The sequence below is a fragment of the Aspergillus welwitschiae genome (genome assembly GCF_003344945.1).
Source record: "Aspergillus welwitschiae strain CBS 139.54b unplaced genomic scaffold BDQ94scaffold_28, whole genome shotgun sequence".
NCBI lineage: Eukaryota > Fungi > Ascomycota > Eurotiomycetes > Eurotiales > Aspergillaceae > Aspergillus > Aspergillus welwitschiae.
Genome location: NW_020798722.1, coordinates 1 through 122,859, shown reverse-complemented (window position 1 = coordinate 122,859; position 122,859 = coordinate 1). Strand labels below are relative to the sequence as shown.

At 50.4% G+C, this 122,859-nt stretch overlaps 47 protein-coding genes and 2 non-coding genes across 49 annotated transcripts; 22 read left to right on the top strand and 27 right to left on the bottom strand.

Annotated features, from left to right (window-relative positions):
• Positions 1-1,631: 1,631 nt before the first annotated feature.
• On the bottom strand, positions 1,632-4,322 carry BDQ94DRAFT_66035 (MFS transporter). The gene is made up of 3 exons (XM_026776275.1): positions 3,743-4,322; positions 2,522-3,446; positions 1,632-2,456 (listed from the first exon to the last, which is right to left on the bottom strand). The coding sequence occupies exons 1-3, from the start codon at positions 3,834-3,836 to the stop codon at positions 1,643-1,645; spliced, it is 1,833 nt and encodes a 610-aa protein (XP_026623675.1). The 5' UTR covers positions 3,837-4,322; the 3' UTR covers positions 1,632-1,642.
• Positions 4,323-5,010: 688 nt separating this feature from the next.
• On the bottom strand, positions 5,011-5,857 carry BDQ94DRAFT_148269 (uncharacterized protein). Its single transcript, XM_026767165.1, has one exon. The coding sequence runs from the start codon at positions 5,770-5,772 to the stop codon at positions 5,593-5,595; it is 180 nt and encodes a 59-aa protein (XP_026623674.1). The 5' UTR covers positions 5,773-5,857; the 3' UTR covers positions 5,011-5,592.
• A 3,211-nt stretch (positions 5,858-9,068) lies between these two features.
• BDQ94DRAFT_148262 (uncharacterized protein) lies at positions 9,069-9,855 on the top strand. Its single transcript, XM_026767164.1, has one exon. It carries the CDS (start codon positions 9,256-9,258, stop codon positions 9,502-9,504), a length of 249 nt encoding a protein of 82 aa, XP_026623673.1. The 5' UTR covers positions 9,069-9,255; the 3' UTR covers positions 9,505-9,855.
• Positions 9,856-12,828: 2,973 nt separating this feature from the next.
• Positions 12,829-13,911, top strand: BDQ94DRAFT_148256 (uncharacterized protein). Its single transcript, XM_026767163.1, has 2 exons — positions 12,829-13,212; positions 13,279-13,911. Exon 1 carries the CDS (start codon positions 12,842-12,844, stop codon positions 13,172-13,174), a length of 333 nt encoding a protein of 110 aa, XP_026623672.1. The 5' UTR covers positions 12,829-12,841; the 3' UTR covers positions 13,175-13,212; positions 13,279-13,911.
• A 1,309-nt stretch (positions 13,912-15,220) lies between these two features.
• BDQ94DRAFT_t204 lies at positions 15,221-15,292 on the bottom strand. The gene has a single exon. It is a non-coding gene; the product is annotated as a tRNA-Glu (tRNA).
• A 1,471-nt stretch (positions 15,293-16,763) lies between these two features.
• BDQ94DRAFT_148251 (uncharacterized protein) lies at positions 16,764-18,056 on the top strand. Its single transcript, XM_026767162.1, has 3 exons — positions 16,764-17,349; positions 17,408-17,855; positions 17,939-18,056. The coding sequence occupies exons 1-2, from the start codon at positions 17,302-17,304 to the stop codon at positions 17,603-17,605; spliced, it is 246 nt and encodes an 81-aa protein (XP_026623671.1). The 5' UTR covers positions 16,764-17,301; the 3' UTR covers positions 17,606-17,855; positions 17,939-18,056.
• A 576-nt stretch (positions 18,057-18,632) lies between these two features.
• Positions 18,633-20,685, top strand: BDQ94DRAFT_148250 (GTP-binding protein Obg). The gene has a single exon (XM_026767161.1). The coding sequence runs from the start codon at positions 18,755-18,757 to the stop codon at positions 20,477-20,479; it is 1,725 nt and encodes a 574-aa protein (XP_026623670.1). The 5' UTR covers positions 18,633-18,754; the 3' UTR covers positions 20,480-20,685.
• Positions 20,686-20,696: 11 nt separating this feature from the next.
• On the top strand, positions 20,697-22,773 carry BDQ94DRAFT_65858 (putative JmjC domain protein). The gene has a single exon (XM_026776273.1). The coding sequence runs from the start codon at positions 20,915-20,917 to the stop codon at positions 22,613-22,615; it is 1,701 nt and encodes a 566-aa protein (XP_026623669.1). The 5' UTR covers positions 20,697-20,914; the 3' UTR covers positions 22,616-22,773.
• On the bottom strand, positions 22,774-27,283 carry BDQ94DRAFT_180970 (bifunctional urea carboxylase/allophanate hydrolase). Its single transcript, XM_026773784.1, has 9 exons — positions 27,047-27,283; positions 26,874-26,993; positions 26,532-26,805; positions 25,755-26,475; positions 24,401-25,701; positions 24,192-24,345; positions 23,709-24,138; positions 23,251-23,654; positions 22,774-23,174 (listed from the first exon to the last, which is right to left on the bottom strand). Exons 1-9 carry the CDS (start codon positions 27,115-27,117, stop codon positions 22,933-22,935), a joined length of 3,717 nt encoding a protein of 1,238 aa, XP_026623668.1. The 5' UTR covers positions 27,118-27,283; the 3' UTR covers positions 22,774-22,932.
• Positions 27,284-27,424: 141 nt separating this feature from the next.
• Positions 27,425-28,032, bottom strand: BDQ94DRAFT_148235 (uncharacterized protein). Its single transcript, XM_026767160.1, has 2 exons — positions 27,866-28,032; positions 27,425-27,790 (listed from the first exon to the last, which is right to left on the bottom strand). The coding sequence occupies exon 2, from the start codon at positions 27,692-27,694 to the stop codon at positions 27,452-27,454; it is 243 nt and encodes an 80-aa protein (XP_026623667.1). The 5' UTR covers positions 27,695-27,790; positions 27,866-28,032; the 3' UTR covers positions 27,425-27,451.
• Positions 28,033-28,133: 101 nt separating this feature from the next.
• On the top strand, positions 28,134-28,205 carry BDQ94DRAFT_t207. The gene has a single exon. It is a non-coding gene; the product is annotated as a tRNA-Glu (tRNA).
• BDQ94DRAFT_65831 (uncharacterized protein) lies at positions 28,147-28,915 on the top strand. The gene has a single exon (XM_026776272.1). The coding sequence runs from the start codon at positions 28,250-28,252 to the stop codon at positions 28,640-28,642; it is 393 nt and encodes a 130-aa protein (XP_026623666.1). The 5' UTR covers positions 28,147-28,249; the 3' UTR covers positions 28,643-28,915.
• Positions 28,916-29,785: 870 nt separating this feature from the next.
• BDQ94DRAFT_161139 (putative homeobox and C2H2 transcription factor) lies at positions 29,786-34,235 on the top strand (the record flags this gene model as incomplete). Its single annotated transcript, XM_026769329.1, has 3 exons — positions 29,786-32,237; positions 33,025-33,516; positions 33,562-34,235. The coding sequence occupies 3 exons, from the start codon at positions 29,786-29,788 to the stop codon at positions 34,233-34,235; spliced, it is 3,618 nt and encodes a 1,205-aa protein (XP_026623665.1).
• Positions 34,236-34,504: 269 nt separating this feature from the next.
• BDQ94DRAFT_148231 (putative ubiquitin-conjugating enzyme) lies at positions 34,505-35,804 on the top strand. The gene is made up of 4 exons (XM_026767159.1): positions 34,505-34,571; positions 34,630-34,724; positions 34,788-35,557; positions 35,607-35,804. The coding sequence occupies exons 1-4, from the start codon at positions 34,510-34,512 to the stop codon at positions 35,688-35,690; spliced, it is 1,011 nt and encodes a 336-aa protein (XP_026623664.1). The 5' UTR covers positions 34,505-34,509; the 3' UTR covers positions 35,691-35,804.
• An 8-nt stretch (positions 35,805-35,812) lies between these two features.
• Positions 35,813-36,894, top strand: BDQ94DRAFT_148230 (uncharacterized protein). The gene has a single exon (XM_026767158.1). The coding sequence runs from the start codon at positions 35,980-35,982 to the stop codon at positions 36,238-36,240; it is 261 nt and encodes an 86-aa protein (XP_026623663.1). The 5' UTR covers positions 35,813-35,979; the 3' UTR covers positions 36,241-36,894.
• Positions 36,895-36,959: 65 nt separating this feature from the next.
• BDQ94DRAFT_180964 (putative CUE domain protein) lies at positions 36,960-38,377 on the bottom strand (the record flags this gene model as incomplete). Its single annotated transcript, XM_026773783.1, has 1 exon — positions 36,960-38,377. Exon 1 carries the CDS (start codon positions 38,319-38,321, stop codon positions 36,960-36,962), a length of 1,362 nt encoding a protein of 453 aa, XP_026623662.1. The 5' UTR covers positions 38,322-38,377.
• A 270-nt stretch (positions 38,378-38,647) lies between these two features.
• On the top strand, positions 38,648-40,582 carry BDQ94DRAFT_180962 (dimethylaniline monooxygenase; the record flags this gene model as incomplete). Its single annotated transcript, XM_026773782.1, has 4 exons — positions 38,648-38,690; positions 38,753-38,826; positions 38,882-39,678; positions 39,732-40,582. The coding sequence occupies 4 exons, from the start codon at positions 38,648-38,650 to the stop codon at positions 40,513-40,515; spliced, it is 1,698 nt and encodes a 565-aa protein (XP_026623661.1). The 3' UTR covers positions 40,516-40,582.
• A 141-nt stretch (positions 40,583-40,723) lies between these two features.
• BDQ94DRAFT_172722 (uncharacterized protein) lies at positions 40,724-41,422 on the bottom strand (the record flags this gene model as incomplete). Its single annotated transcript, XM_026772019.1, has 1 exon — positions 40,724-41,422. The coding sequence occupies one exon, from the start codon at positions 41,420-41,422 to the stop codon at positions 40,724-40,726; it is 699 nt and encodes a 232-aa protein (XP_026623660.1).
• A 1,654-nt stretch (positions 41,423-43,076) lies between these two features.
• On the bottom strand, positions 43,077-43,600 carry BDQ94DRAFT_172721 (uncharacterized protein; the record flags this gene model as incomplete). Its single annotated transcript, XM_026772018.1, has 2 exons — positions 43,077-43,405; positions 43,468-43,600. 2 exons carry the CDS (start codon positions 43,598-43,600, stop codon positions 43,077-43,079), a joined length of 462 nt encoding a protein of 153 aa, XP_026623659.1.
• Positions 43,601-45,888: 2,288 nt separating this feature from the next.
• Positions 45,889-49,702, bottom strand: BDQ94DRAFT_161135 (uncharacterized protein; the record flags this gene model as incomplete). Its single annotated transcript, XM_026769328.1, has 10 exons — positions 45,889-45,958; positions 46,009-46,159; positions 46,328-46,516; positions 46,601-46,737; positions 46,772-47,478; positions 47,605-47,738; positions 47,908-48,190; position 48,249; positions 48,491-48,569; positions 49,006-49,702. 10 exons carry the CDS (start codon positions 49,700-49,702, stop codon positions 45,889-45,891), a joined length of 2,448 nt encoding a protein of 815 aa, XP_026623658.1.
• A 603-nt stretch (positions 49,703-50,305) lies between these two features.
• pex7 (putative peroxisome biosynthesis protein (Peroxine-7)) lies at positions 50,306-51,702 on the top strand. The gene is made up of 2 exons (XM_026776271.1): positions 50,306-50,624; positions 50,687-51,702. The coding sequence occupies exons 1-2, from the start codon at positions 50,461-50,463 to the stop codon at positions 51,585-51,587; spliced, it is 1,065 nt and encodes a 354-aa protein (XP_026623657.1). The 5' UTR covers positions 50,306-50,460; the 3' UTR covers positions 51,588-51,702.
• On the bottom strand, positions 51,702-52,846 carry BDQ94DRAFT_65780 (DUF1014 domain protein). The gene is made up of 3 exons (XM_026776270.1): positions 52,659-52,846; positions 52,417-52,517; positions 51,702-52,333 (listed from the first exon to the last, which is right to left on the bottom strand). Exons 1-3 carry the CDS (start codon positions 52,713-52,715, stop codon positions 51,817-51,819), a joined length of 675 nt encoding a protein of 224 aa, XP_026623656.1. The 5' UTR covers positions 52,716-52,846; the 3' UTR covers positions 51,702-51,816.
• Positions 52,847-53,182: 336 nt separating this feature from the next.
• On the bottom strand, positions 53,183-56,124 carry BDQ94DRAFT_180960 (uncharacterized protein; the record flags this gene model as incomplete). Its single annotated transcript, XM_026773781.1, has 4 exons — positions 53,183-53,755; positions 53,807-55,514; positions 55,572-55,921; positions 55,987-56,124. 4 exons carry the CDS (start codon positions 56,122-56,124, stop codon positions 53,288-53,290), a joined length of 2,664 nt encoding a protein of 887 aa, XP_026623655.1. The 3' UTR covers positions 53,183-53,287.
• Positions 56,125-56,591: 467 nt separating this feature from the next.
• BDQ94DRAFT_172715 (multicopper oxidase) lies at positions 56,592-58,513 on the bottom strand (the record flags this gene model as incomplete). The annotated part of the gene is made up of 3 exons (XM_026772017.1): positions 56,592-57,660; positions 57,711-58,188; positions 58,270-58,513. The coding sequence occupies 3 exons, from the start codon at positions 58,511-58,513 to the stop codon at positions 56,592-56,594; spliced, it is 1,791 nt and encodes a 596-aa protein (XP_026623654.1).
• A 723-nt stretch (positions 58,514-59,236) lies between these two features.
• BDQ94DRAFT_148221 (uncharacterized protein) lies at positions 59,237-60,867 on the bottom strand. The gene has a single exon (XM_026767157.1). It carries the CDS (start codon positions 60,756-60,758, stop codon positions 59,442-59,444), a length of 1,317 nt encoding a protein of 438 aa, XP_026623653.1. The 5' UTR covers positions 60,759-60,867; the 3' UTR covers positions 59,237-59,441.
• Positions 60,868-61,863: 996 nt separating this feature from the next.
• BDQ94DRAFT_148216 (putative C6 transcription factor) lies at positions 61,864-65,387 on the bottom strand. The gene is made up of 6 exons (XM_026767156.1): positions 65,108-65,387; positions 65,000-65,048; positions 63,871-64,869; positions 63,713-63,813; positions 62,980-63,658; positions 61,864-62,914 (listed from the first exon to the last, which is right to left on the bottom strand). The coding sequence occupies exons 1-6, from the start codon at positions 65,225-65,227 to the stop codon at positions 62,208-62,210; spliced, it is 2,655 nt and encodes an 884-aa protein (XP_026623652.1). The 5' UTR covers positions 65,228-65,387; the 3' UTR covers positions 61,864-62,207.
• Positions 65,388-67,833: 2,446 nt separating this feature from the next.
• On the bottom strand, positions 67,834-68,880 carry BDQ94DRAFT_161128 (flavin reductase family protein; the record flags this gene model as incomplete). Its single annotated transcript, XM_026769327.1, has 3 exons — positions 67,834-68,444; positions 68,489-68,688; positions 68,789-68,880. The coding sequence occupies 3 exons, from the start codon at positions 68,878-68,880 to the stop codon at positions 67,834-67,836; spliced, it is 903 nt and encodes a 300-aa protein (XP_026623651.1).
• An 875-nt stretch (positions 68,881-69,755) lies between these two features.
• Positions 69,756-71,470, top strand: BDQ94DRAFT_65707 (glutathione synthetase). The gene has a single exon (XM_026776269.1). It carries the CDS (start codon positions 69,810-69,812, stop codon positions 71,424-71,426), a length of 1,617 nt encoding a protein of 538 aa, XP_026623650.1. The 5' UTR covers positions 69,756-69,809; the 3' UTR covers positions 71,427-71,470.
• Positions 71,471-71,515: 45 nt separating this feature from the next.
• Positions 71,516-73,507, bottom strand: BDQ94DRAFT_172709 (glycoside hydrolase superfamily; the record flags this gene model as incomplete). Its single annotated transcript, XM_026772016.1, has 8 exons — positions 71,516-71,543; positions 71,601-71,853; positions 71,901-72,123; positions 72,171-72,191; positions 72,241-72,264; positions 72,312-72,901; positions 72,961-73,368; positions 73,438-73,507. The coding sequence occupies 8 exons, from the start codon at positions 73,505-73,507 to the stop codon at positions 71,516-71,518; spliced, it is 1,617 nt and encodes a 538-aa protein (XP_026623649.1).
• Positions 73,508-74,418: 911 nt separating this feature from the next.
• Positions 74,419-76,568, top strand: BDQ94DRAFT_148209 (putative mitochondrial phosphate carrier protein (Mir1)). Its single transcript, XM_026767155.1, has 3 exons — positions 74,419-75,090; positions 75,241-75,660; positions 75,725-76,568. Exons 1-3 carry the CDS (start codon positions 74,951-74,953, stop codon positions 76,107-76,109), a joined length of 945 nt encoding a protein of 314 aa, XP_026623648.1. The 5' UTR covers positions 74,419-74,950; the 3' UTR covers positions 76,110-76,568.
• A 6-nt stretch (positions 76,569-76,574) lies between these two features.
• Positions 76,575-77,672, bottom strand: BDQ94DRAFT_172707 (uncharacterized protein; the record flags this gene model as incomplete). Its single annotated transcript, XM_026772015.1, has 3 exons — positions 76,575-77,082; positions 77,168-77,374; positions 77,434-77,672. 3 exons carry the CDS (start codon positions 77,670-77,672, stop codon positions 76,575-76,577), a joined length of 954 nt encoding a protein of 317 aa, XP_026623647.1.
• Positions 77,673-79,086: 1,414 nt separating this feature from the next.
• BDQ94DRAFT_148206 (Saccharopine dehydrogenase) lies at positions 79,087-80,685 on the bottom strand. The gene has a single exon (XM_026767154.1). It carries the CDS (start codon positions 80,572-80,574, stop codon positions 79,186-79,188), a length of 1,389 nt encoding a protein of 462 aa, XP_026623646.1. The 5' UTR covers positions 80,575-80,685; the 3' UTR covers positions 79,087-79,185.
• Positions 80,686-81,317: 632 nt separating this feature from the next.
• Positions 81,318-83,176, top strand: BDQ94DRAFT_148204 (homoserine acetyltransferase family protein). The gene is made up of 6 exons (XM_026767153.1): positions 81,318-81,594; positions 81,671-82,166; positions 82,230-82,339; positions 82,402-82,549; positions 82,598-82,677; positions 82,734-83,176. Exons 1-6 carry the CDS (start codon positions 81,450-81,452, stop codon positions 82,814-82,816), a joined length of 1,062 nt encoding a protein of 353 aa, XP_026623645.1. The 5' UTR covers positions 81,318-81,449; the 3' UTR covers positions 82,817-83,176.
• Positions 83,177-83,195: 19 nt separating this feature from the next.
• BDQ94DRAFT_148202 (polynucleotide adenylyltransferase) lies at positions 83,196-86,187 on the top strand. The gene is made up of 7 exons (XM_026767152.1): positions 83,196-83,542; positions 83,615-84,138; positions 84,190-84,401; positions 84,461-85,067; positions 85,111-85,225; positions 85,275-85,870; positions 85,990-86,187. Exons 1-6 carry the CDS (start codon positions 83,394-83,396, stop codon positions 85,474-85,476), a joined length of 1,809 nt encoding a protein of 602 aa, XP_026623644.1. The 5' UTR covers positions 83,196-83,393; the 3' UTR covers positions 85,477-85,870; positions 85,990-86,187.
• A 152-nt stretch (positions 86,188-86,339) lies between these two features.
• On the bottom strand, positions 86,340-87,864 carry BDQ94DRAFT_161121 (uncharacterized protein; the record flags this gene model as incomplete). The annotated part of the gene is made up of 2 exons (XM_026769326.1): positions 86,340-87,022; positions 87,084-87,864. 2 exons carry the CDS (start codon positions 87,862-87,864, stop codon positions 86,340-86,342), a joined length of 1,464 nt encoding a protein of 487 aa, XP_026623643.1.
• A 189-nt stretch (positions 87,865-88,053) lies between these two features.
• BDQ94DRAFT_65621 (uncharacterized protein) lies at positions 88,054-88,396 on the bottom strand. Its single transcript, XM_026776267.1, has one exon. It carries the CDS (start codon positions 88,288-88,290, stop codon positions 88,099-88,101), a length of 192 nt encoding a protein of 63 aa, XP_026623642.1. The 5' UTR covers positions 88,291-88,396; the 3' UTR covers positions 88,054-88,098.
• A 107-nt stretch (positions 88,397-88,503) lies between these two features.
• BDQ94DRAFT_172702 (cell division control 45 family protein) lies at positions 88,504-91,141 on the bottom strand (the record flags this gene model as incomplete). Its single annotated transcript, XM_026772014.1, has 2 exons — positions 88,504-90,297; positions 90,353-91,141. The coding sequence occupies 2 exons, from the start codon at positions 91,139-91,141 to the stop codon at positions 88,504-88,506; spliced, it is 2,583 nt and encodes an 860-aa protein (XP_026623641.1).
• Positions 91,142-91,644: 503 nt separating this feature from the next.
• On the bottom strand, positions 91,645-93,293 carry BDQ94DRAFT_148186 (GPI-anchor transamidase). The gene has a single exon (XM_026767151.1). It carries the CDS (start codon positions 93,264-93,266, stop codon positions 92,058-92,060), a length of 1,209 nt encoding a protein of 402 aa, XP_026623640.1. The 5' UTR covers positions 93,267-93,293; the 3' UTR covers positions 91,645-92,057.
• A 293-nt stretch (positions 93,294-93,586) lies between these two features.
• Positions 93,587-97,843, bottom strand: BDQ94DRAFT_180947 (uncharacterized protein; the record flags this gene model as incomplete). The annotated part of the gene is made up of 8 exons (XM_026773780.1): positions 97,174-97,843; positions 96,545-97,085; positions 96,154-96,482; positions 95,912-96,098; positions 95,617-95,855; positions 95,319-95,567; positions 94,087-95,263; positions 93,587-94,028 (listed from the first exon to the last, which is right to left on the bottom strand). Exons 1-8 carry the CDS (start codon positions 97,784-97,786, stop codon positions 93,587-93,589), a joined length of 3,777 nt encoding a protein of 1,258 aa, XP_026623639.1. The 5' UTR covers positions 97,787-97,843.
• A 718-nt stretch (positions 97,844-98,561) lies between these two features.
• Positions 98,562-100,027, top strand: BDQ94DRAFT_172700 (uncharacterized protein; the record flags this gene model as incomplete). The annotated part of the gene is made up of 3 exons (XM_026772013.1): positions 98,562-99,028; positions 99,079-99,156; positions 99,220-100,027. 3 exons carry the CDS (start codon positions 98,562-98,564, stop codon positions 100,025-100,027), a joined length of 1,353 nt encoding a protein of 450 aa, XP_026623638.1.
• A 508-nt stretch (positions 100,028-100,535) lies between these two features.
• Positions 100,536-101,992, top strand: BDQ94DRAFT_148177 (thioesterase-like superfamily-domain-containing protein). The gene is made up of 4 exons (XM_026767150.1): positions 100,536-100,684; positions 100,748-101,177; positions 101,232-101,749; positions 101,805-101,992. The coding sequence occupies exons 1-4, from the start codon at positions 100,583-100,585 to the stop codon at positions 101,850-101,852; spliced, it is 1,098 nt and encodes a 365-aa protein (XP_026623637.1). The 5' UTR covers positions 100,536-100,582; the 3' UTR covers positions 101,853-101,992.
• A 125-nt stretch (positions 101,993-102,117) lies between these two features.
• Positions 102,118-103,850, bottom strand: BDQ94DRAFT_65591 (heme-dependent oxidative N-demethylase family protein). Its single transcript, XM_026776266.1, has 3 exons — positions 103,123-103,850; positions 102,943-103,065; positions 102,118-102,864 (listed from the first exon to the last, which is right to left on the bottom strand). The coding sequence occupies exons 1-3, from the start codon at positions 103,668-103,670 to the stop codon at positions 102,462-102,464; spliced, it is 1,074 nt and encodes a 357-aa protein (XP_026623636.1). The 5' UTR covers positions 103,671-103,850; the 3' UTR covers positions 102,118-102,461.
• Positions 103,851-104,446: 596 nt separating this feature from the next.
• Positions 104,447-104,737, bottom strand: BDQ94DRAFT_148175 (uncharacterized protein). The gene has a single exon (XM_026767149.1). The coding sequence runs from the start codon at positions 104,697-104,699 to the stop codon at positions 104,472-104,474; it is 228 nt and encodes a 75-aa protein (XP_026623635.1). The 5' UTR covers positions 104,700-104,737; the 3' UTR covers positions 104,447-104,471.
• A 2,332-nt stretch (positions 104,738-107,069) lies between these two features.
• BDQ94DRAFT_161115 (endonuclease/exonuclease/phosphatase family protein) lies at positions 107,070-108,606 on the top strand (the record flags this gene model as incomplete). Its single annotated transcript, XM_026769325.1, has 4 exons — positions 107,070-108,067; positions 108,170-108,186; positions 108,226-108,350; positions 108,421-108,606. The coding sequence occupies 4 exons, from the start codon at positions 107,070-107,072 to the stop codon at positions 108,604-108,606; spliced, it is 1,326 nt and encodes a 441-aa protein (XP_026623634.1).
• Positions 108,607-108,831: 225 nt separating this feature from the next.
• BDQ94DRAFT_148171 (Hsp70 family protein) lies at positions 108,832-111,667 on the bottom strand. The gene is made up of 4 exons (XM_026767148.1): positions 110,931-111,667; positions 109,921-110,853; positions 109,424-109,862; positions 108,832-109,367 (listed from the first exon to the last, which is right to left on the bottom strand). The coding sequence occupies exons 1-4, from the start codon at positions 111,525-111,527 to the stop codon at positions 109,168-109,170; spliced, it is 2,169 nt and encodes a 722-aa protein (XP_026623633.1). The 5' UTR covers positions 111,528-111,667; the 3' UTR covers positions 108,832-109,167.
• Positions 111,668-112,979: 1,312 nt separating this feature from the next.
• On the bottom strand, positions 112,980-114,810 carry BDQ94DRAFT_148167 (N2227-like protein-domain-containing protein). Its single transcript, XM_026767147.1, has 4 exons — positions 114,694-114,810; positions 114,487-114,600; positions 113,180-114,390; positions 112,980-113,068 (listed from the first exon to the last, which is right to left on the bottom strand). Exons 2-3 carry the CDS (start codon positions 114,591-114,593, stop codon positions 113,250-113,252), a joined length of 1,248 nt encoding a protein of 415 aa, XP_026623632.1. The 5' UTR covers positions 114,594-114,600; positions 114,694-114,810; the 3' UTR covers positions 112,980-113,068; positions 113,180-113,249.
• Positions 114,796-115,838, top strand: BDQ94DRAFT_148164 (proteasome assembly chaperone 4 family protein). Its single transcript, XM_026767146.1, has 2 exons — positions 114,796-115,144; positions 115,359-115,838. Exons 1-2 carry the CDS (start codon positions 114,968-114,970, stop codon positions 115,584-115,586), a joined length of 405 nt encoding a protein of 134 aa, XP_026623631.1. The 5' UTR covers positions 114,796-114,967; the 3' UTR covers positions 115,587-115,838.
• A 3,353-nt stretch (positions 115,839-119,191) lies between these two features.
• BDQ94DRAFT_161112 (uncharacterized protein) lies at positions 119,192-120,222 on the top strand (the record flags this gene model as incomplete). Its single annotated transcript, XM_026769324.1, has 5 exons — positions 119,192-119,299; positions 119,387-119,527; positions 119,577-119,642; positions 119,751-120,073; positions 120,165-120,222. 5 exons carry the CDS (start codon positions 119,192-119,194, stop codon positions 120,220-120,222), a joined length of 696 nt encoding a protein of 231 aa, XP_026623630.1.
• A 348-nt stretch (positions 120,223-120,570) lies between these two features.
• Positions 120,571-122,821, top strand: BDQ94DRAFT_161111 (uncharacterized protein; the record flags this gene model as incomplete). The annotated part of the gene is made up of 8 exons (XM_026769323.1): positions 120,571-120,667; positions 120,809-120,948; positions 121,176-121,252; positions 121,302-121,418; positions 121,513-121,699; positions 122,388-122,475; positions 122,649-122,764; positions 122,795-122,821. The coding sequence occupies 8 exons, from the start codon at positions 120,571-120,573 to the stop codon at positions 122,819-122,821; spliced, it is 849 nt and encodes a 282-aa protein (XP_026623629.1).
• Positions 122,822-122,859: the final 38 nt, after the last annotated feature.

Sequence of the window (122,859 nt, the reverse complement as noted above, 5' to 3'; positions counted from 1 at the left end):
GGACGGGAGGGCACAGTCGCTGCGCATGACGGAGGGGACCGGTCGCAGCAGGAAGACGCGGATAGGCTAGACTGGGGGTGAACTGACGGGCTGGATTATGGACGACTGATGAGTGAGAAAGAGAAAAAGCAAGCATCAAAAGTCAAGATAGGGCAAAATTTGGTGGAGTTGTTTGAAGGGCACCTTTGGGTCCGGTACCTAAGTAGGAACATTTAGTATCGTGATTAGTGCCGCCAGCCGGCACTAGTATCAGTAGTGAGATGCGTACGTATGTCAGTCATAAAGTGTCGGCATGAATAGCAAAGCAATGACAAGCTAATGCTTGTAAGTGTAGCAATTGAGGATCTGAATGACGACAAGAATTGCACTGGGGGGAACCTGGTCCAGGTTCACCGTTGATATTGCTGAAGAGAGATTCGAGGTCGTCCGAAGCCGAATCGATGACAATACCGATACCACTGAGTCTGCTCCACGTGACACCGCCCACAGACCATGCTGTATGATTGGTTACTGATAAGCTGGGGCCATGGCACGGATGAAATTTGTCATCCGAACCGAGGCCAGTCAGTCAGCAGTAACTAGTTAACTAGCAACAAGTCTACTAAGTAGCTACTAAGTCCACTATGGAGAAGTACTACAGTTCCAAAAGGTACCTCCTCAGTTCCTGTCAATCCAGGTTCTCACAGCTTACGGAACTTGAAGCAATGCAGTAGCGCACAGACGAGACCCAGGCCCATGTCCTAGATAATATTCCTTCTACGCGAGCTCTCCTAATGACCGGTTAAAGCCAATTTGTCGGATGGATGGTGCCTAGGTACCCTTCCCAGCACCAACCCCCTCCCCTCGTTGATCCCATCTGCACCCCCGCACTACCAGAGGACGCGACAGCACTACTTACAGGTGGCATGTCTGCACGGCGTGGCTAGTCAGAGGAGGGGAAGGTTGCATTACTCAGTCAGAGCCTCGAGGAAAACTCAACTAGACTCGACAACCGAGCGGAGGGGCAAGGTACAACAAATAGGACTAGCAAGCAGGTCAATATCGCTGTCGAAGATATGGTCAATATCTACTAATAACAGTTATGAACACTACAAAATACGTTTGAAAGAGCTTTGTGTTATGTCTTAAAATCGACAGGGCTAAGGAGAGATGCTACTGCTCTCTTCCTTGCCCCCAGCAATGAATTCTTCTTCTTCTTTCTCTGCGGATAGAGTGGTTAAATGTAGCAATAATGACAACGAGCCTCCCAGATGCATGAAATCATATGTGTGCCCAATGAATCCCCGCGGTAACCCCAAAATCAAAGACAGAATTGCCGGCCCTCATGCTTTTGTCACATAATGCTCCCAGTCTATACACTGCGCCATCGCCCAAGCTTGAAAATCATGATCTAAAACATAAATAATGAAAAGCAACGGAAACCATGGGGATAAGAAAAAAATCAAAGGGGAAAAAAAATCAAGCTATACCACCAAATATGAGCCAAGAATCAAACAAAAGCAAAAATGGCAGAGGCAAGGCAATGCGAATTCAAGCAATAGAAATCAGCCTCCAAACAAAAGCAGTTCGAATAGAAAAAGAGACAATGATGCGAGAGATGCGACAGTGCTTCTCGCGATAATGAAACAGAGGTAGAACAGGTCTATCGGCTGAACTTGGACTTGTCGGGCTCGGGCTCGGAAGTGACGTTCAGGTTGGCTTGCATTGAGTCCACGTTGGGAATGTCCATGTCATCGACGCTGGTGCGCGCCGAAGAAAGCAGTCTCCGCACTTCCTCGGGAGAGCCATCTTCCTTGCCTGCAGTGAAGGAACCCCGCAGCGAGTCGCGGTTCGAAGTTGGGCCATCGCATTCGGCCTTCTTCTCCACGTCCTTGTCTCGCTCCGATTCCTCCATCCAAAAGCTCTCGATGGCGCCAAGGATGCATACTATTCCACAAGCCCACCAGGCTAGCACGGAGTATCCACTTTCGAGACCCTTGGAATGAAGCAAGCCAGTAACCGTTGGGCCGAAAGCGCGGCTCAAGCTAGCTGTCGAGGCGGCCGCGCCGTTGATGGAACCGAGGACTCTGGAAGACGGAGCAGCGTTGGCGAGGAGAATAGCGGTAGCAGGGAATGCGATGACGTGCAGCGTGATTTTGCTGATCAAAGCGACGTAGGCCGCGGCGGTTTGCAGCTGTTCGGGCAGGAGAATAAGGTAAGGGACCATGAGGTAGAGAGGGGGCCAAACAAGCAACACGAAGCGGAAAACTCTCAGTGTTCCAAAGTGACGAACAACAAACGGAAACAGCCACAGCTGCGCGATCATGGAATAAACGCCTTGAACCGCCAGCATGAACCCGATTTTACTCGTAGCAAGTCCCAAGCCACCAGTGAACTTGAAGGGGAGCACGACATCGTCGTCGGACTTGGGAGTGCTCAAGAAGACGGGCATGAGTTGGTCGAAGGAAACACTGTGGCTGTTGTGTAAAGGTCAGCGTCTGAAGAACGGCGGGGAAGAAGTGGGGAACGAGAGGAGACTTACTATGCAAGAATGCCATAGGCAATGATGTTGAAGATGACTTGTTTGGTGAATGCCTTGGGAGTTGCGCACGGCTCGCCCTTCATCTGCCCCTCAATGTCGTCATCTGCAGACAGGTTGTCCGATTCCTTCATCGGGCCCAGACGAGGCGAACTTTCCGTGCTCCTGTACTCTGGCGGAGGGACATCCTCGTAGTCGTAGTACTCCTCCTCCTCCTCCTCTCCGGCCAATCCCGCTTTGGCGTCCGTGGGCTCGGGAATAGGTTCGGGAGAACCCCAGACTTTCGCAACGAGCCAATTGCCCAACGCCAGGCCGGGATCGCGGCGGTGCTTCTTCTCCGGATGGGTCTCCTCCAGGAACAACAGGCCAACAACGATTCCGGACACTAAGACGACAACGCAGACCAGGTTGGGCAGCAGAAAGGGAAAGCGATCGAAGATGGTGTCACGCTGAAATAATCCGGGATAATTGTCGCATGGTTGTGCCAACGCACCACCCATAGCGGGCCCGATGATCGACCCAAGGCACCAGACGAACGGCATGATGGAATAGGCCCGGGGTTGGTGCTCCTTAACAGTGACAATCTCTGCAACGGTAGTTTGAAGCACGCCAATGTTGCCGTTCAGAAGGCCTCCCAGTGCCCGGGCGATCATGGCAGTTGGCAAGTTGGGAGCGAACCCAAAAACGACCATACTGATGGCAGTCCCAATTAAGCCCATGATGAGGACAGGCTTTCTGCCAATCTTGTCACTCATCCGGCCCCAGAACATGCCTGCGGAGAACTCTGCAAAGGTGAAGGCCGATGTAATCATCCCGGCATACAAGGCGATCTTGCGGTCGTTATCCGTCACATGGAATGATTCGACCATCTGGTAAACATAGGGGAATATGGACATGAATGCGATTGGTTCGCAGATGCGGCATAGTGCTGGGATCACTGTCAGTCTCCATTTGATGCGGCCAATAGTACTGGTCTAACATTGCGCGGGGAAAGGAGCATGCAGTAGTAATCGTAGTAATAGCAGAAAGAGGGGTGTATGTGTGCACAGGTATCAGGTACCCAAACAGAAAGGTAAAATAGAATACAAAAGGTGATTGACAGAAAACAAAGTAATGGACCGAGGCCAAACAAGTTCCTATTTGCCATATGCACGATCACGGTTGGGAATTGGGCGCAAAGGGATTGTCACAATAGTCGGTCCAGTACTAGTCAAAAAAACATACCTAGCACAAAGAGCTGGCGGACAGGGAAGGCGGTCCAATCACCGTTGCCCTCACCATGCCGCCGGCCTTGTAAACATGACGGTCGTTTGAACATGATGTTGATTGAGCGGTCACCCACTTGGTTCACTCTCAACAGAATGAAGAATTATCGGGGATTGTTGTTGTTGTTTTTGTTGTTGTTATTGTTCGCGTGAGGTCTTCGAGATCAAACACGGATGGCGATATCGGCTTGCGTCTCTTGCAATAATATAGAGCAAGACAATATGCGAGGCCAATGGCCAATGATTTCGGGGAATGTGTCTTCGGCTGGAATCTCCGCTGTAACCGAAGGGAGGGAATATTATGATGATAAGATCGCTGGACTGAAGACAAGAGGACTCGGTTTGTTAAAGGGGGTTCAACATTTCTAACCCCCTTGTCGTCAATCGATGCTGCAAATCCTTTTAATCTTTTGGGATTTTATTTCCCGTGCTTCTGTTCCCGAGAAACGGCTAGACTGTGTAACTGCAAGGGAATCCAATGACGCAAACTTTGAGTGGTGAGGAACCCCAACGGTGATCAAAGATAATCACAGGGAGGCAAAGTTAGAAGCAGGAGAAGAATAGAAATCCAAGGGCTGGGTCGTTGTCGTTCAATTGAGGGTGTGCAAGGGCAATAATGATGGGTTGGCGGGTGGAGGTAGTAGGATAGTAGGGCTAATGGGTAAGTAGTACTAAGGTAGCAGATATAGTAGCGGAGTGCAACAGATGGAGAAGAGAAGGAGAAGAAAGCGCTGCAGTCCACGGAGGCAAGTGGATTGTATTTAAGAAAGATGGCGGAGAGAGGGAAGGTCACATAAAAGGAGAATCTGGACGGGCAGGGAATTAAATGAAGTATTTCCAGTGGATTACCTAGATATGTGATCAGGCGAAAAGACTAAAACGTCAACGGTTCAAGATAGTAAGTATGGGACAATGGAGCAAGCCTATTTCGGTTACAGCTGTACAAAAGGATGCAGGATGCAGTCGACAGCAAACAGCTGAGGAATAAGGGGATCCACTTTCATTATTAGCATGATTAATATTTTTTTATTTTTCTCGAGGGTAGGGGAGAAAAAAAAATAAAATAAAAAACCAATTTTTCGATTTTTTAAATTTTTTTATTTTTTTAAGGTATGATGCGGGTGGACTACGCGGAGGGGAGGGAACGAGAGATGGATCGGAACCATCTGACACGGCCGTCAAGGCAACAAGACAAAATAATGGGGCACCACAAGAGTTGTGGGCGGAAGGGGAAAAAGTAGCAGGAAAAGAGAAGCAGCAAAGCAGAACCGGAATCCGAGAAAGGGGTGGAGCCAATAGCAGAAGCGAAACAATACTCTCTCCATCCAAGGTACTACTTACTTACGGGGCATACATCATTTTCACTCCCACCTTGGGTGACAACTTGAGTAAGTATTACTCTCTAAGTCTCTCTCTCTCTCTCTCGCCAGTAGTAACGCCCAGCCGTGTCCGGGCAGAAAGGGAACCAGAGGGAAACCGCCCGGTTACCCATGTAAGAGCGGTATGGTTCTTTGATTCCTTACAGCACAGAAAAAATCAAATCAATTCCGTGATTTTCCCGATTGTAAAATATTAGCCAGGAATAATTAGCATCATCATTATCGAATCAAACAGAAAAAATGTCATAAGGGGAAAAATCAGATTGAGATCGGAGCTGGAAGTGTATCCATCAACCAGACCTACTGTCAGACCACACTAAACACTCAAAGGGGAAAACGATAAACTAAAGTAGGGAAATAATGGGAACGAAAATTAGAAGATAAATAACAAAAAAGGAAAATAAAACAAGAACTCAAGGGTAAAATGGGTTTAGGAAAAATGGGACCAAAAATAATAATTATAATAATAAATAAGAGAGGGGAGAAAAAAAAATAAAAAATAAAAAGTAGGAAGCAAAAAGGGAGAGAAAAAGGCAAAAGGAGAGACAGCGAAAAACCGCAAATTGCCCCATTCCAGAGCCGCCGCCGCAGATTGACCGGTAGGACCCATGGACCTGAGCCCCGGGCTCCGGGGAACAGTCACAGGTGAATAGCTAGGAGCGCGCTAAATTGGCCCGTAAGGCAATGATGATCGGCTTTCCAGAAGTCTGGTTTTAGTGTGACTTAGTGAGATGATAGATCTAACAGCACCTCCAGCCCACTTTCAATCACAGTGACCAGCCCGCCTCCCCCCGCCCCCCTCCCAAGTCTCAATAAAGGGGATTACCCATCATGGCTAAACTAACTGGTGGGTAAGTGATTGAGGGAGTGAAAGTGTAAGTGTGGCTGTAATTACACTAGGGAAAGCTGCTGTCCCTCCAAAGTAAGTCTCTTCTTTCCTCGCTCTGCCTCCCTCCCTCCCTTCGGCCTGATCCACAGTAGCGGAATTCTGGAAGAGCCAGCCGGTTCCCACCCTCATGCTTGATCAGTTGACGGATCAGGTAAAAAGGGGATCGCCCACAAAATGACAACAATTAGAAAGGAAAAGAAAAAGGGAAAAAATATATGCATCAAAAGGGCTAAGAACTGAGGTCCACACTCGGTAGTTGTTGGTAGTTGATGTTGGACAAACAAAGAACTACGCTAATCATGACAACATCCAACAGAACAAGCTACCATGGTATTACAAATCAGGAAGCAGAAATCTATCGAATATAGGGAAGGTTGTACTTTAGCAGTCATTTGGACTACAATAGACAATTAACTAACAATAAAAACGGGGGTGCCTTGTTTGGGGGCTGCTTAATAGTAACAAGCGGTGAATCGTGCAAGATCAGGGAGAAATACACATCGGCAAGTCGAGCCAAGAAATCAACAGTGTACAGTAAGTAAGACAAGTTTGAGGTGTGGTGATCTGATATGGAAGAGCGGAAAATCGGAACAGTGGGCAGAATACCGATTAGCCAAACAAAAGATAAGAGCAACTAACGAAAGGAATGGGAAGAAAGAGAGGGCGAGAAAGAGGGGTTGACAAAGTGGGTAATTAGTGAGCGACGAGAAGAAAGAAGATCGCTGAGAGCAGATGATGAGAGGGCGGAGCAGGCAGAGGAAAAAAAGAGAACAGGCAAAAAAAAAAGCACTGCGTAAATTTGGGGAAAGGAAATAAAATCAAAGCCCACATACATACTTACTTACATACGTACACAGCAGACGGGCCCATACTCAGTAGACAACTACTAACCATCCTCCATTTGCCAAAGTGGGACTGATAATAGGACTGACGGCAAGCGGGAGGTGAGCAATCGACAGCCAGCCCTTACGGTGAGAAACGACGCTATCATTCCATCGCTCGACTGGAAGTGGACCGACAAAAGACGGGGTGGGTGATCGGGAGAAAACCGATTGACATTTAGTGCGATCACCCGTCAAAAAGGAGACAGAGCCTACTACTACTACTACGACGACTAGTAGTTACTGAGAGGCGGATTGCGACTTCTCACCCCATGATTAGTTGCTTACATACAAGCAGCCCAAGCTCAGACAATTGTATGATCATTGTAATAATCAATCATTATTAAGTGTCCTTCGTTATAGAGGCGTGTTGTCCCTGGGTTCCGCACCCGGAACAAGTGGTGTATGGGCTAAATCCGATCGCCGCAGTCTTATTCCGTACCCAAACAAGCAACTTGACCAATCTCACCCATAACCCCAGAGAGATGATCAAGCCACGCTATAGATAACTACATAGTGATGACCGCTCGGCTTCTCGAGCAAATGCCCCGGAACTTTAATGCGATCTTTTGGAAAGCATACAAGCTTTGTCTGGTGATTGGTGGGTGATATTACAGTACCTGGGGAATTCTGGAGGGAGGAGACTGAGAGGGAAAGAGAGAGAGAGTGTGTGTGTGTGTCGTGAAGAAAGGATCGAAGAGCCAAAGAAGCGAGGAGGGCGAACAACATTGCAGCAGGTGATCACGGGGGTTTGATTGGAGCTCCCGCCGAACTCTATCTACCTTGTTTGAAGGTTCTTTTCTGCGCTGTCGGTCCCAACGGATAGACGGAAGTATTACAGTAAGTTCTGGTGTCCATACCGAACTACGTTTTGTTTGGATACCAATCGTAAATCCCATCAAGATCATTCCACGCATCCCTGGGGCTGCCGATGACTGTGGAGGGATAGACATCCTCGCAGACTCTTAATCCCCAGTGAAATCCCTTCTCGGATTCCTTTGACGTCATCCTATCTACTAGTCCAACGGCTAGCGCTCGAGATTTTCCCCGTGTTGCTTGGAGAACCTCTAAATTGAGACCTGAAACGGCGGGTAATGCGAAAAGTAAGTTCCTGGTACCTAATGGTATGAGGCTAATGAGCCTGACACCCGACGACGCAACCTTCAAGGTCCTGTCCGTCTTGCTCCTCCATCCCTCAGTTACGAGGTTACCTAGCCAAGTACGTAGTAAGTTTGCTAAGTAAGTACTAGCCGCCGTGGGTTTTGTTTCCCAAATCGCGTGGCCCTCTCTTTCTTTAGGCTCTACCGGTGACATGGCCAATATCCTACTATAACAGACCAGGGGTGCGGGTGAGAAAGATACCTAGTGGACAACTTTACCCTTTGATAATGCCATTGGCCAAGTATGATCGCTTTATGTCTTTTCGTCGCTTCCGAAAAAGTAGCCTCCTCCATGAACACATAAAAGCAACGCTAAGGGCGGGCGGAGGTGGAAAAAGCCCAACTTACTTAGTACCGAGTTTGTAACAGTACGGGGTAATCGGTAATGAAGAGAGGAACAGGTAAAAACCCACCTCTGCATAAGGTAAATAGTACCATGCTGTGGATCTCATAGTGCCTGACTTAGCGCGGTTGAGATCTGGAGCCACGCGAGCCAACTGAGGGTCAAGAAGAGGGGGAGAAAAACAATGGAAGCTTGCGAGCTGCAAGTGATCTTTTGACCATCATGATGAATAGGCCAGTGGGGCGCTTTTGATACGGACGATCGACCATTAGCATCCGCACGCCCAGCAGGAAAGATGATGAAGGGCGGACAATAAACTCTGGCAGCCCAGAAAAAAAAAGAAAAGGCATTGCAGAGCAGCAGACGACGTCATGATACTTGGGACGGACAGTAACAGGCAGCTGAACCCGCTGACTCTACCAGATCATCATAGAAAGTGAAAAAGGGGTTGAGAGGGAAAGATTTGGTACACCAAGCCAATGGGGAGGATCCGGAAATTCCGCCCACCGAGTCGAAACCCGATGGCCCCGTTGCTTCTGGGCCAAAGATACGTATAGGAAGTAAGTAGTAGTTCAATCCGCCGGCGGCTTCAAGGAGGTTGCCGGACGAAAGAGCATTCAAGGAAAACAAACCCCTACCCAAGCTACCACGCGGAGAGACGCAACCCGAGAGCATGCGAACGAAGATAAGTCGGGTCGGGTCTTCAAAGCCAATACGAGGGCTTCCTTAAGGATCCCGATTGGGCTATTTAGGGATTTTCGCGACAACGTGCTGTCGCAGGATTAATTTCGACTTGGATGCATTGCTTGCATCCAGTAGGATGGAGCTTACCCCTCATTTCCCTGACAAGCAAGACGACAACGGGCCTCCTTTGGGTTTCAAAGATTTGCTAGGAGCCGTCAACCCAAACGGCCCGTGGTTTGGCGGTGTCTGCATGGCGTCCGTTCAAAACCATGATACTGGACAGGAGATGGCCGAGTGGTCAGCGGTCTTAGCTCGAGTGACCACGATCGTGTCCAGCTTGATAACCACTCGGACGTTTCGGAGGAAAACAGGAAACGGACGGTGAAATGTCATCGCGATGCGCCTAGTCTCTTAGCAGATACATACATACATACTTGCTGCTGTACATCATGTGAGCATGACCCGTCGCAGCTGAATGAAGCACGGGCGAGTCTAAATTATTGGGTGGATCAAGAGGGGGGACCCTGAAATGATTAGCAGCAGTTGACTACTCGTGCTTGTAACCGGGTTAATTGCATGAGAGCTGGCGACTACTGTGCGGTCATAATTGGTAACAATGATGAGCTGTTGGTAGTATGGAGTACAGGAAGAGAGGGAAAGAATGACGATGATTAGTGAGAAATACCGGTGTGTATGTGTGTGTGTGTGTGTGTGTGTGTGTGTGTGTGTGTGTGTGGTGCCGTGCCCGCTGATGCCGCTGCCCTGCAGGTGCAATAACTTTGTGCCAGCTGAGGGGGGGAAAAAGGCGTCGGTGACTGCCCACTTCACCACTTGAATTGAAACCACCAGCAAAACAAAACAAAACAGAACAATAGAATTCCGGCAGGAAGCGGTGAAGAGCCGAAAAGGAGGGGCTTGCAGGCTAACTTGGGTACGGACCGCCTAAGCTGTTGGCCGATATCACCACTGCATCGTGATCCTTGTGCCACCGAATGCGGGACAGACAGGCTTTGTTTGTCAACATCTGTCAAAGATCCTGGCCGATTTTACCCTACCTACTGCAGTCCTCGTGTGTCTTTATTTTTATTTTGTATTTTATTTTTTCTTAAAGAAATCTTTGCGATAGGTCAGCTGCCCCCTTTCCCGGGGGGGTGGGAAAGGAAGAATAACGCTCTGCTGTGCTTTGGGCAGAAATCCAAGCGCGGGCAGTCGCTGATGCTTGCTTGAATCATGCCTCGGAGCAGCAGCAGCCCTGGTCCGCCTTGCAGGGAGCAACGAGAAACTTACGGTGAGCGATCCAACATTACACACACAAGCTGATCCAATACACAGCCACGGGTCGCCAGGAGGGCAGCTGGCAACAACCTTCGGGAAGCAGTTTTCCGTTTTGACAGCTGGGCTAAGATCAACTCCTCATGCAAGGTCGATTGATTGCTGCTACTGGTGGCATACACCCACGCCTCTTGTTATCGCACCGGCGGGGCATTGGGCTGCCCCGCGGTACATCGCTTTTGCTGCAGTGGATGGTTGGGAGAGGTGTCAGAGCCAGGGTTGGAGGAAAGGAACCGTAACATCAGCTCATTTATCCGATAATCATCCTCCTTCGGTTTGCAGGAGGATGTTAGAGGCTGTCCTGGAGGCTGTCTATCCCATCAAGCAGCATATCGCGTCTTACGTTAGTGCTCTTGCCTGTCTGATCACAACGACAAAACATCAATACTATGCTTCCCTATCGCCTAACCCACCCAATCTCCGATTCGTTCAATATCCTGCAACGACACTCAGCATTGAGCATCTTTATCACTGGCATGGCTTACTGACGCATGACGTTGTCTCTATCAGCAGGTCTCTGCCCCATACCTTTCCAGCCTCTCTTTTCTTTTTTCCCTCCCCTCACCCTTTAGTTTCGCCGGGCGATTTTTCACGTTGCCGCGGTCCATTCCTCTGACCCAACACATGTCTCAAGGCCTCAGCGAATCCCCTTGACTTTTCTCCGTATGGAGTATTTGAGTAGTACTCTGTGGTGTACTCCCAACTCTCGGGATCCACGGCCCACCTGAAATCAGCTTTGGAGGGACAAGCCACCCGCTTCCGGTCTGCGGTGGATCGTTTTACAGGCGCAGTTCCCGCGCCAGAGTGTCGGGTCCGCCTCTTGGAAATTCTATACTGTGGCGGATGAGACTCGGAGTGTCTTTTCCAGTCCCACTATTCTGATTTCTGATTCCTTTCTCTTACCGATCATCCAATCCTTAATTAGGCCATGTTCATTATTGCCTTCCATCATGGTTGAATTATCCGATAGTTACCATAAAGTCACTGACTACTAGTTGGTTAGTTATGTCGGTTCCGTCCTGACTTAGCTAAGTCGGTACTGTCGGCGCATGGCCGCTTGTTTCATAGTAATTGAAGTGGTTACCCGACTAAAGACGGCCCACCCCCCCATACAGTTTTCTACATGATGCTTCGTCAAGCAAATGTATCGAACTATTCTAGAAACTCTCGTATTGGAGTAGTTGACGTCAGCGTAAATTATTGTGCATCATGCCATTGGCGCTGAACAATAATGTAATATTCAGTAAGACACTCGTCGACAATTGCTGGATCGGTCATCACCGGCAAAGCAGCGTGACTGCGGCTGTGGCGGGTCAAAGAAGCCCCCAGCAGTAACTAGTTACTACTTACTACTACTTTTGCTACGACGACGATGGCAGGACTGAGCCATAGTAGTGATCCAAAATTGAGATCCTTGAAGGTCTTTCAGCTGGGATCCCTGGTCTCTTGACATGATTACGGGCATGATCGGTTCGATCAATGTGGGGAACCGCGCAGGTCATACGCAGTAGACCACCAGCCTACTGGGGGTTTCCCTGTTGGTGATAAATGGTGTGTAGTGATGGCAGCCATTGGTGATTGCATTTGCATCTATGTAAAATCTTCGGAGTCTCTCGGTCTTATTTTGTCAGATCGATAATATAATGCCCAGAATTAACCCAGTCCACCTTACTGTACGCGGCGCAGTCCGTTCGAGTCAGAGAGCCAAGCGGGAACGGAATTTTGAGACTTGAGGAGTAAGAGAAGGGTGTGAGATCTGAGAAAGAAAGGAGACATATGAAGTTAGACCCGCAGGCTTTTCCGCCTTTCGGTTGGAAGATGGAACAACAAGTAGTTATCTCATGGGACCAGCACCTCGCTGTTTTCGTCAACCTCGATACCTTCATCCACTAACCCCCCCTCAAACGTCAGGAGTAGTAGGATAGACTTTGAAGCGAACCAAGGTACTGAGTACCGGGTAGGAAGTACCGGACCAAAGATAGAGCTGAGAAGAGGTACGAATCCACCAGGTACCTTTAGTCCACTACCAGAACCGAAGGTCTTTGTGCACTGGAACCGGCTTGACCTCCCCGAACCAATAAAACCATATAAGCGGTCAGGTGGATGGATGGCACCTTTTGGTGGATGTGAAACATCGAACCCGAGAAAAGGGCGGGCTTCTCATCTCATCTCATTTTCGCCCTCCTCGCTTTTCGCCGTTGCGTCACAATCACACGCCGGCTCGACGGAAGGGATTTGGGGGGCAAAAGTACGGGCGAATCGTACTTCCCCGTCGCTGGCTTTGGTCGAGCCACCGTGGCTAAGCCAGCGGGGCTGGGCAACTTGCAAGAAAAGTGAAAAAAAAATAAATAAATCAAAATAAAAATGAAAAGTGCCAAAAATGGCCAAAAATGCCTTCCTTCTTCTTCCTTCTCTCTGCTTTTCTTTTCCCCACCTTAATTGCGCTCCCTCAAAGGGCGAAAGGAAGTGCGGACTGGCCGGTCTTCGTCTACACTTACACTGTTCTCTCTCTCTTTTTTTTGATTTTATTTCCTCTAATTAAGTGTCATACAGTCGTATCCAGCATCAGCTGGGACGGGATGGAATTTGTTCCATCAGTCTCCATCGTCCCTCCGTTTCTACCTATCGCAATGCGAGATGGAAGCATCCTTTCAGCTGGGATTAATTATGGGGGCGCGGCGCAACAATGGCGTAACTATCTACGGACTCGACGGCTCAAGTAAGGTTCATTCTGGTTAACTAATGTGTCTACTCTGAAGGAGTAAGCATGTCTCGGTTCCCTAAGACCACTAATTCCACTCTTACTCTCCATACTGACCTATGAAAGAACTCGGTATGTAGGCGACCTGCTTGAGTAGGCAGGTAGATGCCTGTACTACCTACACATGTCAGTGGATTCTCAACAACCGCCATTTCCTTCCTGTTTTCGTGGCAAAGCTGACCCTTCATCCATATTTTGATACGGTGCACCAATGGTCAGCGCACACACACACACATAGCACACTTATACACATACACATACTCATAAATCAGTAGAGGGAAATAAGATCCCGGATCGAAAAAAGGAGTAACTTTCAGGAAGGACTTTCGTCTCCAACGGAATTGCGGATCCGGTCCCGCGGCGACGGATAACAATCGAAGGACCATGGGTCTGATCTCCAATCACACTCGGCTAGTCTCTCGACTCTCGCATGATTGATCGATTCCGCCTTTCTGTTTCCCGCCTTTTGGCTTTTTCAGACGGCGCACTATTTGCATTCCGCCCCATTTTGGAGCCATCATAGCCATCCTCTTTTGATCAAGTGAGCTGCAGGGGAATCCCATCCTCCCCCTTCCGGCGGTACCAGGAACCCCATCCCATTCGCTCAGATCCCTGCACTTCTAAGATCCACTGCGGAGCCTCAGGCCAAGTCGAACGGCTGTATATCAAGGCCGAGGGGGGCTAGTCCCTGTAAGTGACTCGCCGACTGTGTACCTGTCGACATGGGTCGGAGGGAACTTGTCCCTCGCCCCAACGTGCGGAATCTAGCCTTTCTGGATCCGTCATCTGGAGGAGCCCCTACGTCTACTTTCGTACTTCGAGTCACAGTATGTACGCTATTCCGTAGTATCCGACAGGGATGCCAACAATGGACCATAACTTTAAAACGCAATATGGTCCGGTACTTTATGCATCTCAACTTGTTCATGGACGTCGTGACTAGTTCGTCGATCGCAGGCGCTGATTTGCAGAGGGGCTTGCCTATCCCTGTGACAGCCGAACTACTGCATCCTTGTTCACAATCACAGACCCCAACCCAGGCCAATGGCATTGTCATGCAGGCGGACTGCTGCGAACAGCATCCCACCACGCATGATGGTGCCGAAACAAGATGAGCCAGTGTCATTTCTGGATTTGACCTTGATCTGTCACTTTTGCAGCATCCAAGTTCCGCACATGGGATACACAGAAACTGGATGGTCGAGGCCTAACTAGACGGGTGGAGTCCTGTCAATGATCTGCCGTGTCTCGACCGAGCTTTTGCGATAATGATCCTACTCGCAGATCGTAGGTCGTGGAATGACGGTCCACTGTTGCAGTAATACGCCCGAATGGCCACTTAACTCCACGATGATGCAGCCATGGATATGCCCCCGTTCTATTTCGTCAATCGAGAAGCGGCATAGGCATGCCATTACAGGAAACAAAGTAGTCTGGAAGGCCCACTGTGCAACTCGCCATACCAAGATTATGCTCAGCTACTACTGAGGTAACCGGGCTCACGTCACACAAATCACAAGGTGTGCTACCTACGGGATTGAAGCCGGTGAGCCCACTTTTGCCCGCTGGATTTAGACAACACCTGACCAAGTTCTCGTCGCGAGGCCCTGGTGCGACAGGCACCGATAGTGTAACAACGGTGGGTAATCGCCCTGCGGTACTTTGGACCTTTTGCCTATCAGGGAAATTATAGTCCGCTTCGCAGGCTGGCAGCTAGCAGGTAGCCTACTTTGTAGGTGCCCTGGCGCAGGGAAATACTGCCAATGGTCCATTTGCTGGTCGTAACGTGTGACTAACGGGCGTGTCGTCGCATATTTGCCGAGCTGACAATGTACAGGCCGCCACCGAGGCAACTTAGGTGGGTAGACAAGAAAAAAAAGGAAGGAAGGAAGGAAGGGAAAAAAGAATTCGGTATCATTTGTTAATATTTCGCGAATCAACGGCGATAGGAAAACAAAATAAAAACTTGGATATTGAAAGAGATCAAGTCAAAAAAAGGAAATTTGAGCTCCGATAGGGGGAATCGAACCCCCGGCTGCCGTGTGAGAGACGGCGATGTTAGCCACTACACCATATCGGATTAATTGATATTTTGTTCTTGGTTTTTAGCTATATGTCTCACAGCCGTTGCCTGTCAGACTAGACAACGTTGGGTTACGCCTTCCTCCCTTGCTATTCTGCCAGGGCATCAGACCGACTGTGATAATGTCCACATGCACCTTCAAGTTGCGAGCTGGCTGCCTACATCATAACACTGCGCTGGGCACCCTTTGTTGCCCTGCTTACACTGCGATGATCAGGGAATAAGAGAATGCATTATCTACTCCGTACCGGGTCCGGAATGTGTCCCAAGGCAATGGCATATATCCAGAGCAGCTCGTGCAGGATGGATCGCCGCATATTCCGTGCTTGTCAACTTCCCAATATTAACTCACCCAATTAATTTTGGACCACGGAAACTGGTCCTGATCCGGAGAATGCTACGCTTCTAAACCGGATTAATAATTCAGAACTTGGTTAGCCAGACCCTGGAGACACACCCCTTCATCATGTGATCGATTGAGGTGCTGGAAATATACATTTACGCGCCGGATGCATTGCATCTGCATCATCCAAGATGAGATGAGGCGGCCGATAAGCTAGCGTAAGCTTCGACTGGATAGAAGGATAAGCCGATCCTTCGGGCAGGGGTGTCAAGCACTAACGGACAAAAGTACCCATTTCTCTTTTGCCCCTCTCTCTCTCCATTCCCCAGAAGCATTGAACAGGAAAAGTCCAAAAAGCAAAGACATACTAATTAACCGGGCACCCGGATCCGATCCGGGACACTAAGACCAGCTAGACTCACCCTTCAGCTCTCTTCCCCCCAACTTCCGGCATACAGTGGTAAGCCGCGCGCACGCCAAAGGGAATAACAAAATTCTACACAGCTTTAGGTTCTTTGATACATCCACACGGGACGGGAGGACATCTCCGGCTCTCACTATTGGAGCATTGTTCCTTCCCCCCTGAGATGTCATGATAACCCAGATTCTGGATTGAGCCCTTGTTTGTCTGTTTGCTTGCTTGATTGGGTTTCATGATGGAGATCCTGTCGTGTGGTCGGCGATAAATGGACATGAAGTTCACTGGATCAGAGGTGCATCAACATCCCCTGCTGATCTACCACCAAGTAGATACTAGTTAACTAGCAGCATGTACTGATTTAGTCCGAGAGACAGATGGAGACACACCAATATCCAAGCCTGCCCACTACGTCCACAATAACTGAATATCCACAATATGTAAAGCCATGCATGAGTCTTATCTCCACTCCCTCACAGACACCCTCTCTCAACGAAATGACCCAAGTCAAGTGTCCAGTAACTGCGATAAGTTTAGCGCATCCACTCCACCCATTTTACATTTGACTAAATCCGACAGTCCAGATCAGTCCCCGAAAGGTAAAATAGAAAGTTGACACGTCCGAAGAAGAGCCGACTGACCAGTTACTGACTTGCTTCAATCACGATCCACATTCTACGCAGTCTTATTTATAATTCAGCAACTCTCTTTTCAATTGTAGTATTTTTATCTATATTTATTTGCCACTGTGGATCGGTCCAGATCGCAGATACAGGCACACACCACAGAGAATGATGAATACAAAGTACTCACAGGATCCGATATGCTCCGCACACATACATAGTAGATACATAGCACACAATAGTAACTACAGTAACCAAGCAACCAACAGTAGTAATCCAACCAAAGACCCATCCACCTATCCATCCATCACCAACTACAATCCCTACTGCATCTGCAGATTTACTCCCCAACCTACTCACCTATAACAATAACAAGAGGGGAATGAAGAGAGGGCCACAGGGATATGTGGCTCAACAGCTATGGTGCCATGCGATTCACCAATACTACCCGGGTGTGGCGAGTTCGCGCGGCATTAGCCCTGCAGTTGAAACAACCACTACCACCAACAACACCACCACCACCGCTACCGCTATACTGTAACACAACACCTGACTTGCCTGACTACTTACAGCCCAGCCCAGTTGGGTATTTGCCGGGTGAACTTTGAGCGGTCTACTCTGTATGCATAGCATTGCATCATTGTGCGATCACCTTCGGGATTTACTTGCTGTATGGGAGAAATATGCATGTCGCATGGTGCGGTTGTGTTGATATTGTTGATATTCAGGTTACTAAGTTGCTGCTGCTGCTGCTGCTGTTGGTGTTGTGGCCCGACTTGATGCCTGCTTGCCTGCCTGTTCTGGTTTGTTTGTTTGTTTCTGTACGCCCTTATGTTGGTGAACGTTGTTTGGTTAATGGTAGGCTATCTTTCCATATGAGGAGAAGAAATCCGGATATATTTAGAGGTGTGGTGTGTCTCAGTTAACTGGGGGCTCAATTTGATTCTTCATTTGGAGACAGTAGCCTAGACCAATTTTGTCTTTCTTCAATTGTAAATATAGCAAAGTAAAAATACTAGACCAGAGGTAATAGTATGTCATAACCATCAATGTCCATGCAAATACTGCCATCCACATCCAAACAACATCCTCGAGAGAATCAACCAACCAAGTAGAAAATCCCCCTATTGCCGCCGATATATGCGCGCAGGGTATCACCGCACAAAGCAGAACAAGGTCTGCGCAGTGCACATCTTTTCTGCACTCCCCTCGGCCTCACTGCATCTGTGATGTAAGCGACACAGACTGACCCAGTACAGCACAGCACAGCTCGAGTGAGTCAAGAAAGTTCTGCCCGATGTAGTGCAAGACAAGTGAAGATTGATCGTTGGGCCTGGCCGCTCTTTCAGCTGCCAACCTTCATTCTTTCATTCTCTTCGTAAGTGTAAGCTTGACACATACTGCTGCATATTTCCTCTGCTGACTGTGGCCTTGTTGCATGGAGTTAGGAGGTTTTGTTTGACAGTCTTGCAAGACATGCCGGCTTTAGGGTTGCAGATTAGTTGGAAATTAACCCGAAGGTCGTTTTGTTAATCGCTGCATGTTGCGTATAGCCACTCTGGTTGTTGTGGACGTAAATTGATTTCATTTTGTTCTGTAATGGTCATAGAGTTTCAGTGACTTGGTGGTTCTGTAAGTCTTGTGGTTATGGTTATGGTCTTGGCTTTGCTGTTGTTGGTTCGTGGAGATCTGGCTGGGTAAGTTGTATGACTGTTTAATTCAATTGACCTTGGATTAGGGCTCTTGGTGCATCGTCGAAAACAATAGATGGACCTTGTATACTTCGACAATGGCAGATAGAACGAGATGTTGAGATAAACGTGATCGCTTGCTTGTAGACAGTAAACACTCTTATCGTCAGGTGCCGATAACGTCACGTGCCGCCCGGGTTTGCTGGAATGCGGCATGAGCCATGACATCGACACCGATTTCATCATTATTTCCAGTCCCAACAAGCTATTCAGTCCTGAAACAAGGCAGAGAAATGCATCGCAGCTGATTATTATCACTCCAATTGCATAATTGCTTCCCCCGTCAACCCAGAATGAGCTATAGCTAAGCTCCAGATTTTCAACATGGCAGCTCACAGAACATGGCTCCTACGCTCAATTCCTCGCATTCTTCCCCAACAGTCCGTCCGATTACGTCCTCTAGCTAGGACACCGGCTGTCGCACTCAAAGTATGGTCTCAACGATACAATAGCACCGAAGCAGAGTCCAAGCGATCGGAATACCAACAAACGCCGCTCCCCGATCATGTCTCTGAACCCTCCCATCTGAACCCGTCCCCCGAAGATTATTCGCGCTTCATTTTCCAGGATAAATGTCGCTCAACAATATATGCTGGTGCCGGTGGACATGGGTGTGTCTCGTTTCTACGAGAGAAGTATGTCGAAGAGGGTCCACCGAATGGCGGCGACGGAGGTAGTGGCGGGAGCATCTATATCCAAGCCGTTGAAGGCATGACGAGTCTACATAAGCTGGCTCGCAGGGGAATCATAAAGGCCGGTCGGGGGAAGAACGGACAGGGGAAAAGCAAAGGAGGCAAACGAGGTAACGATGTCCTGCTCCAGGTTCCCGTCGGTACTGTCGTTCGCGAAGTCGACCGTTACGATCCGGTCACGGAGGAAATAGTGCGTCGGAAACGTGAGCGCAGGGAAGCCGCAGAAGCAGCAGCAGCTGCTGCTGCTGCGGCAGAGGAAGGCGCAGAAGAAAGGGATGAAATAGATGAGCTTGGGTTACCGTCTATACGGCATGATCGCTGGGTTCTTTATCCTGGTGCGAACCCGTCCGATTACCTGACTACGGTCTTTCCGAAGAACCCGCCCCGAAGACAACATATCGCAGCACTCGAGCCGAAGGCGCCGATCTACCTCGATCTCTCGCAACATATGGATAAGCCGATCTTGCTGGCTGCTGGAGGTGTCGGTGGCTTGGGTAATCCACACTTTGTGACTCGCAATATGAACCGGCCTACGTTCGCATCCAGAGGTGAGGGCGGCATGCGCCTGGAGCTTGAATTCGAGCTGAAGCTGCTTGCGGATGTTGGTCTTGTCGGAAAGCCCAATGCGGGAAAAAGTACATTGCTTCGGTCGTTGACCAACAGTCGCACCCGGGTCGGGAACTGGGAGTTCACGACGCTTTCTCCCAATATTGGTACGGTGGTCATCGACAATCATAAAGGACGACCCTTGGTGGAGTCCAAAGGAAAGGCCCGGCGGACGAACTTCACCATTGCCGATATTCCAGGTTTGATCGAGGATGCTCATCTGGATAAAGGCCTTGGCCTAGGCTTCCTCCGGCATATTGAACGCGCTGGTATTCTGGCGTTTGTGGTTGATCTCAGCGCAGGCGACCCTGTGCAAGGGCTGAAGAATCTCTGGCATGAACTGGGAGAGTATGAGCGCGTCCGGGACGCTGAGGAGGCGATGAAAGTTGAGGGAGATGATTTAACCTGGACCCCGCCAACTCATGGTCTTCCTGAACTCCAATCCGAAAGTGCAATTGGTGAGCTCAACGAGGTTGCGTCGAAAGCTCATGACGAACTCCCCGCTTTGAATCTTCCTCCAATTCACACCAAGCCGTGGTTTGTAGTAGCTACCAAGGCCGATCTCCCGGAGACCCAAGAACGCTTCAAGACACTGCGTGACTATCTTGCCGCTGTTAAGAAGGGCGAAGAGGAGCATCCGGGCGGACATCCCAATGGATGGAGAGAAAAGGTCTGCGCGGTTCCTGTCAGTGCCATCAGGGGCGAGGGAGTTGCAGGCATTCCAAAGCTTGTTGTGGAATTGCTGGACTGAGCAATAGGAACCGGTATTCATACTACTACTAAATGTCATCAAAAAAGGTGTATATATTGTGAGTTTGCAACATATGGTCGGAGTTGATGGTCTGGAACTGGCGGTTGTAATAATAAGAGGAACATGTCCAAATAATGAGACAAATAGTCTTTATAAATCAAATCTCACTTCTCATAGCCCCCGAGTCATCTTAAGCGCTTCCTAAGCATTCCTGGCGTGTAGTTGAAGACCATCTCGATAACTCCAAGATTGTCATTCGGAGATAGCGGGGTTTACACGCTAGTCTGGATCGGGATACCTAATTGATATTCGAAAAAAGACGCGACAAGAACAACATCAACATTCAACCACCATCACTCTCTTGACACTATTCCAGCATCCTCATGCAGAGATCCTCCTATTCCGATAACATACAATGAAATAAACCCGCGAAGAATGCGATACATCCCGATTCACCTTAGCCTTTCCACAACCCTCCTCGAGATCCTCAATGTCCGCCCCAATGACCCCATTCTCCGCTGCTTCCCGGACAACGATCTCGACACTCTTCACGACCATCTTCTCGGCGATCCCGACGGCGCAATCAAGCTAGCCGACTCCAAGCTCCGCGTATTCCCTTTCAAAAATGTGGACGTATGCTGGCGCCGCTATTACACCGACGCATGCTTATTGAAAGCATGTCTGACGATCGCCGAAAACTGCGGGTTTCCGCACCGCGAACGCAACGGACACCCAGTTCTCCCTCCCTGTCCTGCTCCTGCTCCTCCTTCACATCCCGGTTCCACGGCCCTGACGCGCAGGCAATACATACTGAGGATTATCCAGGATTCCTGCTCCCTGAAGGGGCTGATTGACATCGACCCGGATGCAGAATGGCTCACGCCTACAATACACATGCTCGACAAGGCATTGATAATGACAGGTGCACCACAGAGGGAGAAGTGGGTCTTAAGTTTGATTTATGCGTTGCAGGGTTCGTGTCCGACGACCAAGTGGAACAACCGAACTGAATATGAATTTCGTGATGAATTGGACCCCGACGAACTTGCTACTCCGCTCTTCTCTGACGATACTGCGCCGACGCCTGAGATTCGCTTCCCTATACCACGAGTAACCAAACTACCGCAGTGGGGTACGTCGCCCACGTCGCCGAGTTTCCGTAATCATGCGCGCCAGAAGAAAACACCGCTTGTCATAACGGATGCCGTGGCTGATTGGCCGGCTATATCGACAGGGTCGTGGGCGTCCCGGGAGTTCTGGATGCATCGCACCTTTGACGGACGGAGACTTGTTCCCGTGGAGATTGGGAGGTCGTATACAGATGAGGATTGGGGGCAGCGGTTAATGTCCTTCAATGACTTTGTGGAGAAGTATCTCAATCGGGATAGACACAGCGATGATGCTGGTCCAACGGGGTATTTGGCGCAGCATGATCTGTTTCTTCACCTACCGACCTTATATAAGGATATTATGCACCCGGATTATATGTACATCGATGCACCCAAGGCCGAACCTGGCACGCCAGCCTACATCAGACTGCAGAGAGAGGAAGAGGAGCGGAGACGGAAATTGGGAGAAGAAGTCATCCCAGTTCAGGAGCAGGAAGAGGAACCCAAATACGGCGACGACTCCTCCGACTCCTCGTCGACATCCTGGCACGAATCCGACTTCGATGGCCCGCACCTCAACATCTGGATGGGTCCCTCATGGACGATATCCCCACTCCACTTCGACACATACCATAACATCTACGTGCAAGTAGTAGGCGAGAAATACTTCCGACTATATTCACCTCACACACCACTTTCGAAGATTCACCCGAAAGGGAAAGAACCCGTCGTTAGACGAAGACCCGAGGGCGGGGAAGACCCCCTCCAGTACACTCACCACCAACACTACCGACAAGAACCCGAACTTGTAGACATGTCCAATACCTCGCAGGTTGACGTCGCTGCTATTGAGATGTCCCCTGCTGAGGCGGACCATTGGGAGGAGCTGTGGCCTGGGTTCATGGATGCGGAGTACGTCGAGACGGTGCTTAAGCCGGGGGATATGTTGTATATCCCCATTGGGTGGTGGCATTATGTGCGGAGTATCAAGGGTGGGATTGGTGTTAGTTTCTGGTGGAATGGGTGACAGATGGATTATAGCATTGCTGGCATGAGTTGTATGATAGGTTTTGGTTGTATACCAGGGTGACTGAGCTCGGTTGTGAAGCGGTCAGGGACATACTCAAATGTGTTCTGTTTTCGAAAGCGATTGCCCTTTTGGGTGATTGCGTGCTTGGGTGTAGTAACATGTGTATCTACCATACTGTACTGTAAGTGTCGATTGTCTACCGTTCACAGAAGCTTGCATTGCTTTGAAGCTGACATCATGTGATTGTAGCCAAAAAGGTACCTTAAAAGCCATGAATGCATACTATGACAGCAGTCTCTGCTCGAGTGAGTGGATCAGTTCTGTGCCCTCCTCGCCAACACCAAAGGCTTCCCTGCCTCTATCGAGTCACCCGGTTGAACCAAGACCTTCTCCACGGTAGACCCAGCAGCGAGGGACTCCGTGCGCACGGCAATTTCCAGCTTCATAGCCTCCAGAATAACCACCAGCTGATCATGATCAAGCTTATCGCCTTCTTTGACTTCTACTTTCCAGACATTGGCGTTCAATGGTGCTTCGATGGGGGTGATCTCGGGGTCTAGACCAAAGAGAGTGGTGGTCAGTTTTGTCTGTCGTGTTTCGGAATAACGACAGTATAAAGGAGGTAGACATACCCTTCAATAGACTCTCAATCGTATCCATCGGGATACCCCGTTCCGCTTTCTCCTTTGTCCACCGCTCCAGCAGTTCTGTCTCGAGCTTGTCCATCTCAGCTTGCGCTTGTCGCTGCTTGCTCCGAATAGCTGCGACTTCGTCCGCGGTGTCACGGAGAAGCTTATTGTGTTCTGCCATGTCGAAGACAACCTCTTCCCACTGGTACTCGTATCTGCCGCTATTGAAGAGAGCGAGTTGCTTCTCGTACTCTTCTTCAGAGACGGGGTAGAAGGTGATTTGGTCGAAGTCTTCAAACAGCCACGGTCTGTTGGCTTCGTAGCCTCTCTTGGAGCCGAGGATGTCGACTCCCGGGATGGTCATGCCGGTCAGTTGGTATCCGCCGGGTGAGTCTACGTTGTATAGTCTGCTTTCTGTTAGTATGTGTGTTTGTTGTACGCGTGGATAGTGTGATGCTTACGCCATGCAACTACCGCCCCAGGAGACTGAGCCGGCGGGTGTGTAGACTCTGCTGGGGTTCATCTTTGGACAGTTCATCCGGTAGCGTGGGTCGACTGGGAGGGAGAGCGGGAGAGCAGTGAAGAACCCAACTGCTATGACCATGAAGGAGGCGGTTAAGTAGATCCGTTCGAACTCTTGTCTGCTGAAGGCATTGTTCTTCGCTACGAAGTCTATGTTGTCGGGCAAGTAGGAAGCGTAGGGACGCTGCGTCTCTATGTAACGCGTGATTGCGTCTTTCTGTCTTTGACTCTCGAAAGAGAGAGGGAGCTTGAACAGCCGGCTGGGGAATTTCGCTTGGCTGAGGTCACCGAGTCTTGTCTCGATATCGCAGAGATAGGTTAGGAGCTTCTTTTGTGGGATCTTTAGTCCGTCATAATAGATCATCAAAGCTAAATAGAGTAAGTACTGAAACTTGGATGAATTGATGTGAGGAAAAGCTTACTGTTTCCACATCCCATCATTGAAACTAGTCCGTTCGCGAAGGTAATATCGCCAGTCCCTTCAGCCAATGCTCTCTTCAAAGCAGTGGCTCTACAGCGATGGTTCAGATCAAAAGACCCAGTGCCGTAGTCAACCAGCAGATAGTCGTCGCCGGCCTGGCTACGTTGTTAGCTGAACGAATATGAGCGACTGAAAGAATTGCTGGCTTACTTGACGGTATGAAACAAGAGGTTGGCCCCCACTCTCCTGGATCTGATGTATTACACCATGTCCACGTTTCTCTGCCGTCAATTCTGGAGCTAGGTCCCCCTTGATGGGCGATATGCTGCTGAGATCACCCTTCTGGCAACCTTGAGCAATCTCATTAATGAACCGCTCTACCTCTCTGCGAGCGGACAGAGCATCCTCCAGAGACGTAGCGCGGTATTTCAGAGTATCACCTGCTTTCACTTGCCCCAGCTTCCATAGATCGGCTTTGCAAATTGTATGGCTACTGACGAATCCTCCCAGGTCAGGCGCATCCACGGGAAATATGACCGGGTCATCACCCGTCCAATTGAGAGATCCTATCGCATAGCCGTACTCGATCAAATTAGAAGGATGCGCCCCGCCTTCACCACCATCTGTGCGAGCCCAAGTAGGCTTAGGGCCTAGAAGACGGATGCCTCCCCTAGCGGCGTTGTGCGACACTCTAAAGCTTGTGCTGTAGAGCATATCAATGCTATCGGGAACGAGATAACCCTCATCATACGGTCCTGGCATAGCCATAAACTCCCAGTGATCAGGATACTGAGGAATGAGATGCTGCGGCAAGCGGAGGTCGCCGCTGACTCCTGGCACTTGGGTAGTGATCGAGAGAAGATCACCAGAGGCAAGTTGTCTGCCTTGATAGCCTCCTACACCGACACCTGGGGTGGTCGACTTGGATCCAAACCACTCTGCAACATTTAAGAACCCCCCAAAGACACCCAGATAGGCTCTACAGCCGTTACCCGTTGTTTTCCCAATCTTTAGACGCTGGCCAGCTGAGACCTTTACCCTCGACCACATCGGGAGAGGTACATCGTCAAGCTTAGCTTCGATTGGAGCGCCACATAACGAAATCAGGGCTGGACCCAGGAATCGTAATTCTGGTCCACTCAGGGTTATTTCCAATGCTTCCAGACCTATCGGATTTCCAACGAGTGCATTCGCAATGCGGAAGGCCATGGGATCCATAGGCCCCGAATGGCAAAAGCCTCTTCCCAGGGTTGGACGGCCAGGCCAATCTTCAATAAGCGTATATGCACCGCCAGAAATAACATCAATGGCAGACAGTTGGTATTTGAAGTCATCGAGAAAGCGAGTCAATGTTCTTCCAGAGACGAAAGTGTCGTCCGCCAGAACATCAGACAGGAACTCCAAGTTTGTTGGAGGGCCGCAGATACGTGACTCTGTCAATATTGTCTTCAATCCATCAATAGTTTGCTGTCTGCTTTGGGAGTGATACATAACCTTCGCAAGCAGCGGATCTGAGAATTTTGCGTTAGTACTTCCCTATAAAAGTACGGCTCTGGCAGCCTACCGTAATTTGCAGACACCTTAACACCCCTATAAACCCATGTGTCAATTCTAGAACCCGGCAGTTCCTTCCATTCTACCGTCTGCAGTGTACCAGGACAAGGAGCAAAATCTTTGGCCGGATTTTCGGCGTAGACTCTAGCTTCAATGGCGGCACCTAAAGGTGCGCTCACTGCAAGGCTGGCCAGGTACGATGCGTCAAGACCTTTTTTTCCTAGAAGCTGGGCATCGGCCTGTTTCAACATCAAGTCCACCAGGTCGATGTCGTAGCATAGCTCTGTTATGCCATGCTCGACCTGCAGGCGTGTATTCATCTCAAGGAAGAAGAATGCGCCAGTCTCGTCGTCCACAAGGTATTCGATCGTTCCAGCCGATCCATACTTGATTGACTCCGCAAGGCGGACAGCCGCGTCACCTAATCTTTCTCGTAAACCGGGATTTCTTGTAACGAACGGACTTGGGCATTCTTCAATGACCTTTTGATGTCTCCTCTGGATGGAGCATTCACGTTCACCGAAGTATATGGCTTTGCCGTCTCCGTTTCCGAACACTTGTACTTCAATATGATGACTCGACGGATAGTAGCGTTCGATGAAAACACCGTCATTTTTGAACAGGGCTCCGCTCCTCGATTTGACGGTGGCGAAAGCATCACGGACTTCTTTCTCTGTGTTGCATGTGAGTAAACCCATTCCACCTCCTCCAGCTGTGGCCTTCAGCATGACCTATAGCGGACGTCAGCTCCATTGTCTGGCTGCGGAATAAGGCCGGGTTATTATACCGGAAAACCGAGTTCTTTCGCAGTTGCGACAGCTTCTTCTTCGCTTGTCACCAATCCCTTCGAGCCAGGCACTATAGGAACACCGGCTTTTGTAGCAAGATCTCGTGCGGTATGTTTGAGACCAAAAGCTTCGATACTCTCCGGCGAAGGGCCGACGAAGGCTAACCCTGCGCTAGAGGCAGCTCTTGCAAAGTCCGCATTCTCAGATAGGAATCCGTATCCTGGTATGATAGCGTCTGCTTTGTATTTCTTCGCGATATCGATTATTTGTTCTCTGGAGAATAGAGTCAAATCGTGTTTATTAGCTTTTGTTCGGGCTTGGATCATTTGGACACTGCTCACCCATCAATGTAGGCCTTTGATGGTGCACCTTGCAGAAGGACGGCCTCATCTGCCAGGTGTATATGGGTAGAAGCAGCATCCGGTTCAGTATAGACCACCACGGTCCGGAGGTTCAACTTCCTGTGGGATATTAGACGCTTGATTTCTGGTAATGTGATGGTATTTGCTCGTACTTTGCTGTTTTCAGAATTCTGACGGCGATTTCGCCGCGGTTGGCGACGAGCAATGTCTTCAGGGACTCCATTGTGAGTAGCTGGTGGAAGGACAGGGACTCGGTTTGCCTTTGGGCGGGACCCTCCTAATTTAAAGGTGCAGCCCAAGCTGTTCTCGGCTTGTGTACTCATCCAAGCACTGGTACCCGATTTGAGGGACTGGATGATAAGAGGTATGATGTGGGATCGACAATCGTTGGAGAATTGGAGATGTGCGGGGTCAGTATAGGGTCCACTGATAAGCCAGGTATGGATGGTTTCGTCATAACGAGGACTTAAGAGCTATTTGTAAGAGAAGCTAAAACTTCTACATAACTGCTACTAGCATTCTAGTGAGCTGCCATCATTTGTTGTCTGCGTTACACATCACGGTATGTGTTGTCGTCCTGGCCTCTTCAAGTCATTATCCGGGGTAACGGAGCAATCCAGCGGCTTCCCGAATTTTGAGACCACGCCAAACTCGGGACCCATTGTAATATGCTTCCGCAAGCTAAACTTGTCTTGGTTCTCGAATATGATTGCTTGATATGGCCGCTGGCGGTTCGCTATTGAAGGAACCATCCATAGTATGTTGCAGGGTGGCGCCGTTACCCCGCCATTGAACACCATGAGGTGGGTGGGCTTTGGATTCGGGACCTCTCGTATTAGCAGTGATGAAATCTTAGGCAATTTGAGTACCGGAATCGCATGATATCGCCTTGGATGCTATTGTCGGCGACCGTCAATATTTAAACGGGCCTTTCCCGGGTTGCAACAATCACAGATCGCGGGAATATATACCGTTCACAATGCACACATAGTAGTAACGTTCAATGTCGATCCCGGAGTGGGGGGGGAATATTGATAAGTGCCAATTCCAGAAAAATTCCCTTCGGATGACCGTACAGATCAGAAAATAGCTAAAAAGATCGAAAGCAAACCTGGAACCACTGGGTCAAACGTATGTGGGGTACAAGCTACTATTTCTTCGTGATTGAAAGATTCGACTAGCAGCATCCGCTAAGTGATAGCCTCATTTAGCAGAAGCTAGTCTAGTTCTTCAACAAGATCCGATATGGTGTAGTGGCTAACATCGCCGTCTCTCACACGGCAGCCGGGGGTTCGATTCCCCCTATCGGAGCTCAAATTTCCTTTTTTGCTTTTGCTTACCCTTTCTGCCTCTCCATGTGCCAACACCAATTACTGCGCAAATATATATCTATCTATATATTTTTGTCTTTTTTCACTTCTTTTCGGTCCATTCCTACTCCTTTGAAGTCCTTGGCTGCATGCCGTCCTGTAACTCCTCGAAACATAGAACCACTGCTCGGAGCTGAGAAGTTCTCACATCCATCCCGCTGGTTGATTGCAGAGCGAAGTGTGTGTCACTGTGGATGGATAAGCGGCCACCTGCTTGCATTGCATGTGCATGTTGCTAAGTTGCATGCATGCCGTATTTCCGCGGACCTCATTACACTTGAGTTAGCTATTCAGCATCGGAAAGTCGTGAAAGAACGGGCTGGTAGCGTCATATTATATCGACTACCGGACAGGTATGCTTGGCCCATACCGATTTAGCCTTACAGCTTATCACAATCTAAGAACTACTTATCTATATCTCTTGTCCCCACCATTTCAAAATCATCCCCACCACATGTGCAGATAGTAGACTTTATAGCCGGCAGCTAAACCTTCGGGATGTAGCCTGGAGGCTAGCCGGGGTTCAAGGCCTGACCGCAGTTCTTGCGCCGAGACCCCCGGGTAATTGATATATGTAATGGCTTATCGGTTCGATAGAATTCGAATTAACTGTTGTCATTCGAACGCGCATATCATCTTCTTGCATTGCAATTCTTGAAGATGAGCATAGTTGAGGTGCCGGTGACGGAGGTTAACTGGCCATCTATCTTCTTCATCAATCGGCTATGTTGATCCACACTACCAATTATATCATATTGTCTTGCTGTTAGCATGGGTTCAACTTGTATACTAAACACATCAAACACATCATTTTAGTATCTGCTCACCGTTATTTAATTCTTCTCATCCATCCTCCATCGTGTGATCCATGGTGAAGGAGGTGGGGCAGTGGTCCGATATCGTCGGCGCGGCGATGATTCATACTATTTTTCCCTGATTGGGTTAAGCGGCACGCCCAATGGACCCCCCGCACTGACTGGGCGTAACCGGAATAAGGCAAGCGTTGTCAATGGAAGGGCGTGCAGGCGCGCAGTGATCCAGTTTTCTCCCTCGTCCCCTTCAGTTCTTACGACTACGCTGCCTTCCTCCTGCCGTTGTTCATGGACTAGGTCAATCATCGGCCAAGCCGACTGGACCCGAACACGATGGCTATGCATGAGTCTCACCCTTGGAAAGCTGCTAGTGCTAGCAGTTGAGCAGTTGCCCCCCTCCCAAAGGCTAGGTCCACGATAGATATTCCTACTGGACGAATGGAACCTGCTAGCATCAGTGCCGGCAGGGTTCTCCGTTCCGGTATGCTTTTGGTACCCCAGACGAAAAACATAGTCTACCTTGGATCCTGGCTCCCTCCGCTGCCCTCTTGCTTATCCTAAGTCTTGGTCCTCCATCTCTTTGCCATAACTCCTCTGTTCCTTGTGTCCCGACCTTGGATGAGATTACTTTCGTGTATCATCCTGTAACCATAAATTGGAACCCCCCGTTCATCATAGATTCGAGCCCTATCAGGTACTCCAGACAAGAATGGAGTACTTCGACTTCGATGAAGCCTCATATGGTTCCAACGTGCGCGAAGATGATGTTGCCTCGGACAATCTCGAGTTCGACGAGAATGAGGCCGCTGAAAGCTACAACGCCATATTTCAGGAAACGAGCCTAGAATTTTCCAACGACCTACCGGAGCAAGATACCGGTAAATTGGACAACGGCGTCTATCCCATGAGTCGCGCCGAGGAGCCATGCGACTTTTGCAGGCACATGAATCTGGACTGTTTTGTCGCGAAGAGTGGAGTGATGCGTCAGAATGGCTGTACTTGCTGCATTTCGCTTTACCGTGAATGCAGCTTCACCCACGCTACAGCACCTGGCAAGTTCTTGGACACCTTACATCCGATTTCCGAGAATACCTACATTCATACCGGTGGTTTGACCGGAAAGAAGGCGCTCAAATCGTTGTCCTTCATCGCTGAAGATGATGGCCGAGCGAGAAAAAGCAATTCACGACTGGCGCGGGAAGCGGTCCGCATCCTCAAAGCATGGCTTCAGGAACATTGGGAGCACCCCTATCCAACTGAGCAGGAAAAAGACGAGTTACAGCAACGCACAGGTCTGAAGAGGATGCAAATCTCCAACTGGCTTGCTAATGCTCGGAGACGTGGTAAAGTTCCTCCCGGGCCGCGCAACTCGTCGGCGACGGGCGCAATCAACATTCCCGGACAAAAAGGCGTGGACGTCACTTACATGACACCAATGGAGCGTTGGAAACACTCGCCCCCTGAAAACGAACCCGCTGCCACATCTGATATTCTGCGAGCCCTGGTCACGACCGACCTGAATCATGACCGACAGCGCGCATCCAGACCAGGTCACGTGCGTTCCCTTTCCCGGAAGACTGGGTCTAGCAATGACTCAAGCCATGCCAACTCCAATTTGTTCCATGCCCCCTCGGTCAGTAGTCAGGAAACAAGTCGATCAGCCACTCGTTCCTCTATATCAGACCTTTCCTTTGCCTCTGCTTTCTCCCACAGATCCTCTCTCGGCTCCTTCGGCTCTATGGAGCGGAAGGAACGCCGTCGCCGGCGCAAGCCCTCACTTCCCGTCAACACCTTCAACCAACAAAAGGCACGCAATGCTCGCATATACCAGTGTACTTTCTGCACCGACTGTTTCCAAACAAAGTATGACTGGCAACGCCACGAGAAGTCACTACACTTGGCTCTTGAAAAGTGGACTTGCTCGCCATTGGGGGGCGTGGCCTTCATAGATGGCGCCAACCGTTGTGTATTCTGCATGGCTGTTGATCCCAACAACGATCATTTAGAATCACACAACTACAGTACCTGCCAAGAGAAGACACCCGCAGAGCGATCTTTTTACCGGAAGGATCATCTCAACCAGCACTTGAGACTGATGCACAACGTCAAGTTTGACTCAGCCATGAACGCCTGGAGGAGCACTCTGACAGAATTCAAATCTCGGTGTGGCTTCTGCGGGTTGAGTCTAACAACCTGGAAAGACCGGGTTGACCATTTGGCTTCCCATTTCAAGAATGGCAGTACCATGGCGCAGTGGCAGGGCGATTGGGGGTTTGAACCCTTCATCCAGGGTCTGGTCGAGAATGCAATGCCACCGTATCTCATTGGAGGCGAGCAGAAGACTCTGAATCCTTTCAAGCCACCCAATGCTGCGCAAACAACTGGTCTTCTCCATTCAGAAGATGTGAATTGTTATAGGCGCCTGCAGCGTGAACTCACCGCATATATTCACAACCAGAGGGCCATCGGCATCATTCCAACGGATCGTATGATACAGGACGAAGGCCGGCGAATCATATATGGAAGCGACGACCCGTGGAATCAAACGTGCGCTGATAATTCAACTTGGCTTAGTCTTCTGAAGCGAGACGCAGGACTCGAAGTTCTCCCAGGGTCAGAACACATTCAACTTTCTGACTTGGGTATGCGACCGCCATTTGCTGCTGCTGACGGCCTCAAACAGCCCCCAGCCGAAACCAGCATGCTATCCAGCCCTCTCTACCCCGGACAGGGCACATTCAGTCCCGTGACCCCAAACTCTGGGCTCCAGAGCCCCGCCTTTATGGGGCACGGTCGGTCTTCCTTTGCCGCCAGTGCTCCTGGGAGCTCCACTGGCAGCTATGCCGAAAGTTCTGGCTTTCTCCCGTCTCGGCCCTATTCCAGGTTGTCGGCTGACGTGGGGAGTAGCCTGTCTGCTGGCATGGCGTCCCTCAACACGCCTCTGAGCGGATCTGTTGACCAATTCGTGCAAATGGGGTTCGATCCCGAGTTCTTACAACAACTGAATGAACGGTATGATGAGTTGCCGTTGGACGATATGCAGGGATTGTGTTTTGAAGAGAGTAATAGGCGTGAGGGCGAAGCTGGACAACATCAAGCAGACCCAACTGGAAAGTCTCTGCCTTTCTCTGCCCCTGTCTCGGCCCCAATAGCTATTCCTGGTATGCGGAGCTCCGAGGTCTTTATGTCTGATACGGGTCCCAACGAGGAGCTTGCACCAACGACGGATCTGGGATATCCAGGCATGCATGAGGGCTGAGAGCAAATAGATTGTTGATTGATGAGGAAGTCGGGGTTGTATATATGCGGCAGGTGTGGACAGTCTATGACTTGATTGGGTCATGAGGTCAAAAGTATTTTGTGCTCCGATTTGTTTATGTGGAGAGATGGCTTTGTTTGGAGAACTTTCTCGCCCTTCTTCAACTGGACACACTCATTTTATGGGACGGGAAAGCGAGCATGTACAGGAGACAGCTATAGTTAATATACCCTTCTTTGGACTCTACTCGAATGCTCCTTGCGTACACCTGAAAGGCGTAGTATATTTAGTAGTTCTGTCACAGGGCGTAGAACAACACGAATGATCCGATTGGCTGGCTCGCCCACGCCACTTAATCATGGAACCGCCCGAGTCACAGGCCTAGAATGGGTGCCTTATCGGAGGGGCCAACAAACGGCGGACCGTTTGACATGTGAAAGCCGCTGGCTGAAGTTTGCGCCGGAACTTTTTCTCTCACGCCATCCATGCGCCCAAGCAGGTCTCTGCTTATGTTTCATCCCGCTATGTGCTTCGGCCGACGGTTGGACATTCTCTAACTTTCTGAAACACCAGGAAGTCTATCTGGTCGTTCGTGGGCGCTGTTGCCGCTCTCTGCGTCAGACATACGCTGCCAGCAGCACTGTCTCATGGTTCACCCCTCATCGTTGTTTATATTCGTACTTGTATAGCTTCCTACCTTCGAAAGATGGATGGGATCGACGATTTGACAGCACTAAGCGATACGATGGTCTACCGTCACGTTCTCACGGTCTTTTCTCCTGTTATCCCGGCCTCTCTCCGACGGCGGATCACTAGTTTATACCCATCAACGCATCGACCCGTGAGGTTGGAGGCCAGCGATAGCGCCAGCGCCAAAGAACATACAGCTGGTGAGGCCGGAGGTGACTCGATGGTCTCAATGCGACAATCTTCCGAGCCAGGAGGGCTGGAGTATGTGGCATCACTGCCTGATCTTTCGTCTGGGCCCACCTTTCAGCGCCCCAGTACCGCAAGCAGTGCTAGCAATGGACTGGAATCATGCTTCTCGTCTGTCGCCGAGAAGTCACAAGAACTCAGCGATATCTCTAGTATCCGAAGCAGTAGATCTAGCGATGTCTTTAGTCCAGTGGCTCCGAAATACGAAGCGGAATCCGGACTGCGATGGAATCGGATAGCGCCTGGTTCGTCTTGCCGCCTGTCTTTGCCTCCGTTCAATCTTAGGACAGAAGAGATTCCTAGTACTAGTCTGGCTGACAATATCCCAGCACTCAATCTCCTACAAAATGCCTGTCATGAAGCGCAGCAGCGGCAGTGCGACAGTCGCTTGGCTCGGATGTTGTACGTCGATGCCCTAGGCTACCTCCTCGATGGCCTCCCCGACGACTTGAGCAGCCAAGAAACTATGACAATTCAGGACAATCTTCCTGCTGGAGTCAAGGAATCCTTGGCTGCGCCTTCCGTGACTGATCCATCTGCGGCAGGGCTTCACAGTCTGCTTGCAGGGGAAAATTCTCTACCCGAGCGATCTTACCTTCATCGACTGCTGTCGTCCACTATCGTCTACTTCTTCATAATGCTGCAATTCCTCATGCCATACGTCAAAATCCTCGTGTGTCATCTGTACCAATATGAGCGATCCCATCGGATTACGGAACGTGCCGTAACAAAGGTTCTGGTTGCGGCTGATAACTTTGGTAGAAGAGGTATGGTTATAGGGGCTGCAGTTCTGAATTATAACGAAGGAAGAGCGAGTGCAAATTTGATGGACCTTGCAGCCTGGTGGGTGACAAGCATTGCAGGTGGCATTTACGAGGGATTTGCGGAGGGCATGACTATCATGGGAGTCACCCGGTCGCATGTTGAGCTTGGGAAGGCTTTTGTGCAGGCTTCGCGGGGATGAGGTACAATCTGAGCAAATTAGATTGGATGTGTTGTATGTGTATTTTAAGCATAGAGATAGACTGTTATAATGTGACATGACTATTGCACAGTGAGTGGCATATTTCCAACATGACTGTCTGTCTCATGCGCAATTGTATACTTTTCCCATGTGAGGTGGAGATGCTGCCATAGAAACCCAGATAACCGCCGGAGATAGCGGACATAAGCACCTCCGACTCTTCGTCTTCGCTCGCCGCACCCCTGAGCATTTCCGACCACCAATTCCAAACACCATGTCGACAACCCGCTTGCCCAACGTCCCTGCGCTTCGGAAACAGCAGCTTCTCCTAGAATTGTGAGCATTGCTTAATACCACTCGATTGACCAAACCGTGGTGTTGACTGTCCCTGCAGCGCAAGCTTGCAACATGCCGCTCCTCCGGGAACTTATATGAGCCTCAGCCCGGGCGATCCAACGCTTTGGTTGGGAGTCATCTTTGTTCGCTCTGGTATGTATTCAATTCCTCTTAACATCTTATGATGATTGCGATCTGACAACTTTGTCTGTATAGGCCCCTATGCCTCCGCCGTCCTCCGCTTCCAGATCCGCTTCCCCACGTCCTATCCCGACATGCCTCCTCTAGTGAACTTCGCCACTGACGTCTTCCATCCCTTGATCGTGCCCCTCACCACATACACATTCAGCACCGGTGCCTCGAGCGAAGATCCTGTCAGCGCAACAGATGAAGAGCGGCTACCCCCTGGCGGGTTCAGTCTGCGGCACGGATTCCCGCACTGGTTCGGCAGGGCGAAGCGAGCTGGATTACAATCTGCCACTCCACCCAGAGAGACCGCTAGTGTGCGTAATTCAAGTGCTACTAGCGAAGGGGTATCCAATACCCTTTGCAGGGAAAGCGTGTCTGGGGATAACGACACCGCCGCTGAACCAACAGAGGATCAGCCAAAAGAAGAGGACGAGAATGTGAACGAGGATGAAGGCGAGGCCGTCGCCCCGTCGCCGGCGGAGAAATCGGTTGAGCCTAGAAAGACTGTGCCTGTATCAGAGCTGCTGGATTACATTCGGTCTACGTTCGATGATGAGACGGTCCTCGATTCTTTACCGCTGGAAGCGGCCGGAAACCCGAGTGCGTGGCATGCGTGGAAGGCTCATCGGAAGGGAAGTACTGCTTCTGCATCGAAGAAGGGGAGCCCGCAGGCGAGGTCCCCGGGAGACTGGCATTGGGATGGGATCTGGGCCAGACGGGTGCAGAACGAGATTGAGGCTAGTAGTTCGGATGCGATGTTGTATGGGAATGCGACGCGGGGAGGAGTCGAGGAGATGGTAATTACTGCTCTTCAAAGTTTGATACTGATTGCTAATAAGTTCACAGATTCGATTCAGTCGCCTCGACGAAACCACCCTGGCGTCGGTCAAAGAGATGATGATTCCGCGCACGGAGGAGGTGCGCGAGTAAACCAATATACCCTTAATAGAACAGATCTGGCTCAGTTGATCTGACCCGATCTCATACCTAATCAAAAAGTCATTTATTGAGGCTGTCATCATGACCCGTCCACCCATCGTGCCTGCCTAGTACGTCACATTCGTGGCGGTGTCCCATCCATCCATTTATTTCATCTACTATACTCCGTCCCATTCCCACTACCTCTATCCCCATTCCAACAGCATCTTACCACCTCCTACTCATTCAATTACCAAATCCATACCTCCCACAATAGACCATACCATACCATAAACCCAATATGTCTAGCTGGTATTCGCAATACAAATCATCCATCACCGTCATCCTCTTGGTCCTCGTCCCTATAGTCGTCATCTGCAGCATCCTCGCCATCGCCCTCCTGTGCTCGGAATTCTGGAGCACCCGCAAATCAGTCACTTGGGTGTTCTGGGTCAAGCCGCAGAACCGTCAGAAGGGGAAACGAAATTCCCAGCCGGATCTCGAACGGGGTCGGAATCCGCCTGCTTACCAGGAGCCGCTGCGCAGACGGGAGGAGATTTGATTGATCTTTGTTTGGAGGTCGGATTCTATGATCGAAGGTGGTTGGTTGAGTGGTGATTCTGGATATTGACTGTCGTGGTGTTGGTCAAGTGATATGAAGATCGACGGCTTGGTTCTGGATCTCGTGGAGAGATTGCGAGGGTATGCCCGATGTAACGGGTAGCCTTTTGGAGCATCGTATCTGGATGATTGTGGACGTGGGACGATTATTCTATTCAGTCATGAATGGCCTGCTTACGTGAAGCGTTGCTCGACAGAGACATTTGGCTGAGATGACACCGATGCAAACTGTTGGAAAGCTTCGACTGATTCCGTTTTGGAACATCTACACACGGTGTGGTTTGGGCTCAGGATGGCGCAACCTGGTCGATGGCACGAGGAGGATTTCATATGCTAGGGACCATACAAACGGATTGGAGTTTTACATGTGACTGCCACTAGATATGTGATAAGTCGGAGGCAGGCTGCATGATTGCGTAGGGAGTATGTATTCCGCCCGTGAGGGCAGTGCAGGAGTTATGGCGTTTAGTTTCATGTTAGCAGTTTGCTGTTTCACAAGCGGGGAATCAATGTGCTCTTTATGCTATCACTTCATTTCCGGTCTCTTAGATCGAGGCAGGGTTGTATATCTTATTTCCATTACTTCCATTCGCAATAGACACATAATTTCATATAAGACGCTATAATGGCATAATAGGGTATCACAAGTTCATAATCCATCTATACAACTTCACCCTTAACCTCACCCTCATCCCCATTCCATACTCCATCCTCCACAAAATTCCTCAACCTCGGCGCACCCTCATCACCACTACTACCTTTCTCACGATGACCCCACACCGGCTCCCCATCATCATCAAACTCCGCCCACTGAAAAAACCCACACCCCTTCTTCCCCGGCGCAAACCCAGCATAGCACATCCACATATACCTCCCCCGATTTCCCCTCTTCCTTTGCACACACCTCAAAACCGTATGCTCCCCGCACCGACAACGGGGCGTATACCGCGGATGCAACGACTCGCGATACCACCGATAGGTGATATTTATCCTCGCCGTACCGGAGACAGGATGCGGAATAACAGTCCTAGCAGGGACAATGGCATGTTTCCATTCTTCTTGCATCTCTGCATGCATGATGAGGAGGGAGTTGTGGGGGAGGTGGATAGAGATTTGGCCTCCATCATCACCATTGTTTTCGTCCTCATTGTCGGTGTCAACAGGGAGAATCTTCCTGACGCGAAACTCCCTCTCCACGCCTAGACTCAAGCTCCCGATGACGGGTCTCGGGCCGAGATACGTCAGTTCATCGGAGTGCCATCCCACGCTTTCAGTGGGACCAGCGTAGCAGTTCACGAATGCAGCGTTGGGGGTCCATTCCAGTGGTGACTGAAAGGGCAGTTTGGGGCCCCGGGCTTTGATCTGTTCGTTTACGGTGTGTTGGACTTTGGCGGCGACGGTGCGCATGTGCGGGGTGATTTGCCGGACGTTGGAGCGGTAGGTGCCGCCGTAAGTATATTCCGAGGTGTGGGAATGGTGGTCTTCTGGCGTGGAGACGTAAGTGCTGGCTGAATGGGGGCTTTGGACTGTTCGGTCGAACAGTTGGAAGTGGGGTCTGGTGAAGTGTGGGGATTCGGACAGGAGTTCGGTGAGGAGGTCATTTGCGAGTGATGGGGGGAGGAAGTTGTGGATTAGGGTGCAGGGAGTGTGAGTGGCGATGGAGGAAGGGGAATAGAGGTGGAGGGTTTGGCCTTTCTTTGTGAGAGGTCTGGTGATGGTGGTCGGGGAAGTTGATGGTAAGCATGTTTGGATGGCTGGGTTTCCTAGGACGGTTTTTGCGCGTTTCTTGGACGGAGAGGCCGAGCCAGATTGGATTTGGTTTTGAGTTTGAGCTTTAATAATGGATGAAGCTGTTTGCACGCAGCCATTGCTCGAAACCAAGATTTCCATCAGCGTATCCAGGGCCATGGTTGGGAAGAGTGACATCAAGAGGGCCAATTTCAGGTCGGTGGAATCTTCGTCAGTGGTTGTTGGTGGTGGAGGAGGGCTCCTGGGCCTCTTCCGGGAGACGAAGCGATCCATGGAGAGGATCTCCAGATCGAGCTGGAAGCCATGAGTAAAGTGGAAGTGGAAGCTGGGGATGGATGTTGAAGGTTTATTTGAAAGTTTGCTGCAACTGGAATCGATATCCTTATCGCCACGTGATTGCTCTCAAAGTGGCCAATCAGCGCACTACGTCATAGATTGAAGACGATGGATTGATTTGATGGGGATTTCACTTTTGCTGCCATCATCTGGAAGAGTGAGTGCAAGTTATGCGCTTCATGAAGGCTTCTGAAAGCACGACTACTGCTATTTCGTGACCCCAAGAGAGCCAGACATAAGATTTCCAGCAATTGACGGTGATAATGCAGCCTCAGGAGGAACACGAAGTGATTATTGTGGGAGCAGGTATGGTTCCTCTTCAAATGCCATTGTCTGAATTGAAAGGGATGCTTACTCGCGATATTCAGGGATTGCTGGCCTTGCAGCGGCAAAGACATATCTTGAGCTGTCGCCGGAAACAGATCTATTAATGCTTGAAGGGGTATTCTATCCCGCACCAACAGTCTATGCAGTTGTCCACTGATTTGCATTGACAGCGCTCGGCTGTGGGCGGCGTATGGGCAGAAAATAGCTATGAATGCCTCCATACCAACAATCTCTACGGAACCTACGAGTTATCGAGTTTCTCGCTTGATTTAACAAAATATGATGTCCAACCGGAAGCTCCCATCCCTGGATATGTTCTCAAGCAGTATTTCAGTAACTTCATCGATCATTTCGACCTTCGTCGACGAACTCGATTTAACACACGTGTACATACAGTTAGAAAAGAAGATGGGTTCTGGGAGGTTCACACCGGCTCGGTGCTTTACAAGTGCAGCAAGCTCATCATGAGCCCCGGACTGTGCTCGACTGCGAATGAATTCCCAATCCCGGGGCAGCAGAATTTTGGGAGACCTATCATGAATCACTCTCAGCTCGGAAACAAGGGCGCTCTGTTGGCAAATGACCCAGCTGTAAAGTCGGTGACGGTTATCGGGGCTTCAAAGTATGGGTATGATGCCGTGTATCTTATGGCCTCTCATGGTAAACGTGTGGAATGGATCATTCGCAAGTCCGGAGGGGGTGCCGTCTGGATGGCATTGCCGTGGCTTTGGTTTGGACCCTGGCGATTAAAGTTGGAGGGCTTAACAACCACTAGAATAATCACCTGGTTCAGCCCTTGCATCTGGGGAAACTGTGATGGATTTGGATGGGTGCGGGGGCTGCTCCATGGAACAGCGCTAGGCAGGTGGCTAGTGCAGTTATTTTGGAATAAACTAAATGGGGATGCCATTGAGGCCAATGGCTACCGGAAAGAAGCTGCGTTGAAGGATCTGGAACCAGATGGAAGGCAAGATCCCTAACAACCAGATTTCACGACTTATGACTAACGTTGAGTCATAGTTTGTTTTGGACCGGTCGTCTGGGAGTTCTCAATTACCCCACGAATATCTATGACTATGTTCGATCAGGGCAAGTGAGCGTAAACAGAAAGGATATATCGCATCTTTCAGAAGGCGAAGTCAACTTTACCGATGGTACAGTCATAAAAACCGATGCTCTCGTTAGAATAACCGGATGGAAGCTAGCCCCAGGCATTAATTATGAGCCCGAGGGACTGGTTTCCAGTCTCTGGATTCCCACTAGGGATCCCTTCAGAGACCGAAAAGCCTGGGATCGTTTCGACCGCGCCGCAGATGAAGAGATACTTGATCGGTTTCCAGCTTTGCGTCACCAACCAGCTGTGAAGACGCCGTACAAGCCCAGGCTTAGTCCATTCCGGCTTTATCGTGGCATTGCGTCTCCGGAAATGACAGCCAAAGGCGACCATTCCATCGCATTTTTAGGAATGCTCAATGGGACAAGCAATGCCCTTTTGATTGAGGTGCAGGCTCTCTGGACATATGCTTATCTCAACAACCAGGTCCCAATTGATCGATCGAAGGTGTGTTATCAGACAGCATTGACAAGTCGATATGGAAGACACCGGCATCCATGTGGTTTCGCGAGCTGGTATCCGGAGACGATATTCGATGCGATTCCGTATTCGGACATGCTATTGATGGACTTGGGGATTAACAGATGGAGGAAGAGAAGCTGGTTGCGGGAGGTTTTTGCAGACTATACGGTGCATGATTACCGAGGGATCAATCAGGAGTGGAAGCAGCAACACAAGATACTCTCCTGACCTACTTTGAATTTCTTTGTGAGTAACACAAGCCAGCATACACGAAATTGCAAGTATTATCTCAAACATAATTGTAAGATGAAGATACAATTCCGTCTCTTGAACCAAAGTACACCACTGACGCCAAAAATGCTCCTGACCCACGAACCTAGTAGTATACACATTATATCATACAATAAACATCACACCCAAACCCCAGTGATCCACACTATCCCCACTTCCCCCACCTCCCACCCCCCAAATACACTTCCCCTTCACGATGATACTTCCTCAACCCCCCCGCCCCCCTCAACCCATCAAACACCTCTACTACAGCCTGCAAAGCCACCCACGTCCAGCCCGGAAACCCTCCATCGGCCGGATTCGAATCCCTCCGTCTAATATCAGGAAAGTTCTCCTCCACCATAATAACCGGACACTCTCCTCCATTTCCCTTCCCATCCACCAGCCTCCCAAACCTCTCCAAAACACCCTTATCAACAACCAAACAAACCCTCAACCTCACAGGCAACTCCACCGCCGGCAATGCCAAATCCACCCTCTTCCAATCGTGAAACACCCGCCTTATCTCCTCCACGCTTTTATCTCCATATAGCCTCTCCCCGCTGAAGACCTTCGCCGCGTAGCTGGATTCCAACAGTCGGATTTGGGAAGAGTTCCCGGGCAGAACGCGCCGGATGGCGTCGTGGATTTCGGCGTTTAGGGATTGGAAAAAGCTGGAGAGGATTTTGTTGGAGGCGGGTGTGTAGGCCGTTAGGTAGATTATTGGACCCCAGGTTAGGGTGAGGAAGTCGCGGGAGGGACTGGGTGGAAGGGAGCGGAGACCCGGTTGGGAGGCTGTGTGGTAGAGTTCGCTGTGGAGGAAGGTGGAGGCTGGGATGGGATCTTTGTCTTCTTTGGTTTTCATTTTGGGAGCGGGTGGTGCGTGGGAGATGATGGGTTGTGGTTTGTGTATGGCTTCATGGTGGATGGATTAATTACTTAATCGATTGATTAGTTGATTTGGTGGATAGGAATAATCTGATTGATAGTGGGATGAGTGGATGGAGAAGAATGTGGGAGTGGCGTCAGTGTGACATGCACGACATGGGAGCTGTGTTTTGTTGACATCCGTTTTGGGAAAGTATAGATCTACTACTCTGCGGAGGAGTTGGTTATCTCGCTTGTGATTAGTATATTATCGGGGTATGTGAATATTCGCATATAGGTACTCATTGCAGCAGTAGAAGTCACATAGCTGGAATTTGCTAAGTATAATAGGTCCTGCGTACGAATAACGGGTGATGCCGCTTTGGTGACTTGGAGCAACAAAGTACCTGCCAGGTCGCGTGCTGATTCATATTTACAGCCATGGCTATTTAATATTGAACTGTTCACTATTTTCCTAGATTCTGGACAAAGACAGTATATTCACAAGGTTATTGAAGAGGGCAAGTTCAAAGAGACAGACGAATGGCGGCGGGACTTACCGGCCACCGGGTAGGTACTAAATGAATACATCCATTTTCACGTCTTTGTTTACTGAGCATGGTGGAGCGACAACAAAGCCATAATAGCTTCAATAAGATACTTAAATTCTCTGTATTCTATAGTACAAACACATGTATCCGAGTTCTTGTAGATGCCGTTGTTAATCCTCTAAACTCTAAAGATGCTGAGGCACTAGGAAGTTCCCAAGGGTGGATAATAGTCTCATGAAGCATTAGTCGATACTATAAGTCGAGGATAAAATTAGAGTGCTGAGGCTTAGAAATTCCAAGATATCCAAGAGATTTTAGGGGATGAGAACATACTCTCTTTTTGAAGACTAGGAGAACCTGCCTTGATCTTCGTCCAGAATCAACGGGCTGTGCCAGTGAACTTTGCTGAGGATATCTTCCTCACCGTCACTGGTGAAATACGCTTCAACATCGTGAATATGAGATGATCCGAGCGCACTAGGCCATATGATATCTTACATGTCTGGTGTCGTGTGTTAGCACAGCGAATGCGCGGCGGCTTCGCATATGAGGCGCTCACCACCTGGTGAACTCCATCTTCCATAGAGCAGTACTACATCTCAGTAAATCGTTAGGGATAGACACGAATGCTCAGAGTAAAGGCTACAGCGAGTTGCAGTTTTTTTCTTTCTTTTTTCTTTTTTCTTTCTTTCGTCGGGATTGAATGGTAAAGGAAAGGATCCCATTCACATTGCTTATTTTGTTGTGCAACCACGGCTGTAAATCAACTTCTTATGCATTCTCTGAGTTGAATGAGCTGCAAGTGGCTGCCTACACAGATGATTTACCGTCTGAAGCAATATATCATGGCCCTGAATGTCGTCGAAAGTATTCAAATCTCGCAGAAATACAGGAAACAACGCATGCTGCAGACGTAGGAATGATCGTTGCGACTGCTAAACACAAATGGATAACATATACTATATCATTATAAATGAGTGTTACAACTGGCTCACCAGATTATTACGAGTTACAAACCCATCCTCATTCTTCAACCACATCCTAGTACTACTTCCTACTCAACGATTCCCTTCGAGACCGCTTGAGTAAATATTACTGCCGTCATCCTTGACGTCTTCGCTCTTGCCTCTGCTCTCGTCGTCGCTCTCGTCGTCGCTCTCGTCGTCGCTCTCGTCGTCGCTCTCGTCTGCGCACACGTCTCCGCTCTCGTCTTCGCCTTTGTTTTCCTTCGTCCTCGTCTTCTCTCGTGACTTCGCCCTCATCGTCAGAGTCATTCCTCTCGTTCTGATCAGCGATTTCCGGTGTGGGTGGCGATTCTAGCTGCTCGCAAGACGGTGACTGGCCAGAACCATTCTGGTATCGCGGCGGAGAATCCTGAACAGGATCTGGAGACAAGTGCCTGGTCGAAAGCGCTTGTGGTGCTGGGCAGCCTAGGCATAAGACGAGAAGTTAGACAGGGAAACGATCCCCTCGACAGTAGGTATGCACTCACGGATAGCCTCCTCATAAGTCGGCGGAGGAGGAAGTTCGTTCCCCAATTGACCTTCGTCCAGCCGTGAACCATTTTCTACTTGGTTCACAAATCTGACATATTCGTCTTCATTATCAGTGATAAACAAGGGCATCTCGGGAGAACGGTTTATGATAAATAGTGTCAAATTGTAAGAGGCTGAGGAGGGAAGGAAAGAAATAGACCTCTGGCTGCTTTTATCACACTGGCTATGAGCTGAGACACTACCAGTAACATCAACTTGCGTTGACCTTCAAGCACGTCGAAAGAATGTCTAGAGCCTTGAACTGAACAGGATGATGTGGGTATTCTTATAGCGCAAGAGGGCACTGGATTATTTGGCCTTCCTGGGATCCTCCGTAGGCAAGATACGGAATTATGCTCGATAGATCGGATCTTCTGCAGCATTAAGAGATTCTTTGTTTCACTGAATGAGGATAGTATGTAAAAGGCGACTCAGTTTTGTCAAAGATTAATCAACAATAAACTGTTGGGGGGAGGGGGGTCTCAGTATTATATTTAGCGCCGACAGAGGCTACTAATCAAGCTGGTGATCCCCGGGGCAGTCACATTGAGTTGCGGCTATGCTAATGTGGAGTGAAAGAACTTGGGTAGGGGAAGAAAGAAGGTCGACAACTACAGATACTACTCGGTATATCGGCACAATCCTATATTCCGCTGAGTTAGAAGCCATGTCGGATCTTCTACTTTGTGAAATATATACCTGAGGCATGAACCTATTTGTTAGGGCTCTCGATCCATACCTGAGGCTGGATAGTTGCCTGGGGCACATTAAGTGATGTTTGGTGTATTGTAATTAATCGAACTGATACTAGTAAATCCGATTGATCCCTGAATGAATTGGATGAGGAATGTAGGAGCGGTGTCAGTGTGACATACACGACCTTGGAGCTGTGTTTTATTACCTTGATGCGTTTCAGAAGGAATATAGATATTCATTTAAAGTCTGTCATCTTTTGTACGCTTTCTGTATTCTTCTCAGTGCCTCTAATAATCCAGATGTAGGTATTACTAATAATGGAATGAATGGCTTGTTATGAGTCCTATTTACCTGAAGAACGGGTATCGCCGCTTTAGTAAGGGCAACTTACTGCCAAATCGCTTGGTAATTGATGTTCACGACCGTGATGATTACTCCCCATCAGCATATTTCTGAAAGCCAGTAGTATCTGGAATATCCACTTATCTATCTACTACTATAAACAAGGTTTCTTGCCTGGTATGGGAAAGGAACTAATGGGGGCCCTTAGGCCTTACTAGCGGCCACCGGGTACCGCTCAATCATTACAACATTGACAATGGTTTGTTGTCTCCTTCCATCACTTGTAGTATATTTTGAGACAACAGAGCCAATGTATTTGAGCCAATATACACTACACAATATCTACTAGATCCTCAAATAATAAATAAAGCCATATATCCACGAAATTTTGTGTATGCTGTTCTTCATCCGCTGCGTCACTAAGTACCCCCGAAAACACCGCTAGTTAACTAACGTTAACTAGTTGGACTCTACAGCTATTCAGTTCTGAACTATTATTTAACGACTGCATTTGACAGGAATCTTGCATATGTCTTGAGCTCATAGATTGTATCTGGGACTCTGCACATCTGATACTTCAATTTGTACATTACTCCCAGTTGCACCCTTCCTGAACCTAGAGGTGACCCTAAAAATAGCCTTAGGCAGAACTGGGAATTAGCAGTACTATTATTAGAGTATGCCTAAGCATACTAACAGCTACAGCAGTAGTTGTTACAGACGTTTCATCACGAAAAGAAATAAGCTTTTACGGAGGGGGAAACCTTAGTACAAGTAGTACCTGAAATGCCGTAACCTTGGTAGGAGTAGCCCTAGAGGTGATCCGGTAGTTCAATTAGGCTCTCTAGATGATCATGCACATATATTTTCAAGTTATCGTATACTACTACGTAGATGCTCTTAGTTACATGGTGAAAATATCTGTTAGAAAATTTATAGGATATTTCTGACCGTACACGGTGTTTAGTTAGAGTTCGCTTACGGATCTAGCTACAGTACCTGGTAAGGGTGGCTGATCTATAGCCCGTGTAACAAAAAGTGCAGCAGTCTAGCTTCAATATGAAAACTCCATTAGAATAAATTACGGCAATAAAAAGTTAGGATATGGTTTACTACACGTGATCTGAATAGGCGTTCGTAAGCTGAGATAGCCTGTTCGATCCCCTGACTCTCCATCGCTCTGAATTGCTCCTTACCAACCATTGATTTCTCATATATAGTATATCATGCCACGATTGGTTCAGCCCCTTAATTCTATCGGTTTAACCTACTTGCCTCCCAGAGATTGTTCAATACCTAGAACCGATTTCTCTCGACCAACTTAAGCGTGGCTTGTGCAATCAATTCTGCCCCTCGAACAGTGGGCCCATCCCATTGGTTTCCAGCGGTTCATAGCGACCAGGAAGTGGTCTTGAATAGTGTGGGAGGGCTCATTAGTAGTACCTTCATCAAGAATCAACCTGTGCCAGTGAACTTGATTAAGAACGCCTTCCCCCTCGCTTTTACTGAATTCTGCTGCGACAGTGTCATATGTTGCAAGTACCATAAGAGGAGGCGATGCGAGCGAGAACTGACGCTTTGGACCATGATATTTGTAACATTGCAGGGTTCCTGGGGTAACATGCCTGATTGCGAGTGTCAGCGGGGAAAGCTCAACATATACGAAGAAATCACCGGCGGGTGGATTTTACTTTTCAACTTCTTCAATCCAGCCATGAAGTATTACTACAGCTCGATAAGTCCTTGTGAATGGACACGGATGGATTGATGTGCACTCACGTTCAGTGGGTACGACAACAAGTGTGGATTTTACAGGAAACGGAATCGTATCTGCTGGGGTTTCCAATGTTGTTTCAACGCAGGATAAGCCTGTCACTATACTGGCGATCATGCTGAGGGTCTTTCCCAATCCCATATCATCTGCAAGGATGCCGCCACGGATGTCTTCGGGATGAGAGGATATCATGCCTGCAATTTTATGTTTATAGCTTTCCCACCCCCCGCCTGGTGAATAGGGGTGTTGCAACCAGGATTGGGAGATTTCACACTTACACGCGCTCACTCGAACCCCGATTCTCGAGATGCCAAAGTGTCTTCTTCTTACTACTATGCGGATAGATCGTTTCTCGAGAGAGAATGAAGCTGACCGCTTCTCGCTGGTAGCTGCAACAGAGTTCACTCTCCTGTCCCTTTTGCAAAGGTGAACAAAGGAAATTAAATTACCTTTTAAGCTCCGTACGAATGCGGCTATCGATATACGCCTCATTGTGCAGATTAGAAGAACCATCAGGAACTGCTTGAGCATCAGCATCGTCATCTTCATCGTCTTCGCTCTTGTCTGCATCCGGCTCGTCAGAATTATCCATATCGTGCTGATGCTGATCAGCGGTCCCCGGTATAGGTGGTGAAACCAGCCGTTCGTAAAACGGTGTCCCCTCTGTGTAGAACCATTGGGGATTATAATACTTGACCTGGTCGGGCATTGGATCTGGATGATCTAAGTATAATCTGTGCCAACCAAGTTCCCTTGCCAGAACGTCCTCGATAACCAATGGACCGAAGACGAAGATGTTCATTTTGCACGTCTCCATTGACGACGAAAAATCAGCGGATGAGGAAGTGGAGAAGGGAGAGAGAGAAGATGATAAAGATGAACGCTTTTTAACTACTCTTATTCTCTGCTGGAGTTCATCCATTGGCATCACACCCAGCCAGATCGGATCCTCATCGACTCTGATGGAGCTGAGTTGACGGTGGGTTTCACAGTTCAATGTCGCAATAGGAGTGCCCGTTTTTGATAGAAAGTCGCCACGGTTCCATTGTATAGAGAGAGCTAGCGTAGCAAACGTATTAGGTATTCCGAATGATTGATCACCGCTTAAAGAGTGCAGGTCTTGCGCAGGCTTGATTTGAACATAGATATCTCTCAGCTATACCATGTTAGCTTACACCAGATGGGTAGAGGAACGAGAGAGAGAGAGAGAGAGAGAGAGAGAGAAGAAAAGAAAAGGAAGAAAAAAGAGAGGAGGAATGAGAAGGTGGTCTATATCACGTACCATGCCGAAGCATACATGATCTGCGTTCTCTCCCTGAGTGCCCTGCAGGTCCTGGACAAGATTATTGTGGCATTGCTGGAGAGAATCCTGGACAGGATCTGGAGGCAAATGTTCGGGCGAAAGCGCTTGTGGTGCTGGAGAGCCTAGGTATAATATGAGAAGTTAGACCGCTGGGGGCGGGGGGGGGGGGGGGGGGGGGGGGGGGGGGGGGGGGGGGGGGGGGGGGGGGGGGGGGGGGGGGGGGGGGGGGGGGGGGGCTGGGCTGTGTGTTAGGAGCCTCTCGAAAGTAGGTATTGTACTCACAGATAGCCTCCGAATAAGGCGGCGGCGAACTTTCGCCGCAGAGTTGGTCGTCTTCCAGCTGTAAAGCATCCTGTACGTGGTAATCAGACACGAGAGAGCCTGGAGAAGTGTCCGTGTCTGGAACGGAGCTGGAGCCGCTGGTGCCTAAGGGCTTGTCAAACTTGGGTCGCTTTCCCCGATGACCGTCGGAATCCTTGTCATGGATGTTATCGGTGACTGATTGCACGACTCGCTTTAGAGGAGAGTCCAATGACATCTCGTTGGGAAAGTTCAGAACCAGGTACTAGTGTCAAACTGTAAAATGCTGAGGAGGGGAGGAAGGTTCGCCTCGCTTTTCTCACACTTAACTCTGAGCTAGGGCACGAAGTAGTTGTCACAGCCACCTGGGGGGTTTAATCACCAAGGCTTATGGAAACGAAGAATGAACGACTTCATCTGGACGAGAGGGACGAAGTCCTTTCTTAAGTAGGCATGAGCGATTGCTGCTTCTCGTGGGTTTGTGTAGGGAAGATCCGGGGATAGGGAGGTTGTTCTCCACCGATCGGCCTCTTGAACAAAGAAAAAGGCACCCAAAGTTACCTACGCTGCTTGGCTCTGCCCCAAATCCTTTGTTCTTCCTTTCACTTCGTGGTTTACTTGGGTTTGCTTCGCCACACTATAGCCTGTCTATCCAAACATTCTCCGGTCAAGTGCCATTTAGACTCTCGGTACATGTCCAGACTACTGCCAACCTAGCCCGAATAATCATACACTTTTTCTATACACTCTCCGCTCCTTTTGTATCCGCCTATGATACAACATCGTGAATCCAAAATGATAACAAAACAACACAGCCCACATCATCAGCATAATCCACAACAGACCCACCGCGAAGAAGATAGACGCCAAGGCGAAGACAGTGCAAATCTTCTGAAACCTCCGATTTCCCTGCAGTGTATCGGTCGCCAGTCCCACTTGCATGGCCGATAACAGAACCGACAGGTAGACAAGTACCGCCAGGATCCATGAAAAATTGCGCTCAAAAAACTCTTGGTACCATGCCGAGCCCGGCATGAACCCGAGAACGAGGTTGCGGATGGAAAAGAGAATTCAGGCGACTAAGACGCAACTCGCCAAACTCGTAACGCTTGTTGATGATTGCAGGCTGGGGCTGGAACGAGCGATTATTTTGTGCGGGTAGGGAACTACTCCTGCTGTTATCATTGTCATAATTCTTGTCCTTCCATTCGAGAACCTCCTGGATAAGCTTCGTCCAGGCCTTCCACTTAACGTCGCTGGGAAGAATGTGCTCGTCCTTGGCGTTTTGGAAATCGATCAGCCCGGCGACGAGCCAGGCATATGATAAAAGCAGCCCGCACGCGGCAGCGTACAACTCGCGATTGGGACAGATGTTTCGCACCCAGAACTTGCGATCGAGGAGATACTCTGGCACTGGCTTGATGAGGATTTGTCCGGGGCTCCAAACTAGATGCTCGTCGGGCGATTCCGTGAGGATCACCGTACGCTTCATAAGTTTCTGGCGATGGAGGGGGCGCGCTGCACGCGGGAGACCGGCGAGCCATAACAGGTGATGGATGCGATTCAACTTCGGCGTCATCAGCTGGAAGTTCAAATAGCGTTGGAGATCCTCGTTGGGCTTTATCAACTGATGCTGGAAGTTCACGCCTGCTGGATGCTTTCGGGGAGAGCAGATGTTCTTAGTAGAGTGAAATGGCGGCGTCACATCATTCGTATGGCTCTCTGGTGTCGTTGACTGGTTGGAATCCGGGGTAGGAGAAATCACGGCACTGTCCATCTTAGTTATCAACTGGCCTAGGGGAGGAAAATAGAGATTGAAGCGTATAGTGCTAACATACACCAGGAAAGAAGGCGACGATGATCGGTGATGCCTAGTAGATTACTTGTGGCTTGTGGTCACGAGCTTGAAGGAGGTGGCGTGTCTTAGTTGAATGAATCTACCCCGTACAACTATTTATCTCTAAGTATAGTATTACTGTAGGCGAGGGCCCTTGGCCTGAAGGAGCCGCAATCGATGGCGGTACCATGAACTACAGAGTAGTTCACTTATGGTCATGGTGCATCGCTGACTCTCATAGCCAACAACAATCTGTGTCGTCTATATTTCCACTGTAGCCTATACAAGACCAAATGAGAGCCTACACTATCGATACTAGATACGAGGCATCCCGTGTTGAGGCTGGTTGAGAGGCTAGTGGGTTTCCTAAAACGGCAGAAATCTGATGCATCTACTGACTGTTAGCCTGAGGCACACATCATATTCCTCAGGCACCATGTTATACGCCTCAGGTCTCTACTGTATATCTCAGGCCACCATCATAACCCAGATAGTGACCGAACCTCGGCACGTTGACTCCCCGCAGTCAGTCCATCTGCATCTCCATCATCTACTAATCTCTCCATCTCAACACCAACACCAACAATCAAACCACCACTCCTCCCCTCACTTTCATAGCGCCATGATCCCTTACCCCAATTAATTCCCCCCTCTCACTTCTTCAACCATCTCCACTCCATTTCCGATACCCTTCAAAAATGCTCCACTTCCGCACGGAAGGCTTCAACGGCTGCGCAGTCAAGTACTCACCCTTCTTCGACAACCGCCTCGCCGTCGCCTCATCCGCCAATTTCGGCCTAGTCGGCAATGGCCGTCTCTACATTCTTGAACTGACTCCGAACGGAATAGTTCCCTACAAATGGTATCCCTTCCCCCATTCCCCACCTACCCCCAACCAAACTAACCAACCCACCAAAAACCCAGGTTCACAACCCAAGATTCCCTCTACGACCTCGCCTGGTCCGAAATACACGAAAACCAAGTTCTAACCGCCTCCGGCGACGGAAGCATCAAGCTCTTCGACACGGAGGTCGCCGACTTCCCAATTCAAAACTGGAAAGAGCACAACCGCGAAGTCTTCAGCGTGCACTGGAACCTCGTCGCGAAGGACCGTTTCTGCAGTAGTAGTTGGGACGGGACAGTGCGCGTGTGGACGCCCAATCGGCCGCATTCCCTCCTCACTCTGCCGACGCATAGCTGCACGTACAGCGCGGCTTTTTCTCCGCATTCGCCAGATATCTTGTCGTGTGTGTCGTCGGATTCGTATTTACGGGTGTTTGATCTACGGACGCCGGCGTCGGCGTCGAATCATTTGACTTTACAGGTGCCGATTCATGGAGGAGGTGGTGGAGGGGTAGTGCCGGGTGGGGGACCGATGGCGGCGACGGCGCCGGCGGAGGCGTTGACGATGGATTGGAACAAGTATCGGCCGTCGACGATAGCTACGGCGGGGGTGGATCGGACGATTCGCACGTTTGATATTCGGGCGCCCGGGCAGGGACCGCAGACGGTGATGCTGGGACATGAGTATGCGGTTAGGAAGGTGGCGTGGTCGCCGCATTTGTCGGATGTGTTGTTGAGTGCCAGTTATGATATGACGTGTCGGGCTTGGAGTGATCAGACGCCGCCGGGGGCGGTGGGCGATGTCGATGTGATGCGGGCTGGGCCGGGGCCGAATATGGGGGTTGAGTTGGGGAGGATGGGCCGGCATACGGAGTTTGTGACGGGGGTGGATTGGTGTTTGTTTGGGAGTGAGGGATGGTGTGCGAGTGTGGGATGGGATGAGAGTTTGTATGTGTGGGATGTGAGGGCGGTGATGGGGTAATTCATTCATCCGTTGATTCTGTGTGTGGTGTATTGTGTATTGGACATGGATATAGATTGCATGATACCATTGCATCGTTAATCATCTCATCTGCTATCAGCCATACGCTCTATGCTTTTTGTATAGAATATCCATCCCTCCACGGGCAAACCGGTTATATCATCCTCACCAAAACCCCAACTATATCATCCAGCCAAACAAAATGAAAGAGAGAAAGAGAACAAAAAAACTATTTGGCCAACCTCGCCTCAACCTTCTTCCTCTCCGCCTCCTTCACAGCCGCAATCTCCTCCCGACTAGCATCAAACGCCACATGCGCCTGGTTGAACGGGTTCTCCTCACTCTTCTCAAACTCCTTCTTACAGATCTCGATGCGCTGGTTACGTCTCAGTCCAGGATTCTCAGCCTCAATCTCAGGTAACCGTCTCTCCTCAAATGCCGCATACGCCGCCTTAAACCGTCTCTCGGGATGCCGATCGATCTTGCCGCTATCCTTACCCGTAAGTGACAGTGCATCGAGCGCATTGTCGATACCGGAGGCATTGAGCGCAGAAGCCTTCTTGCTCCCTGGTGTATCGTCGAGCTGCGACAAATCCAATGTGCCTCGGCTGGGTCCCGCGTTCTTCTTCGCTGCGGCTTTGTTGTTCTTGGGTTTGCTGGGCTGGGAGGCTTCTTCGGCGGCGAGGAGGGCGTCGCGTTCGGCCTTCTTGCGCGCGGCTTCGGCTTTCTTGGCTTCAGCGTCGTCGCTGTTGTTTTTTATAAAAAGAATATGTTAGTGGGTGCTTTTTTGGTTTTGGAGGGGATATGTTGATAACTTGGGTCTGCATACCGCTTGCTACCACCCTTCGCGCCCTTGGACCACTTAGCGTCCTCCTCGGCGGCGCGCTTGGCGTCCTCGGCGGCCTTTTTGTTGGCGGCTGCTTCGGCTTTCTACACCCATATAGAAGATCTGGTCAGCTTTTGCCTATACTCATGTAGTTGTGGTTGAGAATATGGTTCTGGTGGTGATGGAGCGGGGGCGGGGTAATATTTTGCAGAGAGATGATAGATCAGTATAGAGGTGGTACGCACACGAGCATTACCCGCAGCCTTCTTGGAGTTCTCGCCGGCGGCTTTCTTGCCTCCCATTTTTGCGGCTAGTATATACAGTAGTTTTTGCACCGGGGGGGAAAAATGGAAAAGGAGTGTGTGGAAGTTAGTTGGAGAGTAGCTAGGAAGCAAGAAGAAAGAGGAAGAAAAAGAGCAACGATGTCATCCTATGGCGGGAGTTGATGGGCCGGGAAGGAAATTGGAGGGAAGTGGAGCTGGCGATGACTAAGAGGGGAAGTGGGCATGTGATGGTGGGAAGCCCTCATACATTTATTTGTATTAGTATAGTAGTATTTTATGGTGTAGTTAGCTGTGGTGGTTGTAGGTATTGTTTAGGGATATTAATGTTAGATGAGGATGATGCGATGTCATTCTGAACTGTGAATATCATCTCGATTACATCGTCGAGGCGACTAAGCGTGTTACACGATGAACGAGATCTATTTAATCTGCTCGCTGTCCCCCTCTTCCCTTTCTCATTCTTCTTTCTCACACGCATCCACTTTCCATCACGTCCCCCTTCACGTTCATCAACTTTCATCTGAAAACATCTCGTAATCATACACTCGAGCCGATCCCAGACTGCTGCTGCTGTAGCAGCCTGGGATCGGCTACAACTTCATCTCCCACGCTCCCTTCTCCCACATCTTCACCCCGCTGATGTCCTCGATGCTCAGCAACGCCCGCGTGGTCAGTTCCACCCCAAACAAGGGCACCGCGTCACCTTCACTATTCTGCACCGGAAACATCGTGCCGTGCGGGACGTTAGTAGCCGAAGCTGGCTGCGAAGAAGACGAAGACTGAGGGTTGTCTTGAGCAGCTGCCTCTCGGAGGATCGCGCACGCTTTGGTCAGATGTCTGAAGCGACTGGAGATCTGAATCGCGCCGTTAGCGATCGGTCCGTGCATGCAATGGCACATGGCCACGTATTCGATGTTGAGGTGTGGAAAGAGCAAGATGCCGTCGATAAGGCTGTGCTGGACCTCGCGCAGCGTGGTCGTGCACATGTCTTGGCGGTACCAGAAGACTTGCAGCGCCTTGAGAGAGCGGAAGCTGCCAATTTGTTGGATGAGATAGTGCTATTAAGGTTAGTATTATACCAGATTAGATTGGAAGAGGAGTTGACTTACGATGCTGCAGTTGTTCACAGAAACTCCGAGCTCGATTAGCTTGCCTCCCCGCTGGCTGATCTGTAGGATGGTGGCCGGGTCGGCAGTCCAGCTGTCACTCTCATCGTTGCGGATTACCAATCGCTGGAGGTTGCCCATGTGCTTGTTTAGGATCTCCTTGCGAATGGTGACTGCGTTCACGGTGGTCTTGGCGGCCAGTGACTCCACCTTGGCTTTACTGAAGCGCTCGAACAGGAACAGCTCGGTGATCTTGTCCATGCTGTTGATGAAGCTGCAGAACGCGGGCGTGACATTGTCCGTGTGGATGGATGTCAGGGGGAGAGGATAAATCTGGTTGAGTCGCTTGAGGAAAGACCAGAGCGTGCTTTGCGGACCAACGTTGAGTAGCGACAGGTGGTGGAGAGAGGTCAGGTCAACGGCCTTGCTAAGCACTCCGGCGGTCACTGGAATGAGATGGACAGAAAGGCTTTCCAGTGGGATGCCATGGGTGTTGCGGACATAGCACTCTCGCGCCTCTTCCGCTGTGCGCATCTCGACCGGAGGGGTTCTGACCGGCTGTTTTCCCTTTCCTTTATCGGCAGATGAACTGGGCCTTGCTGCCCGCACTGGCTGGCGCGCAAAGGCCTGAACACTACCCTCTGTAACTGACCGATGTGTCTCATCGATGAACACCTGATCTTCTCCTTCCTCTTCGACTATGTCGGGATACTCCATGTTGATTACGTCGGTCGGACACTTCTCCTTCTTCTTGCTCACAGAGAATTCGGTCTTGCCGCTGTTCAACGGAGAGGGTTTGGGAGCACTGGTTGGGGCAGAATTGCTGGCACTCGCTTTGCCAATGCTCTCGCTCGGCTGCTTGGGGTTGCGGCCCAAGTACTGAGTTGCAGCTTGGTCGAGCCTGTGCAGTACGTTGATGATGGCTGGGTTTTCCGAGTTAAGCACCATCATCTTTGGCAGCACACGGACCATTGAGCGTACAGACTTCAGAAACTTTCGGTCCCTTGTCTCTTCCGAAACGCCATTGTCCCCCATCTGCGATTTGCGGGCATTGCCTTCCAGCAGGGCTTCCTCCAGATACTTGTTGCGATGGTCGCCATCTTCCACCTTGAAGATGTACGCCAGAATTGACTCCTGAATGGAGCGTTCCCTTCGGACCACGGGATCTGAGGGCAGAGCAGGATCGACTGGAGTGGCCTGCGGAGCCAAAAGGAGGTCGTCTTCCCACTGCGGTGCGGCTAAAATGAGCACATCCCCGAATGTCAACGTCGCATCTGGCGCCGAATTGGAAGCTGTTTTCTTCCGCGCCGACTTTGCAAGCTCGTCGGAGAACGACAACTTGAGCGACTTCAACGTTGACGAGCACTGCGAGATACACTGCGGGAGTTGCAACACCAGTTTCAGATCCTCAATATCCAACAACGAGAGATTCTTGAGTCCCGAAAGGAGGGAAAGAGTTGGCACATGCTGAAGTTTGTCGAGATCCTTCAGCAACTGAGCTTCGGCACCAGTGCAGCTGGGCCGGATTTCCCTGGGCGGCGGATTATCTTGGTTGAAGTGGAAATGTGGAGTCTGGAGCATTTGTCCAAGTGTAGCATCGGTGGGTCCTGGAGTCGTACGTGCTGGCAGACGAATATGGACGTCGCGAATGTCAGGAACTCTACTGAGCGCTTGGTACACGGAGGGTGTGAGTTCCAGGCGAATATCCCAACTGAAGTAGTTAGCACATTGCCCTATCATGTATTTGACACTGTCTTGTGCAATTCACCTAAAGCTAGTTAAACCAGTCGTCTTCCGCAGAGTAATGACAAGAAGGCTACTGAGGTATCGGCCTGCCTCGTAACTCTGACTTGGCCTTTTGACCACAATTCCCTGTCTGTTATCTGATTCGTAGGGCGCGATATGCCTCACTTCAATGTCCCTGACACACGACGCGTACTGAAGGTTGCTGGTGCTCACTGCTTCTACCATGGCCGTGAATCGATCCAGGGAGTCCTGAGTGTAGACGGGATTGTCTGCATGAATTGCATGGTGGAGGTTGCGGTACAGCAGCGCCACGGCCATGCCGTGGAACTGCTGGCACACCCCAGCCAGGCTGCAGAGGCCCTTTTCACCAGACTGAGAGGAAAAGTCAGCACGCGTTTTGGGTCTCGAGGGACGTGAGACAGGTCTTAAATACTCACATATTCAAAGATAGTAGCAAGTATTTCACTTGGGAGACCGAGCAAGCAAGGCACTCCCTCTTTGGATTTGCAGGCACTGGGCCCGGATCGGGTGCCAAAGTGCATATTCTCATTTCTCGGCGCGTAGCCCCGCTCCATAGTGATTATCGTGAAAGTTAATGTTTCTGAATGACGAGTGGACGAGAAGAAGGTAGTGTGCAGGTGATAATATTGAACGCTTAGATGAACCGTTGGATGACCGACAGATCGATCACACAAAGTGGAAGAAGAGTATCGGTGGTATCGACGAAGCGGGAGGAGAGAAGAGAAGTCGAGTAAACAAAGTGAGAAGAAGAAGTCGATTCGAAGACGAGTGTCGAGGCAGGGCAGCAGCAGTGAATGGCTTCGGTAACACACGACTGCCATTCACTCCAGGCGATTGCTGTGCGCGATTTGGTGTGATTGCTCTCACTCTCACTTTGGAGCCACAACTCGGGAATTGGCAAAACACCTAGCAGTTTCATTATGTAGATAAAATAATATTACATCGGATCTATATGACAGGCGCTATATGGCCATATTACAGTAGATACTCTCGTCCACCTCTGTACAATGTGTAAAAGTCCCTAGATTGGCATCACTGGCAACTGATATCCCTCTGGAATGTCGGTCGGCCAGGCGTCCACCCCGTCCAGCAAGGCCAGCGCCAATCCACCGACATGGTGCATCTGAAGATGGCAATGGAGCAGGAACGGCCCCGGGTTCACGATATGGTAGCGCATCGCCAACCAGCTCGGCCCCGTAGCCGAGCTTGGCGAATAGAAAGTGTCCCGCATCTGGGGATTCTCAAAGTTGATGTTTTCCGGGATCTCTTGCATTGCTTCTTCCACGGAGGACCAGATGAAGGGCTGGTTGCCGGTTCCGATTACAAAGTACTTGTTGGAGTGCTTGTGGATGGGGTGTTGAGGCTGGCCCGAAGTGGTGATGTTGATGATGAGATCAACCCAGGTACCGTTCATTGTCATTGCCGAGTACGCCTGCGAGATAGAGCTGAGGTTGAACAAGACAGGAGGGTCAAGCTCTTCGTTCGACATGGGGTATTGGTTGCCCAAGGTCCAGGTGTACGATGAATTGGCATTTTCGACATTCAGGATGTAGGTCCGGTCCGCCTTCTTAGCAGGTGCTACCACAGGGAAGGGCACCACGTCGGTTTCGTTTAGAATGACCGTAGTAGCAGTGGCATTAGAACCAGCCTCATTAATGTAAGGCTGCGAGGAACCGATCTGCTTCGGCGTAGCGGTGTCATATGACAGAACTCCGGTACCATTGATGACCTGGTTCGCATAATTGTTGGCGACGCGGACAGTATAGTCTCCCGCTTGGTCTTCCGACTTGAGCGGCACCATGACGGAGTATCTTGCGGCGACGGGGACAGTAACAGCGTCGACAAGCAGAGGTTCAACATAACGGCCATCGACTGCGTAAACATACATCGGATGCTCGTCGATGGAGAACACAAGGGAGGTCGAGCCTGCCATACTGATAAGGTCAAAGCTAGCATACCGCGACGAAACATTGACCTTGAAGACCTCTGTGGGCCCTTCACTAGGCGTACATCCTTCGTAGAAGCCTTTGGGAACCTTGCTGAGATCGTAAGGATACGGACCCACCACACCCGGCGTGGGCGGCAGGCATCTAGTCAGGATCAGCATTGTTACTATCCCCAAAACTAGGAAATAACATACCCCATATCAGTCAAAGTCACATTGCCCAAAATCTGTTTTTGCTGCTCTGTCGTGACAGCATTGATGTGTTCCTGGGACGGGCAAATCACTGAGCCCTTTCCGTTGATCAGAACAGAGTTGGCACAGTAGGCCTCAACACCAGATTCATTTTGAATCTGGAGAATGTCATGCGAGGAAAACGCTCTCCAATCCGAGATGATAACCGGTCGTGTATTCTTTTCAGCTGCCAACATCGCCTGCTGCTCGTCCGCGTCCGATCCAGAGATCAAATGGAAAGGTCTCTCAACGGAGTCTGCCGGCTCAATGTAGATAGCCCCATACAAGCCATCATCAATCTGAGCCCTTGTGTGCGAGTGATAAATGTACGAGCCATATTGGCTTGCCTTCCACTTATAGAGAAACTGCTCGCCCGGCTGGATCTGCAACTGCGAGAGTCCGGGTACACCATCTGACCAGGGGGTGCCTAGTTGCTCGATACCTGTGGGTCTTCAGTGAGTGCTCAATAGAAAAGGATATTTCGAAACTCGAAACCGAGAAGATGGTTAGAGGCAGTACTCACCATGAAAGTGAACCGTAGTACTGATCGACATCGAATTGTTGACCAAAAATTCGACATCATCGCCCTGCTTCAACCACAACGTGGGCCCAGGAACCTGTCCATTACTCACGATAGCCTTGTGTACATCACCAGCCACGCTGACATCTTCATAGGTCAGGTCTAGCTGGAATTGCACAACACGGCCGGATACCCATTGCACGAAGCAGAGGGCCAACAGGGCCAGCCTGCTTTGAGATATACTCATGCTGGGGCTCAAGAAACCAAAGAAGAAAAAATATACAAGGAACCAACTACCTAGTTCCACGGAATATATACAGTCGAACAGGGCCGAGTCGCGGACTGGTTTGTCGTGCTTGAGTCCCCTTCATCCTGCGAGGAGTTTGAGGCTTTTATAATGACAGAAGTAAAGAGGCACATAGACTTGATACCATTGATGCCCGAAGATCAAGGCAAGGGATGGAGAACCCGAGACGTATAGCGAAAAGATCATGGTTAGGGCTTGTCATAATGCCGTCCGATAGCCAAGATGTTGGATCCGTCATATGCAGGGCCTACCAGCAGAGGGACATGCCTAGCAGGATGCAGACTGTCGTACTCACCGCAAACTTCAATTATTAGGGAATCCAATAAATTTAGATATTATTGCAGGTCGCGGATGCGCGAAAATGTGGATTTTGCATGTCGTTCATAAAAAGCCGTGAACTTCACTCTGGAGACGCGGAATAGAGTCAGAAGTTGGCATTGCCACTGCACTGATAACGGCCCTAAACATACAGAGTTTAATCATGTGTTTAGCTGATTAGCTGGGCATCAGCAAGGAGAGGAGAAACGATTGACGATGTGGTGCTAGGTTATCGAATCTTATTGAGCCCGAAGCGGGTTATCGCCATGACCTGTCACTTCAAGCCTGCCCTGCAGTGGCGCGCTTGCAACGTTAGTGTTAAACTTTGACCGATCGTTTGTGATAGGTAGATCAGCGCAACTAATGTTAACATATTGATGGTCGCTACTTCTGGAGGTAAATACAGAGGCCATATCGAGAGATATTAATCGGAAACAGGCACAAACGGCAGAGAAGCAAACAAGTCAGACAGAATAAGCAAAATAAATAATAATTATCTCATATCGGTCGTCAATCACATCCTATCGGCATTATGGCTCATGTACGTCGTTCAGTCGTCCGCCTCTTGGTTCGCATGGATGGCTACTTCCATTGCCGGGCTCACCGGTTGAATTGGTTCTGGACGGTCCAGTGGGGCCTCCGTCCCCAGATTCTCCATAGGCTTTAGTCTCATTGGAGTCACCGGCTCTATAACTCGAATAGCAAGCGGGTTTTCCACAGAAGAGCTTGCTTCGGGCTCTGCCTGTGGCGTTGGGGGATCATCGGATTCAGGCTTGGGAATCTCCGCGGAAGCAATCACTACTGAACCCAAGGTCGTCGTCGCGCTTTGCAGAATCTCCCGAGAGCTAGAAGTGATCGAGCTTATTTCCCCAATATGCTGGGTCTCAATGCTTGAACTTGCGCAACTCGTGGGCTTATCCCATCTCGCAGACGAAGAATGCATCGGCGACATAATTGATGTAGAAGCAGATGCGGCTTCCAGAATGTCCTGGGGAAAGGGCCGGAGAGCCGACTGGTTTGCTTGGGGCCCAGAATTGACCGCGAGGAACAGAACCAAGAAGCTGAGCACGGCAATTGCGACGTTGCGTCGGTCACTAGCCAATACTCGCACGTAGTTCACCAGCAATGTCTGTAGATCAATATCATCACTTGATCGTGGCACATACTGTGGCACTGGCATTTGTTGCTCTGGAGCAGCTTCTTTCTCTGTAGCTGGGGCGGATTCGATCTTTTCTGGAACAAAAGGACTGGGCTCTTCAATTGCCGAGGAAGGTGTACGGCCATGTAGCGAAGGGCGGCGCACTTCAGCGGACATTTCATCCTCAGGCGCCTGCAAATGCGGCACCTGCAGTCGATTCTCAAAGTGGTCCATCTCTTGCTCCAACAATCGCCTCTCTAACTCTCGCCTGATCTCCGAAGGAAGCCAAAGGCCAACCTCAACGTCGACCTTTTCCATTTCCTTCCAAGCGGCTGCCCATGCCCCAGCTCTCATCAGCCCATTGGCTGCGAACACTTTGATCTCCCATTTCCTGCCTTCGTTATTGTGGCGAACCACGTGTCCTCCACAATCAGGACACTCCTCCCCTTCTTCCTCATCCGTAGCACTTTCTCTTACAGACTGATCGTCCCCCTCAGAGTCGTTCTCATCATGTCCCAGAAAATGCCCATGATCCAGTCTTGGCCGCTGTAGCTCTAAACTCTCCAGTAGCCGCTCTTCCAGCAAGTCATACAGGTCCTCCGGGTGAGAGATAAGCACCCCACGTTCACGGAGCACACCGGATCCGACCTTCTCTTCCAGCAGCTTCCAGCGTCTCCAATACTCCGGAGGCAGAACCTCTTGTAGTATCTTCTGATTGTGGTAGCCCATTGCGCCTGGCACTGGGAGAGAGGGCGGAAGCAGGTTACAGTGAAGAAGCACCAGGGGGTACTCCTTTTTAACCTTGGGCTTACCTGCAGACCCTGAGGGCGAATAATGGTGAAACTTTCTTAGTGGCGATGAACCGGCAGACCTGATTGAAATATCCGAGAAGCGCTGCCCCCCTCTGCGCTTGGGTGGGGTCAAAAAATCATCGTCCCCTTCATCCTCCGTGTGCATCTGCATTGCTTTTACCGAGCTTGGCTTCCGGAACGCGGCTTCCCGGTGTCGCATTGAGCGCAAATGTCCGTCCAGCTTGCTATGCGCCTTGATATCATGGTCCTGCCAATTGTGAGAGAGCATATTGTCATGTATCGCCGTCTTCATTCCATCCGCCATGTTTGTGAGCACCGAGGCAGGGATCGACGAGACCGAAGAGCGACTCGAAGCTCTGGAACGTTGATGACGGAGGTCTTCATCCAGATCGCCGTTCAATGCGTGACCAGAGTGATGCGTAGAAGAATCCGAAGAGTTGTAGCCGCCGTCGTGAATTAACATCTGTGTGTCTTCATTGGAAGGACCGATTTCGGCATGATGTCCGTATAGCGCCGTCGGAAACTTCGGGGAATCCGATGGGTGCTGGTCATAGGCAAAGCCTTGAGAGATGTCGGTTTCCTCGCCTGTAGGAACTGCATACTCAGTTAATTGGGTGTCATTAGAGTGGTCGTCCATGGAGGTTGGTCATAGAACAGTATCGACGAAGATAAAGTATAAAAGGAAATTGGTTCCCCACTACTATCCGAGCACCAGTAGAAGGCCGCCAGTGAGCCTGTGGATCTCACGAAGAATGCTGAGCTTCGATGGGCCACGCTAGATGGAAGCAAGATGGTATTCTAGGTCGCATACCATTCAGTTCAAAGAGAAGCTGTTGGAGATGGCGATCCGGGGGGGATTGGATGCTTTGTTGCTTGTTGTCTCACCGCCCGGTCGTGATGGGCAACCACATCCCTGCAGTCCTTCTGACTGGCTGATGGGCTCCGCTCTAGCCTGGAGATCCCCATCATCACTAGAAAACTAAGGCTGAAACCTGGAGAAAGCAGAAAGATAACACTTAAATCCGGGGATATAGTTAGCTACAATTACAGGTCTCATAAATAATAAATATACGAACACGCTCACAACTCATATATCACAAACTGTCCCCAGAATCATACAGTGAACACCCTGGGACATGCTCGCCGATGCAAAACATGAATCATGCAACATTTCCAAGCAATCATAGCCAATATACATTGAATGACATCAAATCCAGTATGTTTATCGTTTTGAATTGTTCCCGCCCGTGAAATATGTGTAGATATATCCCCGAACGCCAGAGGAATATTATCTCTGATCATGACAAGCAATGACAAAGCCGACTCGGGCAAGTAATATCGTATGGGTAATAAGCAAAGTACACACTCAATGGGGAGCTTGTGGCGTTTCATCATGAGGGCTCATCAGAGCAGGGTAGTTTTGATGTTCCCCAAAATAATTAAGAACGTCTTGTGGCAGATATTCCAGCCACGGAAGAATTTCCCCACTGAATGTGAACGGGAGCTGATCTTGTTGCTGAAGCGTGGCCATGTCAATGTCTTGACTCTGAATGAATATGTCCCCTGCATGGGAGCCCACAGCAGGGTGGAGAACTGTCCGTGCGTTCATCTGGCCGTCCCCGTGTTGCTGGTCGCTGCCAGCAGGTAAGCTATAGTTAAAGCTAGGCGCCTGAGATTCGAACCTAGAAGAAGACGAAGGATGATTGTATGTTGGTCGCGGATGTGAGGGTCTGGATGCGGGGCTTGGGAAAGAGGTATTTAAGCCAAGGAGCAAATTGGCTTCAGAAGTGGTGACTTGTCCAGAGGGTGCAAGCGGCGAAAATCTTTCCGGGCCGGGTGCCATCGATGTGCTCGTCGTAGTCCCCCTATTTCTGGATGGCTCCAGAGAATGTGGATAAGAATTCGGGTTCTGACTATCGCCAGATTGTACGGGGAGGTGAGGGTAGCTATGGCTGTACTGGGATGAATATGTTGGCTTGTCTGACACAGGCTCGGCCTGGGCGGGTAACTGATACAGAAGACTCAGGTTTGGTTGAGACGAGTTGGTTGCGCCCGTCAGAGCCCACCCGATAGCTTGAGACAAATTAGATCGTCCTTCCTTCCGGTCGCAAGAAGCAGATAGGTAAGAGAAAGCTCACCTTGACTTGGGTCAATTTTAGGCGACCGTCTTCCGTCCGAATGCGCGTGGGCATCTGCTGGGCGTTCTCTTTCGCCTGGAGCAGGTAAGGAGTGTTGTGTACGCTGCCAAGGTGGTGCAGTAAAAGGCTGGACGGCAGACACTTCCACTGCACTTTCCATCTCCTCGGTCGTATACAAGAGCGGATCAACTATGCCCTTCGCCTTTTGGTCTAATACCGTGAGAATGTATTTGGTACCCTCCCAATACGTCTCGAGCGCCTTTAGCGCTTTGTAGCACCGCTGGTAATTCTCCTTTGCGGCCGATGCAAGAAGTATGTGTTTGGCGGTCGGCTTTCGATCGGCTCCACTCGAGGGATCCATATTCGGCATCACGAAACCGCTGGATTGATTTGCCAGCAATGGCTGCGTCGGAGGCGAGCCAGATCTTGAAGAGGGTGACGAGTAATAAGCGCTCTCCATGAGGAAAGCACATGCGGCAATATACATTGGCTGGCTTGTGAAAGGGTTGCCGATGAAGCTTCTCCCATCCACGAGTTCAGAGAAAGACAGTATATCGGCGATGGTTTTGGCCGACGACATCGACAGTTCTCTGCTGTTCGGATAAAGATGTTGGATGGTTCCCCCGAACGAGTTCAGAAGCGTAGGTTGATGAAGCAGGACAATCAGCGTATGGAACCACTGCGTTCAGGTTAGTCACCTGGAGCAATCAAGACGTCCGAGGGCGGAACTCACAAAGTGAAGCAGGATGAAGTTGGTTCCTTCCTTCGCTTTGACGTACGCCTGGAAATTGGCAGCATTGAAATGGAGTCGAGGCGACAGGCGTTGGTATATGCCTAGATCGGCCTGATTAGCTCTTTGTCAACGAATTATGTAGAGGTTGTGGGACCTACCTGTCAAATCACTCTCCATACCGGCCAGCATTTTCAGTGTATCCGATGTTACATGGTTCACATCTTGTATGCCGTTGATGAGATCCGTCACTCTTCCGTACAAATGGATTATACGGATGAGCGGTGGAAAAGGTGCGGGCCATCCATTGGCCAACCGGGACTCAGACTGAAGTGGAAAGCAAAGCTCTATGTCCTCGTCGCGTAAGGTCACTGGTCTACCTGTTCCTGACGAGATCACTCGGTCGAGGAAGAAGATACTCCAGAAGCTGTCAACCCGTTCACGCTCCCGAGCCCGTCGGCTTTCGGTATCTTGCATATCTTGGGCGGAGCCTGGAGAGATTTGAGGCTCATCATACTGGTCATCTCTCAACTTGCCAGCCTGCCCAGTCATTACTGCATTTGGAGTGACCCCACTCAGGCCATAGTTATACTCCAAACCCTGGACCTTCTGCATACCTAGGTCCTGGGCCATCCGTATGGATATTCCCAAGTACATCCAAAGACCACTGTCATGATTCGAGCCGAACTCGTCATACGCAAGTAACAGACACGCCTGCACTCCGGAAAGCGTCGGGCACGAGAGAGTATCAACTAGGGCGCTCATTGCTCTGTGGGCGAATGGTTGTCCGCGAGTGGACTTTTTCAGATCGATCTGCGGCTCAGAGCCATCGATGGTTGGAGCTTGAGGCGGACTCAACAGCGGGTGGGGGGAGAATCTCGCAGACAATGCACAAACGGCATCCACCAGCATGGTGTCGACCTTTTTGTCTTTCAGATCGCGCAGAAACCTGTCTCGCTGAAGGAACGGAAAGCTGCACCCGAGATGTACGAAAAAAAGGTCACATAGGTGCATCACTAAGTTGCTGACAGAAAGGGAATCGTCGCGATCATAGAAAGGGATAGAGTTGTAATCACGGGTGTCTCTAGTGTCGGGTAAATGGCTGTGGTGATTTAAGCCCGCATCTGCGAATTTGGGACTACGAAGGGGAGACAGAGACTCTGCATTTTAAAAGACAATGGGTTAGCCGGGCGTGCAAGGTAGTGTCGCTGAATTTGCTAGGCCTGTGGGTGAACCGCAACCCAGTCGCCTGCAGAAGCTAATAAGAGTAGGACAGTCAGGAGTGCAGACCTGATGACAGTGACGGATTGCTCTTGCGCGAACCTCGCACCTGGACGACCTGCGGGGGGCGTTAACCAATACAAACTTGGAGAATCCTCTTGACATATGTGTGCGAACCATCTGTTTGAAGCCAGGGACAATAGCTGTTGGCCCAAAATACCTAAAGTAGGGCACATGAGTGCGTGCGCTGCTACTTAGCGAGGTGCGACCTAGACGATAAAGAGCCTGGTGAGCCATGGCCACCCATACAAGGCATTCGAGAAGCCAGAAAAGACCCAATAACGTACTGCTTTCTGGACTGGCCCCGTTGTTCGGTTGCTCGAACTCTTTTGTTGTTCGCGAGGATGTGTCTGTCGGCAGTGGTTCTTCCTTCGGCTCCAACGGTTTGAGTGCTTCGGAGGGCTTATCCACACCGTCAGTGATTGGCACTATGGTTCGGCGCGGAGAACTAGGGGAGCGACTTGCGGCCTTCCGCGCCGCGCGCAAGGCTGTCGCATCACCGGGAGTCGGTAGAGGGGCAATTGTAGGAGTTCGTGATGCGGCATCGGATTGAGACCGGGCGTGGGCAGATGGTTCGCTGTACCCTTGGCAGATATGGTTGTAATCGGAACATGTTTTGCACACTAATCATGCGAGCAGGTGAGTCAAACAATGGCCATGATAAGTCAGACATCAGGCTAGTGGTTACCTGGTTGTTCGCCGGAGCAGCGGATTTTGCGCTTGCGACACGTCAGACATCTATAGTTGGCCCCACGGGGGAGCGATCAGGTTAGATTCATCACAGGATGAGCAGACCGGAGGCATGGGGAGGAAAGAAAGGGCATGACAACTTACGCCGCATTAACTCGTCGCCGCTTGGTTTGGGGCTGCCCATCTGTTGAAACGAAGCGGATTTGTCTGGGAGGGGGAACATTATTGCCGCCGTTCTTCTGGGGAGAAGGGTGGCTCATTGCGAGCAAGTTATCATCCGGGGTCACGACACATTGGGCACCTGCTTGTAAGGGTCTAGGACTTAGGGCGAACGATCGTTCCCAAGGATAAGACACAAGGGAATCGCCAGCGGAGAGTGAAGAGGACGAGGAGAACGGCGGTATGGAAGAGCCTTGGATGGGAGCACCAAGTGGAGAGAAAAATCCATGGACGTAAGTGTCTTAAGATCCCACGCCGTGTCCGGTGAAGACTGTTGCGGGATAGAGAGGCAAAAGGAAGCGGAAGTGGATGAGGGGAGAAAAGAGGGTGAGTTTACTCACTCCCTGTCTCACGCTCGTTTTCTTTTTCCTTTTAGTTGGTAATTTTCCTTCTCGTTTTGAACTTCTTTCTTTTCTTTTTTTCTTTTTCTTTTTTTTTTATCTTCTTTCCCTTTTTGGTGAATAATCCCCTGCAAATGTTATGCTGCAAATGATATTATTTGTTTCTACCCCGTAGGGCGTCAGCGGGAACAGCAAAAGAGAAGCAGAGCAGCGAAAGTTAGTAGTAAGGTACCTGGTCACGCTTGCGCCAGAGGGACACACCACGCAGAAGTATAACTTAAGTTAGTAAGGGACTACTACTAGTTAGCTAGCAGTCAGTAGACAAGTCAACGGGAGGGGGCAGAGGAATTGATTGATTGATTGTTGGGTCGAGAATCGGCCAGCTAAGCCCTTGGCTGCTCTGGCTCTCCTGCCTCCTCAGGTGCGTCGGGGAAAAAAAAAGGCCACCTCAAAAGGCAAGGCCCAAGCAATTCTAGCCTGACCGCCTAGAAGGGATGTTGGATTCGATGGGGATTCTTTGTTTTCTACCGATCACGAGATGCCTGGTTTGTCTCCAGGCCAGGCGGGAGGATGACCGCTGGCTTAGTAGTAGCTAGTGACCGGCCTCGCTTGGCCCGTCTATCGCCTCTCTCTCGCCTTTCGTATTGACTCGTTCACTCGGAAGATGAAGGAGACTACGACAGAGTACTTTGAACTCTCCTTCGAGGATCATTCGATCCGACCCTAAGCGTAGTCCCGTCACATACCGAAGGGATCAGGGACAAAGTGAGAAAAAGTAACTAACAGGCTCTGTTCCGTCTCCCCCGTCTTTTGCCCCATCGCCAGTGGTCCATGTGACTTGCAAAGTGTTGACGTTACTACTAGTCAGTTACCCGCTTAATTATTATTAAGAGTCGGGACACACGCCAGCCATGACTGGACTGCAACTGGTACTGGGCTGGATCCAGCTACCGTGTCGTACCGACTAGACGACTAGTGCACCGTCGTACCATAGTGGAAGGGAGAACTGCACACGAGAAACTGATCTGAGCGAGTCAGAGTCAGTCTCAGAAGTTATACCCTTTCAGGAAGGTTGGAATGAGCGATACGATAAACCCTCGTTCCAAGGAGAAACATCCCAGGAGCCTTGTTTCTATTGTTGTTCCAAGTCCCAAGCAGCTGGATCTTCATCGCCTCGACTCATGGAGTCTGGACTCCGTCTGGGGATGGAAAAAGTGGACTCTCTCCTCCATTTTCTCCGTCCGGAGGCCCGGAGTTTCTCCTACCTTAAAATGGCACGTATCCACTTTCCCATCCCCACGCTTCAACCGCCGGTCGGCCTCTTCTCCGACCTGCTTGCTATGCTTCGGTTATTTCTATAATTTGCGATGCTGACGAGCGCATCGCGGTGTTGCTTCCCTATAACGGCTTTTGAGTTTCACGATCTATTATGAACTCTCTAGCTGAACAAATCTATCTTCTAACTATCCGAGGTAACTATTCTAGTGTATACGATGAACCGAGGCAATACGGAGCTTTCAACGGCCCATCCCTGTCTAGAAACGAGGCACCACAATCACTAGTTCATCGAAATGGCCAAGATCTAAGCCGAATCTAGAACTGCGGTCTTGGGATTTCGATTGCGTCGGTGGTCCGCCCGTACGAAATGCCTCCCAGCCGACTAATAGGCTTCAGCACCTTCAAATCGACAATGCTCTTGTCTTCGTTGATCGCATCATCTCTCACCCAGAAACGAACACCCTCAATTATTGCCAACACTCCCGATTTCTTGCCAGGAGTAGACCGGCTCTCGAACTCCTTGGTTTCCACCAGCTTGCCTTCGATCGCCAGGATGGACTCTTTCACACGGGCCGCCTGAACAACGGCACAGGGTGCTTGGGTGAGCCCGGAGACTTCCCATTCGGACACTCCATAAGGAGCGTTGATGGCCGTCGCATTGGCAGCTTCGACAAAATGCTCCGAGATGATGTTGATCACACACTCCTCCGTCTCCGCCAGGTTCTTCAGTGTGTCTTTGGCCTTGTCCAGGGAGCCAACAATTCCGACCGTGAAGAGCGGAGGGTCATGGTTAATGACATTCGAATAACTGAACGGTGCCAAGTTTGTCGTCTTTCCATCCTTGGACTTTGTGCTAATGAGCGCAATCGGACGAGGGACTATGCCCGAGATCAACAGCTTATAATTGGAGGCGGCCGGTCGCCCTTCTTCGTAAGGGTCGATCTCGATGTGGTTTTTTCCAAGCTCTCACCGCCATCGTTGGCGCCCTCTCCCTGTTTCCAGCTGGGGTTCGGTGGCTGCGAGAAAGTGACGGGAACGTCACGCTTGAACTCCGGCCGGGAGGCTTGTTTCTTTTCAAAATCGTCACCGACTTTGAACATGGTGGATGTTTGGCTAAACGCTCGAGAGGGGCTGTAGAGGTTTAGGCGACGAGATGGGATCCTGCAGCTACTGCCTGATGTTAGTATGCGCAAGGGTTAACCGTGGGGTCGCCGGCACCGACCCCCCGTGGATCGATGACCGTCGGGGATAGGGAGACTCCTAGACTTACTGAAACTTGACAGGTTGCTTGAAAGCGAAGGAAACGGTAGAGAAGACGGAGCGTCGCATGAGGATGGCAAGGACACTTTTTTGTCCTGACATTGCGTTAGTTGGGCGCGCAGGTGTTCACTCCATCCGGGCCAGGTTGACCGACGCTTAATTCCACGACCGCAGACGACCGGCTGAACGTAGATTCCACGGCCAAGGAGGCATGTGGAAGGCACAAAGTGCGTGGGGTTAGTCCTTGACTACCGATGCCCGGGCCGATAAGGGTTTGTCAGCGCCGAAAGGACCCCGCAATGCGTGATCCTCGGCATCCACAGCCGGATTCCACGCCGTTGCCAACTTTGTAGAGATAACATCCTGCTCAATAAGCTGTCATTTGATTCAGTTTTGATAGTACTAAATGATAAGTAGGTACGTAGGTGATCGCGTCGTGATGCAGTTACTGCACACCAACGAGTACAAGCCTCGAGAGGGAAAGATCTATGACGTCGCTTATACCCCTCCTCGCAGTTTAGAATATATTACTACTGTACTACTCACCGTCTGAAACCTCTATGGCTTTTTGCACTGAAATCAAGCGATAAGATAAGGACTTCACGGTATAGATGTTAAACGAAGGCTGGCAAACAACTAGTATAAGTACTTTCAGTGCTACAAATCTCAATATATACTCAACACTATCCTATCTCCATATTCAAGTCACCCCCTCACCATCATCTATTGACCATCTACTACCTTGGTGATAAGTGATATACCTCCTGAACCATCCCAATTGCCAAATTAAACAACTACTAGAAAAGTGGTATAGAATGATGGCACACCTCCATCCACCAGCCCAATAGCCAAAACAACCAAGTAGTAGTATGATCACCCCCAACCCAGCCAAAAACCCACAGAACGAGGCAGTGCACATACTCTCAGCCTTATCCTTCAACTTCAACACTCAACCTCTACACATCCAAACCGAAACCCTCCAAACCACCCACACCCCAAAAATCAAATTGAATAACTTCATTACAATCAACATGTACCCCCCCACGACCCCCGAAATGCAAGGCCACCACCTAACCACCCAAATCCTCAACTACCAATTAACCCACGGCATGCATCTCAAACACATCAACCTTGCCCAACCCTCCAACAGCACATCCAGCTACCCCATCTCCACCAGCATCTTCCCCACCCCCTTCCCCAGGGCCCTGTTCCACCACGCGCAACATACCCTCCAACCAATCTACAACGAACTATACGCCCGTCTCTCAGACAACGAACCCTGGCTCTATGAGAAAGTCATTAGGCCTCTTTTCCCTGTGGATCCCTTTGCCAGGATATTATGGGAGATTCATATTCGGATAACGAATGAGAGAGAAGGAGGGGGATACGGGTCAGATGTATCAATGGGGTTGTTTCGGTCGGATTACATGCTTCATGTTCCTGGGGATGGTAATGGTAATGACAATCAGGAGGGAGGGGATGAGGTTGAGATTAGCCTTGATGAGAGTGAAAATGCGAAGCATGGGCTGCAATTGAAACAAGTCGAGTTCAACACCATCGCGTGCGCGGGAGGCTGTCATGCGAATAAAGTGGTGGATATGCATCGGTATTTGACGAGGACGGGAGTTTATAGTTCCTTATCAGATGCGAAGGAGGGAAAAGGGGAGAGTCCGATTACGCTGTCATCGTTACCTACGAATGGGAATATCAAAGGCCTGGCTGATTCTCTCGCGGTGGTGCATGGTATATATGGCCCGGCTCGGTGCAATCTCGCTGCCGAGACAGGGGTGCTTTTCATTGTCCAGCCGAACAACTTCAACGTTGCTGATGAACTGCCTATTGAATATGCACTTTGGGATAGGGATATTCCTGTCCCGACGTATAGGGTTGAGTGGGGGGATGATGTGCTGGAAAGGACTTGTCTTAGCAATACGCGGGAATTGGTGTTTTATCCGCATTTGCAAGGTGAAGGTAGCAGAGGGAAAGGACAGCCGGTGGAAATATCAGTCGTGTATTTCCGTGCTGGGCTCGAAGTGCATGAGTATGATGCCGCGGGGACAGAATGTCGAGTCAGGCTTGAGCAGTCGCGGGCTATCAAGTGTCCGTCGTTGCTGGGACATATATTAACGTTTAAGAAAGTGCAGCAAGCCCTTATGGGTCCGGGGGTGTTGGAGAGGTTTCTTGATACTGAAGAGAAAGTGTCGGTTATTAGAGATACATTTGTCTCTATGTACCCAATGGACGGTGATTCTGAGGAAGGACGCTATGCGCGCAGGCTAGCGACGAATCCTGATACCGCGTGGAAGTATATTTTGAAACCGTCGTTGGAAGGCGGGGGGCATAATATCTACGGGGATGATATCCCGGGGTTTCTGTTGGGGATGAGTTCGGAATCCGAATGGGGTAGGTATGTGTTGATGGAGAGGATTAGGTCGCCTGTTGTGGGGAATGTGCTGATGTCGCGGGAAGGGGTGGAGGAATCGGATGTGATTTCGGAAGTGGGGGTGTTTGGGCTGTGTATTTGGAAGAAGGGGGAGATTTTGAGAAATGAGACTGTGGGCTGGTCGTTAAAGACGAAGTTTGCGGATGTGGATGAGATGAGTGTGGTCAAGGGGTTTGGGTGCTTTGATACGCCGTTGTTGGTTTGATTGGTTGGTTAGAGAGGTTGTTGCATAGAAGATTGTGTAGTATGTTTTTTTTGGGCTTTTTTAGTAGTCATCACAGATACCCGAGGCGACTAAGCTAGTTTGTATATGTCCTCATCACTAGTTTCAGCACTCGTCAGCAAATCATCCGTACTAAGACTGTGAGCAGGGACATACAAATGATGTGAGAGGCTATCTCTCCCCTCAGCCTCGGAGTTCACCCATACACTCACGCTCATCGCACTAACCGGAAACTCTCCATGTCCCTTGGCATCAATGACAACAGTCTGATCACACCACTGCAGGATATCGGTCCATGTTTGCTTGGCGTGTCGTCGACCAACATACATCCGCTTCCTCGACGGACCCGCATTGCTCATCAGGCATGCAAGACCAGAGGGATGCCGACGGTTACCGTAGCGGACAAAACCTACTCCTGTCAGTGTGCGGTAGTGAATAACGAAAGCAGGCACTAACCGATGCAGTTCGGCTTGTCAAAATAATCTCGTTGCAGGCCATATGCGTAGAGCTTTCGAGCTCGGGTGAGGATGGACAGCTTGCCCCTGCAAGACGGTGTCATTGGATCTTTGACATCGGCTTGGAGGCCGTAAAGGTCTCCGTAGAATACGCATGGTTGCCCTTGGTCACGGAGAAGGATAAGGGCGTACGCGAGGGGTTTGAAGAATGATGTTACTGGCGCCTGAACATCTGTTAGATCTGTAAAATCAAAGTGGGCGGTGTGCGTACTTCGAGGGATTGACCTGGTTGCTTTGGATCTATGTTAGTAGAATGAGGCCAAAGGGCATATTGCACCTACAGTATCATGGTTTGCAACGAAAGTCTTTTAGTGGTCAGTAAGGGATCCCACCAAAATGACAATCAACTTACGACAGAATGATCTGGGTACAATTGGACCAATGTATCATAGAAAATGTTGCGAAGATCCGCCCCTGGTGTCTGTGAAATGCTTGAGAACCGCCCAACCAGAGCGGAATCGAACAGTGATAGCTTGTAGTCCATCTGCTTCAGGTAGTCAACTAACGGCTTGGTCTCGCCTTTCCAGTACTCGCCCACTATGAAATAGTCTGGCCCAGCAATAGTTCGAAGATGATCAATAAGCTCTTTCTGAAAACCAGCCGAGTAATGTTTGACCGCATCCAACCTCATGCCGCTTAGAGGCAATTGAGCATTGAGCCACTCGGCCCATTTCAGAACATCGCGTCGTACTTCCGCGTTGGAGTAGTCCAAGTTGGCGAACATGAGATAGTCGTAATTTCCATTCTCATTGGCGACGTCGTTCGCCCATTCATGTCCTTGGATCTTGTAGACTCCGCATTTTTGACGCGACTGGTCCCAGTCGATACCGCTGAAGTGGTTTTTGTTGTACTTCATCGAACTATAGTGGTTGCCACGCCCAGAGAAGTTGAATCCCACCCAGCCTTCAATTTCCTCTGCAGGGGCGATTTCCATATTACGCTCTAGACAATTCCAAGTTAACAGGTGCACCCGAAACTAGTCGAATAAGGTCATGGCATACCCTGTGGGTCAACCCTGACAGCTTGAAAGCGCTCTGCGTAATCTGCTCCCGCCTTGTGATTGAGGACAGCGTCCCAGTAAATACCTATACCGAAATCTTGGGCTGCAGCTACCAAGGACTGGAGCTCCTCTTTGGTACCCCATTTAGTAGCTCGAGACCCCTTTTGCTCGAATTCTCCCAAGTCATACAGATCGTAAATATCATACCCGTTACCAGATGGATTCATAGCTTTACACCCGGGCGGGATCCATATGTTGTCTACCCCAATCGCCTTGAAGTTTGGTAAGGCCTGGTGAAGACGACGCCAATGACCTTGGTCAGCTGGCACATGCCATTCAAAGGCTTGCAGCAGTAAAGTGTTGTCGGGAGCATCCCATGATGGAAGCTGGTCCAAGTGCTCAGCTTCTTCTGTTGGTGGACACGTAAGCGGGGATTCAACTTGCAATAAAATGCACCTTGATGATTACGGAGGCTAACCTTCAATCTGCTTCCATAGTTGTCTCTCCTTCCTCTTCTTTGGATGGCACCATAGGAGGAAAGATAACATGGAGAAAATGCCGTACTTCTACTTTCGGAAACGGTATCAACAAGGGTGAAAAGCAAGGAGAAGTATCCTATTTTGAGTGTGAAGCTGAGAAAGATTGAATTCAGTGATGAAAAAGAGAGCCTCCACCGTGGTTCAGGTCTTAGATGTATCAAATGTATATACTGCAAAACACGTCATATTGGTGATAGCTGTCTGGTATGATTTAAGGTATGATGGTCGATCAGAAAAACAGCCACTAAAGCCTCCTGTTTTAGTGTGTTGATACTTTAAATAGTAGATGGGGCTGATTGCTGTGCCTTTCGGGCGCAAAACATATCCCTAGGAGGTTCTCCTATGTTTTCTAGAGCGTTCCTTGCAGATGCCACCACGTATACTGGTCTAGGGTCTAAGTATGTAGGTCAAGCATCAATCGCGTCGCAACGCTAGACACCAATTCCGAGGATAAAATGTTGATGCCTGAGGGGAGAAAATCGCACAAATCGTTATGAACCAAGCAGAAGTTCTCCGTCGGCTTACCGTTGACCGAAAGGAGAAACTGCACCAATCAGTGGGCAGCACGGCTTGGCGGCCATGGCAGGTTTCGTCACTTGATGGTGAGGATGGAATGGTTATTTGCCGAACCAGACACTTCTCTAACTTTGTCGTGAGGGTTCGGAAGAGGCGAAAGGGGTAAATTCGACAGTTTCAGTTTGCCGCAGAAACCATGGCCAGAGAAAGTAGGATGTTCATTTTGTAGATGTTGATTTTTCAGACATTGTATGCCTGAGGCTGCCGTTGTCGCAACAACCTGGCTTCAATTGTCTTAGACCTCGGTAAATTAAGTCGCGAGATATTAAACAGTGATGGAGAATGATTGGTGTCTCTCTTTAAGAGTACATCGTAGATAGGTTCTCTACTTAAGATACTGTACTATAGAAAACCCCGTTATACTTCACAAAATATTGCCGTTTGCCCGTCAACTTGGCCAGCACCTGACCCTACTAAAGACCCTGCCCGGAAGAACCGGAGTTAAGGGTGGAACACCGCAGGTGACCGATCTTCAACAACACATCAAACACTGAACAATTCGATGCGATGACGAGGGAGGGATCGATCCTCTCGAACTGTCAATCAGATGGGGACTATAACGCTGGTGCTCAATGACGGGGTTATTGTTCGTTCGTTCATTTGTCGGTTGACCGGGCGATCGGATTTAAAGGCTTTGTGGCAAGGCACGCATTGGCCGCGAAAAGTTTTCGGGTTCGGGTGCCGCTAGTGCCAAAGCAGCGGCCGGCCATCCCTTTCAAATCCTCTTCCTTCCGGGTCTCCATTTTCTTCCCTCTCTTTCCCAAACTCTGCAAAGCTTCAATTGCTTCGCTCTCCTCTCCCTCTTCCCTCTCTTCTCCACACTCCTCTCTTCCCTTTTTTTCCCTGTTCTTCTTTTCATATACCCCCATACACAAAATGTCCGCCAGCGCTAAGGTGGAGGCGCCTGCCGCCGCCCCTGCTCCCCAGCTCTCCGGCCTCCAGCTGTACTCCAGATTCGCCTTCGCTGGTGCTGTCTGCTGCTCCGTCACCCACGGTGCTCTCACTCCTGTCGATGTGTAAGTCGGAATCATGTCGCCGTTTGTCGATTTGTCGATTTGTCGCTTTCGATCGCGCCTTGTTCCGACCGAGTGTGCGACTCGATTGTTGTTCCATCTCAACGACCTTTCAGAAGCCCGTTGCTGACGTGCTCTTCTTTCGTCCTGCAGCGTCAAGACCAGAATCCAGCTTGACCCCGTCACCTACAACCGTGGTATGATCGGCGGTTTCCGTCAGGTCATTGCCAACGAGGGTGCTGGCGCTCTCCTCACTGGTCTCGGTCCTACCGCCGCCGGTTACTTCCTCCAGGGTGCTTTCAAGTTCGGTGGTTACGAGTTCTTCAAGCAGCAGTGGATCAACCAGCTCGGTCTCGAGACTGCCTCCAACAACCGCACCGCTGTCTACCTTGCTTCCTCCGCTGCCGCTGAGTTCTTCGCTGACATCGCTCTCTGCCCTCTTGAGGCCACCCGTATCCGTCTCGTCTCCCAGCCCACTTTCGCTACCGGTCTCGTGAGCGGTTTCGGTAAGATCCTCAAGAACGAGGGTGTCGGTGCTTTCTACTCTGGTTTCGGTCCTATCCTCTTCAAGCAGTAAGTTACCTTTATGCAGCAAAAAGTTGCAATAAAGTCAAATCATATGCTAAAAGTTTCTCAGGGTTCCCTACACCATGGCCAAGTTCGTCGTTTTCGAGAAGGCTGCTGAGGCTATCTACGGTATGGTCGACAAGAACACCGCCAGCGATGGTACCAAGACTGCTATCAACCTTGGCTCCGGTCTCATTGCTGGTTTCGCTGCTGCCCTTGTCTCCCAGCCCGCCGACACCATGCTCTCCAAGATCAACAAGACCCCTGGTGAGCCCGGTGAGGGTACCGTCTCCCGTCTGATCAAGATCGGTAAGGAGCTCGGCTTCCGTGGCTCCTACGCCGGTATCGGTGCTCGTCTGTTCATGGTTGGTACCTTGACTGCTGGTCAGTTCGCCATCTACGGTGACATCAAGCGTGTCCTCGGTGCCACCGGCGGTGTTGAGATCTCCAAATAGATGAGGATGTGATAGAGGATTTTTTTGGTGTATTATAATGCTCACTAGACCTGCGTTGCGTAAACTGTTTTCAATAGATTTTTCTGGTAAAAAGAGAAGTCTGGAGATCGCAAATGGAATAGAGCAACATCTGATATCTGTCTGTATCTGTACATTAAAAGTCAATTAGTAACATCCAACCATCATCAACGAAGTTTTCTCAGTTTATGCTTCAGTCTCCCTGTAGTTCTTGGATACAGTGTCTATTTAGACATGGCGCATGCCATACAAGGATATGGCTACCAAACACAATCCATTCCCCCCATACGGCACACCATCCGTACCCCATAGTCAATACACATTATCTTCATATAATTACTACTTATCACTCAGTAGACCACCTCAAACACCACCGACAACTCGACCAACCCATCCCATCCTCCCCCCCCGGATCTCCATTTCAAAGCAAGTCACAGATTCACTAAATCACCCCCACCTCCCCTCAAACCCACCCCCATTCCCATTCCCATGCTCACCCCCATTTCCATCAACCCTCGAATCCGGCGTAAACGTATCCCACCCCTTCCCAGGATTAATCCTCTCCGGCGCACTCACGCGAAACGTCTTCTGCACGACCTTGGGGCTCGGCCCTCGTCTCGGACTCGAGCTCTGATCCAACAGTCGCTGCAGCTGCTGGCGTTGCATTTCCTCTTCTGTTAGTATTTGGTTCTTAGTCTTCCTCTTCTTTCCTCGTCCTCTGCTACCACTACCGCTGGTGGTAGGACTGCTGCTGCTGCTGCTGCTGGTGAAGATGAAGATATCGCCTGCGTAGATGAATAATGCGCCCAGGGTATACAGGAATGCGAAGACGCTAGGAAGCACGAGACTGGTTGTTTGGAGCGGGGATAATGGGCCCGGAGATTGGGTTGGGTGGCGGCAGAGGATGTTGAGGAGGATGTTGAGGAGGGAGAGGAGGGAGGTTGTTGTGTTTGGTCTTTTTGGGGGTTTTGTTCCATGTTAATAGATGATTATTTAGGGGGTAGATACGGAGGGTGGTGGGGAGGGAGGGGGATATGTACATGTATATAGAGTGGAGGAGGTATTGGCGCTCGTGTCTTTGGAAGTAGATTAGCATGAGGGTTATTGTGTAGCCGATTGCGATTAGCACGGATGCGGCGATTATGGTTGTTGTTGGATCGGCGTGGGAGTTGAATTGTGAAGATGTTGTTGTGGTTTCATTGTTGGTTTCGTCGTCGGTGTTGAATGCTAGAGGGAGGACTAAGAAGCTATTTGGATTGTATGGGTTTAGTTGGTATTTGTATGAAGTGGTAGGGTTTGTACGTACCCTGCTAGCACGAGGTAGGAGGAACATGATGCTAGGAATCGCCAGAATGTGCTGGCTGTCTCTTGGTCGGTTTGATCTTGTTGCAGCTGCAGCTGTAGGTGTGGCTGTTGCAGTTGTGGTTGTGGTGAGGGTTGAGGTGATGGCTGCGGAGACAGACCGTAGTAATGTGGTGAGAGGGTTGGAGTGGAATCCCATCCATATGTGCTCATTGATGCCGTGGAAGCGACGGTATATGCCATTGCGAAGGTTCGCTCACGACAGATGCTGTAGATGCTCTAACATGGGGTAGTAGGAAGGATGTCTAGCACATCATTATTTGAGTAGTAGTAGCAGTATGAAAATACGGGAAGGCAGCTAATTCACTGGAAGCGAAAAAGTTCAAGTATTAAACCAGAAGCCTGCAATAAACAGTGAAGCGAGGAATGCGACAGCTACATATTAAAGGTGTTTCGTGATAAGCAAGGATGGAGCCATGGTGGTACGAACCCTCGACGGACTCTAGACCAAACAATTACTAGAGACTGCAAAACCCAGCCGAAAAAAAGGAGGACAAATATAGAACGGGTGCTCATGCATCAGCCTGCAACCACCATCACCATTGAACACACGCCGGTGGCTGATGGTGTGCAGGTTCTAAAGTGATTGGACGAATGGCGTGAGCCGTGGATCATCGCGCTTGTTTAGTAGCGTCCGGTCTCATTTCCTGCCACGGAGCAGTTCTCGTGCGGCGATCATTCTCTCTTTTCTGGCTGAGGTGCTCAGCCACAGATAGCATGCAGGCTGGACATACCTCGTGTGCGGGGAAGATCTATAATTATGCGTAAATCTATAGTGACTCGACTCTGTTCGTTCTGACTTCCACCCATGCTGAGAGTTCTTTGATTATCCTGTTATGAAAATGGCAGCTGGTCATGGTGTGAAATGAGACCGGCTAGGGCGTGACTTGGCGCGTATGACTATCCTTTAGCAGCAGTCGTCCTGCTCCACAAACTAGTCGATTAGATCAGTGAAGAAATTACCCAGTGGATAGTCAAGACGGAGGAAAGGACAGTCCGAGCAATGGCCACCGCTTTGACGGCTCAAATAGGAGATTGCAGACCGACCCTTGATGGTTGACTGATGGGGAGGAAGGGGATAAGGGATGGATAGGGCCAGTCATTCCCCAGTTCCATTGACGGATGGTAGCCGTGCGGGGATCCGCTTAACAGTCAGCCCAGCTGCTTACATGCCTCTGGAAGCTGCATCTGAACCACTGTGAAACATTCTTGCAGCAGGTGTGCCTGCAGTAAGCTTGGGGGCGTTGCCTCTCACCCCCATGTCGGATTGTTGCCCGAGCCCGGCGGGAAGAAAAGCACAGGCCTTACCACGACATGAGAGACGCCCGCTGGGTCACAATACCATTCTCTCGACGGGCTGATCATGTTGATCTTACGGGCTGGTGAATTTGACATTACAAATTTTGCCAGTTAGAAAATAATTGGCAGAGGACATGGCGGTCCCATTGGCTCTTCTGGCGAAGCGCCATTGTTGTGGTGGACGCTTGCTTTTCCTGTCAGGAAACTGGCCCTGACAGCACAGTTTATCCATGCTTGCGGCCCTTGCGCTTGAATGAGAGTTCACGTATGATGGCCCAATCCAGGCAAAGAGTGTTGATAAAAAGGAATCAATAAAATGTATTGCCTGCAGTATCACTGCGATCAATGCAGACTACAGAATCTGCTAGCTGTCGCACATCCGACGATCAAATTCAAACTATCCGACTACCTTCTCCTCCAACTTAATCCCAAACCGCTCACTTAGTTCCTCCCGGAGCAAACGCGCAATCTCAACTGTCGTCCAAGGTGCTACCATCCCCTTCTGCGATATCCGACCCTCCAGCACCGCCAATACACCCACTGCACAAGGTAATCCCACCAGCTTCGCCATAGCACTGCGAGACCCGGGAGCAGTCGGCTCTCCGTACTCGACAAGGGTGCTTGTTCTCTTTTCCTTGGAACCGTCCACCCACTCAATGTCGAATGCGTGCTGTAAGATGATCATGTCCCTCTCGCCTGGCTCGTAGGCCATCCGCTGCTCCAATACCGCACACAGCGTGTCAAGAGGCGTGTCACGCCCATTCACAGGAACACTCGCATCGAACAGACCGATCCAACGAAGGCCAGACACAACGCGACTAGTTTCTTCGGTCGACAGAAAAGAAGTAATTCTCTCCGTCACCGCATCCTGCACAGTTTCTTCTGAGGAGTCGGCCGGAAGACCTAGTAATTGTGCAGTCAACTGCAACCAGGTAACTGCAGAGGACGATGACACATTCAACGCAGGAACCTCATCCTGCGAGAAGTACCCAATAGCCACCAAGGCACGGATAATCTCTGGAAACCCAGCATAGCGCAGAGTCCCACGAAACACAGTGCCCGCCTCAGGAATACGATAGAAATCACGGAAACCAACCGCGTCCCGATTGGGATACCCGACTAGGTTATCAAAACCTTCAGTTATCTTCTGTGACTCTGCAGCAGCCATCAAGTCCTTCCCTTCCACTGTAGCCAGCTCCCCATCCTTGTACCATTGTGCCGAATTCAACAACGCAAGGAGGCCACCTCGCGGACTCCACGAGAACTTATACCCCAGCGGATTATCTGCATTCTCAGGAGCAGGAAGCGCACCACACCAGCTTGTAAACGATCGAATCTGTCCTCCCGCACGATGTACTTCGTCAATCGTCTTGACAGCGTACAGATGGTCGATGCCCGGATCTAGACCGATCTCGTTGAGCACTGTTACTCCTGCGGATTTGGCCTTTTCATCGAGCGCCCATAGTGCCGGGGAGATGTAGCTGGTGGTGACAACCGGTTTGCGATGCGCGATGGCGGCTTCCACGACTGTGGCGTGGTAGATGTATGGGATGAGGGAGATGATGATGTCTGTCTTGGTAATGGCGTTGTTGAGACCTGCAGCGTCCTGGGAGACGTCAAGAGCGATGGCTGTTGTGTTTTTGTAGTTGCTAGCTAGAGCCTGAGCACTGTGCAGAGTGCGACAGGCGACGGTGACGTGAATGCCTGCTTGGGTGAGGGCTTGGATGACGGGTTCACAGACGAAGCCGGCACCGAGGAGGAGGGCTTTCTTGGTGGTACTAGACATGGTGGAGGGGCTAGAGACTAGGTAGGGCGTAATTCAACGGAAAGCTTATATTTTTATCAACTTAAAAAAACACGAGATACTAATTAGAATCAATGGTATGTTTCTCCCGACTAGAAATGTCTACAGGTGAAATTATTATGGTGCAGCGTGAATGACTCACAGCAGGGCGATTATCTAACTAGTGCTAGCCCGGCATGGCTAGTATCTAGCTAGAATGTCGTGATATCCCAGCAGATGCTAGCAGATATTCTCTCATAGTCCTTCAATGAGTATTTCAATCTTGTTTTGTAGATCAATCTCTTTAATCTCAATGTCCATATAATACAATGCTCCGAAGTCTACTAGTATAACGTGCATGGGCATCGAGTAATGCTCAGGACACTGCTAGACAGACCTCCTAGATAGCCCATAATGACTCAGACCCTACAACTATCATAAGCCTCCATTGTATCTACTTAGCTTCTTCTTAGCATCTCTTTAAGGGCTTCAATTATTATACACTTGCACCGGGACTTGCGAGTCGCATCTGTGGTCAAGACAACGGCACCAGAGTGACAACGAGCCAGAGATGGCTTATCAGGATACTCTATAGATAACATCCGATAAGCACCTCCGCTCCAAGAGACCGTGTGATAAGCTGGCAAATAACAGCAGGAAGTGCAGGCAATAATGATACCCAGATTTGATTAGCACAGAGAGACAGACAGAAGAGAGGAGGGGGAACGGCAACTTAACCAGCCCGACTGTAGCCGCCATTGATCAAGCCCATCAGCACCAGCCATCCCCTCAATCATCCCCTCACGCATTACTGCACCAGCTTGCACCTGTGCGCAACCTATCTTCCTCTCACCTTCAGTAATCTTGCATACTCCAAAATGTCGCAGGAAGAGTACGACACCTTCAAACTGGGCGACTGGGAGCTTCAGAGTGGAGAGAAGCTTGTTGACGCTCACCTCGCATACAAGACCTTTGGAGACCCCGCCTCCCCCGCAATTGTCTATCCTTCTTGGTTCTCTGGACGTATGTACTTTCTTTAATACGATCCAAGAGGTCTGTAGACTGCTCTTTACTTTTTCTAACAATAGTCTAATTCTAGTGCTCTCCGACAACTACTGGCTAATCGGCGAGGACAAGACCCTCAACCCCAAGAAATACTTCATCATCGTCCCTGCGCTGTTCGGCAACGGTCAGTCGACTTCTCCATCAAACTACGCCCATCCTGGGCCCTTCCCAAAATGCTCTTTCTATGATAATGTCCGTGCCCAGCACCAGCTAGTGACACAGCATTTGAAAATCACTCATGTGCGGGCAGTGATCGGGTGGTCGATGGGAGCAGCCCAAACCTATCAATGGGCCACCCAGTACCCAGACTTCATGGACCTGGCGGTCCCTTTTTGTGGCTCTGCAAAGACTTCCCTTCACAACAAGGTCTTCCTGGAGGGCGTCAAAAGTGCACTGCTGGCTGCAAAGCACATCCCATCAGCGGGGTCCGGGAATGGCGGCCTCCTTCAGGCTGAGCAATCCTTGCGGACCTGGAGTGACACAGAGAAGGAGGTTGGTTTGAAAGCGTTTGGCAGGGGGTATGCAGGATGGTAAGGGCCAGGTCGATCTTTGTTTGTCTACTGTTTGGTCTGCTAATGCAGTGACTGGTGCAGGGGATTCTCACAGGCCTTTTACCGGGAGAAGCTGTATGAAACCGCCTTGGGATTCAAGGATCTAGAGGACTTTATGCAGAACTTCTGGGAAAGTTGGGCGCTTTCTAAAGGTCGGTCAGCAGCAAGGTGTTGTGTGTTTTACCGATGTATGTTTGTCGCTAATAGGCTTTAGATCCTGGAAACCTCCTGACGATGCTGCAAACATGGCAGAATGGTGATGTGTCCAAGCAGGAGCCATTCAATGGCAACTTTGAGAAAGCATTGGGCTCCATCAAGGCCAAAACTCTGGTGTTACCCAGCAAGACGGACCTTTACTTTCCGTAAGTGCCTTCCTTTTAGGTGTGGCTAACGCTGACACCCGTCCACAGGCCGGAAGACTCGGAATACGAGGTTGCTTTCATGCAGCGGGGAATCGGGACCCTGAAGGTCTTTCCTTCGATCTGGGGACGTACGTGTGTTCCATGTCATACCAACGAGAATGTACGCTAACACTTCCTGGTGTAGATTGGGCCGGCGGTCCAGGTCAAAGCAAAGAGGATGTCAAATGGCTGGATGAGCAGCTGGCTGAGTTCTTTGACAGGTATTGAAAGTTGTTCATGTCTTTTGTCTTCCTTTCTTTTACCTCCGATAAGCGGGAGACTGTGTTATCGACACACGCCAAGTGATTGGTTGTTGATCGTCGGCATCAATGTCGGAGTATTTGGTAGTAGCGAGTTTCTGGTGTTACTTTATCTGTAGTCAACATCTCTTTCATTTCTCGCGCTGCCACAACACATACATATCTCCAGACTGAAATATACTAAGAATCAAAACATCTGGTGGCGTCTAGACAGCTCCATCCCTAGTGTTACATGCCCATTGGCAGTCCCACGTGATCGTTGATAGGCTGAGTCAGCAGGCGATAAACCTTTGCTCTTTTCGGCCAGGCAGCGCCTCCTCATTCCCAACTCCGATCCCTCTGCGCTGCTCCCTTCTTCCCTTTCCTTTCGCTGGTTTCTTTCGTCTTTGGTTCGTCGGTCACATATCTCTTTTTGTCTCAGTAAATCTTCATTTTCTTCTCTAGTCGTTCCTTTGTCACCCCGTTCCTGTGCCGAGTTGCTTTCTGTTGGTCGACGGCGCAAGCGCATGCTTCTGTAATACTTCACTTACTTGGACACTTTCAGTATGGCGGCACCACCAGTCAGACAATGGGGAGTTACCCCTCCCATCTCCACCGTTCTACCGACCCCAGACGAGCTTGCAGCAAACGATGATCTTATCACGGAGTTAAAGGTGCAGAATAATTTTGAGAGCCCTGCGGAGACGGAACGAAGGTAAGCGGCCGATCCGTGATGGTTTCGTGAAGGTCGGCGAGCATGGGCGCTAAGTATGCAATTGCGCTATAGGAAACAAGTATTGCAGCTCATCCAGCGTGTCACCGTCGAATTCGTTAAAACAGTCAGTCGGAAGAAGGGCCTCTCCCAAGCAGCTGTCGAGGCCGCCGGAGGGAAGATCTTCACGTACGGAAGTTATCGCCTGGGCGTTTATGGGCCGGGCTCGGATATTGATACCTTGGTTGTTGGCCCAAAGCATGTCATTATCGATGATTTCTTTTCCGATTTCCCCCCAATTCTAGAGAAGATGGCTGCTCCGGGAGCTATCGAGAAGATGACCCCGGTCCCAGACGCCTACGTTCCGATCATCAAGCTCGAATTGTCCGGCATCAGTATCGATCTGATTTTTGCTCGCTTGATAATTCCTTCCATTCCTATGAATCTGGATCTCAAGAACAATGATTATTTGCGTGGTTTGGATGAGAGGGAGGTGCGATCGCTCAACGGCACTCGTGTGACGGATGAAATCTTGGAGCTCGTACCTCAGCAGAAAACATTCCGGCTCGCTTTGCGCGCCATCAAGCTTTGGGCTCAGCGTAAGCGCTTCGCCCCTTATTCTAGAATGGGATTTACTAAATCTTGAACAGGCCGTGCGATTTATTCCAATATTGTCGGTTTCCCGGGTGGTGTTGCTTGGGCTATGTTGGTGGCCAGAGTGTGTCAGTTGTATCCCCAGGCTACTGGCTCGGTGATTGTGGGCAAATTCTTTCGGATCATGAACAAGTGGGCTTGGCCTCAGCCGGTTCTGTTGAAGCCGATTGAAGATGGGCCTCTTCAGATGAAGGTTTGGAATCCGAAGGTAAGAACAAGACACAGCAACATACAGGGTATTTGGCATGGCAGTTAACGAACAAATAGATTTACCACGGCGACCGTTTCCACCTGATGCCTATCATTACTCCTGCCTACCCCTCCATGTGCGCGACCCACAACGTCTCAATGTCCACCAAGGCAGTTATTCTTCGTGAACTTCAGCGTGGTGGAGATATTGTGGACAAGATTTTCTTGAAACAGCTGCGCTGGGAAGATCTGTTCGCGCGACACACTTTCTTCACGAAGGATTACAAATACTACCTCAGCATCACCGCCTCGAGCAGAACCAAGGAGGCGGAGTCGGTGTGGTCGGGTCTTGTTGAATCTAAGATCAGACATCTTGTTGGAGCACTAGACAGGAAAGCAACTATCGCCATTGCTCACCCCTTTCCCAAGGGATTCGAGAGAGTCCATCGTGTCTCGTCGGAGGAGGAAATCGAGGCTGTCAAGACCGGGTCTACCAAGTACCAAGATAAGGGAACAAAGACTGAGACCACCGATGAGATGAAGGATGCGGCTCACCAGGCTGCAGCCCAGAACGGGGCGGAGAACACTGATGTAGCAGCAGCCGAGAATAAGCCCGTCGATGACACTCACGTCATGTACACGACGACTTACTATATTGGGTTGGAGCTCAAGCCACTCGAGCCAGGTATGTAGGATCGTCCACCTTCGTGAATCCACTGACTTTGTAGGTGCCTCCCGGTCGCTGGATATCTCGACCGATGCCCAGATTTTCAAGTCGACATGCACCTCGTGGCCAGGATACCAACCCGGTATCAATGATCTAGCGATCACCCATGTTCGCAAGTGAGTGGCCCATTCCCTGCGGCACAAGTTACCGATTAACTCCCGTCAGCTTCGACCTTCCCGAGGACGTGTTCCAACCGGGAGAGACTCGCCCAACCCGCCCGAAGAAGAAGATCGTCAAGAAAACCGAGATCAGCGGCCAGAAGCGCAACATCGAATCCTTGGACGTAAGTGCACGCAAGAAAGCCAAAGTAGCTTACGAGCAGCGAACCGGCTACCATACGAACTTCGACTCTTCGCAAGTCGCCTAGTGCTCGATCGTTCTCCGTGTGTGGGTATGACTGATATCGACTGTCTGCGTAGGACCCGTCCCACCCCGCTGCCAAACGCCAGGTCCCCTCCAACGGAATCGCCAATACAGCAATGCCCGCCTGATTTGAGTTCATATGAAGTCTGAAGAAGCTCCCACTCGCGCCGGGGCAGGCCCCCATAACAAACAGTCCGAGAGACACGAACCATATAAAACACCACGGTATCCGGGTTTGAACTCCAACCAAATCCCACCAATCTGGATGAGCATACATTAATGATCTGAGCAAATAACCCCAGCTGACTGACTCTGACCATCACCGCAGTTGATCTGGTATGCATTGCAATATCCCTTGCGATCACCAGCTCGGATAACCGGGAGGTCAGATGTACAAGGTTGGTTTACTCTTCTTTTTCTTCTTTTGCCGTTGAACACCATCATTTGCCCCATCTGTCATCATCGTATTGCGTTCCCTTCTTCTTTTCTTGTTTCTTCTCTCATGCAGGTATATTAGAATACGGCCAGCCATGATATGATAGCAGCTGTAAGAGCCGGACTTTCTCTGGGATGGAGAGAGTGAGGCGAGACAGACCCGGCCAGATAGTTCTGCAGCTGTACATAGCGTTTCATCCCCCCCTGGTCTGCCTTAGGTTCTGGTGTGTATGCCAGAGTTACAGTTACAGTTACTAGGTCTAGTTGCAAATGAAGGTACAATTTGTGGCCAAGGGTCACTTTAACCTGAATTTTCTCCAGTTATGGCAGAGCAAATTTCTAGCATCTATACTGTAGCCTTACTACCTATATACAAATCTCCCTCTCTCTTCAATCAAACATACAACACACATCAACAAGCGATGGAGTCTATCACCTCCACCCCTCAACAATCTCCCCCAACGTCTCTACCCCTCCCACATTCCCCGGAAAAACCACAAACGGCACACCCCTATGCCTGGCCGTCTCCTCATCACACCTCCAAAGCGGCACCCCAGGCGCCGCCTGCCCCAGAATCATCGCGCGCTTAATCCCCAACCCCTTCGTCGCCGCATCAGACGAAGTAATGCCGCCCTTGGCAATAACAACCCTCGGCCGCACCTTCACCCGCTTCAGCACCTCCACCAACGCCTCCGCCACGCGGCCCCCTATCGCTAGACTGGAGAGTTCGTCACCTCCCGTGATGAGTTTGCGACTTGTCATGACCAATGCGTCTTTTCCCGAGAGAAGGGATGATTCGACGGAGGAGACGGTTTGGTCGATTATGGGGTCCAGAGATGAGGATGAGGATGTGGTGGTGGCGATGATGTCTTCGACGTCGAGCTCGACTATGGAGAGGGTGTTTGTGCCCGTGGGGCCGTGTTTGGTTATTAGGTGGTTAAGCTGCGCGGTGGTTTTGGGGACGTAGGAGCCGGCGATTATGAGGGTTCCGGTCTGGATTTGGGGTTCGGGGAAGGAGGCGGCTGTTAGGGGAGCTTGAGGACGGATGCCGAGGGATGTGGAGACGAAGGCGGCGGCTGTGCGGTAGAGGTAGTGTTTTTGGGATTGGGACTTCGCTGTAGAGATTGGTTAGAATGGGTTTGTGGGGGTAGGTGATAGAGGTAGGTGTAGGGGTACCTTTCAGCAAGCCGGCGACGAATACGTGCATGTCTGATTCCGCCGCGGCGTTGACGATCACTACGCTCCCCTTCGGCAAAGCGAGGAGCTTGTCGCAGATGGTGCTGGGTCCATTGACTCTAATGTCCTCGATGGTGATGGAGTGAATTTGCTCCGGGGTGAACCGTCCCGGCGCCTTCTCGAGCACGTAGTCATGGAGGTTGGAGCTCTTAAACCCGAAGGTTGCGTCGCGGGCGAACTGGGTTGCGCCGGCTGGGACGAGGTTGTCTCCTTCGGCGACGTAGTGGATGTCGTTGATGGTGAGGCGACCGCCCTGGAAGAAGAACGGGGCGAGGATGATGGCGTCCGCGGGACCGAAGACGGACTGCGCGACGTCGGCTTCGAGGGGGAAGTGTCCGCGGAGAGTGCTGTCGCCGCGTAGGACAATGTCCACGGTGGTTCCAGCGAGGTTGGCGGCCTGCTGGACGTTTTCGCAGATGGTGCGGATTAGCTTCTCGGCCTCCAGGGGAGGCAGGGCGCGCGAGTTGGTGAGGATGAAGAAGCCCGGAGAGGGTTGTTGCAGTTCGGCTTGGAGAGTCGGGATGTCCCAGACTGTGAGAACGGCGATGTCATGGCATGTCTGGGTGCCGGTTGGGTCATCGTCGAGTACGACGAGACGACTAAGTGATGCGGTGGAGAGGAGCTCGGAGATTTGGTCTTGGGCGTTGAGGGAGGATTCGGGGGGGAGCTGGGATAGGGTGCTCTCGCGGGGCACCACGGGGTATTCGCGGGGAGTGGCCATTGTCAGTCGATTGTGTGGGATGGTTCTTGGGGAAGTCAATTGGGGAGAGAAGCAATTGAGATGCTTTAATATAATGTGAAGTGGAGCAAAGAATCAGAGAAACGGAGGGGAAGCGGGGATCGGAGAGAAAGCCGATGCAGCTGGATTCTCCACCAAATAACATCATATCATAACAGGACCAACTGATGGATCCAAAATGTTGGTCAATTCAAAAGGTAACTCCTGTCTCGCATGCTATATCCACAGGAAGATCAGGGCAGTGACAAACAAACAACCCATGCAGAATCCCCCAAAGCGCCATGACATGTGCAGCAATGCAAGCCGGTCATCGTGAGTGAACTGGAATGAAGTAACAAAAGGAAATAGAATGATCGCACAGATGGCTTCCAATCCGTCATTATACATGTCCTCCCTTGTATTTTCCATGAAGAGCAAAAAGAGAAAAAGAAGACAACAACCCCTGGTTGTATCCCGACACTCCTCCCCGATTAACCTCAATTCTTGCGAATTGATGAAAAGCAGAACCAAAACCACCCTAGACAGGACATAGGAGAGAAAGCATTAGCAGACACGTTGTGATCAACGTAGAATGAAGAGCATGACGTAAGGAAAAAGAAAAGACAGTCAGGATGGACTCTTTCACCCGACGACACTGCGGAAGCTCAGCGCTTCCAGGAAGCCTCCTAAGTCTTCCTTCTGCACCTCCACCACGCAGTGCTCAAAGCTATCGATGCGTACTCGAGCACTGGTTTCTTGCACCACTTCCTGGAACGCAATTCCAAACCTATTTCGCAAAAGATGCTTATTGCTGCGCAGGTCCTCTTCGTCTTCAGACTCGGACTCGGATTCAGACGACGAGTCCTCCGTCTCCTCCTCTTCATCGTCGTCTTCACCGTTGGCAGCGCGCTCGGCAGCGCGCTTCGCCCGACGCTCCTCCCGCTCCTTGCGCTTATTCTCCTTGGCTTCTTTCTTCTTCCTTCGTTCCTCTCGCCGTTTGGCGAGGGCGGCAAAGTCGACCACTCCACCACCTCCTCCGGTACCCACGACCACATACAAGCCCCGGTCCTCGTCAAGGCCGGCCAGAACAAGCGGCGTGCCAAGGGCCCGCCTACGTCCTACCTTGACGGAGTCTCCTCGTTCCCTCTCTTGTACCCGGATCGCCTCAGCAACCCACAAGGCCAATTTTGTTAATGCCCCCGGATTGGTGAAGAGCTTCACGTCCGGACCATCTTTGACAACGGCGATGCGGAACGCTCGCAGATGACGGATCTGGTGCTTTGCAAGTAGAGAAGTACCAGTGCGAAGGATAGCCCGGTGCAGGTGCTGGGCGAGAGGGAGAGATGACAGCAGGAGCGTCGGCGACTCCGAAGTCAATGACAGAGCGTCGTAGGCGCTCCAAAACCGGGGTAGCAGGCTGGCCAGATCTGACTCGGTAGACCCGTCGGCATTGGATGTTGTAGCCGTTCTGGACGCGCGTTTGGCATCCCACACTCCGGGGGCTTCTTCAGGCCCGACTTCAAGGATTGCACCGATGATAACACCCACATCGGTGGCAGAGAGGCAAGCTTTCCAGCCCCAACAGCGCACAAATCCCCATCCTTCGCGAGAGATGGCATGCCCAGATGCCTCCGGCGGAACAAGTCCGTCCAAGCCGTACATTGGCGCATACTTCAAGAGGCGTTGTCGTAATACTCGCTTCAGTTCCATGTCCATATGGGTATAGTTTTGATGGCTCTGGTTCAAGCTGATGCCCATCTTGGCTAGCAGTTTATGTAGTCGTTTCTTTCCGTTCTCCGTCCACACATGAAGCCTGGATGCTAGGTACGGGCTGTGTAGCATACTGTCGTAGAGCGACCAATGCCGTACGAGGATGAAACGCGGTTCAGGCGATAGCCGAATCGACTTGTCCGTCGGAGACCGTGCCGTGGTCGGAATGACGCCGTTGATTTCTCCTCTGCTATCGCGATCTCGCTCATACGGATCGGGAGGGTTTAATCGCAGAACTTCGTCACGTAGGATCTGCCGTATTCGTTCACCCCTCTCTCCACCCCAGCCAGCCGAGCCTCCGTACTCCAACGCATTCGACACACCCACTCCAGACATGGTACGGCCACTCAGTTCCAAGCTCGAGACACCCACAATGGCCAGCCACAGCAGATCGTTGTCTTCACGACCGAGCTCGGACGCAAGGGAATAGACAATGGAGGATATCGGTTCCGAGTACGACGTCCCTGACGAATAGTAACTCTGCAGCACATTCTCGTGCTTCCTTTTCATGCGCAGCAATCGTCGTCGTAATGTGCGCGCTGACGGGGGCTTGGGCTGTACCGGCGATGGTGAATCTGATGTCGGCGTAACAGAGCGAGACGAATTGGATGAATCATGCATAGCTTTCCGCGGAGGACGTGACGGCGACGAAATAATATAGGAGCCCTACAATGAGCATATTAGCACCACCCTCAGTACAACAGGAACGAATTCTACACACCGAGTCACTCCTTCTCCGCTGACGCGGAGGCCCATCTTCATCATCCGACTCGTCGTCCTCATCCTCACGCGACCATGACTTGCGTTTCTTCGAATCGGAACTCGAAGGATGATCCTCATCGCGATCACTCCCCGAGTCGCCATCCTCGTCCTCATTCTCATCCTCCTCACCCACCTCGGGCATAGCCACCAACTCACAATACGCCTCCCGTTCCTTCCCCAACTCCTCCTCAATATCCCCATCATCGTAGACCACAATGCCCCCATTGCCGGACGTATACGCCGACGTAATACACCCCTTCTCAACACCGCGCGACCCCCGTCTCGCACCCAGGTTCATAACCCCCATAGCATCAGCCGCCGCAGACGGCCGCCCCTCACCCCCAAACACATTAGCTAGGTTCCACGGCCGCCTAGCATCGAAAACCCACACCTCAACCCCGCCCATGTCCTCTTCCTCATCATCCTCTTCAGTGCTCAAGCATAATATCTCGCTCAGATCAACAAGGCCTCCCACCCCCAAACATACAACTACTCCACCACTCCCGCCATTGTTCGTCCGCATGGGCTTAACCAATTCCTCGCCTGCGCGCGCCAAATCGCCATATCCGGCTACCGGCTGGATTTTGTGCGGGATGTAGTCGCGTTTCAGGAGCGCAGTGAGAATTCGACAGGCACAGAGGGCATCGGGCTCGAGAGCCACGAGGATCAGAACGGGTGGGGAGAGCGGGTGGTGTGAGCGGAGGAGTTGTTGGTAGAGGTGGGAGATGAGTTGGCGGGGGAGATACATGGCGGTTAGGATTGGAGTCGGGCCGTGAAGAGGGTCGAAAGGGGGCTTTGCTGAAACCCTCGTCAGGCCGTAAGGAAAGAAGCAGCAGTCGCAGTAGGAGGTGGTGTGGTGCTAGTTAGTTAGTGAGCGAAGGAGGAATTGGCTGAAGCACGCGGGTGGGCAAGTATGAGGGCGACGAGAGGGAGGAGAAGGGCCGTGTCGGAGAGTAGTGGGGAAAGCCTAGATTTTTTGAGTCTGAGTCGTCAAATAGAAGAACAAGCGTAGAGTTATTTGGCGGCGACTCAGAGGTAAGAGACAAGAGTCGTCCACGCCATTGTTCCTGAAGTTGTTGTTGCTTGTGGGTGTTTTCTGCGGAAACCAGGCGATGTAATAATCGAGCGGCGCGCATCGCCAGCCCAAAGACGCGTCTGGCACGTGCGGAGGTCCGCCCGCCAAGCCCGGATTTTACTCTTCACAAATAAAATCAATTTTACTCAAAGGCGCTGCTTGTTGGCATGTTGCATGTCTCCACGTTCTTCAGTTCTTCAGAATGTTGCACTGCAGATGGGCTTGTTTCGAGGGGCGATGGGAATGGGTTCCCTAAATTGGCTGTCGCAAGTATGGGTTTTATCCTTCAAGCGTGGCTTGAACTTGAATTTAGTCCCAAAGCATATTATGTCGCCCTAGGCCGGCTGCTCTGATCAAGAAACAATGCATTCGTCTGTGTACATGCTATGCTGATTATAACGGTGAAAAGTTGTATGGGAAGGAAAAAAAAGACACCTGGAACGCCATCCCTGCGCTATCCGGTTAACATAGACTCCGGGTGCAGATGTGCTCTAGCCTCTAGGTCAGGAGATCTTCAGGGCAGGCGACCATCTGCAAACCAGAAGAAGTAGTCTATAATACGCATAAAATGCAATATTCTTCCTCAAGATCAAGCCGAGGTCCCGCCCAAGATCGATCCCGTAAGCCAGACAGCAGCACACGCGCCTAGGACGGAAATTCCGACCAACCGCTTCTGCCACGTAGATTCCTCCGACATCTTCGCCGGCCCAACCTTGGACCTGACCGTGTAATGCGGGGAAGATTCCTCATGCGCGCTGGCGTCCTTCGACACTGATGACTCGTTCTGTCGGACGAAATAGTCCTGGTCGCGAGCACGCCATTTGTCCACGAGCCGGGCAATCTCAATCAAATCCTCCTTCAGCGAGCCCGGCTCGGTTGCATTGATATTCTCAACTTCGACGTTCTGCACATTCCCAAAGAAGTCTGCCACGGTGCGAAGCCGTCCTTCCTGCTCGCCGCCGGGAAACAGGTCCCACCTTACACCCGGCTGGGAATGGATCTTGGACTCGTCGTACGAATCGAACAAGTCGCCCAGCGTGAGCTTCGAATTGGCACTTGTCACCTGTGTCTCCAAAAATTCCAACACATAGTATGTCCAGCGGTCGATCACCGCAACCCCGACATCATTGTCCGCATGGTGAGAGTAGGAAGATTGGTCAAGCTCACTGGATCCGGTGGCGATGATATTCGGCGAGTAGAAATGCGTGTACATGGTGTTGGCCTGGCAGGTATCAATCATAAACAGAAGCTCATGGTAGCGCTTCTTTTCCCACATCTGACCGAAGGCGTCCGCCAGGTCCCAGGCTCCGATTTCCTCGGAGTCTTGGAATTTCAGAAACTGGTCGCCGCCGTGACCGGTCATATAGACCAAAACGTTACTGCCAGCGTCGGAGCCTAGTCGCTTGCTGCGTGGTACATCTTCGTCCAGGCGATCCGTCAGGAGGCGGATGAAGTTCTCCACGGTGACCTCGTACCCCCGATAGTCGACCTCGATGTTGTCGCCGTAGAGATCAACGGCGCGATCTGCGTTACTGTAAACGGTTCCGGGAAAGGCATTGCGAGGGTTGCAGGCCATGTCATCGGGGAGCATCAGGATGATCTGCGAGTCGGGGATGCCCAACCGCTTGACGGTGCGGTACAAGGAGAGGACATTGGCGAGATGACGGTAGTTGAACCAGAATCGGGAGGTTGAGACGAGGACGGCCCAGTTGGAAGTATGCTCGGAGGACACTGTGATGGTGAAGGCGAGTAGTAGTAAGGGCAGGACTCGAAGGAGTCCGGAACAGAGCGTCAACATGATCGGTGATGGGATGTTAAAGCATCGCAGACGCCTGTAATGATGATCAATCAAGCCGCATTCGGGGAGACGGAGGTATTCCTGAGGCAGAAAGGCGGAGATGCGGGTAGAGCAGCACTAACCGTTTGTGACATAGCTCCCACAAGTGACGTATGTAAAATGTTTGGATTACTTGACTTGTTTGTGGTGTTTACATCGATTGAACTGCGCATACCAATTTCTGAGGCGATATATGACTTGAGTCCATATAAGTCCATATAACATACATACAACACAGACCGAACACAGCATGGATAGCAATTTTGGTCGCTCTCGTATCCCTACAGCATTCCCTTTTTATTTATTTTGCCAAACGGGCCCTGTTCCCACATCATAATCTGATCAACGTGGCGTCTCACCCTCGGGTAAACGTCTTGATAGGCTGTCGAGCCCATCCAGGCGTCTAAATGTCCCTTGCCCGGGAAGACTTCCCGCTCGTACCAATCCCTTCCGTGCACATTACAAAGCGTCGTATACGAGATATCCGTATTCTCGGCAGTAAACACCATGTTTCCAGTTCCTGACAGGAACAAGATCGGAATACCCTTCAAGCGTTCGAGGTTTTCCGGCGTGACGAGATTGGTGAAAACTGGCCCGTTGGCTAGAACGTTCTCTTTGCGGCCGCTCTCCATGAGCCATTGAAGGGAGCGCATTGAAGTGCCGCCGAGGAAGCGTTCCAGTTGGGTGTGGGTGGCGTCGTTGAGGTTTCTATGGGTCCAAAGACTAGGTCTTATCAGGTGATTGTTGCTGGCGGATGCATCCAAGTCTTTGGGACACTTACCGACCAAATACAAGTTCGCTCCGATGGCAGACGACCGATCGGCACGACTCCCCGACCTCTCCCTGTGGGTAAAAGCGCAGCGCCTGGTTTAGCAATGACTGGATATAAGTGTCGTTGCGGCTACTGGTGCAGTCCCAGTACGGACTGACCAGTCGGGCATATAGGGATGTGGGAAATCTGGACAGGAGACTATCAACCTTTCCGAACTTAGGGTTCATGAAAACCATTGATGCGGTGATCCCCTGAATCCAGTCACTAGGGATCGTGCCGTCCAGCAGGCCGCAAGAGAGTGCTAGAGAGCCTGCGCAGTGGGCCACCACGTAGACTTTGGGGGGCTCGGCCGGACTCATTGCGCTGACATCCTCGCGGATGTGGACTAGAGCAGCGTGTATATCGCGCCGTGCATCATACGGTGTGTACCCTTCTCGAGCGATGGGAGCTCGTCCGACTCTATGAGTGATGCAGTAGATGCGGTATCCGGACTCGCGGAAGTACTCGACTGCATTCCGCTCTATGGTCGGAAGAGCGAACATCTTGTGGTCAACCGCTGCTCCTGGTATAAAGAGTAAGGTGGGGGCAGGTCCAAGGATATCCTTTCCTTGGAAAGTGGGATTCCACATCACCATGTTTGTGGTGACTCCGTCAGATGCTTTCAAAGGAATGGTGGAGGATGGAGATACTTCCTTAGAGGCGTAGTTCAGCGTTGTGTTTGGCCATTGAAGTTGCCCAAGCGCCGAAAGAAACGGCACAGAAAGCTGTTTCGCAAAATAGGCGAGAAAGCGCGCTGCTGATCTGGTCCTTGTCCACAACGATGGCCCGCTTGTTTCGAAGGTTTTCAATTCGTAACCGAAGTCGTCTGGCAGAATGCGCAGCATACCGCGGCCTACGACTATATTGCCCGGGTCTGTGATAGTAACATACAGCGTGCTGGTCTGTCTCCACAGTTCGAGTGGGTTGAGGAAGGATGCACTGTTTACGACTTTGTAGCCGTTGAAATGCAGTTTCTTCCCACTGGTCGAAATCATGTCGAAGTTGTAGGTCAGGTTTGCTGTGTCTGGTTGCCGGGCATCGTAGTTGAACAGTTGGAAGGTGCCTCGGTGAACCAAGAAGACACCCCCAAGCGTATTACAAGTAAATGTTCCCGTCAAGTTTGCCAAATGTTGGCTGCTCTTCACCACTACAAAGTGTCAGTCAAACTTGAACTCATAGGTTGATGTATAGTATGAACTCACGCTCCTCAGCACTCCATGCTTTAACGCTTAGGAAGAATCGTGCATTCTCGCAGCGGCCTCGAGCAAGCTTCGTCGCGACCTCAAAGTCTTTAACGTCATGACCAGTGTATATGAAGCCATTCATCATCTCCGAGAACACGACGCCGGCGTTCTGATTTTCAGTGGCTTTGGCAAGCCTGTATGCAAGTTGCGCGGTTTCTGCATCTTGAGGAGAACGATATGCGGGGGTACCGAACATGTCCAATTGACCTGAGGCTGTTAGCGAGGGAGAAGCGATTTGTCTCTGCTTGATACCCACCGTTCTTCGTGTTATAGTCGATGGCTATATTTCGCCTCCGGGCTACCATCTCAACTGATCTTTCAGCAAAGGCCGTAATGGTCGCAAAAGGGTTGACGCCAACAGCTGCTGGCAGTGCAGAACTGTCGCACACGACCAGTCCTTCATACGCCTCGCTGCTGTTTCCCTTCAATACTTCCCCAAGGTGGTTCACCACCCCATTGTTGCCAGTGTTGTCTTTGCTGATGCGCGCTCCACCTCTGCAGTAGACGTTAGGCACTTCACCTGGTGCGGGGTTTACCGCTACTAAACATACATGGGATGCACTGTGATCTCCTGCCTACCCAAAGTACTCCAGACTGGGTTGGCTATGAAATTCCCCCCAATAGCAGCCGTCATTCTCTCAAGGATACCGTGGATGCGAGATACAGATTTAGAACGGCCCACGCCCGAGTATGTAAGCACTGGCTTGTCTTTCTGAAGTGTCAATCTGCCTTGGCTACCTGCAATATTGTAAGAAGCAGTTTTTATAACCTGACAAGTATACAAGTTACTCACTGTCATGCGACATAATCAAATATACGGCAGTTTTCTGCACGCTGCCCTCGGGTACGTATGGTCCAAGCTTGCCTTTCAGTCGTGCAACAAACTTCTCTACACTCTCGACAGGGCTGTATTTGGGACGTCTCATATCTGGCAAGTATTCCAGCATACTGAACATGAGTGGAGCAAGAGCGTATGGTACCGCACAATCTTCTACCACAAACCCGTCCAGAGGGTTTCTCTGATCCCTCAGATCCAAGACTGAAGTTATGCATGGTCCTACGGGTCGCTCAGGTGTAGGTTCAGGACGAGCTATGCAATTTGCTTCATAGTCGGTGTTGTACCTGTTACAGCGTCTCAGTTCAGTGTCTATGAAGCGCAGCGATAAACTTGCCCGAAGCCCAACATATCCCCATTGCCGCTCATCTCAGTCCCAACGTCATCGCTCAAGTCCAAGCCCATCTGTCTGCTGCGGAGCAAGATCTCGGTTGTTCCGATGCTCCCAGCTCCTAAGAAAACAAATTTCTTTGCATGCACCCACATAAGGTCGTCAAAGAAAGTGCTGAAACGGTCTCGTCCACAGGAACGCCACGCGAAATATATAATGTATCCTTCACGATTGGGGGCTTTGGCGATATATCTAACCTCGCAATTGCAGAAAATCTCGGCACCCCAATTCCATGCATCACTGAGATAATTTACAAGCGTTGTAGACTTGCTGCCGTCGTTGATACCAGTCGCATCCATGCCCGTCAGCTGTGATGCCTGCATGTAGACTCCCGTAGAGTTGGGGCCGTCCTCAAACCGAGTTGTTTGCGGAACACGGTAGAAATTATCGCCCCAGCTCATGAGCTCCGATTGCCTTTTAAGGAGGTCGGCTTTGAGGAGCTTTGGAAAAGTCGGGGGGTATTGAGCAGGTTCCAGAACGCTCCTTGCGCGGTCATAGTCTGCATATCATAAGAAACGGGTCCAAAGTAGAGCAAAGCCCGATCCTGGGATTGTGCGATACTGAAGCTCATGAAAGTGCATGCTTACACTTCTTCCATGCATTATGTCCTCTCAACTCCTCTGGCCAGACTCCCATTTCCAAGACTTTGCGATGGGCTTCAAGGAACACATTGGCATTCAGAAGGCTGGTGCCACCGAGACCGTTGCCCATATACACGTTCTGGCCTTCGCCTACTACGAAGTGATATAGGCCATTTGGGTTCCCCGCGTCAACCATAGCTCCCGGGATACTTCTTCTGTCGCCGGGAGCGAACTGGCCGCTGACGTGAAGCTCCTCCACCGCATCCTCCAGCTTTTCAGGAAACTCACCAGGCCATCTCTCTTTCCCTCGCTCCAGGACGCAGACGCTCTGTCCTCCTCTGGCCATTCGACTGGCGGCCACGCCCCCTCCATATCCCGAGCCAATGGCCACCACGTCATAGGAGTCTTGCATGAGCTCTACTGGTAGTGAGATACGGGGGAAGCGGCTTTGAGATTGAGGTCCCCTGTCAGCCGGATTAGCAGAGTGACCTTGAGGCTTTTTGGACGGGTTTTCATTGTAGGGTGAGCCCCCGTTTGGACCATCGTGAACTCCGTTCATCCCATTGACTGTGTGCTCCGCATTTTGGATTCCGTCTTGCATTGCAGTTGATCTATCCATTGAGATGGATTGTCTGTGCTGAGACCGAGACCGAGTATCTACAGTTCAAAGACAGGTATATGATGACTTTGAAGTCGAGCAGGGAGCCTTGTCAAACTTATCTCAGGCCTTAGCTTCCCAATGACATCCCGTAACGGAATAGCATGGGGCCGGTCACGTCTATGAAATATCTTGCTCACCCATTTTGCTACGAGTAGACATATAGTCCATCACATGTCGGGGGATAGAGTATTCGTCATGTTCATATGAAAAAGGTTTGTGGCCGTGAATCGACCCCGCCCGCATCGTATAGTTGAGGCTGACCCAACTCTGTTATCTGAAGAGAGTTTCCGCAAGCAGCTACACCACCAATTTAATGGTCTGTGAAGAAAGGCTGAATTAACTTTGTGGCTGAATGTAATTAAAGTAACGGTCCGCTGACAATCTGGCATGTTGTTGGCTTGAGAATCTCGGTTCATCAGGCCGAAGAGAATCTAGGTCGGTTAGACTCAAGCTTGACGGTCCGGGGCCCTTGGCTGATCATTTTGAGGTATTCCGTGGCGCCTCAGCTATTACTTCATTCGTCAAACCAAACAATCCACGGGGTTCCCGATCGGTCATGCCGGCGAATGCGTCAAGGTCTAGGCTGCCACATGAGAATACCTCGAGAGGCATCATTTGACGTCTGAGAAACTATATCTACGGCCATCACGGTTCTTACAAGAGAACTCAGGAGACGATGCCCCGGCACTTCCACAAGCTTTATACATGAGCACTTGGTTCCCAACTTGTCATCATGCCTGCTGGATCTTGTCAAGTCTATGGCTCCGTATCTGGTGAGGACATCAACAGTTACCCCAAATATACGGGTTCGCCATTGCTGCTGTTCCTCGCTGATCTGTGGCTCTTCCTCCGTAACATCTTCTACCTACCATGCATTTTCTTGCCTCTCACGCCATGGTCATGTGGAAGTCTGGATGAGCTGTATCCTTCCCTAGCCAATATCTTCGATATCTGTCTTCATTGTGTTTTGTTTGTCCTCCAGCTCGTCTTTCTTGCCTCACTCCCATTATTCATTTGGCTACCATTCGGTGTCTATGTTCTGTATATTTTGACCGCTCTGGCCCTGAATACGCTCATCTGCTACGCTTTGAACCGGGGAATCCCAGCCGACGGTCTCAGGTCAACGGAAGATGATTTCTCAAGGCGGTGGAATCGCCATGAGGACGAGTATTGGATATTCCTCAATGGAATTTGCGTCGGGTTGGTGTTTATTGCATTATGTTTCACAAGTACAAGACTGACCGAATCAGGAGGAACTGGCTGCAGAATAACGTCGATCGCATATCGCGGACATTCCACCGTCCAGTTGTTGGTGTCCACAATAAAACGTAGACTTCCCCGTGCTTGTTGTATCAAAATCTCCCGATAAATGGATCCCTGATAGTGACTAGGGCCGGTGTCATATTCGACATTATCCAATGCCTCATTCAACGTTCCTTGTTGTACGCGACAAATGACGTCCGAGACTGCTACGTGTTGGTTAGAAGAGCCTTGTATCGGCCGGAGATCAAAAAGGTTGTTTTAATCCTACACTCGCAAGGGGGCATCGAGGGTGGAATGATCCTGGATTGGCTTCTCGACGAAGTACCGCAGGATCTTATCCGGCAACTGGAGATTTACACCTTTGGTTGTCTTGCAAATCACTTCAACAACCCGTATCGCGACATAGCATCGTGTAACGCAGCCATGCGCTATGTGCGCACGGGAGAAATCACTGGCAATGTTCGCAACCGCACAATTCTACACATCGAGCACTATGCCAACCAACGTGATTTTGCATGTCGCTTTGGGGTGCTTAATTTTGACCACAGTAAGCCACGGGACCGTCGCGAAAACCGGTTCATGGGTAAGGTGCTTGTAAGTCCGGCTTCAGGCCACCAATTCAATCAGCATTACCTTGATACGATGTTCCCACTGGATCCAACCAATCGATTTACGCGGGAGCCGCGGGAGGGTGACTTCATGGACACGGATGTCATAGTAAGTCGACATGATCGGCCTGAAGAAGACAGGCCTGTCACGGTCCTCGATGCAGCGGGGCTGTTGGACGCAGGCACTGGGGAAGTAGATGGCGCTAGTCTGAACTCGGTACTCTCTGGTAGCGCGCAAAACATGAAGGTTGGGCTCAATATGAGGTTGAAGATGCACCAAATGAGCAGATTGTGGTTATATCGAAATGGCGGCCGTCCAGTCGCATGAGCTAGCCTTCTATCTCTGAGTGAGGTAGGCTTTTTATATGTATAATAGCTGTATGTGAACGAAATTGTGGGCGATGTTCGATTCAGACGTAGTTTGGTCATTGACCTTGCTATCACAGAAGTCATTAAGTCATGCAGCTAGAGATGGTTGCAAGCTGAATGTCTGCCTTGTCGCCATGTGCATACTTAGTGAATGATTTTCCTGTGCGATAATAGAACCTCGGCAATGTAATTGATAAGAAAGCTCACTACCAAAGATCCTTCCAATAGAACACCTGGCAATGATCAGGTGCCTATGCACCTGCAGACCTTTTGCTCCGTCATATGGCAGTTTAATGGATATGTATAGTTGTGAACAAGTCCGGAGATGCCGATAAAATCATGAATAATCGAGATGCCTCGGCTATTGCCTGAATCGGAAATCCCGTGCTCCACCGAACCGACGTGTGCAGGCGGCCTCCTTAACCCCCGCCAGATCCCAGGACTTTCTTTTTTGCTTCGCGCATTTCCTGTGTTTCAACTCCTTACCTGTCTCGGAGTCAGAGGAATACTAAGTATGGCGCAATCAGCGACTCTTTTCAAACCTCCGCCGTTGGATTCCACCAAGGCGCCCATTGAGAATGTGTTAGAACTGACACCGGTGATTGACGTGGGGAAAGTATGTCTTTTCCTCCCATTCCTTTAGTTCTCGCGAATCCAACGGGTTTTTCTCTTTCAACAGGATGTTTTCACCAATACGCGACCACTTTGGCATCCGCCTGGAGCGCGAGGCATTTACGGTGGTGCTGCCATCGCCCAGTGTCTCGCCGCTGCGCTACGAACCGTTCCCGCCGATTTCGCCGTCCATAGCATGCACTGTTACTTCCTCCTCGCCGGTGACTCCGAGATACCTATATTGTACCACGTGGAACGAGTACGTGATGGAAGGAGCTATATCACGCGGACGGTACAAGCCAAGCAGCGCGGTCGCCCCATCTTCACCACAACACTGAGTTTCAACAAGGCCAACAGTGGCGGCAAGAAGAAGCTGGAGCATGCATCTTCGATGCCAGCTGTCACTCTGCCAGAGGAGCCTGGACCGGGATCTAAAAGAAGATTCGAGGAATCGGGTGGTGGGCCATTCGAGTCACAGAAAGCGGGTGTTATAGATCGTCAGTATCTATGGTGTGTCGGTAGAGCTGGAGATTATATGCTGACTGTCTCAGGAAACCTCCCTCCTCAGGAACGGAAAACGAGACGCTTTATGCGTTCAAGGGGCAAGATTTCCGATGCGGGTGGCCATCAAGCTCATCTGTCTGCCCTTGCATATATGACCGACAGCTATTTCATTGGCACCGTGTCCAGGGTCCATAATATTCCTCGGTTCTCCTCCCCAGAGGAACTTAAGAAGGCACTAAATGCGCTCAAAAACCCGTCTGACCTGGATGACGAGGATATCGCGCGTGCTCTTAAGGAGCTGAAGGAAGAGGAAGCGGCAGATCTACGCCGTCGCTTGGAAGGCGCTTTGCATAGAGTAACTACTCAGCCACCTCAGGAACATAAGGAAGTGGGCATGATGGTCAGTCTTGATCACTCAATCCACTTCCATAACCCTTGGGCATTTCGGGCAGACGAATGGATGCTTACAGAAATGGAGAGCCCTTGGGCCGGTGAGGGACGAGGCTTGGTGTTACAGAAGATCTGGTCAAAGGATGGTACTTTGATCGCTACATGCACCCAAGAGGTATGTGCCTTGAGTGCTTCTACTGAAACAATATGTCTAATTGGGTACTTTATAGGGAGTCGTGCGTCTCAAACAAGACGAGCCACCTCGGTCTAAGCTTTGACGGCGAGGACACATGCCGTGGACATCCAGTCGTAGTAGATATACCCGTATTTTGTCTTTCAGGATAAATAATCTTAGATTGTATAGATTTTGATAATTGTATATAGTATAGTTTGGCAACGAACTGATCATATTCCATCCGTCAATCTTCATCGAATTGTTCTGTTGGTCTCTTGCCGCACGTTCACACTACTGACCCCAGGAATGAACTGCATATAGTACAACGGTATACATTAGTATTACTAGATGTTAGGCTTTTGGATTAGAGGCAATCATACTCCATTTCACAAGCAAACCTTAACAGTGTGCATTCCGGGCTGTTCTGAAGTCTCCCAGGTGAATGACTATAATATATCAACAAGATTTCTCAACCATGCAGGATCGTCAACGGCGTTATGAAAATGCAGAATAATACAGACAATAAAGAAACAATGCTTTGACTGGAGACTTTTCAATCAGACAGCCGCCCATCCGGTAAGATGGCCCAATGCAAGAAGCGATGCAGAACGCAAAAAATGCAACAGAAAGCCTCCCATGCGATGGCGCCCTTTCGCCGCCTTTCCCCTTCTTCCCTTCTTCCCTCCTTCCCAACCTCGTTAATCTTCCATCATTACATCACCATCTTTTCAGGGTCTTGTTGATACAGTTGGCTTTTCTTCTCACAATACTCTAGAGCCTTGGGGCCCCAGACCTCTCTTCCTTTATATTCACCAACATATTCTGGCCAGCTCTTGATCTCCTTGGCAAGGTTTTGCAATTCCTGCATTGGCAGCTCATCCAGAGTTGTCAAAATGGTCTTGACACCAAAGACGAGTGCTCCGGTACGAGGAAGTCGACGGAAAGTTTGTCGCTCACGACGAATAACAATATCCTGTGGCGTTGGATCCGGGTTCTCCTCAGATAAAGAAGTGGGACGATAGAGGATCTCAAATAGATCTTCATCGGGCCGCTTCACTTCGACGAAGTAGTTGGATCTCTCCATGGGTGATGCCGGCGTGAGCCGAGCCAAGAATCTGGAGTAAGAATGTTAGTCTCTCTCCTTGCTTCTGCTGTTCGCCTTCACTGCCAACCCAAGCAGCCGGAGTACTTACTTGCTGACTGAATTGGCAACCTGCTGATGCCACAGTGGTACCGGGTTGTGAAGCTTAGAGATGGTCCACCCAATGCGGTCTTGAACTGTCCAGCCAACGGGGAAAAGGCTTGCGCTGGCGGCCCTGTTCATATCGGTCAGTCGGTCGATTTGGAGGTGAGAGTAGGATCATAAGACTAACAGATAGTACTCGTCCTCCTCGTTTTTCATCAGAATACTCAAATCCTCCATTGTCAGTCTGACGGCTATCTCAAGTGGATCGACATCTTTGTTCTTCCCTCCAAAGGAAAATGTCTCTCCAGTCATTTTGTTGTGCACAGTCGTCTCGTCACCGCACTTTTTTTGTTCGAAAACATTGGAGAATCGCTGGCAGAGGAATTCAACTACCTCTTCCAATGCCTCTAGACATGCGTCATATGACTCAGGGAGGCATTGGAGGACCTTGCTCTTCTCTTTCTCCAGCAATTGGCTTCTAACCTCGTGCTCGTCCATATAGTTCTTATCAACGGTGAGCCAGTTTTCCACGTCCAATTTCCGGACGTCCATCATGACTCGGTATCTCTCCCTGCCCTTGATGGGTTGGGCTGGGTAAGGAGCCATTTTCTTAAGATCATTGCAACCCGGTTCGGCATGTTTTGTGCGCCATAAGGATGGCAGGTTCTTTCGATATCTGGTGAAGATGATAGAAAGAAGAAAAATCGACAACGCAAGACATGATAGGGTATTCATTGCTTTTGAGATGAAAGTTCACAACAAAAGGAAATGAAGGAAGGGAAAAAGAAAAGAAGAGGATCTTCGATGAAGCTTTTTATTGTTCACGCATACAGGTCTCCACGTCGCAAGTCTGATCGGAGGGGGGCAATGGGAGAATTCAACATGGCGAAACTCTCTGCTCCCGGAGAGGACAATGGCTCCAATTATAATCAGGAGAGTAAGCCATAGTCTCAAAGATCATCATTAGGGTCAGACGATTTAGCTACAAGGGGACTACTACATTCCGGATTCAAGGAGCTGGGTTGGGTTCTGATACGTTCTGTCTTTCCCCGCAAAAGCCGCAATTCGCCGCCCCGAAAAAAAAAAATAAAATAAAAAAAAGGAACCTGACAGCATCCACATGATCCAACTGAATTCTCAGCATTCAGTTCAATCGAGCTCCACTGGGTCTTAGTGGTAAACGCGGGGGTGAGGATCCATCAGAGAGTGAACTCTATGTGGACGAGAAACTCAAACCATGCGCAGGTCCGTCTCCGCCCTGGATTCGCAGCCCGGCCCATGTACTAGCTGCTGAATGTCACTTCAATTGCGACGGTACCGGTGCCTACTAGTCTTGTTTTGCCTGGATAGGAAGGCACTAAGTTAACGCGCTTACTCACATACGAAAGAGTCCTAGGTCGGGCAAGGGTTGTGACAGAGACAATAATACCGCTCCCTACTTCCATTCTTCCTATGGAATCGTCAGGCGGAGCTCACGCGTATATCGTCCGTGCGCACGCCCATTGGAAGACCTCGTGAGCTGAACCCGATCGGATCCTAGGGGAAATGATGCCCCTGTCTAACAGGTTCCTGCGGTTCCGCCCCAGCGGTATTCGTCTTTTTTTTTTCTTGCCCGGGGCAGACGCAGAGACATTGGGACAAGTACATCGTACTCGATGGCATTACGAAATGAGAAAGAAATAGCGCAGTCCGGTATGTTGGGACCACTTCGGAGGACCAGTCAAGCATATCTTTAGACCGGAGTGCAGGAAAATCATACATCATCACCTGTGCAACAGAGGGCACGATGACCGAAGGAAAGCGCGTGGGATGCTGCGTGGGCCGGCTTCCCTCTCGGCACCGAGTGGGAGGGGGGTCATCAGCTCCCAGCGTAATGGCAAATAGACGTCCTCTTAGGCGGCTATGAAATTCTACGGACCTGCCTGCCATGCTGGGGATAGGAAGAAGGCACCGCTGGGTCTCCATCTATTTCGAGTGACGTGCTGGCACTCTAGTCATTCCAGTTGCTGCGACTGGTCAGTCGACTCCGGCGCAGCGATGCCACTATATTGGAGCTAAGTCGTTAAGAGAAAGCCCCAGGTCGGCACTGACGTACTGTGAGGTGTCCTTGCAGTCCTGCCAGGCCTCTGGCGCAGACTATACGCTATTCACCCGCTAGTGGAATTCTACTTACTGTGTTGGGACGTGCATCCATCCATAGTAAGTTGATGCTCAGGGTGAGCGTGATGGAAAATTATGAAATAACCTGACGGGCGATCCACCTCCGGCACGAGTCCAGAATCTGCTCTTTTTGTTTTTTTCTCCACTCTTGCTAAATGAGCCCATCTGGGGTTTTGCGCTGCAACCGCCCCAGTTCGCGCAAAGCGCGCTTGCCGCAGGTCCAGTCTAATTGGGAACTAATTATCAGTGTCCGTTACGTTTGCTCCTCTCAATGTGCAACAAGACGGCGGTGTCTCAAGAAAGAATGCGTCTTTTTTATCCCACTCGTCTCATCTGGCTGGCTTTTGAGTCTTTTTTTCCTTTTTCCTCTTTTGGTTTATCTTTTGCGTTGCTTATGCCGCGTTTCTTTGCTTTTTCCTCTCATTTCTTTTTCCTCTGATTTCTTTTTTTCCTTTTTTCCCTTCCTCTCGTACTCTTTCGGGATTGCTTAGTCCGCCCCTTCCATCATTGTTGGGGCGATCTTAGATTTCCTCCGCCAGAAGATCAAGGTTAATCACCCTGTTTTCTTGCATTTTCTTTTTTTTCTTTTTTCGGGTTCTCCTCTTCACTCTGCATTCGTCACGTCTGTCCAAAATCACCCACCGAGAGTATCAAATCCTCCGAGACACAGCGGGCTCTCGGACCGAATAGGACATTCATTGCCCCAGCTTGCTTTTTCCCACGCCAGCCCGTCGATAGCAATAATCAGACAGTGGAGAGTTCTTAGTGTCTACTGCCTTGACTTGACGACGCTCTAAGTGGACTGACTGGCTTGCGGACCCAAAGTCGTCTGCCTTCCGGCACAGCCTACTATCTTAGTTCATACAGCACAGGCCAAAACTCATGTCTAGACTCTCTAGGCCTCAGAAATACACCGGTGCACGGTGCGGCAACCCACCTTTCGTCAGTGATCGTCGAATGATTGAAGAGGGATTTGCAAGACACTCGGCGGGCCATACGGCATTACTCCGTAGCGACGGATTGACTCAGCTCAGGCCTAGTCTGAGTCTTGGGGAGCCTACTACTAAGTAGAGGGCTCCTCTTTCTGGACCACGCCATCGGAGTGGACGAGGAAGCTGCAATTCCGTGCTGTGGGACTCGACTAGGCCAAAGTTGGGTCCAAGTCCCAAGAGGATCGACTCACCGTGCACGGACGGCTATGCCGGTCCTACCATGGTGGTTCTCCACGATTCTCCGCATGGCAATGAGACTTAGTTCTAGGTCTACACCGGTCTAGGTAACTGATAAGCCACTGGCCGGTCGCCCTAAAAGGCAGCTTGCACGGTAAGATGTTCGTACTTGTGTCAAGGCGTCTTACCCAGCCTCTGGGACCAGAAGTACAAAACCGGCTACCACTCGGGCTTAGATCGGGGGGCGTGTCTCGTTTCGTAGAGAGCAAGGCGTAGACTAGTCCAGATGGCCAGGGTTTGCTGCCGCCGTTGCTGACTGGGGCTCTAGTGGCCTTGGCTTTCTCAAGGCAGCTGAACAGGGCGCTGCCTTGATCTTAGTAAGATGATGAAATCGATTGAGCCGACGAAACACAGACGCTGCCACGAAGGGGAGAGACGCCCGACAGACAGGTTTGGAGGGTCTCCTCGCAGCAAAGTGAAAACGTGGATGCGGTGGCCTTCCTGTTTGAGCGATTTGGTGGCCATCATGTGATCCAGCTGGTGAATGACCCCTGCATCATGTGATTGCAAGGAGGCTCGCTCCAACGTCCATCGCAACGCATCTTCCCCTCCGCCTTCTTTCTTCCCCTCGTCCTCATCCCAGGGAGCAAGCAAGCACTTCGCCCCAGCTGTGTCACCCCCCCTCGTTGTTTCATCCTCGGATCCAACAAAAACTGCCACTGCAGGCTTATCACCAAGCCTCCCCACCCCTCCTCATTGGGTATCTAGGCAGATCGTGAGAAGCGTGTCTCTGCACAGTACAACAATGACTTCCTCAGCAGAAGGTCCCATGCAGTCCCCTCCGCTACCTGGTGATGCGGATGCCCCGCCAACCTTTCAAGAATGGTACTCCTTCGATGCACTCGCCAACTGTTGGAGCTTACTTCCGTCCTCTACCCCAGTGACATGCGATGAGAGCACAATGCCAGCCTCGGACAAAGCGAAACTGAAGAATCCTGCACTTAATCTTGTAACTTGGAATGTAGATGCCTTCGCCAAGTTTCCCGATGATCGTATGGCCGGCATCATTTCCACCATACGCAGTCAAACTCCCCCACCTAACATACTCTTCTTCCAAGAAATTCCTAAGGCAGCACTGTTCTACCTCCTCAATGATCCCTGGATTCGTGAGAATTGGTACTCTAACGAGGGAAACCTCAGCAACTATGGAGGTCACGTATTCATGACCGTGATACTCTTATCCAAACTCAGTTTCGGTAGAGACAGTCAGGAACCAGACAAAGCATGTATCGGACCAGTCTGGCGAGTTAAATATCCAAGTAAGTTTGAGCGAGACGCTCTCTGCTGCGATGTCTTCATGCCACCGTTTGCTACCCGTGTCCGTTTGGTCAACGTGCATCTGGACTCTCTTGCTCTTCAGCCAAGTCGTCGTCCGCGGCAGCTCGCCATCGTTGCGAATAGTCTCCGTTGTGCTGGGCATGGCTTCGTTGCAGGAGACTTCAACCCTGTCCTCCCGGAGGATGACAGTCTCGTGGCCGCGAACGGTCTGGTAGATGTGTGGAACGAGCTGCACCCCGACGAACCGGGCTTCACCTGGGGTCTTGATGGCCGGGAGCCTTTCCCTCCAGGTCGGTTGGACAAAGTGGCCGTTCTTGGCCTGAAGGGGCAAGAGATGGACATTCTTCGACCCGGTGCGCTCGAAAGCGCGGGACAAGGTCTACTGCGACGACAACTGGATACCCCAGTGCCATGGAGTGACCATTCAGGTTTAAAGTGCTGCTTACGTCTTGCTGAAGAGCCCTTGTAAGCATAGCAACGTTTCCCTCGGCTCTCAGTTCCTCTAGGATATCCCCATTCAAGTAAGAACAGATATCTATCGGCTACGACCTTCGCATCACATCCCAGGCTCCCAGCGCACCCACGTGGCTCTAGCAACCATTCCGATCCCAGTTCACCCCAAGTGGTCGAACGCGTCCGTCTACAATTGGATGCGTATGATAAGGCAAGAAATGGTCGTCTCCAATATCCCCAATACATACTATCCATCAATGCGTCCAATAAGCACCCCCCACAATTGCTACATACAGTAGTTATGACGGCTTCATTTGTTCAATACGGATTATATGGATGCCTTGTTTATTATCATCCTAAATCAGCCACCAGCGTCAGACGTGCATGACGCACACGTCTATGTTATCCGTCTCTTTGTGAGAACTACGTGGCTTATCGTGGTTTCCTACTGTAGAGAGCACGAGAGGGAGTCCGATTTGACAGAGCAGTCTTTGCCTAAAATGGTAGTAGTTACTCCAGTTCCTCCGTATGGGTTATGGAAATGCCTATAGTATGATCGTTCATAAATGGTGCCCAATAATTACCACAATACTCCATACCTAAGTTCCCGATAATGTAAGCTTGATGAAAAAATAACTCAATGCCGGACAATTTGATAACCAATCATGTAGTCCCTAATATTGAGTATATGCAGCTGGACGGTAATTATTGACCTGTCTAGTAGTCGGCCCGGAAGATGGTCAGGTCCCGACTTCTGACAGCGGCGGTGGAAGGAATCATCATGGATAGTTTTTCCATTATAGGATTAAATAGAAATCATCAAAAGCTCATCGAAAGAGGTATCCAGGGGAATAAGAAAACACAGACAATTGGCCCCAAAAATCGGTGGGGGCTCGCAACAAAATGGTAATCTCCAAAAATCGTCCACACGGACGCAAGCTCAAGCATATTAAACGCCCTCCCAGTGCAGTGCTGATCATCATTGGTGTATCACAAAAGTTGGGACTTCCGCATTCAACCCGATTTGTACTCTCAGTCGGTTCTTTTCCTCGGACCTTCCATACAGGGGCGCTCCTCTTCTGCCTGCCTGCCTAATCCAAGCAGGGCGTTGTCTACCTAAACTTGGCCCGGCACCGACCCATCACTTCGCCCTGACAGACAAGCTCTGCGCTGAACTCGCTACCGTCTAGCGTGAGGTAGATGTCAAAGTACACTCGGTAAAAAGTACCCTGGGGTGTGTCCATGCGCTCGAAATCGGTCTCTAGGTTCTTACGGGACAGATCGGAGGTGAGTGTGACAACTTCCTTGATACCTGCATTCAACGTTAGCACCCCATGAGCAAGGCAGCCAGTCCGAAATGCAACTTACGTGGATCCTTGGTGTACTCTGGACAAACATCCTCATCGCACGCGTACAGGATATCCTCGTACATGAGGGTCGCTCCCGGCGCAACCTGCCGGAAAAAGCTCACCTTGACAGGCTCGCCGATTTTCACCCGCTCGCCTTTCTGCACAAAGATTTGCCTTGTGTACTTGCATCGGTCGCGGCCGTCAAGACTAGGGACACGGTATTGCTCCGGATGATAACCCTCCTTGAAGGGTTGCAGCGTGGCCATCAAGTAATGGCGTCGTGCTACACGGTGCGTAATCACCCGCTCGGTGATTCCGGCAGTCACGGCACCTTTGACGATGGCAGCGACCGAGTCCATCGGCCGGACTACCTTGGACTGATATTGAGGAGGGACGTGGAGTTTGATCTGCTGGAAAAGATACTCCGAGGCACCGAAGCCACCAACGACAAGGACGTTCTGCAATCTTGGTTAGTTTTCCAATGCAGCTGGGAGGACGGAGATGGCGGGTACAAACCTGAAGTGACCTGTTCTGCGCTTGAATCGCTATGATCTGATTGCGCACCAGCTCGAGAATTCTATTCACGACGGGCTCGAAGCATTGCAAGATCTCCTCATTCGTGAACGTCATGTAGCCCTCCTCGATGCCTGCGTCGGGGAAGTCTGCTTCGATTCCGACATCCACTGCCCATTTTTGGCCGTTGTTGCGGAAATCGGCCTTGATACGGTTCTCGAAGTCCATGATACATTTGGCATAGACCTTGCCGGCCGTACGGGAACCATCCGGCAATTTCATCTTCCGAATCTTCGCACGGAGGATGTTGCTGAAGTTCCGGTTGAGCGCAGTGGAACCACACGAGTCTCCAGAGCCAGCGGTGCATTCCGCGACGCTGAACGGTTGCTCTTCTTCGACTTCGTACGCAATCAAGTCGACCGTACCACCTCCACAGTCGACAATCAGGATGGCGTCACCGATCTTGAGGTTCAGGAGACCGGTCTTTGCACAAAATAGCGCGGCTGCCTCCGGTTCGGATACCAAGGTTAGGCGATTGTCATTCTCGTCTCTCAGGAAGCCGGCCTGGAGGGCGGCTGCTCGTGTTGCTGCCTTTCCAGCATCGTTCCAAATGGCAGGTACGGTGATGTAGTAACGGATGTTCCGCTCTTCACGGGTAAACACTTCACCCAAGGTCTTCTGGAGCTGGGCCCGCATGGCCTGTCGCAGCTTAAAGAGGTAGTCGGCGGCGACATCGATCTCCGACTTGCCCGGGGGCAAAGGCGGCAGGTTGATGGGGTCAATGTACGTGTTCCCGGAGAGCATCAGCTGAAGCTTGAACCACTCGACCTTCTGTACCCCTTGCTTCGGGTATCCGGTGGGGGCCAAAGCATCAGCAATATCCGGGCCCCAACCCACCACCTTTTGGTACTGATCGTAGTACAGAACGGTCGGGATCTAGACGAGCCAAGCAATGACTCTGGTTAGTAAGCTGGTCATCTGGCGGAAATGAAGGGGGGGTTGCTTCTCGGCACCTTTTGTTTGGTATGAGTGCCTGCGCCAGGCCACTCTGTGATGATGTCCTCTCTCGCCTCGTTGTTGGTCGCGAATGCAAAAGCCACACCGGAGAATGTCGTGCCAAAATCGATTCCCACGATCAACTGGGCCTTACTGCGGCCGGCACCTTCGACTTCGACGGCGGGGTTCCGCACGCCGTACTGGGGTTGGTGAAGGCCGGGAGCCATGCCGGCGCCGAGCTGCTGTTGTAACCCGTAGCCGGGGGGAGCGCCCATGGGGGCCATGGAGGACTGAGGATAAGGTAGGTTGGTGTTCAACGGCGGAGGATGGTGAGGCATGGGCTGGCCTGGAGGTAGAGGACTGGTGGGCCGGCCGGCGGTGTTGTAGGTGTAGCTCGGGGGGCGCCCCAAGGTATTCTGATTGTTCATGGGGAGGCTAGTGGTGGAAGAACTGTGACCGGAGGGAGGAGAGCTGGGCGAGGTGGCCGAGGAGGGAGCGGCGACGAGAGTGTTGGTAGAAGGAGCGTTCACAGGTTGGCTGTGCTGCACAGGCGAATGGTTCTTGTTGCGCTTCGTCCCGAAGGTGAACGATTTGAAGTTCAACCGTGAGCTCATCAGGTCGATATGGGAGACCGATGATGCACGGAGGGAGGGGGGAGAATGCAGATGGAAAAGAAGGGAAGGAGGGGAGGGAAAGAGGAGAGAGAGAGAGGAGAGGAAGGAAGAGGGAAGGGAAAGAATGGAGGGAGGTAGAGAGTGAGAGAGAGAGAGAGAGTAAGCGGGTCAGATGGGTAAGGCAGCAGCAGGTAAAACGAGGGACAAGAGAAGGGAGTGACTCTTCCCCCCCAAAAGGAATGGAATGGGAAGGGCAGGAAAGCGGGCGAGGGTCGATTGAGGCGGAGTCGGAGGAAGAGGAGGAGCAGCAAGTTTGAAGTTGTTGGATTGGGCGGGGAAGGGAAAGGGAAGGGGAAATCAATCAACAAAACACCACCAAAGTTTACTATCTTGTCACCAAATTGATTGCGGGGGAGAAATGCAGGCAGAGGCTGATTCAACAGATGCGATGCGATGAGATGAAATGTCAAGGATCGGGAAGATTCAGCCTCGAAAGGGGGTGGTAGTGGTGGTGGAAGGAAGAAAGAAGAGAAAGCGACCACAACTAACTTAACGCCCAGCTAACTAAGTTAACTCACTAACCAGTGCTTATGAGGTGAGATTTGGATTGATTTGATGGCAGGGAATCCGTGCTCTGGAATGATGGAGTGTCGCGATAACGCCCGACAGGATGTCACCCTGGATTCCCATCCCCCAAATTCTCCGACTACTTACTACTTACTAACTCTCAGGGTCTGTCTGTCTCTCTGAGTCTGGATGCGATCTTAAAAAAAGAAAATAAAGATAGAACAATACAAGTAGTATTTATCTCGACAGACCAAAGTCTGGCAAAATGAATGGTTGACTTGATTCTGTCTCAGCCTGATTCTATTCTTGATGGATCACTGGAAGAATGATACCATACGGTAAGGTATGGTCTGATACTGAACCTGAACCCCAGTTTGGCCTCGGCGTAAGGATCCCTTCCGAGAAAGAGAATCTGAATTACGCCCGATGATTGATTTGATTCCCTCGCTTCATCAGCCACCATCTGCTTTAGAAACACCTGATTACAGTGGGAGGAAGTCATCCTTGTGCGATCATCCCGACTATCAATCCCCTCCCCCAGCCTCCTCGTCTACCGTCCACAGTACTTTGAACTACAGATTTGACACCCGATGATCCCCTTCTATCTACCTGAACTGTTGGCAGTTGATCCCGTTCCGTTTTCTGTTGTGGGTGGATCTGCATCTGCCCGGACGGTCCTTTGTTTGGCCGTCCACTCCACTCATCTCTCTTTTCCCCCGTTAGTGAACTTAGTTAACTTAGTACCTGAGGGAACTCCATCCAGCCTCCCATGGACGGAGTGGACACACCAAGGAATGGCCCCAAGGAACCGGCGGGTTCAGCCACGCCCGCTAAGCCTTCGCCAGCCTTGTCCGTCTGTCTGTCTGTCTGTCTGTCTGTCCGTCTGTCTGTCACTGTTTTCTTCTGCTTCTTTGTTTCGTGTCTGCGGCTGAAAATCTGTGCCCGTATCGCCGATCTGGTTTTATTTCGGTATGGTATCTTTCATGACACATCCCACATCCCACATCCCACAGCTCTTCTTTGCTTGCTTGCTTACTTACTAGTCAACTACCGACCGACACCGGTCGGTCTGTTTAAATCATCATCATCCTCATCACTACCATTATCTATCTACAAGGAAAAAGGTGAAAAAATTATACACATTGAATATCACTTTTATACGGCCCGTTTCCGTGCTACCCAATGCGACGGCCGATACAATGGCTGCAACATACTGTCCGGGTCCTGGATATACCCACACATGGGTCGCCTGTCCGGCGCCTCGCGCTTCTCGATCGCAAAGCCCATTCGCTCCACGAGGCAAAACACTTCTGCCTCCGTCAGCTCCACATTCCCGGGCTCCCCAATCCCCTGGTCACCGTGGCCCTCGTCACTGCCTCCGTGCTGACTGCGGTTGCTCCCGTCCTCGAAATGCCACAATAACGGTCCCACGTTGATCCAGACGCCGTTGGGCTTGAGGCAGTGTCGGATCGCCTCGATGTATCGGATGAGGTTCGGCGCCGTGTCGATGAAAAACACCGTCGCCACGGCATCAAACACCTCCTTATTGCTGGGGTTGGTGTATAGCACGGTAAAGTCGGCAGCCGACATGCTCATCCGCCCAAATGGCGCCGAGTTCGCCTGGGCTTCCACCATGGCCGTACCCGGATGCTGATCCGGGATCTTGACCTCTTGCAGCTGTTGCTCCCGGGACAGAAGGTTCGAGAAATGCAGCGCAAAGGGATGCAGCGCGTGTTTCTGAGGGCCGAGCGTGTGGTTCAGGATCCAGCTACTCGCCAGCAACTGATGATAGGAGATCTCGTTCCCTTCCGCGGCGAACCCTTGCCGACAGATCTCAAACACCAGTCTCCCCAGACCGGCGCCAGGAACCAACACCCTGACTTCGTCCTCATCTTCGGAGGAGCCAATGCGCGCGCCGAACTCTTCTTGCAAGTCGGACAGAACAGGGCCGTAGCAGACATCTCGCTCTGCTTGGCCTTCATGGCTCCAGTCGCGGTAGAACTGTCTCAGGGTGGAGTGCGCCTTGTTGACATCGGACTGGGTGGCCGTCCCGTGCCAGTTCTGACGCGGGTCACTGGGATCAGGGTTCTCAGAGAGCCCGAACGACGAGAGACCGGTGGTCAGAATGGCATCTGCGATGTCGGCATTCACATCGATGGCGTCGTCCACGCGGTTGAAGTTGTCGAGGATGGAGAAGGGCGGCTCGGCCAGCATCTGCCAGTGTGCAGAGGGCAGGGCATAAAAGGCCTGACGACGACGGTGAGTGGTGTTCATGTGCGCCGTTCTCCGATATTGCCTGAGCGATGTTTAGCAACGTAGATGACATGCCAGCGGGTTACCACGGGTTGTGTTTAAGCAAGGCGACCCAAGGGCACGTAACAAAATGACTCACCTGAAAGAATCAAAAGCAGCAAAGAGCACACGACGCTCGGCATTATCGGCCAGGGGGTCGAAATCGCCAGACCAGCTGCGGATTTCATCTGGCTCGTGCTCGTCCATTGCAGTACTTTGTAGCAGTTAGCATGCACAATAGTCCAAAATACAATAACACCAAACCCATTACTCTATCCAGACAGCAGCAGCAACAGAATGTACTTACCTACGTTCAGAAACCTACTGTAGTTACAGAAAGAATGGTGGTAAACCAAGAGTAGAAAAGTTGTAGCGGGGGACCCGCACAAGAAACTCCGTGACTTTTGGCGGGGGGAAGATCCGGACCTTCAAAGCGGTGATGCAAGATGCAAACCAAACCACCAACAAACCTCGAACCGGCTATCAAGCTCAAACCACAAACAAACACACTATACTCTACACCACATAACAGACGACCTTACCTCAGAGAATAAAGAAAAAAAAGGAGAAGAGAATAGAAAATGACCACAGAAATCAAAGAACTCTCCCTCCCCCTCCCCTACACCCCCCACACGACCGCCCACATCCACCTCACACGACACCAAACCTGCACGACGGTGTTTCTGACCTCGTCGACGCCGGGCGATGCAGCGGGCAGTATCAAGCCGATGGGGAGTTTTGTGTATGCGATGCCGGATGTACGTATCCCCTCTTCTTCTTTTCATTTAACATCCAATATATCATCCCTGTATCTTGTTTCAATCCATCGGCTAGTTGATATTACTATTCCATCCATGCCTTTGCTGTTTCAACTTACCCTCTTACATATACCACATGCATATTATAAGGTCCATCATGTATAATCATAGTATAAGTATATGGGATATAATCTGATATAAGAAAAACACACAGAGAATGGATCCTAAAAATGTGATATCAACAACAATCTACTCCGTCCCCGGAAGTGTGGAATACACGGCCCGGATCGCGAAGATTCTTGCGAGGAGGTTGAAGACCCCTGTTTATGTGGGTGGGAGTATTGAGCCTGCGACGATGGGGGTGATGGCTGAGGAGGAGATTGAGGGGGTGAAGAGGATTGTGGAGGTGATTGTGAAGGGGTGGGAGGGGGTTAAGGTTTAATTTTCTATTCTAGTTTCTATTTCTGTTAGCTGTTGATTATAAGTGTGTTCTGTTGGTTGATGGTAGATGTTGGGGGATGAATGGATGGATGGATGGATGATGGCATTGGGGGGAGTTGGGTGTTTCTCTGCATATTCTGTCTGCTTATTTTCTTGTTCTGGCTCTGAGTGCTGAATAACAAATTAGGAGTAACTAACTATAGTCATGATATGGCAATCGAATTACTACCATGTCACTTCGTACTAATTAATGGATGATGATTATATCTCATCTCTACTCTGTATAGTATCACTACTACTCATGTGACCATCGGACATTCCGATGTAGAGCACATACCCTCCGATATAACTAGCAATTAACTAGTACCCAAAAAATAAATTAATCAATACGAAAAGAAAAGAACAATAATCAACGACAAGTCAGCAGACCATCCCCCTCCGCCCCTCAATATTCCCTCAAGTCCGAATCCAAATGGTCTAGTAGTCTAACGGCAATGCTCCGGACCAGCTATCGGAATCACCTCCGATCACACTTCGGGGGCTATCCGGTACCCATCGTGGAGATGTCCATTTGATGAGATATCCTTAGCTTGTCAGCATGAGAGATTAACGTTAGTTAGTTATTACTCGTCAATATTAATCATCTAGCTAGATAGTAACTAAATAACTAACCAACTAACTAACTTAGCCATCAAGTGAAAAAAAGACTTACTCCGTAGACCAGTCAAATCCAGTCCATCCTCGCTAACTGACTGACTAGCTAGTTTTCCTTAGTTATCGTCATAGCCGAGGCGAAGCACGACACTATCCACTATCCACTTAGTATTCACTATCTAGCGAAGAATATGGGATATAGTACTCCGTACTATATACTAATGTAGAGAGTCCTTTTTGGAATTTGACTTCCTCCGGAGGATGCTGTATATGTCCGAGGTGCGTACGATTATCATATTGCTTTGCTTAATTCCGTGCCATTGTACGAAGTATAGGTTTAAATAAGTAAGCCGGAGGTGCATGAATGGATTCATTAGTGTAGTAAAACCTGGCGCTGCATTCGTACATCATACATAGTAATATTAGATTGGACTGTAGAATTATCATTTGGTATATACCATGTTCCATTATTGCAGTGGAAATGCTCTCACCCGGACGGATAGGATACTCATGAATGGATGTATTCTCCCTTGTTGATTGTTGCTGCATTGATTGGTCGAATTCATCATCATGATGCTGGACGATAGAGTATCGTGCTAAGCACTGGCCCCCGGAGAAAGACTATCCGAGAGAGAGAGTTGCCTCTCAGCTAGCGCATGTCCCTTGATGAAATGTACGAGCATCGCTTAGATAGCTAGATGGAGATTGCCGACCACATGTCTATGTCTACTTAGTGCTGCTGGATTACACAGGCTTATACTACTGTCCCGAACCAATATCGTGAAAATAACATTGAACAAGTAAAGTTGCTAATTGACTTCGTCTTCTTTCTCCGGGGGAATTGTTGCTCGATTCGTGGTAAGCATTGACCCGGTGAGATCGATTCTGTCTATATAGGACTACTACTAGTATTTACTGTGTAGTGATCTCGCAAGATTCTTACAGTAGGTGGTAGAAGAATATCGCGATGTGTTGGTATAACATAACTATTACCTACTATATACGAAGTTTTAATTTTCAATGGGTTCACTCGAGCTTACTTCCCATTTCAATTACTATCCTTTGAGTATACGATAAATACCCTCGTTTACAGTTTCCTTATTGACTACTGATCGATCGAGATCAACTTGAGATGACCTCACATCTCCAAACCCAGACAGATGAGATTACGACTCCTACTATGGGGGGTCATAAATCAGACAATACCACTGGTCCAAGCACAGAGGGTCAATGCATGGCCCACGTGGACCGGTCGTGCTCCTTAGCTCACTCACGGTCATTCATTCATTCATTCATCATTGGGCCTTGGGCCGACCGAAGTGGTGCCGAGGGCCGAACAAAAAGATACGTAGAGACGGGTGCGGAAGGAGAAGGGTAGAAAGGATGAAACAGGAGGGTGTGTGTGAGAGAGAGAGAGAGAGAGAGAGACCCTTGTTGATGTGTGTGGGTAGTACTAGTAACTAGAAGGTTAGTCCCGGTGACCGGAACTCACCGAATTGGGGGTTGCGACGGATGGGCTTGTATGGACGGATAGTATTCCTGGGCTGACATCCGGGAAGTTAGATAGCCGCTGGAAGGAGGAGGGAGGCATTGAGGGAGATTAGTATACGTTAGTCACTTAGTGGGTGGTTATTTACTTAGTAGGTAAACCCCTCATGACACCGCCCCTTCAGCATTAGCATTTGGGGAAAAAAAAAAAAAAAATACGGGATAATTAGAAGCGACGCAGGGTCGGTCTGGCCAGGCAGCTAGCCAGCCAAGCCTCTTGCCGTGGGATGCAACAGGGAAACCAGACTAACTAAATAAAAAGAAAAATCAGCGCGTGCGCAGGAGGGGAATCGGGAATAGATGATACCACCATCTATCCATCTATCTATCTACGACTATCTCACCCAGAGATGGTTACAGGATGGGGTGCAGCGGCAGACTGTCACGGGAAGGACCGTCCACATGGGGAGGGAGGGGAGGGGAGAGGGGGGGGGGCACCGGACCCTGGGAATTGATTGACTGATTGATTGTGCGCTGGTAGCAGAGAACTTGCCATTCACCCAATAATACTCATCCGGTCAGTTACCCGGTGTTGTCTCCAAACCGGACCACATTAGCACATTAGCATGAGTATCGTATCTAGCCAAGTAGCCATACTCCAAAGGGATCCTTTCCCGTCCGGCTGTCGGAATCTGCGCCCTTTTCTATGCCTTTTGACTGGCTGCTAACGTTAGCTCACCGGAAAGTGCGACTGGCTGACATGACAGCCCCTCGGGGTCTCGGAGACGGATTGGGAAGAGATCATGACCATCTTGGCCATCACTGGCCATCACTCTCCACTTCATTTTTTAATCATCTTGTTATAGGTCATAGGGGAAAGATGTATTAATTCCTTGTGTATAGCTTATTGGTCTTGAGTATCTACTTACCCCTCAGGTGGCTTGTCTTATCATGGTGGATGATGATGCTGGTGCTGATTTAATTTCCGGTCATCTCCAGGACGGGCTCTAACGGTCTAACCGTATCGTCGCATCGTTAGAGATCTCGGTTAGAATATCCGGCCCGGCTACGTTACATGCCACCACCTCTCCGGCCTTACCAGACTTGCAGTCGCTAGTCATCCTTAGTCACGGCCTCTTAATCTCCTTGTTCAACACCGGCGGTTGAGCCCATGATAGTAATTTCGGTGGATATTAGACATCCCCTCCGTAAAAGTATGAGAATCAAAAGGAATAAAAAAAATACTGTCGTGTCCAATGATATCAACACCGGAGCCTAGGCTCACCATCAGGCATCTGAGCACAACTGGCTGATGCTGATGCGGGGACCCAAGCCCATCAGCATCATCTCGACACGAGCCTAGATGCCCAGCTAGAGCTGTCCAGGTTCCTGAGCCGAGCTTCCAGCCAACGGGCCGTCATGCAACCAACCCGCAGGCGTCAAGAAACGAATCCTTCCGCGACAATGGCAACTCACAACATCTTACTGTGCTTTGATAATCCCATTAGTAGCATTACCGGGCTGTGCACCTCGCCTGGCCCTACACACAGGGATAGGCCTGAGCGATGTTATGTCCGAGTCGATAGGCCCAGAAGCAGAGCGAAAATAATAGAAATAATCATCACAATCAACTAATCATGATAAATCATGAGAATGAAGCATGAGGGGCCGAAAAGAGAAAGCAGGCTTCTAGCCCACGGCACAAGACAGGGGGGAATGCGTAACCTGCTCCGGCGAGGAATGCGGATGTTGTCCGTCTGTGCGACCTCGCCCACTAGATTGGCTGGGGATATCATTTCCGTAGCAGACAGGGCAACATTTGTGTGTGCGTGTGTGTGTGTGTGTCCAGTGGATAGAAACAGCAGCATGCAGCTGGATCCATGATGCGGCTAGAGCTCGTGCCCACCCCGCCCAAGTCCTCTCTGGTCCTGCGCAGGCACACGGCGGCCATAGTCGGCGCTCGGTCGACGGTCATCGTGACTCGGAGCTAGTCCTCGTGCTTCCTTGAATATGTAGGTACCAGGTAGATGCGTCAGTTAATGTGTTCTCCGGAATCCGCGAGCCGAAAGGGAAATTTAGTAGAATGGTGCCTAACCAAACATTATCCTCGTCAGCTAGCCACTCGGAACACAACAACTACAGTACGATCACTTGCTGGATTAAGACATTTCCGAGGGAGCGCCTGCTGATTATCAGTGCGACAAGCAATTGGACCCTGTTTCCACTATTTGTCCTTCCGTTTAATTGTTGGATCGACATGACCGTCAGGAGCCCGAGCCTTGATGGATGCCGCGCGCACACAAAAACACACAGACACAGCACTAGATACTGGGAGAGGGATGCCAAGTTTGACTACTTGATGATAGTCTCTCGCCCGAGTCGACGGTTGAATGGTGACTGCTGGGGAGAAGGAACATACGCCACCTCATTGGTTCAGGAATCTGACGGCTAAAGCTAGTCCACGGGCCAGGCTGACGGAGGTGGATGGCAAGTGATACGGTGACCACACAAGCCTCAAAAAAGCCTCTCAAAGACAAATGAATTGCGTTGCAAAAGGCGCCAAGCGAAAATTCTGAAGAGCTAAAAAGGATAAGATTAACCGGCCAACAGTGAGGAAAAGGGAAAGAGGGGTATTAGAAGGGAAAAAAAAAAATTCTAAAAACCTCCCAGCAGAGCCCGAATACTAAACTACATTCAGCAGGAGCAAGAATATGGCAAAGGCCGAAGAATGGCAATCATAACCAAGTTCTAGGCGAACCGATCTCTCTCGCTCTCTTCATCCGTAGGAGAAAATAGATCAGATTTAGAAAAATAAAGAAATAAAAAAAAAAAATTAAAAAACGATGGGCCGGGGATTTTTCGCTCTGGCCAACCACCGGGCGGTTTTCTCCGTGTTTCGTCCGAAGCTGGCGTCACTCGTCAGACTCCAACTCCGCCACGGTGACCCAAAGTCATCGTCAGCCAGCAGCAGCAACAGCAGCAACAAGCAGCAAAAGGCAGCTCACCGGCTCAATTGACAGAGACAGAACCAAAGACAGAAAGAGGCATTATCATTATTATTCCCCATCGCGTAACATGCAGGATTTGCGGTGGAACTTGACCACGGTTGCTGCCTCGTGCGTCCATGTGGCTCGGCCAATAGGCTCTGTCCGGAGGCGGGATTCCGAGTAGATCGTCAGAACGATGCTGAACTGCTCGCCTGGTACGGATGGTACAAAGTAGTATTAGACAGTAGTAACCAATAATAACAATGCTGCTGCTGCTGCTGCTGCTGATGAATGAATGAATGAATGTCTTGTTCTCCCCTTGCACATTCTTCTGCTCTCGGAGACATGTACGTATGCTTTGTAAAGTTATGTAGCACCCTGCTCATCCAAGTCAATCAGAGGGGCTGACTGACTAGTAGTACTTAGTACTACTAGGGGTCCGGCAATCGTGGCGCGCGCAGGTTACTGTCCGACAGCCAACCACTCTGCTTGAGACTATCGAACTGTACGGCCCGAGGGCAAATGCGCCTCCGACGACGTTTCAGGAAACACATCCCCAAATTCACATTCGTCTCCATCACACTCAGGGGGGGAGGGGATTTCAGCAACCCACGGACTCCATCAGCATCGGTGAAGAGAATTAAGAATAGTAAAAACGATCCGCTTCAACATCCAATCAAGCCGGTGAAGGCCCCATCAACCAGGTGGTAACGGCGGCTTTGACTTTCCCATGTCTCCGTCATTACTGCGTCCTACTGGGACACGCCAACCAACCCAAAGTAGCAACCTGATGGGTAGATGCGAAGAGGGGGGGGTGTGGTGGGAGAGGAAAGTGGAAAGCCACTCGGCTTTGACGACTCTCAGGGCCCCATCCATGGATGGAGAATGGGGAGGGGGGAAAGGAAAGGACAGGCTTACTGTAGACAGACTAGCTAACAGTTGGACTGCCAGGAGTTGCCGTGATGATCATCAGCGAACCACGGCGGTTCCAGGCTGAACTGGAAGACGAGGACTGCCAACCAAGCCCGGCCAAGACCAGATGCCAGTCCTGCCCAGAACAACCTGATCCATGTCAATTCCGCCTCAAGGATTACAAACTAGAAAAAGGCTAGTCAAGGCCTAAGGAACCTCAGCTGCAGGTCAGAATTTAAGCACGGAGTTGCTCTCCGTACCGACGAACGTCAGAAGTCAGAACCATAGTTAAAATCCCCTTCTTAATTACTCTCAACCGTTCTTCCGTCCCAGCCTCTGGGAAGCTCAGCCGTTCCGCCCTTTTCCTGAGTGGGACCTCGTGGCCCATGGATTTACCAAGAATTTTTTCGTTAATTCCTGGGCAAGTCGTAGAAGAAAAAATGAAATAAAATAATAATAAATATAAAAATAAAAGAAAAAATAGAAATAAAGCCTAATTAAGACGAGGAGATAGGAAAAAAAAAAAAAAAAAAAAAAAAAAGGAAAAGGAAAAGAAAAAGTAACGGACACGTTGTGGTCTTAGGGACTCATAGCCGGTATCCAGAAAGACACTGCCACTGTCGATCTCGGGATACTCCCAACTAGCCAGAGGTCTGATCCTCTACTAAGAACGACCAGTTCAACAGTCAACAACCTGTGAGCGGGTAAGCGCAAAGAAAAGAAAAGAAAAAGAAAAGAGGCCCCCAAGCGATGGATGATAGGGAAGGGAAAGAAAACGGCGAGCCCAACAACGGGAGCTTGTTACCGGAGAAGGCTGTGGTGCAGTAGAGACACACACGATGACGGGCCGTTGTAGCGCTGTTTGTTAGTGCTAAGTAGTATCCAGTAGTAGGTGCTAACTCGATAATACATAATAATAGTAATAGCCTGAGGCGCAGGAAGCAATTTAGAAGTCGCAACGATCAAACAAAGAACCCACAGACCGGGCTATTCCGTAGGGCCAGTGGTTTTTAATATAACAGAAACATTCGCATCGAAAGACAATAATTTTAGCAGATGGACCGTCGGAACTGGTCCCAGCATCGTCATCGTCATCCCGCTCGTGTTGCCCCTCCAAATTGACCCAAAGTGGGATCAGGTCGATGATCTGGCCATAAGAAAAAAAAAGCAATTATCAGCATGGAATGAGCAATGAGGGGATGTTTGAAGACATGAAGAAAAAAAAAAAAAAAA

Excerpts from the sequence above, each read along its gene's own strand:
- BDQ94DRAFT_66035 (XM_026776275.1), bottom strand. The coding sequence starts at position 3,836 with ATGTTCAAACGACCGTCATGTTTACAAGGCCGGCGGCATGGTGAGGGC. Across the intron at positions 3,447-3,742 it reads CCGCCAGCTCTTTGTGCTAG|CACTATGCCGCATCTGCGAA; the intron begins GTATGTTTTTTT and ends CAGTGATCCCAG. Across the intron at positions 2,457-2,521 it reads GCCTATGGCATTCTTGCATA|CCACAGTGTTTCCTTCGACC; the intron begins GTAAGTCTCCTC and ends TTTACACAACAG.
- BDQ94DRAFT_148269 (XM_026767165.1), bottom strand. The coding sequence starts at position 5,772 with ATGGGTCCTACCGGTCAATCTGCGGCGGCGGCTCTGGAATGGGGCAAT.
- BDQ94DRAFT_148262 (XM_026767164.1), top strand. The coding sequence starts at position 9,256 with ATGGAGCTTACCCCTCATTTCCCTGACAAGCAAGACGACAACGGGCCT.
- BDQ94DRAFT_148256 (XM_026767163.1), top strand. The coding sequence starts at position 12,842 with ATGCCTTCCTTCTTCTTCCTTCTCTCTGCTTTTCTTTTCCCCACCTTA.
- BDQ94DRAFT_148251 (XM_026767162.1), top strand. The coding sequence starts at position 17,302 with ATGCATAGCATTGCATCATTGTGCGATCACCTTCGGGATTTACTTGCT. Across the intron at positions 17,350-17,407 it reads ACCTTCGGGATTTACTTGCT|GTTACTAAGTTGCTGCTGCT; the intron begins GTATGGGAGAAA and ends GTTGATATTCAG.
- BDQ94DRAFT_148250 (XM_026767161.1), top strand. The coding sequence starts at position 18,755 with ATGGCAGCTCACAGAACATGGCTCCTACGCTCAATTCCTCGCATTCTT.
- BDQ94DRAFT_65858 (XM_026776273.1), top strand. The coding sequence starts at position 20,915 with ATGCGATACATCCCGATTCACCTTAGCCTTTCCACAACCCTCCTCGAG.
- BDQ94DRAFT_180970 (XM_026773784.1), bottom strand. The coding sequence starts at position 27,117 with ATGGAGTCCCTGAAGACATTGCTCGTCGCCAACCGCGGCGAAATCGCC. Across the intron at positions 26,994-27,046 it reads AGAATTCTGAAAACAGCAAA|GAAGTTGAACCTCCGGACCG; the intron begins GTACGAGCAAAT and ends AATATCCCACAG. Across the intron at positions 23,175-23,250 it reads GATTGAGAGTCTATTGAAGG|ACCCCGAGATCACCCCCATC; the intron begins GTATGTCTACCT and ends TCTTTGGTCTAG.
- BDQ94DRAFT_148235 (XM_026767160.1), bottom strand. The coding sequence starts at position 27,694 with ATGGTGTTCAATGGCGGGGTAACGGCGCCACCCTGCAACATACTATGG.
- BDQ94DRAFT_65831 (XM_026776272.1), top strand. The coding sequence starts at position 28,250 with ATGTGCCAACACCAATTACTGCGCAAATATATATCTATCTATATATTT.
- BDQ94DRAFT_148231 (XM_026767159.1), top strand. The coding sequence starts at position 34,510 with ATGTCGACAACCCGCTTGCCCAACGTCCCTGCGCTTCGGAAACAGCAG. Across the intron at positions 34,572-34,629 it reads CAGCAGCTTCTCCTAGAATT|CGCAAGCTTGCAACATGCCG; the intron begins GTGAGCATTGCT and ends CTGTCCCTGCAG. Across the intron at positions 34,725-34,787 it reads AGTCATCTTTGTTCGCTCTG|GCCCCTATGCCTCCGCCGTC; the intron begins GTATGTATTCAA and ends TTGTCTGTATAG.
- BDQ94DRAFT_148230 (XM_026767158.1), top strand. The coding sequence starts at position 35,980 with ATGTCTAGCTGGTATTCGCAATACAAATCATCCATCACCGTCATCCTC.
- pex7 (XM_026776271.1), top strand. The coding sequence starts at position 50,461 with ATGCTCCACTTCCGCACGGAAGGCTTCAACGGCTGCGCAGTCAAGTAC. Across the intron at positions 50,625-50,686 it reads GGAATAGTTCCCTACAAATG|GTTCACAACCCAAGATTCCC; the intron begins GTATCCCTTCCC and ends CCAAAAACCCAG.
- BDQ94DRAFT_65780 (XM_026776270.1), bottom strand. The coding sequence starts at position 52,715 with ATGGGAGGCAAGAAAGCCGCCGGCGAGAACTCCAAGAAGGCTGCGGGT. Across the intron at positions 52,518-52,658 it reads AGGCTGCGGGTAATGCTCGT|AAAGCCGAAGCAGCCGCCAA; the intron begins GTGCGTACCACC and ends ATATGGGTGTAG. Across the intron at positions 52,334-52,416 it reads GCGAAGGGTGGTAGCAAGCG|CGACGACGCTGAAGCCAAGA; the intron begins GTATGCAGACCC and ends AAAAAACAACAG.
- BDQ94DRAFT_148221 (XM_026767157.1), bottom strand. The coding sequence starts at position 60,758 with ATGGGCTACCACAATCAGAAGATACTACAAGAGGTTCTGCCTCCGGAG.
- BDQ94DRAFT_148216 (XM_026767156.1), bottom strand. The coding sequence starts at position 65,227 with ATGGCTCACCAGGCTCTTTATCGTCTAGGTCGCACCTCGCTAAGTAGC. Across the intron at positions 63,814-63,870 it reads TATGGAGAGTGATTTGACAG|GCATATACCAACGCCTGTCG; the intron begins GTAGGTCCCACA and ends AGGCCGATCTAG. Across the intron at positions 63,659-63,712 it reads ACTTCATCCTGCTTCACTTT|TGGTTCCATACGCTGATTGT; the intron begins GTGAGTTCCGCC and ends ACCTGAACGCAG.
- BDQ94DRAFT_65707 (XM_026776269.1), top strand. The coding sequence starts at position 69,810 with ATGTACCCCCCCACGACCCCCGAAATGCAAGGCCACCACCTAACCACC.
- BDQ94DRAFT_148209 (XM_026767155.1), top strand. The coding sequence starts at position 74,951 with ATGTCCGCCAGCGCTAAGGTGGAGGCGCCTGCCGCCGCCCCTGCTCCC. Across the intron at positions 75,091-75,240 it reads GCTCTCACTCCTGTCGATGT|CGTCAAGACCAGAATCCAGC; the intron begins GTAAGTCGGAAT and ends TTCGTCCTGCAG. Across the intron at positions 75,661-75,724 it reads GGTCCTATCCTCTTCAAGCA|GGTTCCCTACACCATGGCCA; the intron begins GTAAGTTACCTT and ends AAAGTTTCTCAG.
- BDQ94DRAFT_148206 (XM_026767154.1), bottom strand. The coding sequence starts at position 80,574 with ATGTCTAGTACCACCAAGAAAGCCCTCCTCCTCGGTGCCGGCTTCGTC.
- BDQ94DRAFT_148204 (XM_026767153.1), top strand. The coding sequence starts at position 81,450 with ATGTCGCAGGAAGAGTACGACACCTTCAAACTGGGCGACTGGGAGCTT. Across the intron at positions 82,550-82,597 it reads AAGACGGACCTTTACTTTCC|GCCGGAAGACTCGGAATACG; the intron begins GTAAGTGCCTTC and ends ACCCGTCCACAG. Across the intron at positions 82,678-82,733 it reads CTTTCCTTCGATCTGGGGAC|ATTGGGCCGGCGGTCCAGGT; the intron begins GTACGTGTGTTC and ends TTCCTGGTGTAG.
- BDQ94DRAFT_148202 (XM_026767152.1), top strand. The coding sequence starts at position 83,394 with ATGGCGGCACCACCAGTCAGACAATGGGGAGTTACCCCTCCCATCTCC. Across the intron at positions 84,139-84,189 it reads CATCAAGCTTTGGGCTCAGC|GCCGTGCGATTTATTCCAAT; the intron begins GTAAGCGCTTCG and ends AATCTTGAACAG. Across the intron at positions 85,226-85,274 it reads GCGATCACCCATGTTCGCAA|CTTCGACCTTCCCGAGGACG; the intron begins GTGAGTGGCCCA and ends AACTCCCGTCAG.
- BDQ94DRAFT_65621 (XM_026776267.1), bottom strand. The coding sequence starts at position 88,290 with ATGGAAAATACAAGGGAGGACATGTATAATGACGGATTGGAAGCCATC.
- BDQ94DRAFT_148186 (XM_026767151.1), bottom strand. The coding sequence starts at position 93,266 with ATGTTGACGCTCTGTTCCGGACTCCTTCGAGTCCTGCCCTTACTACTA.
- BDQ94DRAFT_148177 (XM_026767150.1), top strand. The coding sequence starts at position 100,583 with ATGGCGCAATCAGCGACTCTTTTCAAACCTCCGCCGTTGGATTCCACC. Across the intron at positions 100,685-100,747 it reads CGGTGATTGACGTGGGGAAA|GATGTTTTCACCAATACGCG; the intron begins GTATGTCTTTTC and ends CTCTTTCAACAG. Across the intron at positions 101,750-101,804 it reads TCGCTACATGCACCCAAGAG|GGAGTCGTGCGTCTCAAACA; the intron begins GTATGTGCCTTG and ends GGTACTTTATAG.
- BDQ94DRAFT_65591 (XM_026776266.1), bottom strand. The coding sequence starts at position 103,670 with ATGAATACCCTATCATGTCTTGCGTTGTCGATTTTTCTTCTTTCTATC. Across the intron at positions 103,066-103,122 it reads GAGGAGGACGAGTACTATCT|GGCCGCCAGCGCAAGCCTTT; the intron begins GTTAGTCTTATG and ends CGATATGAACAG. Across the intron at positions 102,865-102,942 it reads GTTGCCAATTCAGTCAGCAA|ATTCTTGGCTCGGCTCACGC; the intron begins GTAAGTACTCCG and ends TTCTTACTCCAG.
- BDQ94DRAFT_148175 (XM_026767149.1), bottom strand. The coding sequence starts at position 104,699 with ATGATGTATGATTTTCCTGCACTCCGGTCTAAAGATATGCTTGACTGG.
- BDQ94DRAFT_148171 (XM_026767148.1), bottom strand. The coding sequence starts at position 111,527 with ATGAGCTCACGGTTGAACTTCAAATCGTTCACCTTCGGGACGAAGCGC. Across the intron at positions 110,854-110,930 it reads GCACTCATACCAAACAAAAG|ATCCCGACCGTTCTGTACTA; the intron begins GTGCCGAGAAGC and ends TGGCTCGTCTAG. Across the intron at positions 109,863-109,920 it reads CGCAGAACAGGTCACTTCAG|AACGTCCTTGTCGTTGGTGG; the intron begins GTTTGTACCCGC and ends CCAAGATTGCAG.
- BDQ94DRAFT_148167 (XM_026767147.1), bottom strand. The coding sequence starts at position 114,593 with ATGGACGAGCACGAGCCAGATGAAATCCGCAGCTGGTCTGGCGATTTC. Across the intron at positions 114,391-114,486 it reads GCTGCTTTTGATTCTTTCAG|GCAATATCGGAGAACGGCGC; the intron begins GTGAGTCATTTT and ends AACATCGCTCAG.
- BDQ94DRAFT_148164 (XM_026767146.1), top strand. The coding sequence starts at position 114,968 with ATGACCACAGAAATCAAAGAACTCTCCCTCCCCCTCCCCTACACCCCC. Across the intron at positions 115,145-115,358 it reads TTGTGTATGCGATGCCGGAT|AGAATGGATCCTAAAAATGT; the intron begins GTACGTATCCCC and ends AAAAACACACAG.